This window comes from Callospermophilus lateralis, chromosome 1 (assembly GCF_048772815.1).
Source record: "Callospermophilus lateralis isolate mCalLat2 chromosome 1, mCalLat2.hap1, whole genome shotgun sequence".
Classification (NCBI taxonomy): Eukaryota; Metazoa; Chordata; class Mammalia; order Rodentia; family Sciuridae; genus Callospermophilus; species Callospermophilus lateralis.
The window spans coordinates 49,726,113-49,870,291 of NC_135305.1; the positions used below are offsets into that span (position 1 = coordinate 49,726,113).

The following is a 144,179-nucleotide window of genomic DNA, read 5'->3' on the forward strand; positions in this document are numbered from 1 at the left end:
CAGGGCATGCTAATCTTTGAGGTCCTGTCTCAGGATTCCATTTATCAACTACGGGGTTTGAGGGCCACTCAGCTGTCTCTATCGGTGGGGCTGTTGGTTGAATTAAACCCTCTTGTGATAAAACGGAGTTAGTAACAGCCTCCTGTTGTGGCCTTTTTCCTAACAACCCCTTTTCCTTTAAATTTTCTTCCTCTGTCTGACTAGCTCGAGAGACCTTCTCTTTTGCTTGATCTAAAATGTCTTTCTCCATGTTCTGAACCTCTAACAATTTACTTAACATCTTTTCAGTTTGTTTTAATCTACTATAAAGATAACACAACCCAATAAGATAACACAAAACAAAACTGAAATTGAATGAAGCAAAAACGGAATAAAAAATCATTGTATCAATTTTCTCTTCCTCAGGGCCGACAAACTTCAAGCCTTTAGTCAACCATTTTTTCCAGTTTGCCTGAGAAATTTCTAGGGATAGGCAGCTTGAAAGAAAAACAAAATAAATCAAAAGAAGAACACATTGTTTTTTGAAATGGTCACCCATTCTCTCGCTTTCCCTCAGGGGCGAGCAATTTCACTTACCTCCAAGTTTCAGACGTTCCCTGTACGGGCCACCAGATGCCGCAGTCTCTGGCTGGGCACAAATCACGAGTCTCCACACAGCTTGTAGATTCAAACAGCAATTCTTTATTCCCGAACTCACACCGGCCGTCTACAAACACGCTCTGGGGGAATCCACGTTCTCTGCCCAAATCCACTCTCTCCCAAATCCACCCCGCATGGGCTTCTTTCTCCCAAAATATACTGTCTGCCCCTAAGAACTCAAGAGGGACTCAGCAGCAGGATACACCCTATTCTAAAGGGGGAACACCCTAATCTCCTATTATGCTAAACTGCCCTATTCTAAAGGGGGAACACCCTAATCTCCTATTATGCTAAACCGCCCTATTCTAAAGGGGGAACACCCTAAACATGGATCCTGCCCTGGTCCTTGAGCAAGGTCACCTTACAGAAGTCCTTCCACTAGACAGCATGGGAGTAAGCTGGCAAGGAATTTGTCATACCTACTTGGCTGATGGCTCCCAGCAGTTCCTGATTAGGGTAATGTACACATCACTGCTGGATAAATACTAGGTATCAATGAAACTCTTCTTTTTCAAACAGAAAAGGTAAAACAAAACTCCACAACAAACTATAAGAAGTCATGTTAATGTAATGGTTTACATAAAACAAAAAAAGAATGAGAGAAATGACCTTTAATCATAAATATTCATGGGGAGAATTTTCCTTTGTAAAATGGGAGAACACATAGGTTCACCGTGTAAACACATGACAACATTTGGACCCTACTCTTTTAGACTGGGTGTTTCCTGAAGGAAGAGAAAATGTCTACCCCACCTTTATATCCCTAGCATATCAGCAGTACTGAAATACATCCGTTCAATTGTAGGGTTTTAAAGTATTTTCCCTGAGGATGTTTTGAACCAAGAGTTTGTATCTCTAAAACAGCAACACTGGTCAGGAGTCTCTCACTGTTTAAAACATGGAATTTGTAACTAGGTATAGAAATGTGTTAATGTATCCAATGCCTTTTGCCAACAAGGTATCAAAAGCCTCTTGAGAGTTCAGGAAAGTACACTGACTTCTTTTATAATCTACTTCTATTTTAGGTATTTAAAAGCAGGATTTAATGCAGAATAGCCCATGGTATCTTTTGTTTCAGAATACTGGAGTGGTTAGCAGTAAAGGCTCTAAATAGATAATAAAACACAAATACTGACTCCAATCTATCAGGATTCAAGTTTTCTTATTAAAAAAAAATGCACTGTTCAGGGGTTCAAAGACATGTTAAATGCTAAATAGTGCCTGGTATATAGTGCCTAGTATCTACTATGTTGCTTCGATTCTTTGCCTCATCATTATCATGCTACCATTCAATGTACAGCAAATAAATAAAACCAATGAAATGTGTGCATTTATTTATTCTTCACTAATACTGAACTAGGCAGACAGGTATTTGTCAGTCATTAGCAAATAGACAAATCTATCCATACGTACAAATACATGGGAATATTTGTATGAAATTAAATATTCATGATTTTACACTTGACAAATAGTGTCAGGTAAAAAGCAGACTATTATACTGAGTTAACATCACATTCAATTAGTTAAAACCTCTAATATGTGTATATTTTACATAATACTATTGAAAATGTATATAATATAAATAAGTCATTAACATTAATCTGATCACTTTATTATGTTGGTGTGGAATAGAAAATGTTTTAGTATCATGGAGAGAAACAAGCAATCAAGACACATAATTCAGGTCTAAAGAAATGGATTTACTCAAAAATGATCAATATCACAACTGAAATAAAGCATTTTGTTAAATGCAGTTAAAGTAAATCACACTTTTACTGAATTGTGGTTCACGCTGACAAACACTTCTTTAAGCAGAACTTGGTTAAGCGGATCTCTCTGTACAAAAACAAATCAAAATAAAACCAATAGCTTGCATTTAGTGAAAGCTGAGACTGAAGGTAAGGATATTTCCTAATCTCACACCCATATTAACATAATCAAGGCTGCTGATACAAAAATCAGGTAGGATAAGAAGCTCATTAAGGAATGGTATACAGCACAGAAATCAGTGGTTGATACATGAAAAATGCCATAGAAAAACTGATTTTTAGTTTAGGGTAATAAAACAGGCTTCTCTGCAAGGACTGCAAAAATCAAATGAAAGACTAGTCTTTATTTATTCAATTTTCCTTTTATGTCCCTGGCAGTCATCATGTGGATATTTTGAGCAACAAGCACATTTTAACATACTCAAAAGAAGGTGTTAAGATCACAAAATGTCTATTTAAAAAAATCTAAAATAGTAGTAAGAATGAAAATGTGACTGTTATTTGAGTAACAGCCAAATGTCTTCCTTGTTTTGCAAGAACTTCATAAAAAGCAGTAACTTTTGCTTTTTAATTTACGATATTTTACTTAGGCTAAGTTGAATGGCAATATTAGATAAGATCTTCTGCAACTGTGGTGTCAAAAATTTGATAGCAAATTTGCTGCTCCATTCCATTTGTGACACTGTAAGATCTGATGAAACATTCCAACCATGGATATGCATCTACAAACAAACACACAACAACAATAAAACACTATTTAACCATTAAGACTATACATAACCAAATTAACCATTAACATTAAACAAATAATTGGTAATTGTGTCTATTTTTTTCCCAACAGCAGAAGAAACTGATTAAATCTGTGTCATTTCAAAATGCTTGATATCAAAAGTAGTAAACCAATTTTTTTTCTGTTTTCCTCTGCTGACTACTTAGTGATAACCCACATACTGTTTAATTTTTTTCCTTAAATGATTAAAAGAAATAGAGCCTGAACTTCAAATTACTTCCAGCCCTTACATTTGCCAAGCTGGACTCACATCAGGTAGCAGATATGGAGCTCAAGCAATACTGGCAGCCACAGATGCCATTTCTAAGCTTTGTTTATTATCATGATAAGTTTATTTGTAACTTCTAGAAAAATTGCATATGTTTCTTCAAGTTCAAGAGTGAAAGATATTTAATAAAGTACTTAATTTTGGCAAGGGTAAAGTGAAACTGACACTGTCCTACACTGCTGATAGAACTGTGAATAGATAAAATATTTTTAAAGAACAATCTTGCAGTATGTATCAAAAGCTACAAGGTCCATGTTTTATTTTTTGACACGGGAGTTTTGCTTCCAGAAATCTATCCAAATAACTCAAATAACCAACACAAATAAAAACAGACAACAAATAAAACTGAAGAAGATAAACTTTGTTTGAGATGAACAAAACTATCTCTTTGGAACTGTCACAGATGCAGATTAACCAGAGAAAAGTATAGTGATTAAAAGTAATCCATAAAAATTAAACCAACAACAGTTAGATCTACAGCAGGTAAAATTCCTTAGTGATAAAAATATTTGGAATAATCAAATTGTCTTAAAATGATTTAGATCTGCAAGTTTCAATATAAATAGAAATAAAAGCCTCAGAAGGAAAACCCTGGCAGTAGGTATAATCCATACAATTTAATCTTAAGAAAACCTAGTTGATCAATCAAATGCTTATATGAAAAATAACTAAAGTTCATAAAAAAAATAAAAAAAGAAAACTTGTATAATCTGAAGCTAATTATCAATAAATAGAAAAATCTACCAATGAATTAAATGCCTAAGTAGAGTTTATTATAGAAAATGTTTAACATCAAAATTTGGTATAATTTCAACCTAAATGTGTATATGCACAAACTTTGTATCAAATGTGCTTATCAGCCGGGCGTGGTGGCACACACTTATAATCCCAGAGCTCAGGAGGTTGAGGCAGGAAGATTGTGAGTTCAAAGCCAGCCTCAGCAAAAGTGAGGTGCTAAGCAACTCAGTGAGACCCTGTCTCTAAATAAAATACAAGACAGGGCTAGGGATGTGGCTCAATGGTTGAGTGCCACTGAGTTCAAACCCCACTACCCATTACCTGCAAAAAAGTGGTTATGATCAAAACAGCCTCCCTTTTACTACATTTCAAATTACTTATAAAATATTATATAAATATTTCATTTATACCTTCTCTATCTCTGTCTCATCAAGAGGTGGATAATATAGTAATTACTATTTAACAATTCATTTGAATTCAAAGCTTTCATATTTCTAACTGTCTGCAGATTAGATATATGCTAGATGCTCTTTCAAGAATAAGAAAGAAAGGAGGGTTAGGGATTTGGCTCAGGGAGAGACCGCTTGCTTAGCATGTGCAAGGCCCTGAGTCTCAGCCCTGAAAAAAAAGAATAAGAATAAGAAAGAAAGGGATTGTCAAAATATTGTTACCTACCAATTTTTATCCCTGAAGGGCAAAACATATCCATGATCATATCCATATTTTTTTGAAGGTCATCATCAATTAAGATTTCTGATGCTGGAATCTGGAAGAATTTTTCCTTTAAAAAATTATGACAGCCACTTGAATCAAAGTGTGAAATATGATATATCAAGAACTATGTAATGTTTTGAACAACCAACAATAAAAAAAAAGAAAAAAAATTATGACAGAATGAAAAATAAAATATTAATCTTTTTAATCATAATTAATATGAAAGTATTTTAACATTACCTAATATACTGAAATAATCTAGGATCATTTTCACTTTATCAAGATTATAGAATTCATAAATTAGAGTGCTGATCTTTAAAATCTGCTTACACTTCTTTAATGTTAAAAGAACTTTGTGATATATATATATATATATATTTATATATATATATATATTTATATATATATATATATAAAATCAAGTTAGGTTACTCTGACTTAATGATGATGATAAAAAATAAACGGATGATTCTCTGTACACGAGAATACAAAATCTAGTGTTAAGTTTAAAAGAACATAACATAGTATGCATTTATTTTTTCTCCTCTCTACTAGGTTGTAAGTTTGCTTATTTTGGTCACTGCTGTATCCTTATCACACTGAAAAGGACTCGGTGCACAAGTTATTATTAAGTATTTATTTAATAAATGGCTAATGAGTTGTGAAAGTAGGATTAAAATGTCTTCTCTCAAACTAACCTCATGTTCAAGATGTTTAGTAAGAAGTTTAACCTTACCTTAATTAAGCCCTTAGCCTGTGGGGTAATGTCTAAACTTAGTGGCACACCTGATAGGAGGAAGACTTTGTTTGCCCGGGGTGGGGGTTGGGTCATTCTGAATAGTCTAACAATGTGATTCACATGGAAAGTTTAGGGTATGCATTATCAGCTTGATGATGACTCAAATCAGTCACATGGGCAGTCAACCATGCCAAGGTGATGGAGTCACAATAAACATTTTTGACATCAAGACTCATTCAGATTCCCTGGTTAGCAATACTCCACTATATAGTTACACTGTTGCAGGAAAAGTAACACAGTTCACAATTTCATGGGGACAGGATGACTCTAAGTTCCATGTTTGGAACTTTCAGAAACTATGTAATCTCCATTTTTGGTTGATTTCAATCTACATCCTCTGCTACGTAGTTCTATATTTGGACTACAATAGTTTTCAGTGAGTTCCAAGGGTTTCTTGTGAATTATGAAAACTAAAGATGGCCGTGGAGACTTCTGAACTTTAGAAATATCAGAAGTGAGGATGGGCATATGAATGCTCTACAGCTTTACACAGTGTCTACCTCCTTATCAAAGTAGCTATATTTCTTCTAATATGAAATGTGGAGGCTTACAAAGTATGGTGAAACACTTACTATAAATAATGCTTATATAGTGTGGCCATACTTCTGATTTTTGGACTTGCAGTTCAACTTAAGCATGATATAGACAATGACTCTTCAAATTTCTATTCCCATTTTTTCATTTTTCAAATATCAAGATTTATAATATCAAATCAAAAGAGAGATACATACACAACTTAAAGATGTACAAGCTTATATTTTATTTAAACTTTCACGTTGCCTTAAAAATTTTAGGAATAAAATAGGTATGTATAAGTGTATTACAATTAAAAAAATTTTTCTTTTAGATGGAAATGTCATTATCAGCTTTGTTACTTACTGAATCCTTGAGATAAGCTTCTAATACTCCAGTTCCATCATCAAAAGTAAATGTCATAACAAATACATACTCAAGGGGTACAATACCCAGTACTAGTGAAGGAAAAAAATGAACAAAAACAACCCATGAGTTTGCTATTCCTTATTATCAAGGAAAAGTCAAACTTGTTTTATTATGTATTAACCTATAAATATTGTTTACTAAAATACTTCAAGAGATAAAGAAACTTTCAGATTCAACTTTTGCTCTCTAAAAGCAAAATATTAAGTTTATTTAGCAGGTTTAATCTGGAACATTCCACAGTACTTACACAGGGATAATGTCTTATGATATTACAGCAATGGAATCTTTCCTTAATCATTTTTATAATGTATCTTTAAAATGAGATATCATAAAGTATAAATCATAAAGCATTTCATAAATTGTAACACACTGCATTTAGTCTTCTGAAAATTAAACTAAAATAGCAGGATTAAAAAAATAGAATGAAGTTCTTTTTTTTAACATGCTACTCCTGTTTGTATTGTAAGTATAAGGGATCGCTTATTATTTTTTAAGGAATGTTATCTGATTGAATTAACAAAAATCTCAGAATCTGGGATTTCATCATGATGAAAAGATGAGAATAAGAAAGATATTAAAGCCACAAAATGATGTTTGTATATGGAAATGAAAGATACTCAATATGCTTACATACCTTAGCTTCCATCTACCGAACCCATATTTAAACTGTAGGACTAACTGTACTAATCAAGTAGGCAAATAATAAATTAGGGCACACAGACATGAATTTAAGCATGTAATAGATATTATTATTACAGAGGAATTGATTTTCAGGTTTCAAAAGGTCTCAAATAAGTTAGAATAGTGAACTAAAACCAAGAAGGAACAACTTAAAACTTATGCAGAAGATCTACAAAAACAAGCAAAAAATTGCATTAAAAATATGATAGAAGTCAGTACAGTGGCTCCTGCCAATAATTCAAACTACTCAGGAGGCTGAAGCAAAAGGATCAGAAGTTTGAGGTCATCCTGGACAACTGAGTGAGACCTTGTCTGAATGAATGAATGAAACAAAGAAACTAAAGGGTAGGGGAATGTAGCTCAGCATGTCCTTAAGGCCCTGTGTTCAATTTCCAGTACTGCCAAAACAAACAAACAAACAAAACAACAAAAAGAATGATGGGAAGACCAAGCATGACATCAAGAAGTTCAAAGGAAAACAATATGGAATTTCACTAGAACACAAACAAAATATGAGATAACAATATCATACATCTGTATTACAAAAGGAACAACATACAACTAGGTATAGAAATAAATATCTAATCACTAAAAATTTGGCTAGTAAAAGCTAAGTGTCCAGTTTTAGAGAAGCTAAAACTTTCATTATATTTGAAATTGGCCAGATGTCAGCAATCCTGCATCCAGCTTTGAATGCCAAACCCCAGTTAAGAACTTTGGCAAAGTAGAATGTTTACTGAGGAGGAAAAACAAAATAGTAAGACATGTGGAGAAGTACTAGAGAAAATGAGGGTGCCTGCTTGAAGAAATAAGATTCCAGAGGCCTGACAAATATCTTCATATGTACTAAGTCTGTTTATCTTACAGAATAGGAAATAGACATGCTCAATAATTCTAGTAGACTGAACGGTACATATTAAAAGTTCTAGGTAGGGAGATTTTGCTTCAATGTTAAAAGTGTCTAAACCGGGTGCAGTGGTGCTGCATGTAATCCCAATGGCTCAGGAGGATTCCAAGTTCAAAGTCAGCCTCAGCAAAAGTGAGGTGCTAAGCAACTCCGTGAGACCCTGTCTCTAAATTAAATACAAAACAGGCATGGGGATGTGGCTCAGTGGTCAAGTGCCCCTGAGTTCAATCCCCTGTATACTGCCCCCTTCCCTGCAAAAGTATCTAGTATAGGCTGCCTTGAAACGTAATGAGTACCCTGCCATTGAAAGACTTAAACAAAGGCTGGATGACCATAGTTAAGAATTCAATATGAAAAGATTCTTGTATTGGGAGAAAGTTGTAATTGCTCTAAAACCCTTTCCAATTCCAAAGCACTTAAGAGCTGAAGTGATTTTGCAGAACTTGTATTTATGATCAATGACTAAGGAGAAAACAAATTATTGATAATCAAAATTTGCTTTATGATGAAAAATATAGGACGACACTTGAAATGTACCTGCAAATGTATTAAACATGTAGACTATATTTTAATAAAATCACTGTAAATGATTTCACTTAAAAAAAGTTAACCTAGTTCTGCCTTTTATATCCACAAATGCTAAAATATACATCAGTGAGATGATCTTATACAGGAATAGTTAAAACTGTACGACATAGAAATTTAGCTAACCTTCTGCCACCGAAGAAGGAATCCATGATGTTTTATCGATAACAGAATTTAGATTTTGTATGGGTCTCAAACTAGAACACTGTTTACATCTGAAATTAATAAAAGAAAAAGTTGTAAATATTTAAAAGTAATTTAATTATTATTATAACATTTCTGCTGCTTAAGTACATATAAGTTTAGAAGGTAAATTATTAAACAGAAGAGTACTGTACTACCTATATTGTAATGTACTTATTTCAAAAGGGCATTAACAAAAAATAAGGCTTTTTTTTTTTAACATAAAAGCAATAAAAAAGATACATGGGGATCAAAATTAAGCAACTCTACTTTGAGAACTGAGGAATGAATTCCAGATGCCAAACATTAATTAATTTGACTCTTAATTTCATAATATTAAAAAATTGAAAGAGATAATTTCTAAGAATTCTTTTGATTTTATAGCAAGCAGTCAGGATTAGATACTAAAAAAAATAAAAAAATACTAATTAAATTTCAAATAATCACATATAGAGGTTTATAGTTTATGATGCCTAATACTACAGTTCTCTTTTAAAATGTAAAAATATCTAAACTTATGTTACTACTAAAGTTGTACACTATTTAGAATAGACATTTTGTTTTGCTTATATACCATATATTTTAAGTTTGAGTAATTCCTTTTTCAATCACACATCATCATATATTTATGACATATGATAAAAAAATATACTTGAATAAAAACAAAAATTCACAAATTCAAAAGATTCCTTTTATTTTCAGTTTGGGGCAAAGAGGGTAACTGTATTAAATTTTACCACCTAATCATCAAATACATAAATGATTCTTAACTAAAAAGACAGCTGAATGAAATAATAATATTGTCTAAAATAGGAGACTGAAATATTAATTAGATTGTGACACTGATAAAGCAAGTATACTAATTAAAGATTTAAGGAAATAAGTCAAAATAAGAGAACTCATTAATTCCAAATCAGTAAAAGGTGAAAAAGGACAAAATTTGGAACATTTAAGAAAATCAATTCAACAAAAAGACTTGAAACATTTTTAAAGAAAGTAAAAATATACTAAAAATATGCTAAGTAGAAAATAATAAAAATGAAAAGATATATACTACATACTAATAATTAAAATGTATTTAAATTCATCTGCTAATGATAACTAAACAATTTATAAGTGACATATTAAAATTGGATGACACAAACTTGAAAACAGAATTAGATACTAAAAAAAAGTTGAAAACAATAAAAAATATTAGCAAAAACAAACCTTAAGGAAAAAAAAATTATGGTTAGAAATGTTTTCCTTTTGTAAGGACCAATAATACTCAACTAAATGAACTCAGAAAAGAGCCTCAAAATATATATAGCAAATGGTGACAGAATATAGACACTCAAAATCACAGAGGATGTTTACACACATCTTATAAGAAAATGTTTAAATCAATAAAATTACAAAAGAAACAGAATTTTTTACTATGACTAATAAGCCTGATCCAATGGACATATTAAACTCTAACTCAACTATTAAGGAATGTACATTCTTTTACAACACAGAGTATGTACAAATCTAAGCATACACATTGTAGGATAAAGAAAGCTGAACAAATCCCAAAGAAACATTATGAAATGTTCCAAAATGTTTAGCTAAAAATCAATCTCACTAAAATATACATGATAATATAACAACTAAAATACAAATTTGAGAAATGTTATAAACACAGCTAAATAATTCCTTGGTCAAAAAAGACATCACAGGAATTATAAGACATTTAGAAGTATGTTACAAGAATAACACTACATATCAAAACTTGAGATAAATCTATGGCTATATTCTCAGGAGGAAATTTATAATTATAAATGTTAAAATATATTAAAATTAATTAGTTGAGGCAAGCATTAAATATAGAATGTTTGAAAAACTAAGGAGACCTAAAGAAGTAAAGGAAGACAAAGAGCAGTAGTACAATAATAAAGAGCATGATCATGAACAAAAGTCAGCTGTTTTGACAAAGAAAACTCAAGGAAAAAAAGAGACACATACAAACAATATTAAGTAGATGCAACAACAAAGCAGATATTTAAAAAGAACTTGAAAATATAATCAACACATTGTATGTCAATAAACTTAAAAATAAAATGAATACTTCTCTAGAAATATTTCATTAACAAAATATAAATACTTAGAAGATGTATAACCATTAAAGAGACACACTGAACCATTAGCTTAAATCTTTTTTAAAAAGGATCATGTCCAGACAACATAAAGAAAGCTTTTAAAAACTTTTATGGGCTTGGGAAAGCATTTTGGCAAATATGACTATATTAACATTTTAAAACTCCATAAAACAAAGGAAACCATGAAATTAGAAAGATATAGATAGCACTGTAAGTATGTAACTGACAAAATATTAGTATTTCTACGATAGAAGAATATTTACAAGCAGTTGCATGCACATGCACAAATTTAAACTAAAAAGAGAGTGGTAATCACATAGAAAAGCAGGCAAAAGATGTGAACTTGGAATTGATGAAACAGAATACTGAAACAGTCAATAAACATATGGGTTGTATAAACCCAATAATCATCTAGAAAATACAAGAAAATACATAGACACCATTTGAAGTCTAATAAAGTTATAAGTTAGATTTACACCAATGCATGGAGAGAACATAATAGAAATTGAAATTTTTATATACTATTGATGAGACCATTTATTGTTAAAAGCATTGAACAATTCAGCAAAAAATATGCTTATCTTATGAGCCAGTAATTCCAGTTCTAGGTAAACGACTTAGTAGTCACTTTCAAACTCTTTTGGCAAGGACCCATAGTAGTAAATTCATTTTAGATTATGTCCTGGTATGTATCCCAGTATATATCTAAAAAAAAAAAAAAGTCTAAAAAATACCTAAAATATATAAAAAAACTAAAAAACCAAAACTGCTGGTCCTGATCACTGAAATGATTTTATGACAAAGAAAATGTGTAACAGGAGATGATTTAGTATTGTCATCTTTAAATTAAATAGCATATACCAATTAATAGGAAATAGATGAATAATCATGATATGTTGATAGAGTACAGATAGTAAAATAACCTAAATCTATACAATCTACATGGATAAGTCTTGAAAAAAACATTGAATTTTAAAAATGCTGCACATGAGAAGGCATGGTATATAACTGTTTACACACATTTAAAAAAAACAAAAAATAATAAGATATACTGCTTAAGAAGTTCATATATTACAACAGAAGCATCAAAACATGCATGAGAAGGACTGACACAAGTTTGGAAAAATAGTTACTTGTGAGAAAAAAGGGTTAGAGAAGGGTCTGTTATAAGGACATATTTCTTCTCTGTAAAATACCAGTTCTTAAATGTAAAGTCTGAAAAATGCTAAAATGCTAATATATGCTAAATCTAAGTAGAGGGTACATAAGTGTTGTGACACTTTTTTGATATTTTTGTAAGTTAAAGTTATTTTATAATTAAAGATAAAAAGGAAATCAATTAAAAGACATGTTGGCTTTTGCTGCTGATATTCAAGTAATAGAAAATCTAAAAATATCTTTAAAATTTAACATGTAAACAAAATTTCTGTATTGGTTCATGCTGAAAGTGGTGAGAAAAGTTGACATCCTTAAAATAACTTTTATAAAATAGAATACTGGTAAATTAACAAATGACATTCTAGAGTTGATAACTAATATCTGCTTTCCAAGTTTAAGAGTAGTCAATTACACTATACAAGGAAGTCAAGTCAGAAGAAGGGCAAGAAAGAGAAGAGGTGTGTGTGAACACACAAACACAGACTCACACACCCATAAAACAAAACAAATGGAAAATCCCATGTTAGTGATTTCATTCAAGAAGAAACATACAGAACATAAAAGGTTTTGATTGTTGAATTAACTGGTGGATAAATCTTGAAGATGACTCTGAGGTCATGTATCTAATGAGAGATATAAAGATATTGGGCACATCAAGGTAAAAATCAGTATTAACCTAGGCATTTAATTCAATGGTGCAAATAATTAGTTCCACTTTATGACTGAAGCATTTTGATGTATCTTACAGGGGATAGAACCTGGGGGATGCCTACCAGTGACTCCAAGTTCTCAATCTGGGAAACATGATAACTGTAGTAAATAATTTTTCAATGGAAATCAAGATGTACCCACTTTTAACAATGACTAATAATTGCTACAAATTTAGGAGTAGGAGAAATACATAGTATAAGATGCATCCATCCTAAAATCCAAGGTCTCAAAGCAGGACATTTCCATGGTGATTGTTTTTTCAAGCAGTAGGTGGCATTTTTATCTCTATGCTTTCCTTCTAAACCTAGATATCTCTTTATATATCATAATGCATTCTTTTATCTTCTAATTTTTAGTGCAATCAAATTTCTAATCTAATGTCCTGGCAATTCTGGAATTCAATCACTTATTATAAGTTTGCAGCACTGAAATTTTCTCTGTAGCTATTATATAAATCCTTGTGAAAGAAAATAAGTATCTGCATCTGTCTGAGGAAAAAAAAATGTTGTAGGCTTATACTTTGAACACTGTGTGCTTAATATATAATGCTTAATAGAATAGAAAAATCTAGCACAGATAATCCTTGATCTACTTTGAAGTTACATCCTAATAAACCAATTTTAAGTTGAAAATACCTTAAACTGAAAATGCATTCAATATATCTAACCTAGAGAACATATAGCTTAGCAACACGTTCCGCTGCAGAGGGTTAGTTGTTTACCCTCTTGATCTTGTAGCTGACTGAGAACTCCAGCTTGCTACCAGTGCCCAGCCCTGTGAGGGGAGTACTGTACTCATATGACTAGCCCAGGGAAAAATCAAAATTTACTGAGTGTGTGTCACTCCAGCCATTGTAAGTTGGGAACCATCTGTATAGATAAGTTAGTACTAAGTATCTGCTAAACATAAACTAGTGCATGGGACAAAATACTAACAATATAGTTTTTCATTCCAAAAATTCCCTGGGTTAAAAACATACCCGTAGTAAAACACTTTTCCTTGTATAAGAAATGGTGCTGAAAGATCTAGGAGTTCCAGGTCTTCGGGGCCAGATCTCACAGGCATTACACTATGAAACTTGTTTGAGAGTTTAAATATTTCACCAAGCATACCTCCTATTAAAAAAGAATAAATTAGCCATCCAGGTTTATTAAATAAGCCATATAAGGTTTATATAATGAAAGCAAAATGGAATACTTATTAAGTAACACATGAGATAAAGTAAATACTAAAGAGATTAACAGAAAAAAAAATAAAGTCATAAATTTAGAGATTTAATCACTCATGGCAAAAAATATTAATCCTATATATTAACAACATTATATAAAAATCCTATATATATAAAACAACATTATACAAAATTGTTGGGACTTAGTCATTGCCATGGCACATGCCTATAATTTCAGTGGCTTAGGAGGCTGAGGCAGGAGGATTATGAGTTCAAAGTCAGCCTCAGCAACTTAGTGAGATTCTGTCCCAAAATAAAAATTAAAAATAAAAAGGGCTGGGGATGTGACTTAGTAGTTAAATGTCCTGGGTTCAATCATTAGTACCCCAAATTTAAAAATTAAAAAAATTAATGCTGAGACTTGATTAAAAATACAAAGTTTGTGAAATTTCAACCATCATCTTAAATTTAAATAAACTGCTCTTTATGCCAGGATCACCTTGGTTCAAATAACCAAGAGAACAAAGATGGGAATCAAAGTATTATAGGTTTCTCACTACTAAATTTCTTATTGCTATTAATGTCTAAACAAATACAGTTTTGAGTTTAAAATATCTTTATGACTATAGTTTAATAAAACTTTATTTACAAAAATAAGTGACTGACCAGATTTCACATACAATCTCTGTCCAGAGTAGTATGTCCGACAGAAATATATCACAAACTTCATTTAAAAGTTTCTAGTACTTGCATTAAGATAGAATGAAAATTTTAATATATTTCATCTAATATAGCATATCCAAAATATTTTCAACATATTGTCAGTAAAAAGACTAATAAATTATTTTACATTTTTTTCACATTAAATCTTCAAAAACTGCTGTACAATACTTAATACTTACAGCCCATCTCAATGTGTTTTAGTTTCAAATGCACAGTAGACAAATGTGGCTCAATGACTACTGAATGGATAGTGCAGGTCTATAATTCTAAAACTGATCAAATATATAATTACCTTCTATATCTTTTAGCTATTCTGTACTTTCATTTTGAAATCTTTTAAGCTTTCAGATCAATATTAAATTTAACTATACATATGTAGAGTAGTTTATGTCATATGACCTCAAATACAGTGTTTATTCATTTTTCCTGGAAATATTATCACACTTCCCCTAATTCTGTGACAGGATAAACATTAAAACCACCAAGTTGGCTAAGAAAACAGTATGCTCAATGGTTTTCCATTATTGGAAGACAGCATTATCTTTACAACTCAAATCCAATTATCTTTTTACTTAGATTGATAATTCCTTTTCTCTATAAGGAAAGAGAACATAATGTTTAAACATCAGCTTTGTGTATTTCATGAAAATTGGACAGAAATTGTAATGTTAAATTGCAAGTACCTCTGGACCTTCAAAAATACTTTTTTCCATAAAAGTAACAAGAACATCAGCAAAAACTACCAAAATTAACTTTTTCAGAACTCTGGAAGTTAAACATAAGACTGCAACAATCTGTTGAGTGTTTATTACTGATAAATGATTAACCCTTTTGGTAAGAACAGTGAGCTCGGCTGCATTTGATTTTGTACAGTCCCATCTTTGTTTCCACAATTCTGTGTCAGCTAGAAGTCATACTTTTGCTCTATTATACTGATCACAACTGCTTAAATTTCAAAATCTAAGAAGCTAGCTATTTAAAAGCTTCATATGTCAAAAGCTACTTATACGCAGCCCCACTTAACCCTGCCTACTTTGCTTAAAATTGCAATGAGCGACCGACCATTCACAAACTCTTTTTCCATGAATGTTCCCTGCAAAATAACATTGCAAAGAACACTGTGAGCATTCTGCCTGGCCATTTTCACTGGATTACCCAACACTGCTCTGACACGAGTTTGATAACCTTGGTTGAGCTACTTTGGTATATTAGTTTCCTTGAATTTTTTTTTTTTTTTTTTTGGTGTGCGGGGGTAGTACTGGGGATATTACCTGGGGATGCTTAACCACTGAGCCACATCCCCAACCTTTCTTTAAATATTTTATTTAGAGACAGGGTCTCACTGAGTTGTTAAGTGCCTTGCTAAGTTGCTGAGACTAGCTCTGAACTCTCAATCCTCCTGCCTCAGTCTCCTGGGATTATAGGCATGCACTACCTTGCCCAGCAGAGTTTAGTGTCCTCATTTTAAAAACAGAATTATAATACTGTTATACTGTAAAGTCATTATAAAGATTGAATGAGTTAATACTTATAAAGTACTTAGAGTCACATGTGACTACTTTTATTAATTATTACATAAAGTTCACAAAAGAAAACACTTTGTCTTATCTGCTACAATACCAGTGATGATGAGCACAGTTCCCAGCACAGAATAAACATACGCAGAATAAACGAAAGAGTACAAATAAAAGATGCTTAAAATTATATGTATGAATAGCAGTGTTAGAAAGGTTTATATCTATAGGCATTCTTACTGAAAGACACATATTTATAATGGGTACAAAGATTCATCTTGGACTATGAACACAGGTTTGAGGTTTTTTTCTCCCATTTACTAGCTCTTTAAATTAGGCTATTTATCATCTTCTCAGTCCCAGGTTTCCCATCTGTTTAAAAAGGGGACAAGATATAGCTTACAGACATTGTTATGAGCTAAAGATAAAATATTAAACTATGCAGTATAGTGCTTGGCATATAGTATGCTCAAGATATTAATAAATATTATGATAAAATGACTCAACATTAAAGTTGCAAATGAATTACGTTTCAGAATAAGTTTAAAATTATTCAGTTTTTAAACTACATATTAATAATAAAAGGAATACCTCTGAAAAGAAAAAATAGGAATATTATTACCAACTCTATACCCACAAGTTTGTTAACTTAGATGAACAATTTCCCAAAACTCACACAAGGAGAAACAGATAATCCGAATAAAACTTTATCTATGAAATACTGAACCAATAGCTAAACCTAAGGAGGGGGAAAAAAAGAATCAGGCCCAATTTCAATAGTGAACTCTACACAAACATTTAAAAAATGATATCTGTCTCATTCAGAAAAAGACATTACAAGAAAGGAAAACTACCAACTAATATCTCTCATGAAGGCAGATATAAAAACCCTCACAACAAGTATCAGGAAATAGAATCTAAAAAATGTATTCAAGTAACCATTCATTAATGACAAAAATTCTCAGCAAATTAGAAATAGAGGTAAATCATTAATGAGTATTAGGTTTTGTTAAATGCTGTTTTTACTGCATCTGTTGATGTTATATTTATTTTTCTACTTTAGCTTGTAGGAATATTCATATATATATATATATATATATATATATATATGCTTTATAAAATCATATAAAAGCAGTATTACTCCTATGAATAAAAAATGTCAGCAATAAAAATAATATAATCATTATTATTATAAAACAGAAGGAAGCATTTCTCCAATGCAAATTAGTTATCATGGAAAATTATATAGGAAGAAAAGCTTTAAGGAAAATAATGAAACTTTAAACTTGTCTTGAGAAAAGTTGTATTACATATATAAAATATTAGATAAAATGTGACATAAATGGAAAGAAAATGAAAAAGAAAACATAATAAAGATTTATTCTTTTACTTTATTAATTTTTTTTTTTTTTGGTGGTGCTGGAGATTGAATGCAGGGCCTCATGAAAGCTAGGCAGGCACTCTACCACTTAGGTATATACCCAGCCCCAAATTTTCCTTCTTTTAAAACCTGTCAAGTTATTCCTACTTGTTTAATGATCTCTTCCTTGATTTAGATATCAATACAAGACTTTCATCCTATTTTTATGAAACAACAGTGACATCCAGAGGCCAAGACAACAGCAGCTATACAATAGCAATCAGCTCACTATTATTACTCAGCTAAATAATCAGTTTGGAACTGACAAGATCACATGCAAGAATCCAACAAGATGGATGAATATAAATACTTAGGTTTAATGTCTAATTTCAAAATGTAATTCAGATGAATGTGTGTGTACATGTGTGTATATTTGAATCTAGTTAATATAACATTCAATTTTGTGAAACTTAAATTACTAGTATTTTTCATTTATATGTATTAGGTGGCCTGTAAAATACATTTAACAGTAAATAATCTGTAAAAGCAGTATTCTAAAAAAACAACAGCTTAAATATCTTACCTTCTATCAAAACCAGACATTCATTTGAAAGTGGAAGAATACCATTATTTTTCACAAAATGAACAACAACTTTTCGTCCTCCTTGGTCTTTGGTGGTCCAGATCTCTGAATCATATAACGATGTATTTTGTAGTTTGTTATCTGGGGATTGAGTTGCAGCATCTTGCAAAATTATATCCAAATTGCCCTCATGTGGAACTTCTTGCCTAAAATCAATGACATGAAGTATTTTAAAGTATTTTTGGTTTAATCTTAAAAATTCCACTTTAAGAAAGCATCCAATTAAAATTCCATTTTTATATACAGATCAATTAATCTATTTTTTTCTTAAATTAAGGAAATAATTCACTGTGCAAATCAAGTAATTTTATTCAATAGATATTTGGTATTTTGTGGCTAAGCAGATCTACACCATCATTTCATTAACCACTGCCTAATTTTGAATTATGATTATTTACAACTATTTTTTTTATACCAATCTATTCTCCTCTGTAAGGAATGTGAAAATTACCAGTGGGAGAAGAAAAATGCAGCAACTCCCTTTCCCTCTCTTTATCCAATTAATCTCACTTTCATAGACCATATACTTTCAACCAATCTTAAACTTCCTTTAATAATTAGTAATTAAGTCACATGATTAAAGTATCATAGTGTAGAAATGGCATGGTTTGGAATCAAAAGGTCTATGTGTCTGTCCTGGTTCTGTTGTCAATTAGCTGTATAACTTTATCTAATTTGTTTAAAAGGGGATTATAGATAGGGGCTTTGCTTTAAAGAGCTGTAGGATTAATACAGAAAGGTAGATTACCTGTAGGCAGATAGGAATAAGGGCCTTTGAGGAGGTGGGAGAGAAGAGACCTGGCCATCCTACAAGGAGACACTAGGCTTTGAGAACATTCTGTGGCTACTTCTGCCAGCCTCAACAGTAATTGCCCTTCCTTAGCTACCCTTATCAATGGCCAACCACAAAATCTACTCTTATCCCAAGCACTTTCTATTCAACTAAAGGACCAAATCCCAAGGTTGAGCCTGTCCTCTTAATTATGTAAATAAGCGATTAAACTTATACACTTTGGATTGGTTTATTCAACCAGAGCTTAAAGAGCTTGACTGCTCCATTCTTCATTTACATAGGTTCCACCTAATCACCTACCAGGGGCCATCACACATGCCTTTAAAAACCCCCAACAAATAGCCAGCAGTACTGTGGGGGCCTTTTCTGACTTAGATAAATCTTGCTACTCTATCCTCCACTTTTTTTGTGAATCTCATTCTTGGAATCTGAGAGACAAAGAACACACTTAACATCATGCTCCATGCAACATGATTATACACAGAATTTAATGATCCAAAATTTGATAATATTTCAAGAATTAAGTAAAATATTTATATATATTTTAATCCCAACTGTTGAAAGCCACAGCCGAAGGGGCCCCAGCAAACTTCCACCTGCCAGCAAACTTCCAGCGGCACCCAACTACCAATCAAGGTCTAATGGGTCCCACATGTAATTTAAAGATATTTGATGATCAAAAACCACTCCAAACAGTATTATTCTTAGATTTTAGAGGGAAAATATGTATATTAATATACACAGAAATTACGAAATAACATAGCAACACAAATATACATGGTCATGTATATAATGTGCATCATAGTACACTACAGAGAAAGCTTGATTTTTGGTATCCAAATGTACATATCCATCCATTAGCTACTTTTCATTAACATCATTTTATATATTTAGAAGACAGGTAAATTGCATTAAAAATATAAACAAAAATTTAAAAAATAACTTTCCAAATATCTCTTGAGCTGAGTACATATTAACAAGATTACAAAAAAGTCCTATACATACCTGCATTTGTTTACTTACTTATTTATGATTAATGTTTGTAGTAAAGACACCAAGGAACTGAGAACTTCTTAATTACTACACAAAATTTAAATTGTGCTTTTTATATTATAGTTCTTAACTAGACAGAAATATTTCTAACAAGAATTCTGTATCACTTAAGTAGAAATACCAATTACCTACATTTTTTTCAAGAATTCCAGTTAAAACAGATTTATATTTACATATACATTTTGTAACAAAGGAGAAATTCTCCCAAAATACATTTCTAATTTATTATTTTCATAGGCATTCATCAGAACTAAGGTGAATTTCAGATCTAAAAATAGCACAGATTTTTATTTATTATTACTAAGAACGAACTGAAAGGAAATATAAGGGAAAAAGAATGAATCAGAAGAATCTACTCTGAGATTGTACATTTCCCTTAAAAACATTATCATTCTTTCAAAATACTATACATGAAATCACAATTTGATCATTATCAGGACTTAAAACTATGTATGTATAATGCTTATACACAAATAACATGATAACTTTATTTTGGAATACTTACAGTGAATAACATTTAGGACAATGAAGTTTGACAGACTGAAAAAGTTTTTTGGGCTTATAGGATCTCAGTTTTGCTCGGATTCGATATTGTTGAGGAGCTTTTTGTTTCAAAATGGCACATAATGGTGTCTTCTCCAAATACTGATGATCTGTAAGTACTGTACAGAAATTTTATATTAAATCAGAATAGCTTACAAGAGCCTTAAGTATATTCATGACATCCTCCAGAACCAAATATACACTATAAAACCTAATTAACTTATGCTTTGTCAACTGTCAGTTCCAAGAAAGCAAAAGTCATATTATTCCTGGATGCATACCCATTAGAATTTAAGCAGCACTGTCATGCAGATAACGTTACTATTGAAAATTGGGGAGGAGTTGGGGGGGGAGAGTGAGACCAGAACCTTGGTGGCAAACGCCCTGCAGGAAGGCCAGGAAGGCACACAATAGGTATCCAACAAATATACTGAGTAAATGCCAAATACTTCATTCATGAAATAATTTGTCTAGTAAGTGTACACTAAGTATTTTTATATAAGACTAAAAGTGATTTCTTGGCTAACTTAAGAAAAACAGTAAAGTTTATTTTATCAAGAAAATGAGTATGTTACCTGTGAAACATTTTAAAATATTCACTATAATACTGATATCTGCAACAACTCTTATCAGGTAACAGCTTAAGTTGTGTTTGACATTATTCAACAAAATATAACAAAACACATTTGCTCAATATTATTTGCCAGACAAGTTCTTCTCCCTGATATTTAAGACAAGAGCCTCTTTCCAGAACTTTCATTTATAATAAACAATTCCAAGAGTGACAAGGGACATTAAGGAATATCAAATTGTCATGGTGGTGGTAAAGTACAAGAAGGAAAAGGAGTCAGGTGGGAAGGAAATGAATGAGGAAGGTGAAGAGAGGAAAAGGAGGGAAGAAGGAAGATGAGAAATAAAAGAATTAGATTGGAAAAAAAGTCAGACAAAAGCAATAGAGGCTTAGCCTGGTAAAATGGGTTTCCTCAGCTGATGGTGGAAAGGTCTGGGATAGCAGTGGTCAGTTTATACAGGGATGAGTACAAAATTGCTGGTGACCCTCAGAGTAAGAAAGCAACCCTTACTCTGCCTGCTAAATTAGTTAATACTTTTGTATTTTAGAAAATGGAATGGATGCACACACTTTGACACTCAAATGGCTAGGAGCATTACTTCCTATATCCAGCTTTAATCCAACTAAAGCCTCACTGAATAAATTTGCCTTCATGGAGGTAAGAGGCCAAGAGTTTACAGTGAAATAGTTTTGCTTTAAAAAGCAAAAGGCCAAAGTAGATACAATCAGTTTAGTTTAAAATTGGCACTTGCTTCAATTAACACTGTGAGACAAAGTTTTAACTTTTTATTTAAAACTTTCAGACTTAAAGAAAATTACAAGAGTAATACAAAAACCCTCTATATTCCCTTTCCCAAGCTTTTGTCACATTTAACCTTGTCAGTCTGCCTTTATCTCTCTGCATATGTATTTTTATTAATGAAATAATTGAGAATAATTTTTAGATATCATGCCTCCTTCCCCCAAATCCTTTAGTGTGTATTTCACAAGAACAAGATCTTTCAATGACATAGTTACAGTGCAATTTTCAACATCAAAACATTCAACATTAATTTAACAGATATTATTCAAATTTTTCTAACTATTTCTAAAAAGTTCTTTTCATCATTTTATTATTTGGTTCAGAGTCCAATCCTACTTTTATTTTTTGACATTTATTTGAGAAGTTCAGGCCACTTACTTTGTAGAATAAACATTAATTTGGGTGTGTCTTGTTTTACCCTCAGGTTCAAATACAAGTTACACACTTTTGGCAAAGACAGTATCTGTGATAATGTGTGCTGCTCAGTGCATCCATCAAAGGGCATATAATACCGTGTTTCCATTATTGGAGATATAACTTTTTTCATTTGGTTTAGGTGATTAGTCTGCTATAAATTTACTATTTTGCCCCCTCATAATTGGTAAAGAGGTACCTAAGAAAAAGCAAATATGCTATGCATCATCAAATATTTAGGACCTAACAGCTTAGGAGCCGCTGATTCACAATTAAATCAATAATTACTAATATCATTGCAAAATGATGGATTTTTTTCTAATTTAATTGTTTTTTTTAATATTTATTAGTAGTCATATGTAGTAGTCATTTCTCCATAAGAAAGAGATTTCCATTCAACCCCATTAATTTACTGTTGTTTGTTATCAACATGGGCTCATACAATGAGTTCTAATCCATCACTAATATATATTTTGATGCTCAAATTGTCCTAGATTTGACATGTCCAAACATTTAATTGAAATTTCCTTATTTTCTGGCACTCTAAGATATTTCAAATTTATCTTATTCCCTTGTCCTAGCCCCAGATCTACTATTTCTCTAAGGAGCCCTTGCATATTTTTAAACCAAAATCTGTAGACCGCTTATACCTATTGTTAGTGGAGTACCCTTGCCTCTGTGCCCTTTCATGGATACAGGTGGGCATATGTGCATATAGGTTGATACTGATATATACACATACATGTACTTTTATATGAATATGTATACACGTAAATATATGGACACACACACACACCCCTGTCACCATTTCTATAGCTACATATAAAATCATGCCATGATTACATGGCATCTTTGGTTCCAATACAACACCAAGTTTTATTAAGTGTTGTCTCATTCCATATTTTGTATCCCCTTTCTCTCATATGAGAAACTCATATCTTTATAATAGTATATAACATTTAATTAAACTGTGTTTAATAAGTTCTGTGGCATGTTTTAAGAAGTTCCTTATCTAACACAATGAGAGACACAGTATGATTAAAATTAATGCCATATAATATATTCTGCATCCTCAAACTAAAAATAAACCCTGATATACTGTTAAATTGTACAATGATATTTTTTATAAATAGTAAGAGATACATGATTTAAAATATATATCCAATCAGAGACAGGTTCTGCATGGGTTACATTTTAGCTTATAGGATGAGATAGAGGAATAAAAGTTAAATGCAGACCTATTTTTGTTTTATGATATCTACTTTTACTATTAGGCAAGAAGGAATTAGTTAAGTGTAAGAGCAAACTTTAATATGCTCATTACTATAGTATTGTTCCTTATCTGAAAAACGATAGTTGGTCTTACTTGTAGCAGACAGCTGTTGGCATCTTTCTACTTCATATAGTGATACTGATCCAGAGCCTACAGGAAGAAGAAAAAAAAAAAAAAGAAGAAGAATTACAAATTTACTGTGGCACTGAAAACTATAAAATATTATTGAGAGAAATTGAAGATTACCTAAATAAATGTTGACATAAGTTATCATCATGATTTGCTAGGCTTGACAATGTTAAGATATCAATTTCCCCCCAAATATTTTGCAGATTAAATACAATTCTAATCAAAATTGCATAGGCATTATTACAGAAATTGCTAATCAGATTCTACTACTTAAGTGGAAATGCAAAGGATCTAGAAAAGTGAACAAAATCTTGAAAAAAAAAACACTGCAGGATTTATAGTAAATGACTTTAAGACTTACTATAAAATTATAGTAATCAAGTCAACATAGAACTGGCATAAAGACTGACAAATTAAATTAATTAAATATATAATCTATAAATAAAGCCACATTTACAGTGGTGATTTTTGACAAAGACAGCATGATAATTCACAGGATAAGCAGAAATAGCTTTGGAACAATTGAAAATTCATATGGGAACAATGGATGCATCCTTCACACTATACTAACATGAAAAGAACAGAAAACAGAAATAAATCTATATTTACATCCATTTGACTTCTGACAAAGACACTGAAGTAATCTAAACAGGAAAAGGAAATAAACATTGCTATAAAAACTAGAAATTCCTACTTAAAAGTAAAATGTCTACCTTACACTATACCACAAAGTGTTAAGAAAAGAATAAATTACAGATATATGCAATAGTGCAGATAAATCTCAGAAACATACTTTGTGTAAGAGAATAGATAACTCATGATTCCACTTATTTGAAGCTCTAAAACAGAAAAGTATGCAGAATGTGAATTATTCATGTTTATGTATCAGGTAAAACTCATGTAGTAGTACATGAAATAATTGATTGTCATTTCAATGAATGTAAATTTATCTTAAAAATAATCTTAAACAATTATTGAATGTTAATGACACATATTCATACTTCAGTGTTTAGAAGGCTTGATATCTGAAACTTACTTTAAAATGAACCAAAAAATAGAGACTAATAAATGAAAGGAGGAATGGAGAGAGAGACCAATATGTAACACAACAAATAAAATAAAATATAAATCAGAGAATCTAGATACTGAGTATATAATATTCTCTCTACAATTGTTTTAACTTTGTTGTATGTTTTAAAAATTCTTAATATATCAAAAACTACACCATGAAAATGAAGAAGTGGATAAATTAGTAAGTTTATTAAATGTAATACAATGACAAATTAAATTAAACAGCATTAAACAGGATATTACTTTAATAAGCAAAAGTAGAAATCAAACCAATAATTTGTAAAATACTATCTAATTTATAAAATGAGGAATTTAAGACAAGTATATTTTACAATTGCTTTATTTTCCATTCTATTATATATAGCAGTATATTATTTATTTTATGGAGCATCATATACAACATGTGCATGACTAGCCTTTCTTCTTCAGCATCACTAATGACTAACACCAAAAAAACAAGAGAACTTGGACAGATATCTCAAGGTGACGTGGTACAATTTCAATGAATCTAATTTATTTATTAACATCTACCATTCCAATATGAAGTAAAAACAATGCAGAAACCATAAAAGCAGATGAATGAGAAAATATGGCAAAATATATATATGGTCTACCATCAATTGATAAAAAAGGTAAAAGAATCCAAAAGAAAATCACATAGAGTAAGGACAGAAAATTGAAAGAAAAAAAAATAAAAAGAGCTGTTAATTATATTGAGATTTCCAAATGCTCACGAAAATTAAGTAAGACATTTCCTTTTACCTACCAAATTGTCAAGAAATTATACACATTGTTTAACCTCCAGAACCATGAGGTCGTGGAGGAAAGGACATTATCCTATGCTGTTATTCAGGTACAAATTCTGATGACCTTTTCTGTAAGAAATTTTGTGGTATCTATTAACATAAAATATATGTCTACCCTTTAATATATCAACTCCACTTGTAGGAGTTGTTGTTTTTTTTTTTTTTAAGAGAAGTAAAAGCATAAAAGTAAATGTGTTTAATATTTATTCAAACATTACTTGCAATTATAAAGCACTTGTTGACAACTTAAATGTCTACTAAATGGAGAATGGCTTACTAAATATTGTTATGCCTGTATAATACAATATTATGTGATTACTAAAATAATGAGTTTAAGCTGTATGAATCAGTGCAGAAAGAGGTTTAAAATATACTGTTAAAAAAGCAACTATTATAGCATGATTCCATATTGGTAATAACTTAAGAAAGAGGGAAGTTTTATTTCTTTATGTTAGGTATGTCTTTAGAAATATGAAGGTATTGAAGGAATCACATTAAACTATTAACTTTATTTCAGGGAGAAAGGCATAGAGGGGGATATAGGCATACAGACAAGTATTCAATTTGATATTTTGAATATTAGTATGTAATTTAAAAACAATAAAACACTTTTAAAAGGAGAAAAGAGATTGCAAGAAAGTATAACTACAAATTACACTATATCTATGGTGTCAATTGTAATAATTGGTCTTTTAATGGTAGTGCGAATAGTTATATATCAGGCTAAAATGCCATTATTGAGGTGACAGAAATGGGAAGAGTTTTAAGACAGAATGAGAAATAAATTTAAAAACAGAAAGTCAAATATACCCTATATTTGAACTTGATTTGCTTTATTATCAGTCAATAAGTAAGTATCTGTGAACAAATTACATGATGCCTGTTACTCAAAGCCTCAGTTTCCTTTCTGTAAATGAGCGAAAATAATACATCTTACAGGCAGTTGTCAGGATTAAAAAAATAATGGACACAGGCATTTACTAAGTGTCTATTAAGAAATGCATGTTAATTTTAGACTACTAGTGGTATAGCCAGAGAGTAAACACCCATAAAACATTTTTTTTTTCTGGATTATAGGAGGATAGGATTTAAATTTTTAAAAAATATCAGACTAAAAACCTGATGTACATTCTACGGGTCAGAATGTACAACCAGATATAAGTCAAAGTGGAAAAGGAGAAGAAATGTTGCACGTGGAACAGTTTTAAAGTTCAGACTTGAACAGTCATCTATTCAGGTAGACAAAAATATAAACATACAAAAATATAATAATTTGATAGCATCTTATAATTAGATTATGGAAACTATGTATACATCTAAGATGTATATGAGCAAAAAATTATTGGGCTTTTTGATATAAAGCAGCACAATCATCCTTTGCTCATTTTAGAAACTGAGAAGTAAAAGTAGTTGCCTAGAAAATAATAATTTTTAATGAATACACACATTTTATATATATACACATCATAAATCAGGCAGTCACTATCACTCTAATTTGGAAATGTAATTATAAATTTAGGAAGAACCATACTTAACTTTGCATAGGATACAGATGAATGTTTAGGGTGTTCTTTTATATATATATATATATATATATATATATATATATATATATATACACACACACACACACACACATATATATTTTATATATATATATTTATACACACACATATAAATAAAACAAGAGAGATAGAAACAGTGAAATATTAAAGAAAATAATTATACTGATGTAGCAATTTTATTTATCAGGAACTAAACTGTCAAAGTTAAAAACTGTCCTTACTTGAAAGGGCTGGAAAGCTGTCCTCATGTTCTGATTGAGAGATAATATCTGAACGCTGAGTAGCTGTCAAATCTGCAGATTCTAAAGCTCTAAAATGAAAAGAATATAATTTCAAATTTGATAACACAAAGCCAAAACAGCAAGTTTAGCTCCAATCACAAAAATCCAGGATTCCACTGCAATTACTTATACAATTTTCTGTGTATTCTCAGTAAATAGTCTACAGCTTCCATTAGATTATCTGAGGGTTCCAAAGCCCTCATAATTAAAAACCCAAGGTTAGAAAGATAAAAGTGGAACAGAAAGGCAATGAAATACTATAAACAATTTAATAGACATTCGGAGTCGGAACAATCTCACTGTAGATTCAAGAAATGAAATAATGAAATGCTACATTGTTATATATTGCAATACAAATAAAAATGACATAAAATTAGTAAAATAGATTTTTTTGAATTTTAATGACAAATTCACTGAAATAAATTAAAATTTAAATATTACTTATCAAGTTACTGTTCAGTAAAATTAAGTGTTTTCTATCTCTGGAGATACATAAAAGTTATTTTTTTTGTTCTGTCTAAAATACTGCTAAAAATATTTTTATACACAGTAGCCACTAAGAATAGCTCAAGAAAAAGAATTGCATATACAGGAATTAAATTAATATACTATTTACTTTCTGAGCATATCCAAAAGTTAAAGACACTTTTGTTAAAAGTTTAAAAATTCATACACTAAAACACTTCTGTTAGCTATTTAATCTTAAACCCTTTAGAAAGTTTTTTTCTTTTCCTCTCCCCACAGCAGGATTAAATATTTTAGAAATTTTAGTTATATAATAAAGTTTCCAAACTTTGGCTAAAATCTACTTGCCACTGTTTATTGCTATACTTAGTATAACAAATGGTATAAGAAGAGCATGAGTGTAAAAAGCAGACTTGAACTACTAAAAGCTTAGACTATAGTGATGGCTCTGTTACTAACTGGCTATTTGAATTTATAATCACTTGAGGTTGTATCATTTGGCTCATCTATTTAAAAATGTGGAGAATATCAAAGAAGGCCATGAGGATCAAACCTGATGAGACCCACCAGGAACAATATTACCTTTGAAATTAGTTTAATGAATACCTTATGTACATTTTCTAAACAGGTGTATAAAATGCTTACTTTTTCAGTTGGTCCACATCCGAGTTACTTTCTGGCAAGACCCTGATTCCTCGACCATAACTAGTACCTCCATGGAGATGAAACTCTAGGCTTAACAATGATGCGTGGCTCGGCGAATTCACTGATTGAAGTTTGGTATGGAGGCTATAGATCCTAAGAAAGCTTCCAACCTAAAAATAGATTATTTATGATTTAGAAAGAGAGGAAAAAAATCAATTTCTTACATTTAAAAATGTTAGATCCAGTGTGAGGCAATGACCAGCCACAACAATAAGGACCACTGCCTAACCAGAAAATAAGAGTAGGTGTGCTATACCAGTGTGGTTGAACATCAGCTCCATGGATTCTATATCCAAACCACACATTCAATTGTAAGACAGTCCCATTTCAGACATACTGAATGTGAAAGAACATACTGTCTTAACATTAAGCTAGGAATGTGGGAAAACAGAGAAAGATATATTCAGTCTCAAGAGAAAAAGAAGTACCCGCGAACTGTTGGAATTCAAAACAAAACTACTCATGGGCAACCCAGCCTGCACCCTTGGGGCATGCCCTTGCCTGCAAAAAGTTATGTAATACCAGGGTAATATACAAGTAGTATAAAAACCGGCTTGAAATTGTGTAATTCTGCCCTGCTTCCACCTGTAGTCTAATTCATAGTTACTGTCCCTCAATAAATGTTAACACCCCAGACCAAGTGGTGCCTCTCTAGTTCTTGAGATTGCCCATATTCTCCCTTGAATGTATCTTTGTTTCCCTAATTAAAACACTATCTGTGAATCTAACTGACATGTCTTAAATTCATTTCTCTAACATTAGTCAACATTTGTGGTCCTCCTCTCTAGGAATTCCTCCAGTCTCTTCCAGTAATGCCATCAATAAAATATAGCAAAGAAATTTATTATCTAAATGAAATCCAAGACCTTTATTTGATAAACATTTATCAAAATAACTTCCTTTAACTAGTTAAAAAAATATGATCACTAAATACTCTCATGGTGACAAAGTAGAAAAAACAAAAAGTACAACTATACCAAAATAATAAATATTACACCATCCCTCAATTTTTATGAAAAGGAAATTTTTATAATAAAGCATTTGTATTTCCACAACAGTACTGCAAAATAAAATCATAGGATTGATCTATGAGTTCAAATATAGGATTAACGAGTTTTGAATCAACTAATGTATGGTTAATCTTAGATGTTTTGCTAAACTTAGTATCAAAGTATCTCAATTACAGAGAACCTGATTTTTTTTTCAATAAAGATCTCAATGAGAGAGATATAGAATGCCAATCAAAGATATCAAGATATCAAAAAAAGATATCAAGATATCAACATCTACTTAAAAGAAGAAGCAACATAACCTGAATCATAATTTACTTTCATGAAAATTTAGTTATAAGCTAGGAATTTAATTAATTTGTATAAAAGTAGCACTAGTGATTACTAGATGACTATAAGGCTATCTTCCTCTTTTTTTGTGTGTCTGTTTTTCTCATTTTTTTCCTACAAATTCAGCCTAAAAGTGGTGATGTAAAATAGAACAGAAAAGCCACATAAGGGAGAATACAAAAAATAAAGACAAAGAGCAAATCATCTTCCACTAGTGACTGTAATTTTTCTTTTCTTTTTAATATTTATTTTTTAGTTGTTGGTTGGATACAATACCTTTATTTTATTTATTTTCATGTGGTGCTGAGGATCAAACCCAGGGCCTTGCATGTGCCAGGTGAACACTCTACTGCTGAGCCACAACCCCAACCTAACTTTTCTTAATTACATTTCTCTTCCTCACTCTTTCCTGTGATGGAAGGGGATAGGGGAAAGAAAGTAAGGTAGTAAATCTACATTCCCAGACATACTCCTTCATTCCCAAGGGTCTCTTTTCCCATCCAGTAACTAGTTTGTAAGGAGGGAGTAAGGTATCTAGTCTTTTCTCCTCTGACTTCTTACACATCATCACTGGGGAATAGGATGATGAACATCAGGAAAACACACACACACACACACATACATACACACACACACAAAGATGATAAAACTCATTTCCCACATGGTCTCCAAAGTGCAATAGTGGAAGAAAATAAGTTTCTATTTATCTCATTCTATTTGAATATTCATTATTTTGTGATTATATATGTATATAAATATAACTACACATCAAATATACTAGGACAGTACATGTCTATAATCTATGAAGAACTTCAAAGAAGGTCTAAATATATGGAGAAAGATTCTATGTTCACAAACAATAAGCTCTGATATTCTAAACATGATTTCCTCCTTATTATTCTTTAAAGTCAATGTAATCTCAAGCAAAATCCTTAGCGTCTTTCATAGAATTTGAAAAGCTAATTAAAAATTTATGGGAAATAGAATAGTCAAGTAAATTTTTAAGATAAAGAAGGGGCTCTGTCCTATTAAAAGTGTACATATAGTAAAAATATAGTTTTTTAAAGGATCAAGCAGGATACAAAAAAAAGTCAATGTACAGAGTTTGATTCTAAAAGTATCTAAAGTAAACATGACAAAGCAATTAGAAATAAGTTTATCTGGTGAGCTCATGGGTGTTTATCTTTTCTAGTATTGTATTTCATTATTAAACAAGATTTAAAGGCCAGAATAGAATTCATATACCAACAGACTATAAAAATGACAAATGGTTATTATCAGAAATTCCTTCTGGAGGCAGCATTGTACCTTTTAAAACCTGACTAAATATATCATAAAATATGCCCAATGCTCTAGTATAAAAAAATGAATGTTGTTTGGTCTTATCATTAATGCAATAAGGTTCCAAAAACACAAGTGAAGAAATTAAAAAATTATAAAATATACTTTAAAAATTATTATAATTTTTAAATTATATACTATTTCAATAAAGAAACACTGGAAAAAGCAAAGCAAATATGACTACTAAGAAACCACTATCTATTAACATAATCACTTCAAGTTCTAACCATTTTCCTCCAAATGACATAATTTCACTTTTCTTTATGGTTAAAGAAAACTCCAGGAGATCCAACATGGCGCCGGCGAGGAAACAGCACTCTCAATATCTCCACATTAACGGGATCAGAAACACTCATTAAAACAGCTACATTCTACCTACTGAGGATCATCTAGCAAAATTCCGTTGAAAGAAGACCTGCCGAGAATTACTCTTTCAGCTATAGATCAGCGGGGAAAACTTAAGGGCCCCTCCCAGCTCTCCTGTGAGCGCAATAGACAGACCGAGGGCGGCACGGGGAAAACTTAAGGGCCCCTCCCAGCTCTCCTGTGAGCGCAATAGACAGACCGAGGGCGGCACGGGAGCTGGCGGCAGCCGCGGCTGCGGCGAGGGAGCCGGCGGCAGCCGGGGCAGCGGCACGGGAGCCGGCCGGAACCGGCGGGAGCCGCAGCAGCGGCGCGGGAGCCGGTGGGAGCCGCGGCGGCGCTGGCACAGGAGCCGGCAGGAACCACGCGGCGCGGGACTCCCAGCTACCGCTCCCACCAGTGCTGACAACTGAGGTCTCTTGCACCGACTCGCCTTGGCGTGGGACTCACAGCTACCGCTCCCACCAGTGCTGACAACTGAGGTCTCTTGCATCAGATACGGGGGCGTGGCTACCAGAAGGTAAGCAAATTTGCTGGGGGTTCTCAGCCCCAAGCTCTACAAACTTAGGGCCTGAGGGAGGCAAACAAGGAGAGTGTGCCCAGGCACTAATGAAACAGCTGCTCCACGCGTGTGCAAGGTAGGCGGAACTGTGACCACCGACAAAACAGGCCCAGTGGACTGCCAGACACATCGCTCAGATTGGGGGAGGGGCAGAGCCGCCGGGCGCCTGCAAGTTACGCAGACCTGCGAATCACCAGCAGATCGGGCCCAGCAACCGCGGAGCGGCAGAGCCACCCCCGGGCCTGCAAGGTAGGCGCACTTGCCACACACCAGCAGGTCAGACCCAACAAACTGCGGAGGGGCACAGCTGCCCCACGATCCTGCTAGGTAGGCAGTAGCCTGACCACCAACAGAACAGGCTCAGAGGACGGCCAGACACATCGCCCACCCCGGTTGGGGGAGGGGCAGAGCCGCCAGGCGCCTGCAAGGTAGGCAAACCTGCGTCTCACCAGCATATCAGGCCCAGCAACCCGCGGAGCAGCAGAGCCACCCCCGGGCCTGCAAGGTAGGCGCACTTGCCACCCACCGGCAGGTTAGGCCCAGCAACTCTCGGAGGGACACAGATGCTCCACGCACGTGCAAGGTAGGCGGAACCGTGACCACTGACAAAACAGGCCCAGTGGCCCGCCAGATACATCGCCCCGGTTGGGGGAGGGGCAGAGCTGCCACCAGCGCCTTTTAGGTAGACAGACCTGCAACCGACAGACAGAACAGGCCTAGTGGCCAGCGGAGGGACAAAGCCGCTGCTCACACCTGCAAGGCAGGCGGACCTGTGACCACCGAAAGAACAGGCCCATCGAAAGTACAGGCACAGCGGCCTCCCGGCGTGGTAGGCACATTGCCTCAATTGGAGGAGGGGCAGAACCACCGCCAAAGCCTGCGAGGGAGACTTTGCAGCTATACAAGAGCAATATAAATATATAGGGGGAAAAATCAATAACACAACAGTTTCACCAAGCAGAAAGAAACGCGATCAATATGAAAAGACAAGGAAAGAAAGGACCACAAGCAATGCAGGTCAACTCAACTTTAGAAGAGGTAATATCTGCAGCAGATGGAATGTCAGATAAAGAATTCAGGATATACATGCTTCAGATGATCTGGAGTCTCAAGGAAGACATTAGACAGCAAAATCAGACAATGAAAGATCACTTCGACCACTTTGACAATAAATTACATAAACAAATCCAAGAAGCAAAAGATCAATTATACAGGGAGATAGAGGTTATAAAAAACAAACAAACAGAAATCCTGGAAATGCAGGAAACAATAAACCAACTTAAAAACTCAATTGAGAATACTACCAGCAGAGTAGAACACTTAGAACATAGAACATCAGACAATGAAGACAAAGTATTTCAACTGGAGAAGAACATAGACAGCTCAGCAAAGCTGTTAAGAAACCATGAGCAGAACATTCAAGAAATATGGGATAACATAAAGAGACCAAACTTAAGAGTCATTGGGATACAGGAAGGTACTGAGGTCCAAACCAAAGGAATGAGCAATCTATTCAACGAAATAATACGAGAAAACTTCCCAGACTTGAAGAATGAGACAGAATCCCAAATCCTAGAAGCCTACAGGACGCCGAATGTGCAAAATCATAAGAGATTCACACCTAGACACATTATAATGAAGATGCCCAACATACAGAATAAGGAGAGAATTTTAAAAGCTACAAGAGAAAGGAAGCAGATTACATTTAGGGGTAAACCAATCAGGATAACAGCTGATCTTTCAACACAGACTCTCAAAGCTAGAAGATCCTGGAATAACATATTTCAAACACTGAAAGAAAATGGGTTCCAACCAAGAATCGTGTATCCCGCGAAATTAAGCTTCAGGATGGAAGATGAAATTAAAACCTTCCATGATAAACAAAAGTTAAAAGAATTTGCAGCTAGAAAACCATCTCTTCAAAACATCCTCGGCAAAATATTACAGGAAGAGGAAATGGAAAATATCAATGAAAACCAACAGCGGGAGGTAGTACAGTAAAGGGAGGGGGAATAATCAAAGAGGAAAACAAACCATGTTTAGTAACATAAATAAACAAATATGGCTGGAAGAACAACCCATATCTCAATAATAACCCTAAATGTTAATGGCTTAAACTCACCAATTAACAGACACAGGCTAGTAGAATGGATCACAAAACAAGACCCAACAATATGCTGCCTTCAGGAGATGCATTTGATAGGAAAAGACATACATAGACTGAAGGTGAAAGGTTGGGAAAAATCATATCACTCATATGGACTTCGGAAACAAGCAGGAGTGTCCATATTCATATCAAATAAAATAGATTTCAAGCCAAAGTTAATCAAAAGGGATGAAGAGGGACACTACATACTTCTCAAGGGAACCATACACCAACAAGACATAACAATTATAAATATATATGCCACAAACAATGGTGCAGCTACGTTCATCAAACAAACTCTTCTCAAGTTCAAGAGTCTAATAGACCACCATACAATAATCATGGGAGACTTCAACACACCTCTCTCACCACTGGACAGATCTTCCAAACAAAAGTTGAATAAGGAAACTATAGAGCTCAATAACACAATTAATAACCTAGACTTAATTGACATATATAGAATATACCACCCAACATCAAGCAGTTACACTTTTTTCTCAGCAGCACATGGATCCTTCTCAAAAATAGATCATATATTATGTCACAGGGCAACTCTTAGACAATACAAAGGAGTAGAGATAATACCATGCATCTTATCTGACCATAATGGAATGAAATTGAAAATTAACGATAAAAGAAGTAAGGAAAAATCATGCATCACTTGGAGAATGAACAATAGGTTACTGAATGATCAATGGGTTATAGAAGACATCAAGGAGGAAATTAAAAAATTCTTAGAGATAAATGAAAACACAGACACAACATATCGGAATCTATGGGACACAGTGAAAGCAGTTCTAAGAGGAAAATTTATTGCTTGGAGTTCATTCCTTAGAAAAAGAAAAAACCAACAAATAAATGATCTAATACTTCAACTCAAAATCCTAGAAAAAGAAGAGCAAAACAACAGCAAAAGAAGTAGAAGACAAGAAATAATTAAAATCAGAGCTGAAATTAATGAAATCGAAACAAAAGAAACAATTGAAAAAATTGACAAAACTAAAAGTTGGTTCTTTGAAAAAATAAATAAAATCGACAGACCCTTAGCCACGCTAACGAAGAGAAGAAGAGAGAGAACTCAAATTACCAGCATACGGGATGAAAAAGGCAATATCACAACAGACACTTCAGAAATACAGAAGATTATCAGAAACTATTTTGAATCCTTATACTCCAATAAAATAGAAGATAGTGAAGGCATCGATAAATTTCTTAAGTCATATGATTTGCCCAGATTGAGTCAGGAGGATATTGACAACCTAAACAGACCAATATCAATTGAGGAAATAGAAGATACCATCAAAAGACTACCAACTAAGAAAAGCCCAGGACCGGATGGGTATACAGCAGAGTTTTACAAAACCTTTAAACAGGAACTAATACCAATACTTTTCAAGCTATTTCAGGAAATAGAAAAAGAGGGAGAACTTCCAAATTCATTCTATGACGCCAACATCACCCTGATTCCTAAACCAGACAAAGACACTTCAAAGAAAGAAAACTACAGACCAATATCTCTAATGAACCTAGATGCAAAAATCCTCAATAAACTTCTGGCGAACCGGATACAAAAACATATCAAAAAAATTGTGCACCATGATCAGGTAGGATTTATCCCTGGGATGCAAGGCTGGTTCAATATACGGAAATCAAGAAATGTTATTCACCACATCAATAGGCTTAAAAATAAGAACCATATGATCATCTCGATAGATGCGGAAAAAGCATTCGACAAAGTACAGCATCCCTTTATGTTCAAAACTCTAGAAAAAATAGGGATAACAGGAACATACCTCAATATTGTAAAAGCAATCTATGCCAAGCCTCAGGCTAGCATCATTCTGAATGGAGAAAAACTGAAGGCATTCCCTCTAAAATCTGGAACAAGACAGGGATGCCCTCTCTCACCACTTCTGTTCAACATAGTTCTCGAATCACTGGCCAGAGCAATTAGACAGACGAAAGAAATTAAAGGCATAAAAATAGGAAAAGAAGAACTCAAATTATCACTATTTGCAGATGACATGATTCTATACCTAGCAGACCCAAAAGGGTCTACAAAGAAACTATTAGAGCTAATAAATGAATTCAGCAAAGTGGCAGGCTATAAAATCAACACGCATAAATCAAAGGCATTCCTGTATATCAGCGACAAATCCTCTGAAATGGAAATGAGGACAACCACCCCATTCACAATATCCTCAAAAAAAATAAAATACTTGGGAATCAACCTAACAAAAGAGGTGAAAGACTTATACAATGAAAACTACAGAACCCTAAAGAGAGAAATAGAAGAAGATCTTAGAAGATGGAAAAATATACCCTGTTCATGGATAGGTAGAAGTAACATCATCAAAATGGCGATATTACCAAAAGTTCTCTATAGGTTTAATGCAATACCAATCAAAATCCCAACGGCATTTCTTGTAGAAATAGAGAAAGCAATCATGAAATTCATATGGAAAAATAAAGACCCAGAATAGCAAAAACAATGCTAAGCAGGAAGTGTGAATCAGGCGGTATAGCTATACCAGACTTCAAACTATACTACAGAGCAATAGTAACAAAAACAGCATGGTACTGGTACCAAAACAGGCGGGTGGACCAATGGTACAGAATAGAGGACACAGAAACCAATCCACAAAACTACAACTATCTTATATTCGATAAAGGGGCTAAAAGCATGCAATGGAAGAAGGATAGCATCTTCAACAAATGGTGTTGGGAAAACTGGAAATCCATTTGCAACAAAATGAAACTGAATCCCTTTCTCTCGCCATGCACAAAAGTTAACTCAAAGTGGATCAAGGAACTTGATATCAAATCAGAGACATGGCGTCTGATAGAAGAAAAAGTTGGCTATGATCTACATACTGTGGGGTCGGGCTCCAAATTCCTCAATAGGACACCCATAGCACAACAGTTAATAACTAGAATCAACAAATGGGACTTACTCAAACTAAAAAGTTTTTTCTCAGCAAAAGAAACAATAAGAGAGGTAAATAGGGAGCCTACGTCCTGGGAACAAATCTTTACTCCTCACACTTCAGACAGAGCCCTAATATCCAGAATATACAAAGAACTAAAAAAATTAGACAATGAGATAATGAATAACCCAATCAACAAATGGGCCAAGGACCTGAACAGAAATTTCTCAAAGGAGGACATACAATCAATCAACAAGTATATGAAAAAATGCTCACCATCTCTAGCAGTCAGAGAAATGCAAATCAAAACCACCCTAAGATACCATCTCACTCCAGTAAGATTGGCAGCCATTAGGAAGTCAAACAGCAACAAGTGCTGGCGAGGATGTGGGGAAAAGGGTACTCTTGTACATTGCTGGTGGGACTGCAAATTGGTGCGGCCAATTTGGAAAGCAGTATGGAGATTTCTTGGAAAGCTCGGAATGGAACCACCATTTGATCCAGCTATTCCCCTACTCGGTCTATTCCCTAAAGACCTAAAAAGAGCACACTATAGGGACACTGCTACATCCATGTTCATAGCAGCACAATTCACAATAGCAAGACTGTGGAACCAACCTAGATGCCCTTCAATAGACGAATGGATAAAAAAAATGTGGCATTTATACACAATGGAGTATTACTCTGCATTAAGAAATGACAAAATCATAGAATTTGGAGGGAAATGGATGGCATTAGAGCAGATTATGCTAAGTGAAGCTAGCCAATCCCTTAAAAACAAATGCCAAATGTCTTCTTTGATATAAGGAGAGTAGCTAAGAACAGAGTAGGGACAAAGAGCATGAGAAGAAGATTAACATTAAACAGGGATGAGAGGTGGGAGGGAAAGGGAGAGAGAAGGGAAATTGCATGTTAATGGAAGGAGACCCTCAGGGGTATACAAAATTACATACAAGAGGAAGTGAGGGGAAAGGAGGAAAAATATAAGGGGGAGAAATGAATTACAGTAGAGGGGGTAGAGAGAGAAGAGGGGAGGGGAGGGGGGAGGGGGGATAGTAGAGGATAGGAAAGGCAGCAGAATACAACAGACACCAGAATGGCAATATGTAAATCAATGGTTGTGCAACTGATGTGATTCTGCAATCTGTATGTGGGGTAAAAATGGGAGCGCCCACTTGAATCAAAGTGTGAAATATGATATATCAAGAACTATGTAATGTTTTGAACAACCTACAATAAAAATTAATTAAAAAAAAAAAAAAAAAAGAAAACTCCATTGTGTATATATACCACATTTTCTTTATCTATTCATCTGTTGATGGATGACTAGGCTGATTCATATGTAGAAGCTAAGAAAAAGCAAAAGAAAGGTGTGTGGGGCATGAGCACATAAAAAGCAAAGGGAGATCAGTAGAAGAGGAGAAAGCAACCAGGCAGTGGGAGGTGCAGAGGGAGGGGGGGATGTGCTGGGGAGGAATACTGGCCAAGTTATATTGCTATATTGTGTGCATGAACTAATGTATAACAACAAATCCCACCATTATATATTACTATGATGCATCAATAAAAATGTGGAGGAAAAAAAAAGAAACCCCTATTCCTTTAGAAATAATCAAACTATGGGCTGAGGCTGTGGCTCAGTGGTAAAGTGCTTGCCTCGCATGTGTGAGGCACTGGGTTCAATCCTCAGCACCACATAAATAATAAATAAAGATACTGTGTGTTCATCTACAACTAAATAAATAAAAAAATATTTTCCATAAATCATCAAGAATTTATCTTTAGGCTTAATACTTTTAATCCCCTGTATATGTCTCAAAATAGTCAAGCTACAGTTAATTAAGGGGTTGCTAAAGGCCAAAACATAATTATGACATTATATGTTTTATAGTTATTTTCAAAACTGTCAAGATAAGACAATCTCAATTTGTCTTCATGTGTGTAAAATGTTCTGGGAATGACATAACTTCCTTAAACAGCAAGATTCAGAAAAAAAGGTGAAATGAGTTAAAAGGTAATGTAGGCTGTAAAATGTATTGTTTAATAAAATTTGGTTACATCAAGCTTTACTTTGCATTAACTACTCCTTTATTTAAAAAAATACACATCTTTCCTGTCTCTGTACAACAAATTTTGAATTTGCTCCATGTGTTTTGATATAAAAATGCAAACTTAAACCGTTGTCTTGAAACACTGATATTCACTTATATCTGCCATGTGATTAAAGATTTCATACATAAATGTGAATGTTTACAGAAGTTGCCAGAAATTAAAATATCAAGTACAAAAGTATATTATATAATAGTTTAAAGGTAATACTTAAACAGAGGGACAATTTTTTCATTTTTAAATTGTCCTGCATACAAAAAATATAACTATGAAGTCTTTTGAGACAAACAACATGCCACCTATTTTCTTAATTAGAATGTGCTCATATCACCATCTAGTGGGCAAGAAGTTAAAAAGAAAAAAATCTGGAAAAAATTCACAGCATCCTTTCACTCATCTACTCATTAACCAGCAGATATCATTTCATCCTTATAACATGGAAAGTACTATAATAAGAATGTTCAGGACTTAGACAAAAAAGCAGAACAAGTAAGGAAATAAAAATTCACAAAAGTGCAGAGGGAAACAAAATGGAGTTACAATAATCACAGTAGATATGCATGATGAGGAACTGAGGTGATTCTAAAATGTAAATCCTTTTTATTCATAAAAGAACTCCTTTTGTACTAAAAATAACCTCAGAAGTGGATTTATCATAATTTTTCATTTGAAAAGATACTAGTACAGACAGTATCTTTCACAGAAAAAAATACCCAAAGTATATCTTCAACAATAATATGTCGGGTACACACACATAAACACAGACATTTCTAAAGAACTAGAAAGTGCACTTATTATATCCAAAGCCCTAATTTTAACCCAATTTTATTGTTTGAGTTGGGTGAGCTCATTTGAAACACAATGTGAGAGTGGAAGTGTTTTCTTCTCCATGGATTTTACATTTTTACAAAAGGAAAGTGAGCATTGAAATGCATATCTGCACTTTTACTATTTCCTTTTAACTTCCATAAGTAGGCAGAAAGATATCTGCAATAAGAAGAACATTTCCTTTTAATGTTTAAAAGGATTACTTCAGGAAACAGACTTTGTGGATTCAATCACTGGCATAATCAAATAGCTGTAGAATTTTGGAAAGTTCACTTAACCTCTGAAAACCTCACTGTCTCATTTATAAAATGAGATGGTGACAGCACTTACAGCATAGGTTAGTATCGAATTCATATGAAGTACCTAGCAAATGTTATTATTATAAATCATGGTACCATTATTTGTTACAAAGGATACTTTCAAACAAAATACAACAAAATGAAGAAAAATATTCCATGAATTCATGTTTCTAATTTAATAGGAACTGCCATATCTAAACAGTGCATTTTTCACTAAAAACTATAAGCAAATTCCCCAAAACAGTAAACAAATTCTATAAACTTTACAGTACATAAAAACATACAGAACTAAATCATTACATTGGAGATAATTTACCACTTTCTTAAACCAGTAAGTACAAAGTTGCCATCTAGAATCTACCAAATCAATTAACAAGCTTAAAAAAACAATACTTTACAAATCCTTTGTAAATTGTGTATGGATGGATACAAGATATCATGAAAGATTAATTTAAAAAATTATCTATTATATATTCTAATTTATTTAGGTGACTTTAGGTACATATTTTATAAATTAAAAACTCAAGAAAAACATAAATTTGAAGCTAATTTCTAGACTTCACCTATCACTTATAAATGTAATCTTTTATCACCAACATTTATGTGGACTAAAATCATCAAAATAAAATAAATAATGCAAACATAAAGTAGCAAAAATTTTATGACACTCAACATTACCTTCAGGGATTTTGCCACTCGAACATGGTTATCATAGACTAAAATGTCTATTGTCAGATTCTGTAGCCGATGAATATGAGTTAAATCACCTTCAAGAACAAGGTCTTGTATTAAAACTCTCCAAGATGGGAATGGTGTCCTGGTGCCATCCCATACCTGCCAAGGGAAGAGTAGAGCAAAGTTTAATGATATTTATGAAAAAAATGTAAAAGTTTTATTTTGTGTTAATAGTACTTAAATAATTAAATGTATGCACTTAAATATCTGCAATACTTTAAATATGATACATACTATTTCTAATTATAAAATTATTAAAGATAAACTATGAGTAATGTGAAAACATAAAGAAATAAAATTCACTTTTATGAGCCTAGACAAATTATTAGTATATTGTTCTATTTCATTTTTCTATTGTTTTTGTATACATAGTGTATATATTTAAAACTTTTAAATAAATTGGCTTTATGTAATGTTATGGTTTGGATGTGGTGTCTCACAAAAGCTCATGTATGAGACAATCAAAGAAGCTTAAGAAGAGAAATGATTGCACTGTGAGAGCTTTAACCTAATCCATGAATCCCCTGATGGAATTAACTCAGTGTAACTGAAGGTGGGAAGGGTGTGGCTGGGGGTGTGCTTTGTGGTATATATTTTGTATCTGAAAGTGGAGTCCCTCTCTCTGCTCTCTGATCATAATGTGAGCCACTTTCCTCCACCACACACTTCTGTCATGATGTTCTGCCTCACCTTGAGCCACTAAGAATGCAGTTGGCGGTCTATAGTTGAGACCTTTGAAGCTGTGAGCCCCTAAATAAACTTTTCCTTTTTTATAATTGTTCTTATCAGGTGTTTTAGTCACAGCAGCAAAAGAGCTGACTAAAATATATCACTTTCCTATATAGTTTATGATTAAATATTTTATCAAGCAATTTAAATAATACCCTACAATGTGGTTTACAATATATTCATATCATTATTTTAAATCATTTAATTGATTTTATTTTTTTTAAATACACGACAGCAGGATGCATTACAATTCTTATTACACATATAGAGCACAATTATTCATATCTTTGTAATATTATTTTAATAGGGATGGGCACAAATTTACCCTACTAACCTTCATTAGTCAGTTGGGTGGTTTCACATTTTGTTATTTAAAATAATGCTATAGATGTCATCTTGCGTATGAACCTTTTTGAGTACCTATGCTAATTATCTTAAAAAATTTTGTAGACTAACATTAGAAATATACTGAATTTTGTTAATTTTTTCCATTTTGTTCTTATTTAGAAAATCCTTTTAAAAGATGTGAATGTTTTATTTACACTAGATTTTAAAAATACAAATAAATGAAAACAATGGGTACCAGAGGGGAAAAAAAAAACCTATGTTGGACTGCTATGTAAACTACCTTAAGGTGCTGGGACATAGGCACAAGATGAGAACGCATTCCCCCTTCCTCACAACATGAACAGTCTATGTTGTGCTTGGGTTTTAAGAGATGCTATGCTGTGCCACAGATAAGTATGATGATGAAGGACAGCTGGTGTGATGTGGGAATGTTAGAAAAGTATGGATGAACAAGAACAGACAGGTTATTTGAAAAGAAAACACTAGATCTTTTATTTCTCTCTCTCTACTTTTTTTATTTTCTTGTGATCCTGGTTATTGAATTCAGGACCTGACATAGAAACCCAAACACACCAGATTTTTATAGAAAAGGTCAGATCAGTGACAGATAGTGACAGGGCACAGTAATGAATAATGTCGGTTCGATAGGAAGATTAAAATAACAATAATGTCAAAATGAGTAATTTTTTATGTCACAAATATTTTTCTCTGTCCAGACTTCATTAATTTTTTGTGTACTGGTTTTTGCCTTTAACATTCTGTACTTTACAGATCAATGTAAGAGTCTTTGGGAATGGGGTTAGAGGTTAAAAAGTCGCAAAACGGCTTTTATGCTTTAGTTTTTTTGGGGGTGGGGGAGGTACCCGGGATTGAACCCAGAGGTACTTAACCACTGAGTCACATCCCCAGCCCTATTTTGTATTTTATTTAGAGATAGGGTCTCACTGAGTTGTTTAACACCTTGCTTTTGCTGAGGCTGGCTTGAGACCCTCTTGCTTTAGCCTCCTTAGCCTTAGGGTTTATAGGCATTGCAACTGACTTATGCTTTAGTTTTAACTGAATGAAAATCACACACACACACTCGCACACACACACACACACACACACACACAGAGCTAACCCTTGAAAAACATGGATTCACTTATATATACATATATGTTTTTAGGGGAGCTATGATAATTTGAGAAAAAGATCTCGCAAAATAACCACCTAGTCTAGAAACAATGAAAAAAAATGAAGAAAAAGCTATGCTGTGAATGCACTGAATCTATGTAAATATGTCTATTTTATCTTTTACTACCATAAAATATACACAAATCTATTTGAAAACATGTGTTGATGGTTTATGTTAGTTGTAAGGCTTCTGGTCAATAAAAGGCCATTAGTAGCTAAGTTTTTGTTGAGCAAAAAGCTATATGTGAACTGTTCACTATAGGAGGGACTTTGGCATTGTTTGGGGGTAAACTGCCTGTTTACATACACACACATAATTTTAATTACATAACTTTTGTAACATCACATCAAAATTCAATTTGGTAGGTATTTGTATATTTATAAAAATTATATATAATTTTTTTCCAAATAGATAATAACCACCTTTAAACAACTTTTCTTGACTAATTTGAATGCTATTTTGAAAATATGTATATACTATATAAACATGGAAGAAAAAAATATGGTTAACAGTATTTCATATTTCCTCTAGGCTCATAGGAGGGAGATTCTTATTTCTTTACATTCAAATTACTCATAGTTCATATTTAGTAATTGTATAATTATAAATAATATACATCATACTTAGAGTAGTGCGGCTACTTAAAGGCATACATTTAATTACTGCTATTAAGAACAAATAAACTGTTGCATGTACAATACAGGATTATTTCTGAGTTTCTTCATCACTTCCACTACTTAGTATTAATTTGAGTGGTTTTCTAAAACTTTTAAGTATCTGATACAGAAGGCTCTTAGCACTACCAAAACTTTCTTATTTCATTCTTTGATCATGTATAGTAAGCTTCAAAACTATAGTCTATTAAAACAGTGATTTTAATTAAAATCGTATTTTATTTAAAATTACTTCAGGGTAGAATCAAAAATTTCAATGCTTCAATTTTACTTTTATGTCTCAGTAAAGTCTTCTAGCTATTTTCATACAAGGTTAGGGATATCTTGCAAGAACTTACAGGTTTTACAAATTCATTGCCAATCTGAAAGGTATTTTGTTTAATTATGTTATTTTACTTGTTGACATATAGGAAAGACATATTTTAAAGTATTTTAAACTAGTTAACTCATTGAACAATTTTATTAACATAAGTAGCTTTTTAGTTACCTGAAATTTTGATATCATAGAAATACTACTGTGTTTTCTTCTTTCTCATTAAGAATTAAAACTCTCATTCATATCTTATTGAATTCATGAGACTTCCTGAGCAATATTACAAATTAGGAAGACAGCAGATAATTTTGCTTTGTATCTTACACTAAAATTTCATCAGTAACTATTTTGTTTGGTATAAGATGGACATGTTGTTTAAAAAGTTAAGGAGGCATATTTCTAATATTACCTTGCTAAATTAAATGTTTTCATAAATATATTAACATTCACTGAGACAAGCATATAATTTTTAATACTCATGGAGATTACTATATTTTCTTGTCATTATACAACTTCTGAACTATAAAAATAAATTATGCTAGATAATAGTATATTATACTTTTACTATACTGTTGATTCTGTTTGGTGATATTTGATCAAGAATTTTGGTTGACATTTACATAAATAAAATTATTATATAAGATTTCATCTCATTCTTAGTTACACAGCATTCTTATGATGCTTCCATACAAAGAAGTAAATATTGCAAATCTGAACAGTAATCCCTTGAATATGACAATTTCTGGCTCACATTATTTTATGTTTTCCAAAACACAATAGAGATTAGACATACAAATGATCCATCAGCTCTGGCTACGCATGACTTCTGTTTTTTATTTAAAAAACAATAATAATAATAAAAAAGAGCTGGATGCAGTGGCGCAATATTGTAATCCCAAGGGCTTGGGAGGCCCAGGCAAGAGGATCAAAAGTTCGAGGCCAACCTCAGTAACTCAGCAAGGCCCTACACAAATTAATGAGACCCTGTCTCTAAAAAATAAATAAATAAATAAATAAAAAACAAAATAAAAATATAAAGATGAGGTTTCAACAACACTGTGGACATTAAGGAAACAGAATATACCAAAATAAAATTTAATTTATAAGTATTATACAGAACACAAGCTGTATAAACACAATAATAGAAATAAGGTAGAATAATGTTAGACTTCCAGACTTATTAATTTATGCCTTTATTGCACACCATTGGTAAAAATATTGTTACTGAAAAAATTAAATCAACTACATTGCAATTACCGAAAAAGGGATCAATACTAGTATCATACCCAGGTTGAGAAAGAAAATAATGATACTACATAGTTATGTTGACCAGATATCATTTAAGGTAACATCTGCCTCCTCCTGGTTTTGAAAAATAATTTAATAATGTTTTCCTGATACATAAGAAAAATCCAACATCAGAAAAATAAAATCAGCTATAATTCTACCTTTCAGAGTTACCAGTAAAATACTGGAAAGTTATATATGCTTTTCAATATAGTTTTGCTAAGTTTATGTATATTTTTATAAACAAATGAAATAAACAAATTTTTATAAACAAATTACAGTATAGACAACCAAAAAACTATCTGAACAAGAATATATCTACAATGCCATTTTATAGTCTGAGAGCATTCTGTTACATATAAATAGTACATACAATTTAATTCTCTACTGTTACTGAATTTTTCCCTAAGTTTTGGTACTATAAGACAAATATTCTTTTAAATTTCCTCTGCACACATTTAAAATCAGTTCTTTAAAATAAATTCATGAAAATAAAATTGTTGCATCAAAAGGTACACAATAGATGAATGGATTAAAAAAATGTGGCATTTATACACCATGGAGTATTACGCAGCACTAAAAAATGACAAAATCATGGAATTTGCAGGGAAATGGATGTCACTAGAGCAGATTATGCTAAGTGAAGCTAGCCAATCCCTAAAAAACAAATGCCAAATGTCTTCTTTGATATAATGAGAGCAACTAAGAACAGAGCAGGGAGGAAGAGCAGGAGGATAAGATTAACATTAAACAGAGACATGAGGTGGGAGGGAAAGGGAGAGAAAAGGGAAATTGCATGGAAATGGAAGGAGACCCTCATTGTTATACAAAATTACATATAAGAGTTTGTGAGGGGAATGGGAAAATAAACAATGAGAGAAATGAATTACAGTAGATGGGGTAGAGAGGGAAGATGGAAGGGGAGGGGAGGGGGGATAGTTGAGGATAGGAAAGGTAGCAGAATACAACAGTCACTAATATGGCATTATGTAAAAATGTGGATGTGTAACCGATGTGATTCTGCAACCTGTATTTGGGGTAAAAATGGAAGTTCATAACCCACTTGAATCTAATGTATGAAATATGATATGTCAAGAGCTCTGTAATGTTTTGAACAACCAATAAAAAAATAAATAAATAGTGTACTTAAAAAAAAAGGTACACAAAGACTTTTATGCTTATATAAAAATTGTCCAAGATTTACTAATTTAATTTCTTACATTTACTTTTTAATTCCATATTTTAAAAGTTACTTGAAAGTTCCTTTTACTTACCTGAAAAGTTATCTATTAGAATAAGATACACAAACACACTATTTTTTAAGAGAAAAAAATATAGATCATCAGCCCAAAATTTAATGCAAAATTTAAGAATTTTCTAACAGGACAGCAGTCAAAACATGCTCTCTGCCTAAAGGTAGATTCCTTGTCATTGAAAATATTTAATAATTACAAACTGCCCTGGTTAAAAGATATCACATTGGCCACAGAGCATGACTTCTATCTTTGAATGATTTTATGTTGCTTTAGCTTCAGCTTTGTCATATTTGACATGATCAACTTTCCTTATAGTATGCAACTTTCCTTATAGTATTCTGTGTATATAAAGATTCTATTTTCAATTTCTAACCCTTCATATTTTATTTAATAATTTCTGTTTTTCACTGTCCCTTAATATGAGTGTTTCAGTCAGCTTTTTATCACTGTGACCAAAATACCTGACAAGAACAGCTTACAGGAGGAAAAGTTTATTTGGGGCTCATGGTTCAAAATTCTTAGTCCATAGATTGCCAATTCCTGGCCCCAGAATAATGGAGTCAGCCATCTATAAACTAAGACCATGAGCCCCACAAACAGTTTTCCTCCTTTAAGTTGTTCTCGTTACCCAAAGAACATGTATGAAGACAAGGATTGGTGTCAATATACTTTATTTACAACCAGAGATATGAAAAAATGTGCTGTATATGTGTAGTAAGAATTGTAATGCATTCTGTTGTCATTTATTTTTTAAAAATCAATTAAAAAAGCTAACTAAAACAATGGACCAATGGACACGTCGCTTAATGATAATAACACTAAACCCTAAGATTTGTCCAAGTGATACAACATTCCACTCAGTTCTTTGCCCTATAATTGTAGAGAACAGAGAAAAAAAAAAAAAAAAAAAACCAAAAACATTGTGAAAGCAATGTTGTTCAAATGCCCAAGAAAGAAAAATAGCAGATCATTCCTCCAAAAATTACTCATGAGCTAAACAAGGATAGCTATTTAGCTAGAAAACAGCTAAACAGCTAAATAGAAAACAGGTCTATTACTACTAAAATAATAAATAAATATGCTATACATCATACTGTATTTAAAATACAGATCTGATAATAATATTTTTCTCTGGAAGGAAAGTATTAAAGAAGTAAGTGTAGATAGCATGAATATTTAGGCTTATTAAAAAAGTTAAATTTTAAGTTCTTAGTAGAGTGTAAACTTATTCCATATGAATGCTAAAAGTGTTTCATTAATTCAAATATGGTAATAACTTATAATTTCAAGTATTTAAATGTACCTTTAGAAGATATGAAGCTCCATCCACTTCTGCTTTGCCCACAAGCTGACAAGTCAGGTCAAAATACTGCATAGGCTGAACATCACACAACTGTACTAACATGGAAGAAGGCGAAATATGTGTAGATGCCCACACCCGTAGTGCTTCTACCATTTTGTGGTCCTCAGCAGTGAAGTTAAAACATTTGCTTGAAGTACGAGGTATGACAGGAGCTCCCAAGGTTCCCTCAAATGTCAAAGATGCAAATCCAGAGCTGGTGATACCCTGAGGCTCATTTTTATATATCTGAATCTAAGAAAATAGGGCAAAGTAGAAAACAGATACTAACAAAATAGTTTATCAACCACAACTCAGGAGCTAAAGAAACGTGAAAGATTATAAATTTTTCCAGCATAATTAACACAAGTATGTAATTCTTTAATATTTTTCATTGAACTAACATGAAATGTAAATTCAACTGGTATTATATCAATATACGTAAGTTATCATATAAAATTCTACAACACTGTACAAAACATATTTACATTTTCAAAGAGGCTGTCATTGACTACCAAGTTTTCATTCATTATTTTTACTAAGATATAATTTACACAAGGAAAAAATGGATAATAAGTGACATTAATGACAGATTAAAAGCTGGAATACTTAAAAGATGAGTGTGTGCTGTGAATAAATGCATTTTAGGTTATTTTACTCACTGTGACTGAGAGAGCTGACAAGCCATGAGCATTTTTTTTGCTTTCTGAATTTGGGGGCTCATTTACTAGATATATAATTGTTATATTTTCTTCACGAAGTGATATTTTTGTCCTTATAAAATGCTCCCTTTCTCTTTAAAAAAATCTTTTTAATAATATATGCTTGATGGTGTAGTTATTTCATTTTCTGTATGACTACTGCTTGCTTGGATATTTTTTCCTGTAGTTTTAGTTTCAATTAAATTGTGTCTTTATATTTTAAATATGTTTTGTAGGTCATATACAGTTTCTAAATTTTCATTCAGTCGATCCTTTCCTTGTAACTGTACTGTTCATTCTATTTACATCAATGAAATTATCACTATGGTTGTACTTTGTTATCTTGTTATTTGTTTTTCTTTTGTCTTTGCTGTTTGCTTTTTAAAAATTGCTTCATTTGGTACCATTGTTCCATATATTGGATATTTCAATTCTCTTTCAGCTGATTTCATACTTCATTTTGGTTTCTACACTGGTTTCAGCTAATTTGTTTAGGTGTCTTTTATTTTCATGTACCTTGCATTAAGTGCACTTAAGTCAATGTTATTCATCAAATTTGGAAAAGTTTTGTCCTTATTTCTAAAAAATATTTTCCCCATCCACATTCTTTTCTGTTGCTTCTCAAATTATATAATGCAACATTTGATATTCTTCCAAAAATCCCTTAGGATATATTCATTTTTACTTAATCCTTTTTCCTTCAGATTAGGTAATTTCTTTAGATCTATCTGAAAATTAACTTGATATATTTAATCTGCTCATTAGCCTGTCCATTAGATTTTTCATTTTATTTGCTGTTCTTTTCAACTACTGAATTTCTATTAGGTCTTTTAAAAACAGTTCCCATTTCTCTGCTGTAATTTGATTTTTCCTTCATTTACATTTTCATTTGCTAAAAAATTTTTTCTTAATATTTTGTATTTTATACTTTATATATTATATAAATATCTATTTTTAAGTTTTAATTCAAAAAAATCCAACATCTGGGCCAAGGAATCTGTTTAGAATGTCTTTTTCCTCCCTTGCCTCTGGGTAATATTTTCCTATATTCTTATTTCGTATTCTTTTTTCCTTTGGTAGACACTGTAAGAATCTGAATTGTGTTACCTCTTCATGGTCACTTATTTGATGGCTAAACACCTTAAATCCAGGAAGACCTGGTTTTATGCCTTGTTATACACAATCTATGGAAACCCCATGGTGTTTTCCAAAGTCCTTCTATCTTGGTGGGACTCACTTGCAACATGTCTTCTTTGTAGATCTTCTTACAGGTTTTAACAAAATATGTTGTAGTAGGCCTTACTCTAGGATATTTCCCTTTATGAAGAAGGGTTTTAGGTTTTCTCAGCTAAATGTCAAAGGTGTAAAAGAGGTATTATCAAGGTTATTTATCCCTAAGTAGGCTGAACTGCAGCATCCTCAATGCTAGACCTCTAATATCTGTTTCATGTTCAACCATAATTCTGTCAGAGAGCAACTCTTGTAATCCTTAAGTATTCTTGTCCTTCCCATGTACAGCACATCTTTCAGTCAAGAATTCATGGACACCAACCCCATCTCTAACATTAATAGACTTCTTGACATCCCCCTATAAATAGTTCTTTCCTCTCTGGTACCTCATCTTAAAGATCCAAGTTCTTTTAGCTGTCTTGAATTTTGGCCTAGTTTCCTTATCTTAGTAGGACAACAGGTTACATTCCAGCTTGTCATGCAATTGTTGAGAAACTGTACCCATATAGAGATGTGGTGATCATGTGGCTCATCTCCTAAGTCTCTTTTCTCTATCTGATCAGATAGCTATTGTCCAATGTGTGAAAACAGTTGCTTCACTGTGGGGAAAAAAAATGCTCACAATCCATATAATTTGACTAAAAAGATCTACAACCTTTATATATAAGGAACTTCCACAATAAGATAAGAAAGGGAAATAAAAATCCCATAGAAAAGAAAATACATAAAAAATGGTTATTTCATATTTTGGAAGATACATGAATTCAAAAATGTTTTCGACTTCATCAATATTCACAAAAATTCAAGTTAAAACCATGATATACTAATATAAACCCAACAATACATTTAAAATGGAAAATATCAAGTGTTTGTGAAATGTGGAACAACCAGAACTTTCTTATGCTGTTAGTGACAATGTAAAGAGGTAGCAATCACTTTGAAAAACTTAGGGTGAACACAAAAGTATATCTTAAGGCCCTAGCAACCACACTTGCTAGTATAAACCTAACTAAAATATATGTGTGTATATAGGTATGTGCTTGAACATATGTTTATATTAACTAAAAGCTATACTAAAGAGTCCATAACAATATTTATAATTTCCACAATCTGGAAATCACCTAAACATTTAGAAACAACAGAATGAATATAAAAATTGTGATGCGTTCACATAGGAAAGTACCATTTATCAATGAAAACAAACAAAACCATGTAAGCAATATGAATGAAACACACAATCATGAGTACACATTTAAAACATAAAACCAAAACCATATAGTGTCTAGCCACATTATAAAGGGAATACAAAGAACATACACAAATAAAACTAGTATGATATTAGAAATCATAGCATTGACTCAGGCCTGGTGGCATATGCCTATAATCCCATCTACTCAGGAGGTTGAGTAAAAGGACTGCCTGAGCCCAGGAATTTGAGGCTAGCCTGGACAACATAGCAAGAGCCCTGTTTCAAAAATTAAGTAAATAAATAAGTTAATTTATTATGATTGTTACTCCTGTCCTTTACAAAATTTTCATATTATGAGTCTATATTTGAAAGTAAGAACACAGAATGGCCTTAATGTGAATCTGAGCATCTAATATATTTCTGAGGAAGAAGAACTGGAAATTCATTTAAATGAAGTGATATCACACTATATATTATTTGGAGTCTGATACTATTTACATTTCTTCTTATCTTCTGAAACACCTGATGTCATGCTCTAAACAAAGCAACTATACAAATAGTGCTAACTAGCTTCAGTGAACGGCAGAGTTCTCATTAAAAGAATATAAGTTATAAAAGTATGAATTATACCTTAAGCCTGTGAAAGCGAACAATGTCTCCAATTTTATAAATTATTGGAAGGGCTTCATAGTTTCCACTAAAAAACAGGCAAGTTAACTTTACATTTGTCTGATCCACAATTGTTACCACCGAGCAATAATCTGGAAAACACAAAAATATTGGCCTAACTTTTAGTATTTCAAAGCATTTGGTGAAATAAAATTATGCTTATTTCAAAATGCCATACTTTATTATTTAAATTTTAAAAGAAAAGGATGAAATATGAAGACATTTTCTTGGTTTTAAATATGCCTTGTCAAACTAATCTGTAAAAGTGTTCCACAAAAATTACTTTAGAAACTGTAGTAAAACAAAATTAAAGACTCAATTAATTTTTCTGGAGAGGCAGTATCTTCTTTTATTACTCCAAAGTTTGAAAATCATAAAGTTGATGAACATAGTCAAATAAACAAAGTATAATTCATAAAGTAAGCACATTTAAGTTTAGAATAAAAAGAGTATATTTGCACCAAATATGATGAAGTCATATTGTAACTACACAAAAATGCTATATATTGACTGCAGTGCCAGGGATCAAACTCAGGGCTTCATGCATACTAGGAAAGCACTCTACCACTGAGCTGTCCTTGGCCCCCCAATTTTTTTAAAACTAGAATTTTACAGTAAATGTACAAAAAAATATATGATTCCTAGAAAACAGTTTTTTGATAACAAAGAAGTAAAGATATACCTGAGAGATTGGAGGACAATGGGTACTGAAGAGCAATAACAATGAATAAAAGCAAAGAACAAGGAATGAAAGTTAAGCATATTATTTAAAATCAAAGAGCGTTGATAAGGAAAAAGTGAATAATAAAAATCTAGAAGGAATAACATTTTCCAGAGTAAAAGAATTTCAATAATCTAAAAGCATTTCCCTCTGATAATAATTGCTTGATAAATTACACTACATAGTCATACTTTAAAAATTGTTTCTCAACTCATAAGTAAATCCTAGGTATAAACAAATATGGCAGGAGCTCAAGTTGGGTGGAAAGTAAATACAGAAGTTAACAACACATTGGTCAGTGCTCTTTTCATAAATCTAACAGCTTTGGAAATTACAGATCAAGTCTGAAAAAGAAGTGTATCTTTGACTACTGAAAGTTGAAACAGATATCAGAACAAATCAGTCATCATAAAAGACAGATATGGGAGAAAAAAATGATCTGCCAGTATAGAAAATCAATAAGAAAATTTGTCCAAATATGCCATGGTTTGAAAATGAGAAAAAAAAAATAGGCTAACTAGTAGGTAAAAACTTCCTGCTGAAACGCAAGAATTAAAAAAAAATACAATAAACCTAAAGGAAATAGGATACAGTAGTAATTTCAAAGAGAAAAAAATTAATTTTCCAGCAATATCAGTTTTTAGCAATAAACAAAAATATTATTTATTATTCTTCTATATTTGCAACTCACCTAAGTTAATTCCTATTATGTAAATTAAAAAGTTTTATCAGAAAACAAATCCTTTACCTACAATTCATCCACTGTTCTTCCACACAACGTATCACTAATATTGCCTCATGTCTAACAGATATGATTTAATACAGGATTTTTGGTAAGAGCTTCCAATGTTTCTCTAAGCACTACACAGGTTGTTAACTTTGCAACTGGATTCACAGGCATATGACCATGCTACCTACCACCTGTCCTGCTTATGAATAATTACCTCTGTAATTTTGGTCCCATTTTCCACAACAGTGATATAATTTACCAATTTCGTAGTGAAATGCACAGCTGGTTTGCCAGAAAATAACAACATACTTTGAATAAAACACAATTAGTTTGAAAGTTTTAAGTTCCTTAATATTTTATGACAGATAAAACATAAGGGCAGAGATCACTATTCTAAGAAAATCTGGCACAACTCATGGTACACGTCATTAAACTTAGTCCTTTTACATTTTTGTTTCTTGGCAGCCTTTATAAAGCACATAGCTGATTCACTTGTAACAGAATACAAAAACTTGCGTTTCATATTTGTACCTAGTCACTACTTGCATTTATGTCATTTTAACCTGCAGCAATTCTACATTACTCCTCTCACTTTAAATGCTTTGAAATGATCCATTTTTATATACTGGGAATATAATGCAAGAGCAAAACTGCAAATTCATGACATAAATAGTTGAATTTGAATGTTAGCCAAGATGAACAAAATCCAGTCCTTGTAGTACTAAGATGATATTGAAGAATGTAATAGCTGTAGGGGACGGGGGAGTATGGGGATTTTGATTTTTAAAAATCAGGCTTAATCTAAATTTTAAGACTAAAAAAGTTTTACCCCCATCCCCTTGCTCCCAGGAAATGTCAACCTTCAAAAGATGAGTTGCTGGGAAATGCCAACCTTCAAAAGATGAGTTGATGGATAGAAAGACTCTAGGTAATATTTTGGTAAACACTGATGTAGGCCCATTATCTAAGTAGTCTTTACAGGGTCATCACTAGTTTTGTAGTGCTTTGTGCAAAACCGAATAGACTCCCTTTTTTCAAAAGTACTGATGATCCTCATCAATTTTACAAAAAAACTTTATTGACTCCAAGAGAGTAGTTTTGGCTACTCACCCATATGCACTCCTATCTGATCTCACATGCACACCCAGAAACAGTGATAAAATGGACATATTCTTTCCTCATCACTACTTACCTAGGAGTGACTGTGCCAGGTTAAAGGTCTGTGCGGGATTGGACAGCTAGGAGAAAGAGAAACACCTCAAAGGATGCCCAAAGTACACACACAACAGTTGTGTGTGCAAGGAGTATTATGTCTGCATGCTCAGAAATCTGAGTATGTAAATAAGATGGCTGAGGATCTAGGTTTATGCAAGAGAGGACACTCCTCAGTTCGATCAAGTCTTGGCTGTAAACCCTGAAATATCTTTTACCTAAACAACTCTATTACCTGGATGGAGCACACACCTCTACCAATAGCATGCTAAGTCCATGTTCCTAACTTTCACTTGACCCATGTTTTCTCCTTTGGAAGTACTACCACCTGAGACTTTTGGCAAATGTAAACCAAAGAGACTCACCATGTGCTCAAGGAAGAAAGGGAAGTAGGCAAGCAAGGAGGAAGGGAAGGAAGATATTTCTATAGAATAAGAGCTTCCTTGAAAGCAAAATACACACACACACACACACACACACACACATACACGCACACACACACGTAAATAAGAATTCTTAGGCATGACTTTCTTAATTCAATACAAGGGATGGGGGAGAGTGGATGATATGCAACAGTTGAATCACCTGAAATACTATTTTAACAGAATGACTTCCCTTGCAGTTTGAATAAATCTGCCCCAAATGTAAATGTCCTTGAGGATTTTCCTCCATTATCCTACATCATTAAAATCTTTTTTGTTGGTTAATATTTTGTATTGCAGTAGTGGTAATCCCTTAGCTTTTGCTTTACAGTTTTCCAGACCCCATTTAAAAAAAAATTAGTACATAAGCAAAGTGAATAGCAGATTCACTCATTATTTTATGTCACACGTGACCATAGTTCATAGAGAATACTAAGTGAGTGAGACATGGTCCTGCCTCCCATGAAGTTTACCTTATTGATTTCCTTGTACTGATTTTACATTTTTATAAATTAATGTTAAAATCTTAGTTTTTATAATATGTTATGCTTCTATTTGCTACTGTAGAGTTTAAATTCTCTACATAGGTAATGACTCATCATGGTAAAGGCAGAATTAATGATGCACATGACATTTTCCAGAATAAATGGAAATACACATTTAAACTTGATGAACAGTCAGTATTAAGATGGTCCCAGAGTCTTGCTGAGCATTACTTTATTTATTTATTTATTTTAGAGAGAGAGAATTTTTTAATATTTATTTTATTTATTTATTTATTTATTTTTGAGAGAGAGAGAGAGAGAGAGAGAGAGAGAGAGAGAATTTTAATATTTATTTTTTAGTTTTCAGCGGACACAACATCTTTGTTTGTATGTGGTGCTGAGGATCGAACACGGGCCACACACATGCCAGGCGAGCGCGCTACCGCTTGAGCCACATCCCCAGCCCTAATATTTATTTTTTAATTTTCAGTGGACACATCTTTATTTTATTTTTTTTCAATGTGGTGCTGAGGATCAAACCCAGCACCCCGCACAAGCCAGGCGAGCGTGCTACTGCTTAAGCCACATCCCCAGCCCTGAGCATTACTTTAAATATTCACATTTTAGAAAAGTGGCAAAACCAAAAGTTTTTATAAATATTAGATACAAACCCTGCAGTTCAAAATGTCAGGCAGAAGAAAAGACCTCAAATTAAATTTCTAGATATGATTCAAGTTCAACCAAAGGGTCAGAAATTAAGTCTATCATGGGAAGTTATCTATTATTAATAATTTATTATTTTTGTCATTTTTTATAACTAATATGTCAATGTTCCAATTTATATAGAGCTGAATTAAGCATTCTACTGAAAACCAACTGAAAATATAGTTTCTCTGTTAAAGTACTTTGTTCCTAGGTCTTTAATAGGAAGAAAGCTGCATTACTTAATGGTCAATAATACTGAAAGATTACTATATACCAGGCAATAGGGTAAGCTCTGTGTTTGTGTGTGTGTGTATACATACATAACACACATATATGTGTGCAGGCGCATATTTATACATGTGTCTAAACATACACACATATGTACACTCACATATCCATACACATACCTCCTTAAATATTTTTTGTCTTCTGGAAACTATGTTTGATAAGAAGTAGTGATTCAGTTTCATTTATTTCAAATGGTCACAATTGAATTCTTATATACTTGAATATACCAGAAATTATTCTTCCAGCTTTAAAACAAGGGAACTTCTTGTGGCTGGGGTTGTGGCTCAGTGGTAGAGCTCTTGCCTAGGACATGCAAGGCCCTGAACTCGATCCTTAGCACCACATAAAAATAAATAAAGGTATTGTGTCCAACTACAACTAAAAAATATATTATATATTATATATATATATATATTTTATATATATATAAACAAGGGAACTTCTTAAAAAGGTTAGTCAAGCTATCCAAGTTTTAACATCTTATAGGTCACAAAGCTGGGATATAAACTTATTTGCCTGTATCAAATATTTCTATGCTGCATGCTTTTAAAAACCTGAACAATAACTTCCAAAATGTAAAATATTGCACTCAAAATTGTGATGAAAGCTTGAGTAATTCTAATTATATAAAATCATACTGTATCTGAATTATATTTACAATCTTTACAATTTCATGCATTTATCTTGAAACAGTTCATTTCTGAAGAATTAACACATCATAATGAAAAAAATATATAAATTTACTCCATAGAAACAGACGCAAGGGCACTATCAAGGTTTCTATTACTGTATTCCATTCATATGAAGCTTATCATATATGCTACTTTGCAATTCTTTGTGATAATTAAGATTTATTTTTGATTCATAAACTGAATGAATAAAAGAAGAGTATTTTTAGAAAAGTAGTCTCTCCTCAGAGTATTTGTAAAAAGTTAAATACTAATGGAAAGACAATCAAAGATGTATGTTTTAAGTGTAAGACGACTTAAAGAACAGTCTATTGAACCTTGAGTGGTAAGAAAAAATAGAGGGGCAGTGGAGTTAGGAACAGGGCAAACTATGGCCCAAGGGACAGATCTTGCCGACTGCTTGTTCTTCAACTTTGCAAAGCATTCAACTTTATTTTCATAAAGATAGTGTTTTCACATTTATATCTATATTTAACTTCTTATTTAATTAGAATAACAAGTGAAAGGAGTATCAACAGATCTGAGAACAAATCAAAATATAAGAATACAATTCTTGTAAAAAGAGAGCTTCATTTGTGGGAATAGAAGTGTGAAGGTGTACTAATCAACTCCTACTAGAGGGAATTCAGAATGAGAAGCATCAGTTACATGGTTTTACAGATAAGAAGAAAACAGATAGGAGTTAGAGTTTCTAATTTAAATAATTCAGCTATGTGCAAATGCCCAATATCATACAAAAGTAATTTATGTATTAGAATGGAAAATATATTTTCAGAACAGGAGACTTCTGAAGAATATCAAAGGGGAAATAGACAGCTTTTAATCAGAAGACAGAGAAAGACAGGCTTCCAGACTTAGCATCAAATCTTCTCAATTCACTGCATTTATCACACATAGTAGCTGATCAATCAAACACATGGCACATGTAAAAATTCACCCCCCTAAAGCCAGTGGCAGACACAGTCTCTGTATACCTCAATATTTTCTTATCTGAAAAAATGGGTAAGTCATAGTATTCACCTCAATGGACTGTTAGAATTAAACAAGTGATTACTTGTGCAGTGCTTAGAATAATGCCTGGCATGATAAATGAGCACTGAGCAGTAGTAGCAGGAAACGTAGAGAAAGTATTTCTTCTAGTGTACATAATAACAGGGTTCTCCAATAAACCTACATATGATCTTAGAATCTGTCTAAAGAAAATATATAGTATCTAAAAATACTTTGTCAAAATACGGGTGCCAATCTTTAGATTAAGTTTGGCAAATGAAATGGAAAGTATAGATTCAAAGGATTACAAAAAGATTTAGACTTGAATTTCTACTGGATTAGTTACTATTAAATATGTTTTTTTTCCAGAGAAGACTCTCATAGTTAACAAGCCATTCTGAAAAGAAAATTCACTTGGGACACAAGAGTTTCTGAAAAGATGGAAAGTGAAAAATAACCATTAACCTGTCTTACCTTAATCTTAAACTTAATTAAAATGCCAAAGAGACAAAGACAATTCTCATAGAGCAAAGGGTAATCAAGAGCCAAGAAGCTCTAATATCTAGATTAAGATTTAGGATAAATATACTAGCAAGGCAAAAAAGCTAACATAGATTTTTTAATTGCTCCAAGGAAATATTGTATTCAAAAAATAAACCAACTTCACAACTTTCAATAATGAATTCACAGAACAATACAAGTATTTATTTTCACTATGACTTATTTCTACTCTGTCCTAAATGAAGATACAAACTAAAGGTAATTTAGGTCTTTCTTCATAGTTAACATCTCCAGGGAAGATGGGCAAAGAACTTTAACAAATCAACGTTTTTATCTAAATATAGCCTTCATAATATATATGTTTAAACTGTTGATTGACTTTAATGCTTTAGTAATACTTTATAATTTGATTTCTGACAAAGCATTTAACTGGTTTAACACTTTGGTAATACTTCCCATAACTTGATATAAATCTGAAAAGATAAAAAATGACAAATCAAGCACTCTATTCTGCAATATTGAGCAATTCACCTAATTTCCTCAGCATGATTAAGTATAAATTGCCTTGGAGTTTTATTATAAGGGAAAGTTAGTACTTCATCTAAGCAAGGTCTTTAATCAAAGAAGCATGCATGCATAAATAATATAATATGCAAAAAACTCCTCTATGAAAGCTGCTTCATCTCCTTTTTATCTACTTCTGTACTTCTGTTTTTAAACCAATCAATATTTTAGCAAGACTCTCCCATTTGAATAAAAGTATCTTATGGAAATATTTAAGTACAAACTATGAAGATAAATTACTGTATCAAGACCACATAATATATAATCCTATTTCTTTTATAAAAAAACTTATTATACAATAAGGACATTTCTTTATTGTGCTGGGATGAGGTTACATAATTTCCCTTCATATTTTATTGTACTGTAAAAGAGCACTGAAGGTAGAACAGAAAGCAAATGGTACGATACATATTATATATTACAAAATACACACTATAGATGATAAATATTATATGTACTATATAAATTTTAATACATACAGATATAGACTAGATAGGTGGAAGATCTTTTTTTTGAAATTGACATTTTAATTATAACTTAGGAGAGAGCAAATAGAAACACATGCTCTACCATCTAAATTCATTTTACATGGAGGGGAAGAATAGCAGTTTACAATAGATTAGACAAAGGAGAATGAAGGGAATGGAGAGGGTAAAGAATAGAAAAGACAGTGGAATGATTCTGACATAACTTTCCTACGTACATATATGATTACACCACAGTGAATCTCTACATCATGTACAACCACAAGACTGAGATACTAATTAGAATAAGATGTACTCCATGTTTGTAATAAATAAGTCAGATTATACTCTATTGTCATGCATAACTAAGAAGAACAAAAATTTTAAAAAGTAAAAAGTAAATAAACAAATCCATTTTAAATTGGATGAAAATCATAGCCATGAACAAGGTCAGCAAACTATGATCTATGAGGCAGCTGCCTGTTGTTATATAAAACTTTATTACAATACATTCATTTATATCATGCCTACAACTGATTTCATGTTGTATGGCATTTGGGAGGCAATGTCTATCATTAAACTAATTTGGGGATCACAAAGCACCAGACAGAAAACATTTTTTGCTTTGCAGAACATATTTTCTGCAAGAAAATTGAAAAATTCCAAGTTGAACCGTTGTAAATCTGAAGAGCTGAACTGATATATACATGCTTCAACAATAGATTGATCTTGAAAAAAATCAGACCATGTGAAAGAAGGCAGGTACAAAAGCCACATATTGAATAATAAGTTTATAGGGAATGTCAAGAAGAGGCAAATTCTAGACTGCTTAGTAGATTAGACAAAGGGGAATGAAGGGAATGGAAGGGGTAAAAGAATGGTAAGAAATAAATTTCTCTTGTGTATAAGCTGCCCAGTCTATAATATTTTGCTACAGCAGCCCAAACAGAATAAGACATATATAGCATAATCATGCAACTTCTGAATAAAAGTGCTTCTGTTAAAGAAATACAGGTGGTCCTCTCTTGACAATGGTTGAGATTACAATTTTTTAAATTTATCATGATACAAAGAGATACATATTGAGTAGAAACCATCCAGCAATTTTTGTCTTTTGCTAAGTTAGCGCTGTCTTCCCTGATACTCTTTCATGGTGCTGAACAGTGGTACTGAGCTGCAACTCACAGCCAATCAAAACACACCTAAGAAAAATATCTAAAAAATATATATATATATACATACATTTTTTGTTGTTTTTCCCAGAACAATGCAGTATAACACCTTTGTACTGCGCATTTATGTTATATTAGTATTATAAGTAATCTGGAGATGATTTAAAGGAAGGATATATGTAAGTTAGTACTTCGTTATTTTATATAAGGGACTTAACCATCTGCCAATTTTGGTTTCCTTGTGGGTCTTGGAACCAATGCCTCATGGATACTCTGTGTTTGTGTGTGAATTTGCCCTTTGGTATATCTTATGTGTAATTTACTTAAGAAGCTAATACTACCCTAATTTTAGAGAAGAAAAAAAATCAGAACTTAGGGTATGAGTTTTATATAAACTTTACTCTGGTCTCAAATATATTAGATTCCATATACCAGCATATGTATGGTAAATACACTCAATATATTCCTGAAAGCCACAAAAATCCACTAAAATAATAAACGAAGAAAAGAGACAAACCCTGAAATTCACAAGTGGATAATATAATCATAAAGAAAATCAAGACTGAAACAAAGATTCCTAAAAACTCCAACACCCCCAAAAGTTCCTATAGAGACTGCAGCAAAGACTTTGGCCAATGACAAAAATTTGTCAGCATCTGAAAAGTCTTCTTTTTAACTGACAAATTATCACAGGTTAAACGCTGGGATCAGAAAATTAATTATAGACTCCACAAATCAGTACAGATATGTAAGTTATCTATATATCATGTTATTTAGTAAATGATTTTGAAACAACAGATCAATTACCAACAAAACATCAGATCATCATATCTTAGAGGGGGATGGACTTTCCAAAGAAGCATGTAGAAAAAAAAATACTCCATCATATTTTAAATATCTGTATCTCAAAAATTACCAGCAATGAATGGCAATAATTGTGAAAGGCATCTTTAACATATACGACAGAAAAGACATTAATATCATTAGTACATTAGTAGCTCCAGAAATAACAGCAAACAACAAATCAAAATATATAAAAGAAAAGATATTTTAGATTTCTTGACTAATGATATAGAAAGTGTGTGTGGGGACAAGGGGGAGTAGTATACTAAAGTAGAAAGAGCTCTCAAAAATGCAGATGAATGTAAAAGGAATTCTTAATGGTAAGGTCTCAAAATCCTAACACCAGTTATGACAGCCCCATCATATGAAGTATTTGCAACATTGCAAATATAATCTGAATGAATCAGTTTATCACATTTTAAATTAAATCTAGAAAACCATAAATTAAATATAAAAATATTTTTACTTTGACCCCAGGTTCTTAATAATGATCCCTAAAAGACCGCTACAACAGCATAAAATTAGGTTTCAATACAATGGGGTTTTTTTTATTAGTTACACAAGACACTACAATGATCTTGACATATCATACATTTGAATCAAATGGGGTATAATTTCTCATTTTTCTGAATGTACAAGTTGCAGAATCATTCATATATATATATATATATATATATATATACACACACTAGTCCCGTATATACTAGTGTCTATTTTATTCTTCTGCCCTTCCTATCTCCCCTTTCCCTCCCCTTCCCTCCCTTGACTTCTCTCTACCCAATCTAATGTGACACACTTTTTCCCCCTTACATTGTCATACATGTATTCTGTATAACAATGAGAGTCTCCTTCCATCTTCAGTCCAATTCTCCTTCTCCCTCCCTTTCCCTCCCAACTCTCTTCCCTATTATTGTTTTGAATTATATTTAAGTCGACTTCCTCAGCAGTTGACTTTTGAAATTGAAAAATTCACTTGTCATTACAGAACTCTGGCAACTATGACTGCTGTCTCCAAAATTTGGAATATTGTCCTCCTTTTCCTCATCTATCAAAATTCAATTCACCTATGAAAGTTCAACTAAAATACTAGATCTCTTAGAAGCCTTTCCCCTGTTAGCATTTATCTATGTTCACTGCCAGAGATCTTTGCTTTTTCCTTCAGTTATGTATCATACAACTAACTATGTCTCATATTAGCAAATCTATTACATTATGTCTTCCTTGACAACTCAGTCTCTTACTATTTTATCACTGTGAACACCTAGGTGTAACCCAAACCTACAAGTGAGAAAAAAAAAATTAACTGAGCAAATAAAAGAATGCATCACAAATTTTAAGATAGATTGAGAAAAATGTACTAACTTTTATGATTCATTAAAACAATTCAAATTATAAACTAATGAAATATAGGGGTAATTCTCTAAATTAACAAGCTATTAATTCACCAAAGGAAAAGATCATAAAATACAAATGCTAGAATATGCACAGAAAGCCAGATGGAAGCCTCAGCTTCATTCAAGAAGTCATTCCTGAACATAAGTAAACAATATGAAGATATGGTGATGAGAAAAAAATCATTTTTCCCCACCTCCATTCTCCAGATGGAAATGGACAGACTAACTGGAAAACAGTATGAGGCAGATGAAGAAGAGAAGCTTAGCTCAACCTTCCAAGTCTTTAAAAAGAGATAAGTGATGACTATCCATGGCCTGGATGCCTTCCATTTCTGAAAAACTGTCAAGAACCTATGAAATCTTGACTTATTCACCTAGAATAATACAAAATAATTCATTTTAGCTCTTGCAAAATGGAAAACTCAGTGACTCCAACATTATAATAAACTGTCACTCAACTTTAAATTATACATTCAAAAAGCATAGAGTAAAACATAAAATTTTGATAGAAAATCACTGTTAAAAAATCTCCAAAGTCAAAAGAAGGCAGCAATGATTCTCTCTTCCTAAAACTGTATCATACACTCCATGAAGAGACAACTTTGATGACGCACTGACACGTTAATGCTAGCTGATTCCATAATCCTCAAAGTTTTTCTAGGTTCTCATGAGTACAAATGTTAATATCTATGGTATCTTCTGTCCTTATAACAGGACTAATCGACTTCCAAAAAGAATAAAAAAATATTGCCTCCAATAATTGATGATAACATTTGGGAAATGATGCATTTGCTTTCAGATGGAGATTATCACCAGAAATAAGACAGCATGCTATACAGTCATATGGAACTTTTAGTGCTCAGAATGAGGCAAGTCTTCAAGAAAAATTTTAGTCAAGGAGTAAGAATGCCAAATTGCACTTGACTCCACTACAATAGATTTAACATTTATAAAAAGAATTTTAGTGAAAACAATTATAGCTAGTGATATATAAAAGAATATACACTTTTCTTCATCTATGTAAATTTGAGTTGCATGGAGGTAATTTCCCTGTATTTAGTTGTATGTATATCCAGATGTTATTGAGATTGTGGTTCTGCATTTCTGAAACAACATTGCTTTATGTAGTATTCTTAAAAGGCAAAGATGTGCACTGCTCCTATATATTTCTTTTAGTATTTTTTTGTGGTACCATTAATGAAGCTGATACTCTCCTAAACATACATGAGTGATATTTGTCTGACTCTCCTGCAGCACTTACTCCTGTTGAAGGATGAATTCTGTCAACAAAAATAAAAATGTAACTGTAACTAAAACTGCCAAGATGGATAGTTTATACCTTTACTGTCTTACAAGTAGTGAAGACATCTTGCTATGTCTGAAAGATGGATTTTAAAGTTTCGATGACTGCTGAGACAAAATTGATGACATTTATTTTAATTTAGTATTTCAGAAGAAACATATTCCATCTGTAATAACAGATAGTTCTTTACTAGCCATGAATTTTTTACTAAGGGACTGGATCCCTTAGTAAACATATCTTAGTAAATATACCTCAACTATCTGATTAAGATACATACACATATACAATAAATATTATAGTTACATGTGACATTCACTTTTGTGTGTGATTCAATAACATTATCAGAAGAAATTATGACTATATTTTCTAATCAATGAAAATTAAAAGTTATCAGTGTTTTTTAAACCAGCTACCATTTTATTCTACATTATCATTTTTAGATTATTTTCTAAAATGATGTATTTGCTGAACAATGTTTTAAGAGAAGAATTAACAACATATCAACACAATGAAGTTTTAAAATGATATCTTCTTCCAATATAGATGTACATTATTAACAGTAATGGAGATTTTTCCTAGGCATACCAGGTCAATCAAAATCAACTGGTAAAACTGAGAATTTGGAAGAGGATCACGGTGATCACATTATATCCAGAAATACCCAGAAGGGCAGATGTACAATTCAGGAAAAACCTTGGTGGTAAAAGGAGACTAATGAGGTTAAAGTATATGTATATACATTGGATGGGGTGGGATCATGGAGACTTTGAGAAAAAATGAAGTTGGAATGAAAATATCTGTAACATAAATTTGAACAAAAAATGCTCTGCTTTTACTTCAATATTTCCCTTCCTCTAAAACAATAAGTATCATAAAGATTTTTCCATAAAACAGTTCTCTGATTTTTTTCAGACTTGATTTAAAGTCTATTTCAACATTATGTCCAGATTTATTAGTCTTCAAAATGTCTTTTGTACAGTGTAAAAAATGTACATTAATAATATAATGCTGAGCAGGGCTGGGGTTGTGGCTCTGTGGCAGAGTACTCACTTAGCATTTGTGAGGCAATGGGTTTGATCCTCAGCATCACATTAAAAAAAAAAAAAAAAGGGAAAAAACCCACAAAAGATATTGTATCCATCTACAGCTTTAAAAAATTATAAAAATATATATGCTGAGAACATGAAAATGAGATTTTCCCCCCATACAACCCACTCAAGATCACACCTTCAGAGCAACCTCGGTAACATAATTTGCATATATTTATCATTATAAATAAAATGGCTTTGTAATATAAACTCAATGGGAATATCTTTTTATGTTCTCAGAATGACCTCAGCTCCTGGAATGCAACATATAGATAGTATTTTATCAACAACATCCACTTTCCTATTTTTAATATCCCAGAAATACATGTTCCTCTTAAAAAAATAGCCTAGGTTAACTGGTAATATTCTGTTCTTAATAAAACACAAAACAGTGTCATTAACTAATAATGGTGTTTTGGAATAGGTTAAATACAATAATGTTAAATTTAGTTGAATTGAATTAAACAGGTGAACTGTGTTTTCTCCTACTCACTTTTTATTATTTCACAACAAACAGAAATTCATGGTTTTGACGTACTATCTTATATCTTATTTTGTTGATGCTGTCATTGATGCTTAAGGCCTTACATTATCATATGGCAATTCATTGGTTGGCTTTTTAACTTGAGAATTACCCAAGTATGTGGATAAAAAACTCAGCCTTCTAATTTCTGCATTTATTCTTTTCTTCAAGAGAAATTGTAAAGGTAAAAAATACATGAGATGTAACCTTTTAACAATGTGATGTTGTACTGTAAGCACAATATTGTACAATAGATCTCTAAAACTTTTTGTCTTGCTAACTGAAGCTTTATATCCACTGAATAGCAACTCCCAAATTTCTCTCTCCTCTGCTCCTGGCAGCTACCATTTTAATTCCTATTTATGAGTGTGACTACCTGAGATACCTCATACAAAGAAATGAAATCATGTGGAATTTGTTGTTCTGTGATTGACTTGTTTCAGTTAGCATATTACCTTCAAGGTTTACCTATATTGTTGCATGATAGTCTGTCTTTTTTTGTAAACTGAACAGTACTCCACTGTGTGTACATGCCAATCTTCGTTATTCATCCCTTGATGGATATTTAAATTGCTTCCATAACTTATTTAGGGTGAATAATGATGCAATGAACAGCCATGGGAGTTCACATATCTTAGGAATTCTGATTCCAATTCTTTTGGATAAATATATAGAAATGGGATGGTGGATCATAAGGTCAGTTCGATTTTTAAGAAAATGTATTTTCTAGAATGGTTACACCAGTTCAGTCTCACATAGCATATAATTTCAAATTTTATATACCCTCACCAACATTTGCTATTTTTTTTGATTTTTGGAAATGGACCAGTTTTTAAAAAATTTTGTTTTCTTTTTCGTTATAAAGGATACAAGAATGCATTTTGACATAAATACATGGAGCATAACTTCCCATTTTTGTGGTTGTACATAAGGTGGAGTTAGACTGGTTTTTGTATTCATAGAAGAATACAGGAAAGTTATGTTCAATTCATTCTATAGTCTTTCCCATTTCCCACCCCGCTCCCTTCCCTTCATTCTCCTTTATCTAATCCAGCTAAATTCTATTATTCCCTCCTCCACCACTTATTGTGAGTTCGCATCTGCATATCAGAAAGAACATTCAGCCTTTGGTTTTCGGGATTGGCTTATTTTGCTTAGCATAATATTCTCCAGTTCCATCCATTTACTGGCAAATGCCATAATTTCATACTTTTTAATGGCTAAATAATACTCCAATGTGTATATGTACCATATTTTCTTTTTCCATTCATCTGCTGAAGGACATCTAGGTTGGTTCAATAGCTTAGCCATTGTGAACTGAGCTGCTATAAACACTGATGTGGCTGCATCACTACAGTATGCTAATTTTAAGTCCTTTGGGCACACACTGAGGAATGGGATAACTGGATCAAATGGTGGTTCCATTTCAAACTTTTTGAGGAATCTCCATACTGCTTTTCACAGTGGTTGCACCAATTTGCAGTCCCAACAGCAATGTATGAATGTACCTTTTTCCCACATCCTCACCAACATTTATTGTTATTTGTATTCTTGATAACTGCCATTCTGACTGAAGCGAGATGAAATCTCAATTTTAATTTGCATTTCTCTAATTGCTAGTGATGTTGAACACTTTTTTTATGTATTTGTTGACCAATCATATTTTTTCTTCTGTGAAGTGCCTGTTCAGTTCCTTTGCCCATATTATTAATTGGGTTATTTATTTATTTTTTTGTTGTTAAGTTTTTTGAGTTCTTTATATATCCTGGAGATTAATGTGCTGAGGTGGAGATGGCAAAGATTTTCTCCCAGAAAAAGGTAACTCAACAGACATGAGGTGATATCGCTCTGTGTTCTGATTTCCATTTTCCTGATGATTATGGCACTGAGTATATTTTAATATATTGGATTGCTATCCCAATGCTTTCTTTGGAGAAATGTCTATTCAAGTCTGTAGTGTATTTTTATTAATTTTTTGGTTTGTTGATTTGTTCTTGCTGAGTTATAAGAATTCTTTATATATTCTGGAGATTAACCTTTTATCAGATGCATTGTTTACAAATATTAGCATAATATTCTCCAGTTCCATCCATTTACTGGCAAATGCCATAATTTCATACTTTTTTATGGCTAAATAATACTCCAATGTGTATATGTACCATATTTTCTTTTTCCATTCATCTGTTGAAGGGCATCTAGGTTGGTTCAACAGCTTGGATTCCTACAGATAATCATCAATTCACTCTATTGTTTCCTTCAGTGAGTGGAGACTTCCTAATTTGATATATTTCTACTTGTCTATTTTTGGTTTTGTCAACTGTGCTTTTGGTGTTATATGTAAGAAACCATTGTTTTCCTGTGTTTTAGTATAGAAGTTTCACAGTTTCAGGTTGTATGTTAAAATCTTTAACCCACTTTGAGTTGATTTTTGTATAAGAGAATAATCTGATTTCATTCTTTTGCCTATGGTTACCAGGTTTTCCCAGTAACATTTGTTAAAGAGACTATCCTTTCTCTGTTGAATATTCTTGGCAATCTTATTGATGATCAGTTGACCATATGCATAGGTTTATTTCTGGGCTATTTTGTTTCACTGATGTACATCTGTCTTATGCTAGTATCATAAGGTTTAATTACTGTAGTTTTATAATACATTTTGGAACCAGGAAATGAGAAGCCTCCAGATTTTTCTATCTCAAGACTGTTTCTGGCAATCTGGGGTTCTCTGGGGTTCCATATGAATTCTGGGATTTTTATAGAGACTATATTGAATCTGTACATCACTATGAGTAGTACAGACCTTTTAACAATATATCAAAGTCTTCCAACCATGAACACATAATATCATTCCATTTGTTTGTATCTTCTTTAATTTCTTCCAGCAATATTTTATACTTTTCAGTGAGCAAATCTTTTACTTCCTTGGTTACATATTCCTAATCATTTTCTAGTTTTTGATGCTATTGTAAATGGGACTGTTTCATTTCTATTTGAAATTATTTATTGTTAGTATATAGAAATGCAACTGATTTTCATATGCTAATTTTTAATCTTGCAACTTTTCTGAGCTCATTTATTACTTCTTACAGATATTTGTGTGTGAGTGTGTCAGGGGTGCTTTCTATTTACATAATCATGCCCTCTGCAAACTAAGGCAATTTTATTTCTTCCTTTCTGATTAGGATGCCTTATTTCTTTTTTCTGGCCTAACTGCTCTAGGTAGGACTTCTATGTTGAACAGAAGTGAAGAATGTGTGTACTTTGCCTTTTTCCTGATACTAGAGGAAAAGCTATCAGTTTGAATGTCAAGTGTTATATAAAATAAGGGCTTTTATACATAGTCTTATATTAAGTTGAGGTAATATTCTCTTATATCTAGGATGAATATTTCGTTCATAAAAGTAGTGAATTTTGTCAAATGCTTTATTTGCATCTCTTGAGGTGGTGTGATTTTTATAATTCATTCTATTATGTTGATGTAATAAAACGATTGATTTCATACATTGAAATATCATTGCATCCCAAGAATAAATTTCATTTGGTCATGGTGTGTCATGACACACCATGACATGAACATACAGTTCACCAGTATTTTGTTAAGGATGTCCACATCAATTTTCATTATGGATACTGACATGTAGATTTCTATTTTTTCAGTCTCTGATTTTGGTATTATAATAATGCTATATTCATAAAATTAGTTTAGGAATGCTTCTTTCTTTTCAGCTTTTTAAAGAGTTTTGAGGATTGGCACAAATTTCTCTTTAAATATTTGGCCAAATTCACTAGTAACATTATCTGGTTTTGAGCTTCTTTCTCTTTGGGGGGAGACTTTTTGATTAATGACTCAACAGCTTATAAGTTTTCCACTTTTTCATTCTTATGTTTCCAGAAAATCACCCACTGTTTTCTCAGTATCCTTTGTTTTCTGTGGCATCATTTATAATATTCCCCTTTCAATTCTGATTTTGAATTTTTTTTCTTAGTGTGGCTAAAACTGTCAATTTTGTTTGTCTTTTCAAAAAAAAGCTTTTTCTCTCAATGTCTTACTATTCTTTATTTCATTTATTTTTACTCTGATCTTGTTTACTTAATACCTACTGCATACTTTGGGATTATTTCTTTCTCTAATTCTTTGTAAATGAGGCTGTTTATTTGTGCTCTTTCTCCTTTTTTTAACATAGGTACTTATTGCTACACAGGTCTCTCAGAATTGCTTTTGCTGCATCTTCTAAGTTTTTGTATGTTGTACTTTCATTTTTGTCTCTATTTTTCTAATTTCCATTTTGATTTTTCCTTTGACTCATTAGTTAAGGGATATTATTTAACATGCCCACATTTAGTGAATTTCCTAATTTTCCTCCTGTTACTGATTTCTAGTTTCATTCCATTGTAGTTGGACATAAAACTTGGTATGTATTTAATCTTAAATTTGCCGAGTAGTTTAGTGACCTAACGCATGGCCTACCCTTGCGAATGTTCTGTGTATATTTGAGAAGATCCTGTTATTAGTCTCTAGTTAAAATAAATGTTCTGCTAGACACACAGGTGCATGCCTGTAACCCCTGCTGCTCAGGAGGCTGAGATGGAGGATCAGAAGTTCAAAGCCAGCCGCAACAACTGAGACCCCATTTCAAAAAAAAGTGGGGGGGGGGGGTTGGGGGGTTGGGGCAGGGCTGAGGATGTGACTTAACAATTAAGTGCCCCTGGGTTCAATCCCTGGTACAAAAAAAGAAAGAATGTTCTGTGTATGTCTATTAAGTCCATTTGGTGTATAGTGTTGTTAAATTTTTCTCTTTATTTAATCTTCTGTCTGGATATTCCATCTATTATTTAAAGTGGTCTACTGAAATTTCCTGCTATAATTATGGCTACCTATTTCTTTCTTCATATATATCCACAATATTTGTTTCATATACTAGGAGTGCTGATGTTGGCTGCATATATAATTATTATATTTTCCTGGTGAATTGATCCTTTTATCTTTATATGATGTCCTTTTCCTGTTGTAAGAGTTTTTGACCTCAAGTCTATTTTGTCTGATATAAGTGTACCATCTGTGCTCTCTTTGGATATCTTCTTGTTTGTTTCCAAACAATAATCTATGTCTTTTGATTACAGAATTTAATCCATTTACAATGTCAGTTATTAGTGACTGGGAAGATATATGGTCATTTATTTAGTTCTTTTCTGAGTACTGCAAGTCTCTCTTTTGTACTGCTTTTTTTTTTTTTCCTCTCTTGCTATCTTCCTTTATGTTTGGCTGAGTTTACATAATGACAAAACTCATTAATTTCTAATTCCTTTCTCATTTTCTTTTGTACATTTTTCAAAGGTTCTATTTTCGTCCTCATCACAGGGTTTACTTATATCACAACAATCTATTTTAATCTTGTAACAATTTATGCTAAATAAAAACTTCTACACTTTTACTTCTTCTCCCAACAATTTTTATGTTATTGATGTTATAATTTACATCTTTGTATATTGTGTATCTGTTAACATATTTATACAGCTACAGTTATTTCTTACACATAGATTTTTCAACTTATATACCAGAATTAAAGTCATTTATGCTGTAATAGTACTGCCACAATACTGTAATATTCTGTTATCTGTTTACATATTTCCCTTTACCAGCAAATTTTATACTTACTTATGCTTTCATGTTACTGTTTGGCATCCTTTTAAAAATTTATTCTGTCTTAAACTAGACTCCTGAATCTAAATACATATTTATTAAAATTAAAATTGCTGAAGAACATGCATCAATGTTATTTGGCAATTATAAATCAGAATTAAGATTCTGTTCAAAGACTCAGGTTACTGAAGGAGCCTAATTCTTGCAACCAATATGCAGTTCTAGTACATAAAAAGCCCACCAGGACTGGCTATGAACTTCATTGTTAAAGCCCTGAGGTCATCCCCAGCTCCAGGAGGGGAAAAAAATAAACTACACTATATAGAAGGTGCACCAATTTTAATACTTACCAGTTCCTTTGCTTAGATATGGGGGCTTAAAGAATTTCACAACACCATAGACATTGACAATTGTACCACCTTTAAGTTGATTAAGGGGTGTATATATATAATTTGTTGCTGGAACCTGAAGAAAGAAAATACAGTGATTACATTATTATTTACTTTTTAGAATCATATCATCAGTTATAAATGAGCAAATCTACATAACTGTATATTACCCTTCAAGAATTGAAAAGAAGACAACTTTAAAAAAGGCAATGTGCAGTTTATAAAATTTACTATATAAATCAACTAGTTTTCTTCAAAATAACTTGTTTAAACGTTATACTTCTTTAATAATAAAGTAGAAAAGACTACATTAAAGTATCAGTAACTAATATATAAACTGAAACAATATAGGAAATAAGAAACTCTTAAAATATGCATATCTTCTAAGTTAAAGAAAATGAGTTTTACTAAATAGATATGACGCATAAGGCTGGGGATGCAGCTCCATGGTAGAGCATGTGCTTAGTACAGACAAGTCCCTGGACTTGAATCCAGTATCCTCCCTCCCCTCAAAAGAAAAGGAATAATCAATTATAATGAGACTTTTCTTAAAGTCCTGAAAGAGTGGTAAGAATACTGGTTCTATCAATAAAGAATTCTGTATCTTATAAGTTTAGGGAAAACGTTTTGTCTAGGGTATTCCCAAGAGTACTAAAGGCTCTGAGAGGGCCTGTCAGTAATTCAATCATTTTAGCCATTTTTACATTAATACTTTCCCAACTTATCTGGCAATGAAGTCATAAATGAAACGTAAAACCCACAGTTTATGTGTATCTATAAAGCACAATTTTAAAAACCATAAACAACTAGAAGGAAGACTAGTAGAGAAAGGGAAACAGGGTAGGAGAAGGGAGGGAAAGATTAAGGACTGAAGGTAAGCAAATTATATTCCACAATTGTATGATTAGGTCAAAATAAAAGCAAATATTATGTATAACTACAACACACTAATAAAAAAGCACAACAAAACAGTTATCAGAAAAAAAATTTTAAAAATGAAGTCTATGAAATTTTGGATTTGGCTTGTAACTTTATATCACTTATGGTATAATTTCTCTTTCTTTTTTCCGAAAGATTTACTGAAATAACTACATAAGTGTGGTAAAAAAAAAAAAAAAAGAAAAAAAGTCATTTAGGAGACTATGCACATCAAGAAGGATGCTAAATGTTGATGTGACTTCAAGGTCCAATTCTAAAAGGTTTCAGCTGGGTGGTGCCATCATCCACCTGCCTCTACCTCAACAGAAAATCGATTATCCATCACTCTGAAAGGGAAAATTTTAAAACTCAAATAAAAACAAATGAATTCATTTTTTCCAAGGAAGATGATTCCTTGAATCACACATGGAAGAGTAGGGCTTAGAAGCTGCATTAACTTTTAACATAAAAGAAAGCTGTAGCTCATCAATGATGAAAGAACACAGGTCAGCAAAATAAACAGAAAGAAGACATGTGCCTTGGTTGACAAAATGACTTGACATAATATTCTATCTTAACAAGTCAGCCTAATGCAGAGATGAAGGAGGAATGCTAGCATAGCTAAATGGATCATCCCAGTTACTGTACTTGTTAATTCATGATGAAAAATCAACTTATGAATTATAAATTTGGCTTTCCAGGTAATCAGACAGTACATGTGTATGTAGCAAGTAAGCTGTGTTTTTAAATAATATATTTATAAATTGATGTTTCTGCTAATATTCTCGTATAAGTTTGGTTAATGTACTTTTTTGGGCATAGGGGACTGACCACAGGGGCTCTAAATCACTGAGCTACATCCCTGGAACTATTGTTTTCTTTGGTACTGGGGACTGACTCAGGGGTATCTGACCACTAAGTCACATCTCCAGCCCTATTTTATATTTTATTTAGAGACAGGGTCTCACTGAGTTACTTAGGGCCTCACCATTGCTGAAGCTGGCTTTAAAACTCCCGATTCTCCTGCCTCAAGTCTCGAGAGCCACTGGGATTACAAGCATGAGTCACTGTGCCTTTTTTTTTTTCTTTTCTTTTTTTAAGATAGGATCTCACCAACTAGTTTAAGGACATGCTAAGTTGCTCAGGCTGGCCTCAACGTTGGGATCATCCTGCTTCAGCCTCCCAAAACACTGGGATTATGGATGTGCACCACTGCATCTGGCAGTTAATGTCCTCTTAAGAGAATATGTATTTGGAAACACAGCAAATAAACTTACATAATAATTCCCAATAAAACTTACCTGAAAAATCTGTCTCCATTGCAGACAATAAAATATGACATTCCATAAGAAATGATTATAATGGAGACACCCAAATCAATGTTATTTTAAGAGACAAACGTATGTTGGGTGGGATATGGTGTGGTTAGTAAAGAAGAATGATAAGCAAAGGTTTTCTGAAGGGGATAACTAATGTAAATGTGGAAGGACAACAAAGAGAGAACAACACTTACAAGAGATTGGCTATAACATTACATAATTAGAGATTCGAAAATAGTTTGACAAAATTGACGCAAATGCTATTTCTAATATTGATAACAATAAACATATAATATTTACAGCAAGCTACCAACTTCTAGGCTGATAATAGGATATAGTACTTGTTATGGTAATGCCTTTGGACACATTATTCTACAAATAATTGCAAAAAACTACATCATCACTTTCCAACAGATCCTTTTGTGAGAATAAAAATATTCCAAAACACTGTGGTTGCTAAGAAATTTAAATATGACTAGTGCAAATTAGAGTAGTCTGAGGAAGTCCCTTTGAGAGGCTGAAATGTTCCTAAGCAGCAGAGTGTGTGTTTAGAAAATCCCTTTGAAAAGATATTTACAGGAAGGAGCCAATTAAGCAAAGAACAGAAGTTGGGAATGAGCTAAGTAATCCAAAGTACATGTATGAAGACACGAATTGGGTGTCAACCTACTTTATATACAAACAGAGATATGAAAAATTGTGGTGTGTATATATATATGCATATATACATATATGTGTGTATATATATATATAAAATAAGAATTATAATGCAAAAAAAAACAAGTGCATGTATAAAGACATGAATTGGCGTGAACATACTTTATACAAAGATGTGAAAAACTGTGCTCTATATGTGTAATAAGAATTGTAATACATTCCGCTGTAGTGTATTTAAAAAAAAAATCAATTAAAAAAAAGAGAGAGTTCTAAGTAGAGAAAACAAATTTGATATGTTTGACAATCACTGTCAAATATACGGCTGAATTATATAAGGTTGAATAGGAATATACGGGTTAGTTTATATGGTGAGCCTTTAGATCATAGAACTGGGCCAAATGTTTTTAAATCCTGAAGACAGTATAAGATGAAATAATTGTTTGGTGTTACTTAAAAAGGGTAATCCTACCACTACTGTAAAACAATACACTCTATTTCCTAAATTCTAACTGGTCCAATGATACATTAGACATTAAATAATAAATTCTGAGGAGAACTGCAAAATCTTCTTAGGAAAATAGTAAAAACCTCACCAACAATAACTGGATGCTTTGCTAATATAACTGCAAAGTCCAATACTCAGTTTAAAAATGTGAAAATGAGCATTAGACTCAGGAAAATAAAGTTCAATAAATTTGTACTTGATTTATTTAAGAGGCCTGAGCTTTTTGGAAAACTATTTTAGAGATGTTCCTCTTATTTCCTTTTTATTTGCAGGCTCAAAGATGTACCAAATAATTAAAGTTGACTAATCTATAACAATTTTAGGAAATACAAATGCCAGGACTACTTCACATTCTAAAAAGCACATCTACCCTCCTATTGTTAGTTCCCCCCCAAAACGAATTTTAATTATATTACTATTGATATGGCTCGGTTGGTAGAGTGCTTGCCTACCATGCACAAGGTCCTGGGGTCAATCCCCAGCGCGCGTGTGCACACACAAAAAAAGTTCAAAACCTGTGTCTCTCTCTCTCTTTTTTTTTTTTTTTTTTTAGGAAAAAAGTCTCTATTCTCTATTTGCCTGAAGCTTTATTATTCTCTATTAACTGAAGGTTTAAAAATATAGTCATATCATGAATTTTAAATTAAATTTTAACAATACTACCTTTCTAATTTCACTCAGCCATAAATAGCCTACCTGTTAAAATGGGAACCTTCCTACCGCTGTAACAAAATTTTATAAGAGTGAAAATATGATATAAAAAGAAAAAGCAAAATGTATCACAAATACAAAGAAATTCTTAAAATTATATAATTTATCAAATAATAATTCAGCACATAATAATCTGTTCATACATAACTTGATGAAAAACAAAAAATGATTCTTCCTATAATTAAAATTATCAAAAATCTCATTGTCTTCATATAGTAAAAATCTTTTTAAATTAAATTTTCTTGTGTATGTATACCTTACATAAAGTATCAGCAGATATTCAGATAATAGAATAAGCAGATATTAATTACTAAGTAAATATGTTAGCAAATAGAATGCTATCAGATATAAAAAAAGGGACTGCATTTTCTGATACTATTTCAAAATCAAGACAGTAAGGTAGACTAATTCAAAATCAAAATATAAAGTAGATAGACTAAAAAGCAGATATAAATATGTGTGTGTATCTCTGTGCATGTCTATGTGGATGTAGTAGGTATTATGTATTCTAAAATAACTAAAATATCATCTTACCAAAGACATTGGTTCTGTAGAAAAATCTCTCACAGATTTGACATAAACCTGAAAAAAGAGAGAAGGTTTAGTTGTATGCAAACTATCTCTAGTGTCATCACAGACATTAAACTGTGGTAAAACTAATACTTAACAGTATAATATTCAAACTCACTAAAATGACAAGAAGTTATAGATTATATATTAAGAATAAAATGTGCTAGGCAAGGTGGCTCATGCCTTATCTACCCAGCAGCACAGGAGGCTAAGGCAATGAGATCACAAGTTCAAAAACATCCTTAGCAACTTAGTGAGGCCTTAAGCAACTTAACAAGGCCCTGTCTCAAAATTTAAAAAATTTTTAAAGCCTGGGAATGTGGCTCAGTAGCTAAGCACCCCTGGGTTCAGTCCCTAGTACTACAAAAAGAAAGAGTAAAATGTATTAAATTTTCATTAAAACACTCAAATTTGAAGTATATCAGTATTTAGTCCTCAGGAAAAAATATAAAATAGCATACAATTCTCAGTTCAAAGGAAGTGGAAAATCAGAATTAGTGTTCAAAACTTCTGCACAGAACACTGGACTTTATAGAAAAACAAAATAAAATAAAGGAAATGTAGTAGAGATCACTTTACCTGTAAATCTAACCCATATTCAACCTAATTTATTTATTATAATATCAAATAAGGCCACCCATAGCCCTTGAGTTGCCTTTGTACACACTAGGAGAAAACAATCAAACAGTTGTATACTTGGTCAACATATGATTTTGATCAAAGAAGTAGTTTTCCAGCATGTGAAGGAGAAAGGAGGTCAAGAGTAAGAAGTCATTGTCACAAAGACTAACCCAGGAGAAAATGTTTTACCTAATTAATTTAAAATGAAATCAGGTCAACTATCAGAAGTACCTAATGGGATAATTACAAAGAAGAGGATGAGGTCTTGAATGTCTATGAAGTTTTCTAAGTTTCATTTTAAATGCAATAATATGTTGATCAGGATATTTAAGTCAACAAATCAACAATGGACTGCATATATAATCACATAGATATGATGGTGGTCATGTAACACAGCCTTGTGACATAGCAGCCATCTGAGCTTGTGAAAAGTACATTCTAGGATGTTTATACAACCATAAAATCACCTAATGATGCATTTCTCAGAACATACGACCATCATTAAGAAATTCATGAGTGTATTCATACAAGACCTTCTTTTTTCAGAGTCATTCTAAACATTTTGGTTTTTTTTTAAACTTGAAATAGTCAATTGTTGAAGCTCAGAAAATGACACTCCAAAATATACAACTTTGGACCTCAAGCTGAGAGGCTATTTCAAAATCAAACTGTAAGGTAGACTAATTCCAAATCAAAATATAAAGTAGAGCGACTAAAAAGTAGATATAATATGCGTGTATCTGTGCATGTACATGTGGATGTAGTAGGTGTTATGTATTCTAAAATAACTAAAATATCATCTTACCAAAGATATTTGGTAAGGAACAGCAAATGCTTGGAAGAGTTTTCTCTGAAGTTAGTTTCCTTATTTACTCAAAGACTAGACCTCCCAAGAAAGAACATAATTACCTTCAGATCTTGGTATTATAATTTCATTAGCCATGGAAGATTAAACTCAAATCATAGAGGAAGAGGTTAAAAAACAAATATTACATTAAGAACCCAAAATATATTTGTATTAATTCACTGTCTCCTCTCCAGACATTCTCCCTACATAAAAATCCTTTTATACTCCCCTAAAATTGCAGATAGCTCTCCTCCTTTCCTCTCTCCTATAGAGGTTTTTAAGTCTCAAACGGCTTACATGTCTTATTTTGTATGGCTCCTGTAAATACATTCACATTAATAAATTTGTACATTTTTTCCTCCTATTAATCTGTTTGTTTCAGCAGATTCAATCACTGAAACTTCAGAACTGAAATTTGAGCTTTCTATACCACTAAAACAATTCAGTCAAACTAAATTTATCTACTGATTTCCAAAAATAACATCTCCATCCCATTACTTCAGCTCAGTGAAGCTACAATATATATGGTTAGAAAATAAAAGTTGCATACTTACATAAACAATTGATTTGAAGTTTTCAAATGCTTTCAAAAATATGCAACATTTATTATCTCTGCTTGTAGATGCTGACAAAACAATAAACCTAGCCAATGCAATGGTGTCCTACATATGAAAAAAAAAGTTTGTTATTTAATTATGAAATATCTATAACCCTGAATGTTATACAAATCATTATTTAAAAACAGGAATTACTTCTATAAAATGGAAAACTGCTTAACCTAAATTGATTTCATGCTTATTGAATACATGTTTTAGACTAATACCTCCTTTGACCCTGAACTTCTACAACCATAGAAAAGAATAATGTCCCACTTCATGGCCCAGGAAAACACTAACAAAATCACATAGAAGATTTTTTTTTTTTAAGTGGGACTTAAAAATCATTGTTTATCTCAGCTTATATAAATAAGCTGTATAATTAAACACAAGATAACAAATGGGTTAGCAGTATTAAGAATAAAATTTCAGAGCTGAGAGACTACATTGAAAAAAGCATGTCTTTAGTGTAAAAACTCTATATTACAAATTACACAGGTGTATAAATCCAGAACATGATATAAAACTAGGAAATTTCCAGTTATACCTAAGAAGAGATATATTAAACTTATGTTTATAACAGTAAGAAGAAGCCATTCTCCATTTGTTTGTGTCATTCTCCATTTATTGGTATCTGAATATTTTTCAGATACTGAAACATAAACTGAGTTCTGTCTTGTCCATTGTACATATTTTGTTTTCTTATTCTTCTAATTTTAACAACAAATCTTAAGATGTATAAAAATTCTTGGACTTTAGGTCATCTTCCATCAATAGTTTTAATCTCCATCAAATGAAAGTCTACATAACTACATTTTGCTTTATATATACAAGGGCATGGTATCAGCCCCCAGAATTTTCTTTTCAGTTTCATAAACTAGGTTCTAAGCCCCTGGAAGACAAAGGGTTATGTCTTTATTTGCTTTGTGTTTACAACTGACCTCAGACCAATATATTCTCATTTAAATGAAAACTTAAGATTTTGGTTAAAGATTCAAAGTTGTTTATTCAAATAAGCATGGTTTCTCTCTCTCTTTCACACACATACACACACCCCCACACACACACACCAGTATCTTATGTTATTCTTTATTTGACTTAAAAACATTTTCAAAAATAAACACTATGAGGAAAAAAAATTCACTGAAAAGCAAAAGATAAGGCAAAGATGGACATTTTTGTCTCAAATTTTCAGCATAAAACTTCATAAATGTCTTTCATAATACAGAAAATATTTTATGAATAAATGACTAAAAACTGTGAGCTAGCATTCATTAAAAATTTCTCAATTTATGTCAATATTAGCTACACATGATTCAGTAAGAAGTTATAATTCTTCCCTGAGCATATACTTGTCAACATGGAAATCATCAAACTTTTTTTAAAAAGTAAAGTTTGTTATAAGCACAGATTTATATTTGAATATGTACAGAAGCATGCACACACACACACATAAATTGCTTTGAAGGCCCTCAGTGATGTCATCTCATCTGAGCCTACTTCCATTTATTTTCATCCAATAAATATTTCCTTCAATATTTTCATTCATTCTCTTATAAATCTAACACTTTTCCACATCTATTCTTTGCTTATTCTAAGCTCCCATGAATAATAAACATTTCCCCATTTGTGTATATTTAACTTTATCTGTTCTTCAAAGTCTGAGTTATAAATGCTTCTTCCTGATAAGGACTATCTTAAATTACACCTTTCCCAGAAGGGAAAAAAAAAAAAAATCTTCCTCTGATTTCTCCCATAGAGCATTTAAACATTCTTTGTACTCTGTTACTTCCAAACTTTAAACGTAATACCTCTAGTGCCATGTTAAAGCCCATTAAGCTCTTTTTTTAAAAAAAACACCTTTTATTTATTTATCTATGTTTGCTTTTATGTGGTGCTGAGGATTGAACCCAGGGCCTCACACGTGCCAGGCAAATGCTCTATCACTGAGCCACAACCCCGCCCAACTCATTAAGCTCTATAAAACTAAAAATAATGTCTTATCCACGCGTACATCCCATGAGTCACTGACAGGTTTCTATTCACAGTAGTCAACAAAGATATTATATGAATTAACAGTGGTAAAAATTGAAGTACAGATCAAACAAAGGAGAAAAAAAATGGCTCTTCAGATCTAGTCTCCATGAATTCATATATTTTTATATTTATTCAAATACATAGAAAATAAGAAAAATGAATATTTAATATGAAATATTAGTTTTTTATATTCAGTAGATTTAATTGAAAATGAGATTTAATGTGTAGTGCTCTAACTTCTAAACTTCTGAGAGGTCCTACTGAGGCCATTCAAAAAAGAAGAGGAATTACTTAGTTTGGTGCCAAGAGGACATCCTGATACACAAAAGCAGTTATCTTAATCTGCTGAAAAAGTGTTAGGAGACTAGCTTGAGAAAAATACCATGTTACTAAATGTGACAAGGCTTACTGATGCCTGTGCACAAGCTATTAAAAGTAAATAAATATACAATCAGTGTAACTGAAAACTAGAGAAGTCATTTCCTTTTCACGACTGCTCCATTCTTCACTGTGCCTTAGATAGAGTGATTCCATGTCACTGAACAATTCCTGTTTGGTTTGTTTACTGCAAACCAGTCTGGGGGTGGGGGGGAGAATGTAAACAGTATACATGTTCTTAACTTAAAGAAATTGTTCTTCAAAAATTAACAATCAACAGGAAAAAAAAAGAGTCTACATACTGTGTGAGTCTATATAACATCATGAAAAATGTAAAACTATGAAAACAATAAGGATAAAATGATCAGTAGCCTGGGATTAGGAGAAGGCAAGGATGCCTAGGCAGAGTACAGAAGATTTTTCAGCAGTGAACATCCTCTGTACATACTATAAATGGTAAATATATGTGAATATAAATTTGCCCAAACCCAGAAGAATGTATACTACTAAAAGTGAACCCTCATGAAAACTACAGACCAGGTGATGATATGTGAAAGTAAGTTCATCAATTTTAATGACTATCTCACTGTAGAGGGGGATGCTGATAGTGGAGGAGAGCCTGCATGTGTGCAGGGAGGGTGTAAAAAGAAAATCTCTGTAATTTTCTAATTTTGCTGTGAACTTAAAACTGCTTTTAAAAAAAAGTCCTTTAGGGGCTGGGATTATGGCTCAGCGCTAGAGTGCTCGCCTAGCACGGGCAGGACCCGGGTTCGATCCTCAGCCCCACATAAAAAAAAAGAAAAAAGAAAAGCATTGTGTTGTGTACATCTATACCTAAAAATAAATATTAAAAAAAAAGTCCTTTAAAAAATCTATCAGACAACTCATTTGTACATTAACAAATAGGTCTTAATATGTTCATGAAACTTAATGAAAAAAACAATCAGTGGTGAAATAAGCAAATTAATAGATGAACAACAAAAAGGTAAACTGCAATAACTGGTGCTGGAGAGAGGAGCCTTATTTTTTATTATGGTAGCCTGCTATTTTTGTAACATGATGATTGAGTTGAACACAAAGTACTGTAGAAACTGATCTCCTCTTCTTCCTGAATGAGTGAGCAGATGATTCAATATTGAAATCAGTATCCTTGGGCATACCTGAATGAACAGTGTTTGGCAACTGCCTCTGTTTGAAATGATGCTGTGTTTTGGTTGTATTCTGAAGTTTTTTGGAACACTACTTGGCATCTCCTTTCTTCCATGGAGCGCTCACCATTCAAACATGACAGATTTGGTAAAACACTAGTTAGGTTGAGTCTTGCTTGCCTCCACTTGGTCACCGTTGTATGAATCCAATGGTTGTTTTGTTTCGCTTTTTGTTTTTTTCCTGGCTTTTTTTTTTTTTTAACAGTTTTCAGCTGATGTTCATGAAGAGTGCAAGTATTTAGAATTGTGCCACCAATAAAAGGAAATCCTAAAGAAGTACACTTCTTTACAGAGCTGTGTCATACCATCCTTTTGACCCTTTGCTGGAAAAGTAGAATCGAGTCTCAAATAATTGCCTTTTTAATTGTATCCTCTAGTATTATAGATGTAGGAGAGTACAGTATCATACTCTGTGAATGTAAAACCTCTTGTACTTGCCTTATGGTATGCAGTAGTGATCGTGCTTTAACAGAGCTGTTTTTAATAATGTTACTCCAGAATATTTTCTTTTCAGGTGATGACTGAGAAGCTAATAAGAAAAAAATGGTGCCAGGTATCACAACACTACCAGAACTTTGCAGTTTTCTCCAGTTTTGTTTTCTTTTTGTTTTTATACCTCTCCCACCTTTAATGGAGTGTGCTGGATGTCTCTATAATTATGTTGATATGACTGAAGAACCTGGATAAGCTGTTGTTGCTGCAACTGATGTATAACATACTGCTATTATATATATATATATATAAAATACATATTATAAATGAATTTGAAACAGCATTTGTTTTAAAATAAAAGATATGAAAAAAAGAAAAAAAATACATATTATATATATATAATATTGAATTTTTGGAAACTTTAGTTATACTGTCAACTTTGGAAAAAGTATCCCAATTTACTGTGTTGAGTTGGCATTGTTCAGAAATTAGCAGCCATATTGGTCTAGAAAAGTTAAACTCAATTTTTTTTCCATTTATAGTAACACACTGTATCAAATATGCAAGGTTTCATCTACATATGTTTGATTGCAGAAACAAAGTATTTTATAAATAATGAAAAAATAAATTGTAAGACTAGAGAGTTAATTTGCTGATTTTTAATAGATAATAAATTAAAAATTCTCAAGCTGTTAAATTTCATGAGCAGAAAAAGGGCACAGAATATATAAAATAACTGATAGTCTAACAAGAAAAATACATATCTGATTTTAATAAGCATCAAGTAATTTTTCTGACCTTGCAGATCTTATGAGGTTATCTTATTATTTTAAACAATGTTAATACGGGGTTCAGCAAGAAACCAGGGACCTGATGGTACCAGTATAGTGATTAGACAGGAAATGTTTCACTAACACAAAAAAGTATATTTTTGGGGAATTACCAGCTATTGGATTGTGTATTACACCACAGACAATTATGTAATATTAACCTTAAAACCCCAAATCCTACAATGGTCTACAATTACTATATGATCCCGTAACCACCTCCCTCACCAGTCATATACTAGTTGACTCAATCTGATATTCTGCCTTCTAGTATTCTTTAAACATTCCAGATGCTCACCCAGGACCTCTGCATGTTATTCTCATACTGAGTCACTCTCCAAGTACCCAGTGCTCATTTTTCTATAACTCTTCTCAATGAAAGCTAAAACAAGGAGTTTCAATTAGGACATGTGTATTTCTGTAAACGGTATCTTTAATTTAGCTTTAAAGCAAAGATTAAAATCTTGTTAAAATTAGTTTTAGAGTTTTAGGAATTGAGTTTTACTCAAATATGGAATTAGCCTTATAAAAACAAACAACTGACAAGGCAGACATAAGAACAAAGTTAGAAGAGTTAATTTCTTTGTGCAAAAAGTTCTAACTTTGCATTGCAATTTTCTTTAATGATGATACTACAGTCTCTAAATTAACCATGCCCAGATGATCAGCACTCATGAACTGTAAGTCCAGAAAGAATTTAAACTGTGACCTAAGTTTATCATATTTAAAAGGGAGAAAACACTAACTTACCATCTTTAACATCATGTTATCTCAGAAATATTAATTAGCTGTCATAATCCTATTATATTTTCATAAACACCTATATAAAATTTATTTTAAAAGCAAAAAAACATTTCTCATGTGTCAGGTAAAATACATTCAGTACCTAAATAGTGATTATCACGTAGACAAATAAGTACATGTTCTAAAAAATCACTATAATTTTTATATAATACTTTTTAAATAAAAAAATAAATGTAAGCTGCTTAAGGAGAATAAAAATGAAAACATTAGAAATATAAACAGAAGATTCCAATATTACTTTGCATTTATTTTTGAAATGCTTCTATAGGATACCTAAGTAAAACTAAGTGAAAATAAATCAATTTTCAAAACATGGGTAGCATTTTTTCTACTTCCAGACCCTGTAATCCCTTTTCCCTTCCCTCCTCCCTTCCTCTATTCCCCATCCTCTATGCTACTGGTCTTCCTTCTATTTTTTTTTTTTCTAGTTGCAGTAGTTTTAAATTAGTGCTTTACAGATATACATAAAAAGTTAAATTCACCATATTCATATATGCACACAGCACAATTTGGTTAATTTTATTCCACTGTTCCTCTCTTTTCCTGTCCCTCATCCATCCTCCTCAATTACCTTTCCTCTGCTCCACTGATATTGCTTCTATTTTCATGGGATTTCCCCCACCCCCTTTATTTCCCTTATTTTTGTCTACCTTCCACATACAAGAGAAAACATTTGACCCTTGACATTCTGGGTCTTGCTTATTTCATTTAGCATGATATTCTCCAGTTTCATCTATTTACCAGCAAATGACATAATTTCATTTTTCTTTAAGACTGAGTAAAACTCCATTGTATAGATAAACATTTTCTTTATCCATTCATCTGCTGATGGGTATCTGGGTTAGTTCCATAACTTGGCTATGGTGAGTTTCCCTGCTATAAACAATGATGTGCCTGTTATCACCACAGTATGCTGATTTTAGTTCTTTTGAATAAATACTGAGGAGTGGGGTAACTGGGTTATATGGAGGTTCCTAGTTTTTTGAGGAATATCCATACTGCTTTCCAGAGTAGTTGGACTAATTTGTGGTCCCACCAACAATATAGAAGTATACCTTCTTTCCCCCCACATCTTTGACAACATTTATTATTGTTTGTATTCTTGATATAACTGCCCATTTGACTGAAATGAGATGAAATCCCAGTATAATTTTAATTTGCACTTCTCTGATTATTCGAGATGTTGAACATTTTTCATAAGTTTGTTGGCTACCTATATTTCTTCTCTTTGTTCAGTTCTTTTGCCTATTTATTTATTTATTTTTGATGCTAAGTGTTTTGAGTTCTTTATATATTCTGGTTACTAATTTCCTGTTAGAGGACCATCTCACAAAAATCTTCGTCCATTTCATAGGTTTTTCTCTTCATGCTTTTCTTTCTTTTGCTGTGCAGAAGCTTTTTAATTTGTTGCAATCCCACTTACTGACTCTTGATTTTATTTCTTGAGCATTAGGGGATTTGTTAAGAAAGTTGGTACTTGCAGGGATGATGTTGAACTGTTGAGCATGTGTTTTCTTGTAGCAGCTACAAAGTTTCTAGTGTAATTTCTAGGACTCTGACCCATTTTGAGTTGATTTTTGAACAGGGTGAAAGAGATCCAGTAACATTTTTCTACATACAAGGCATCCAATTTTGTTAGCACTATTTGTCAAAAAGGCTACCTTTTTTTCCAACAGTTTTTGGCTCCTCCATTGAGTACCAGATGGCTGTATCTATATGGATTTGTCTCTGTTTTTTTGGTTTTTTTGTTTTGTTTTTAAGTCTCATTGGTCTTCATGTCTGTTTTGATGCCAATATCATGCTGTTTTGGTTACTATAATCTGAGATCTGGTATGGTGATGTGGTGATGCCTCTGGCATCGTTCCCCCTGCTCAGTATTGCTTTGGTCATTCTGGTTGTCTTATTTTTCCACAAATTATTCATGAAATACACAGGGAAGGGGGACACTGACAAATTCATTCTGAAAAATTCAGACCAACATCATTGATGAATATAGTTGAAAAAATTCATAATTGACAAACCACATTTTAAAACACATGAGGAAGACAGTACAACATAATCGAGTGGGTTTCATCCCAGGGATGCATTGTTGGTTCAACATACAAAAATCAATAAATATAATCTATCACAGAGTCAAAAACAAAAATCATCTCAATATAATCTGAACAAGTATTGGACAAATGCAGTACCCATTCATGTTAAAAATGTTAGAGAAACTAAGGATAAAAGAAACTTTCTCCCACACTGTAAAGGCTACATACAATAAATCAAAAGTCTACATATATTTAACAGAGAAAAATTGAAAGCATTTCCTCTAAAATCAGGAACAAGACAAGGATGTCCACTCTCACCACTCTTATTCAAGACAGTTCTTCAAACTATTAGAACAATCAGACAAGAAAAGAAAAGGAATACAAATACGAAAAGAAGCCAAATTATGTTTGCTAATGACATGATCCTTCCTTTAGAAGAACCAAAACACTCAATCAGAAGACTTCTAGAGCTAATAAATTCAGCACAGTATCAAGATACAAGATAAACATAAGTAAATCAATCATTTTCCTATACTCCAATAATAAATCTACTGAGAAAGAAAGAATGAAAATTATCTCATTCACAATAACCTCAAAAAAAAAAAAAAGCCTGAGGAATAAATTTAACTAAGGTGGTTAAAGACTTCTGCAATGAAAAATATAGAATATTGAAGAAAGTAACTAAAGAAGACCCTAGAAGACGTAAAGGATATTCTTGTATAGGAAGAATTAATATTGTAAAAACGGCCATACTACCAAAAGCATTATACAGATTCAATGCAATCTCTACCCCATCCAAATCCAAACATTCTTCACCTACTCACATTCTAACTTTCATTCATATTCTCTCTCCCTGTCTTTCTAATTCCATCATTTCTGAATACCTTTCTTCAACAAATGACATCTCAAGTCTTCTTACATGCTGATTTTTTTTTTTTTTTTTGGTAGTGCTAGGGATTGAACACAGAGTTTTGTGCATGAGAGGCAAGCACTCTACCAACTGAACTGTGTCCTCAGCCCACACTGAATTCTTAATAACTCAAAACAGTCATCTCAAATATTAATTAATTAAACTGATAAAAATCCACACCTCAAAGGTAGCAATAATAATAGTAATGACAACAGGGACTGACTGGAGCTACCCATAACCAAAGTGCCTCATCATAAAAGACAGTTTTATAGTAACTTGCTTAGAGCTATTAATTCTTAGCCTAAATGGCTTGAGTAGGAATAACTGTGTATGGGCATGGTTTTTTTTCTATTTAATTTTCTAGTCCCCTTCCCTGATAAAAGACTACTATATAACACTTCTTATTTAGTAGATGTGTCTCTAGAACTTCTCTATCAAACCAAGTACATTAAAACTTTAACTCAATGAGAATCTTTAAACCTGTATCTAAAATTAGTTTTCATCCTGGAAGAAATGATCTGATGACCTATCCATGAGTTTTAAGACATAAACTGTACAACACCTACCTGACTACCTCAATCCCAAAGAAAGATTTTAAGAAATCACCGGTTTAATAAGAGATTTGCACAAGGAAAAATATTACTATTACTGATTCTCTTTTTGTTTGTTTAAAACAGAAATTAGAAAAAAATTAACTGATTTACTGCCTCTTTAAAAGAGCTTTGGCAAAAATAGATTAAAACTTCACTTTAGCAATATATCCACACCAATCTTTTACATGGAAAACAAACAAAACAAAACAAAACCCAAAGTTTTTTTTAAACAGATCTTTAATCTAGACTTCAAAGTCGGGTTTTACAAAAACAGCACCACTTCACAAGTTAAACTTAGATTAAACTTAGAGATGTGCTGTTTAGAGATGTGTTGTTCAATACAGTATCAACCAGCTATATGTAACATTTAAACTAAATAAAATTTAAAACATTATTCCTCAGCCACACTAGCCACATTTCAAGTGCTCATTAGCCACATGTAAGTAGTAGTTACCATATCAACAATGTGGATGTAGAACATCTTTCTATCATTGCAATAGTTTAGATGATGCTGGTCTAGGAAACTTAGTCACTTAGATTCTCATTTTCAATTACCTATCTATATTGTCTAAATATTGTATAGCAGGTTTGCATTATTAGGCAAAATATAAACAATGTAAAACTTGCCACTTCTATTCTTAAGGATTCAACTCAGTAGAATTAATTAAAAACACGAAGTTGTGCAACCATCACCTCTATTTCCAAAACTTTTCAAGATAGCAAACACAAACTTTTCAACTGTCAAGCAGTAATTCCCCATTTTAACCTTCTTTCAGGTCCTGGTGATCTCTACCTTTCCTTAATTTCCCTAAAGTCTCTATGAATATGCACTTTCTACTTATTAACTAGAATCAAATAATAGTTGTCATTTTTTATCTGGCTTATTTCATCTACTTTAATGTTTTCAATGTTCAAACTCACTGAGTGTATATCAGAAGTTCATTCATCTTTATGGCTAATATTCTACTATATGTACATACACACTTTGCTTATCCATTCATCTGTTGATGGACATGTGAATGGTTTCCACCATTGCTGACAGAGGTAAATAATGCTACAATGAAAACTGGCCTACAGGTGAGTTTCTTTACCTGTTTTTATTCTTTTGTTTATACACCTAGATCTAAGATTGTTGGTCATACACTAATTCTGTTTAGCTTTTTGAGAAAATTCCAACCAATTTTCTACTGTGGCTGCACCATATTACATTCCTAAAGCAAAGTATATAAAGGTTCCAATTTCTTCAGATTTTTATGAAACATTAGAACTTCTGTGACTTTTTTACTATAACCATCCTAGTGGGTGTAAAATGGTATTTTACTTTGGTTTTAATTTTTCTTATTCTAAAAACCAACAATAGTATTCATATTTTTCATGCAGTTCTTGGCCATTTGTAGATCATCTCTAGAATTTCTTTATATATTCTGGACAGCAAATCCTCATTAGATATTTCTCCCATTCTAGAAACTGCTCTTTTACTTCTGTGATAATATCCTTTAATACATAACATCTTAAACTTCTGATGAAAAGAAATTTATTTCTTCTTTTGTTTCTTATGCATTTGTTGTCACATTTCAGAATCCACTGCCAAATCTAAGTTCATTAAGGTTCATTCCTGTATCTTCTATTTATTCACAAGACTTAATCTACTTTGAATTAAATTTTGTGTGTGATGTACAGTAAGGATCTACTTCTTACACATGGATATGATCAACCCCCACACAAAAGTTAGTTGTTTATATACACTGCAATTTGTTTGTCTTTTTAACAAATAATGTGTGGGGGTTGTTTTGTATGGGGGTTGATCATATCCTACTAGTTTCTTACATTTGAAAATGCAACTGCCTCATCATTTGTTAAAAAGACAAAAGGTCACTATAAATAAAGATAGTTTTACTTCTTCCTTACTCATTTGGATGTTAAATGTCTTGAATCTCTTTTTTTTGTCCTAATTGTTTTGTTCATTGACTGAACCTGATATTCTTCTCAAAAATTAACTATTGATAGAAATCTGGATTTCTTTCTTTTCTTTTCTTTGCACTTAGGGATTGAACCAAGGCCTCAAACATGCCCCACTGTTTCTTGACTTTTAGTGCACTTGTCTTTATGCCAGTATCAGTGTGTTTTGATTAGTATAATGTTTTGAAATTAGGAAGCATGAGTTCTAATATTTCATTCTTCTTTTTCAAGATTGTTTGGGTTATGTGGTCACTGAAGTGCCTGTTTTTTTTTTTTTTTTAATTTCTACCAAAAAAAATTGGAACTATGATACATACAGATGTTCTTAAATCTACAAATCAATTTGGGTAGTATAGGCAACTTAACATATTAACTCTTCTGACCCAAGAACATTAGGTCTTTTAAAACTTCTGTTAGCAATAACTTTTTAATTTTCTGTGTACTACTCTTTCTTTTTTTTTTTTTTTGTTAAATTTATTACTAGGTATTTTATTCTTTTATGTGCTAGTATAAGTAGAATTGCTTTCATCATTTCATTTTCAGACAATTCATTGCAGGTATATATAAACACTTAACTTTTGTGGGGGGGGGTTAATCATATCCCTCAAAACTAGTAAATTAATTTATTAGTTCTAATAGCTTTCTTTTGAAGTATTTGGAATTTTCTATATATCTGATCAGTCATTTGTAAATAATGATTGTTTTATTTTTCCCTTTCCATTATGAAAGGTTTATATTTCTTCCTCTTAACTAATTGATCTAGTTAGAACATCTAGTACAATGCTGAGTATCGGGGCATACTTCTCTTGTTCCTAATCAGAGAGAAGGCTTTCAGTCTCTCATTATTATATTAGGAGTGGGTTTTTCCAAAAATGCCCTCTATTATGTAGAGGAAGATCCATTTTATTCTCTAATTTTGTATATTTTTATGATAAAATGTGTTAGGATTTCTTACATTATCTAGTAATCTTTTCCCCATATTAATAGATATTATCATGTCTTTGTTTTTTTCCCCCTTTCTTCTACTAATAAATCTGGTGTAAGGCAGTGACCTATTTTCTTATACTAAATGAGCTTTGCTTTCCTCGGATAAATCCTACTAGTTCACAGGGTCTAATCCTTTTCATATGTTGTTGGATTAGGTTGGCTACTATTTTGATCAGGATTTTTAAGGCATGTAGTTTTTAAATAACTGTAAGAAAATACTATAAACACAGAACTGAAGCTCATATTAATCTTTAATAATACTTATTTTAATTAAAGGAGCAATGTATCTAAATTTAGACATGCTATACAATACTAAAAATTAAAATGAACTAAGAAATAATTCCTCTTTATGCCAATGATTAGTTTTACTCATCTCTTAGTACTGTTACATTTCAAAGATGTCACTTTTATAGGTCTTATTCTTTTATTACATGCCTGAAAATAAATAATAAATTTCAAAAAGTCTGTAAGATGAAGAACATCATTAATAACTCTATTTCTAAAACAATATAAAAAATTTTACCCCTTCATAGAAAACTTTTGCACAGTCCTTTGCTAATTTTCCAAAAATTAGTACATTGATGGTGTTGACCTCTGAATTTTCTTTTTCTATTGAGAAAAACATAACATATACACATAGAAAAACACTTATTAGAAATAGCAGTTTTATAAATAAAATAAAACTGATGACAACTATATCTTTAAAACTAGTTCCTTGAGAACTTAATTATGAAGAAAATAATTAAATTGCTTAAGACTCAATTTAGCTTGCTGTAATACTTTAAGAATTACAAAAGTAACATATAGTACACATGAAAACCAAAATTATAACAAGTTTCAACTAGAATATATCTGGTATAACATTCTATAAATATCACATTAACAATATATAATAGCAACCTTCTACTATTTTTTATGTTTGTAATCAAAGGAAAGTGAAAAACTACTAATTATTTAATTTAGAAGTGCCTAAGAGAGCTTTCAAAATATTTCATTTTTATTGATGGTCAACTTTAAGTAATCTACAGTTATTAATGCAGAGTCTCCTATACTACTATTTTCTCAATCAAAATTTCAGGGTACTTTGCAACACAGATTCTGATCTTTCATACTTGCATATATATGTGCTGGGAGAGAAGACCACAGTAGTTTAGGTAAAACCTAATTAAATAATGAGACTACAAAGAAATTTCACTGACAAGGTTGACTAACAATCAGTTCTTTACATGCTCCCTAAAAATATGACCATATTTATTTTTAAAGTGAAAATATCAAGGATGTTAAATACCTAAAAGACCTTATCATATTACTTCTTTTATCTCTAACATAATCCAAACACATGAGCCAAGGATCTAACATACCTAGGAATGAATATTTTTCAAACTGATATCGAGATCAATTATACTCAATACTTAGAACCAATAAGGCAATGCCATTTTTATCAAATCTTTAATAATTAAGAAAGTGTTGAAGAGCAGGGATGCATTTAACATAGTGATAAACTCATTAAAAAATGCTCAACAAATATTTGTGAATAAAGGAAGTGGGTGAAACAAATCTAACTGCTGAGGTGATCATCAGTTCTTCTAAATAATGGCACATCTTGGCCAAATGATTATAACTGGGGAAGAGTTAGACAAATTCTATAAAGAACCTAACTGACATCTTCTTTATTTGGGGACAGAATGTCAGACATTCTCATTCTCCAAAGGTTACCCACTTCCTAAAAGCCACTACGACAGAGCCAGATGCTAAGATTCAATTATATCATCTGAGAGAAGCTAATTTATATTAATTGGCAAACATTTAACTAGTTCAAGACCCTCCCTTAGTAGATTTTCTTGTACATAAAACATCTTTCCAAAATCTGAAGTCTCTGTTTTTTGACTTGGAACTCTTACATCTGCCACTCTATCAGGTCTAATAGCCCCTGGAATGAAACAACTACCACAGAACTACCTATTGCTCCTTTTGCTTATCTCCCTCAAAACAAGTATATATGCAAATTCAAATATTACTGTTCCTCAAACACAAAAATATAGTGGCTACTAATCAAAACCTAACACATTTCTTGAATGTCTTGAATGACCTATAGAATTTTTCTTTTTGGCCATGAAGAAGCAACAAAGACTGGATTTATCCTCCGGCCTTAAAACAGAAGATCAAGAAACAAAATATGTGAAATAACTCTTCTTGGACATTAGACAAAAGAAAGTGAGTTGCGGGTTTTTTGTTTTTTTAGGAAATAAAAGCAGTAACCTAGTTCACTTGTGGGAGAGATTGTGGGCAACAGAATATGGAGATGGAATCTAAAGTCAAGCAATTTCATTGAGTTAAAAGTCTGAGGACATCACACTTGTTTGAATTTTCAGGACAGAGTGCAGAAAGGAAGGGAGCCATAAAATGAATGCTTTGAAGATCGTTAGGTGTCCTCAGGTCTTTGGCCATACACTCATCTCCAACTGTATGAGCACTCAGTCCTCTGGGAAAGAGACTAGCCAACTGAACAGAGAATGCAGAACAATCTTGAGATTCACAAAGACCTATAACAACCAATAGGCTAGAATAGAAAGAGTTCCTCAGTTTTAGAGTACAGAATGGACTCCTCAGAAGGATATTTCCTTAATGACAAGGCCAATATGTCCCAGAATAAAGGCTACTTTGGACCTAATTTAATGAAGCTAATCAAGTTGAATCCAACAAAATATGTCCCAAACACTAACAATATTCAAAGGGTAACAAATCCAATATTTGATTATATAAAATTCTAAATATCCAGCATTCAGCAACAAACTGCCAGTCATGTAAACAGGAAAAACAAGAACATAAAACAGGAAAAGGGGAAATAAATAAAATGGCCTGGGACATTAAGTAGCTCAGTGGCATAGTAGCTAGCACGCTAAAGGTTTTGCATTATTACCAGCAATGAAAAAAAAAAGAAAAAAAATAGAAAAGATCCATGAACAATAGAAATAACAGCACTAGGAGAAAGGAGTTTAAGGAAGTTAAAAACATGTTCACAATAGTACAGAAAATCGTGAACACAGGGAAAAATGGAAGGTATAAAAAAAGACTCAAGTGAACCTTTTAGAGTTGAAAAATACTGAAAATTGATAATATACTGAATGGGGTTAATAGTCAATAAATATAGAAGAAGGTGCTACAAAGAACTGGAAAATACAGAAAACCAATAAAACAAAGGCAATTATTTGTAAAGGTCAATTAAACAGACCTCTAGCCAAAAAACGAACAGGAAAAGAATACAGAGAGTAATCTCAAATTACCAAACCAAAAATTAGTAATGAGATATCACTAAAATCTATCAACATTAAAGGAGTATTCAAGAAATGAACAACTTCATGCCAACTGAGATGAACATAATAACTTCCTTAACAAACACAAACTACCAAAGCTTCCTCAAGACAAAGGGACAACTGAACAGCCTTATATAAATTAAAAGACACTAAATTAAGTATTAAAAGATTTTCCATTAAAATAAGGTAGTTGGCTGGCTTTACTAGTGAAATGTATAAACATTAAGGAAGAATTAACAATTCTCCAAACTCTTCCAACAAAGAGGAGGAAACACTATGTCATGAGAACAGTGTTACTGTGACACTAAAACCAGTCAAAATTATTATAAGAAACGAAATGTTTTAGATCAAAATCTTTCACAAATATACAGATGCAAAAACATTTAACATATTTGCAAATCAAACCCAATAATACATAAAAAAGATAATACATCAAAACTAAAAAGGATTTAAACCAAGAATACAAAACTGATTTAATGTGGCAAAATCAATCAAAGTAAAATACATATTAACAAACTAAAAATAAAAGAAATTATGATCATTAACAGAGGCAGACAATGCATTTAGCAAAATCCAACATCCAATCATGATAAAACTCTCAACAAAGTAGGAACTGAAAAGAATTCCTTAAGTCTGATAAAGGACAATTATTAAAAATAAAAGCATAAAAAGTTCTGGAATGTATTAAAATATGTGCAATATCTGTCCACTGAAAATTTATAACACACTATTAAGAAAAATTAAACAACTAAATAGTGAGTCCTTACAAAGTTAATGAATCTGACACATGGGTATCATTAACATGTGAAATTTCCAAAGAATCTATAGATTCAGTGCAACAGCAATCAAATCCCATTTACTTGTTGTTAATAAATAAAGATAAAACTGATTTTTGTTTACTGATCTTTTATTCAGCAGCCTCATTAAATTTTATAATTAAATATTATATTTTTCCACTGATAACTTTAGAAATTTTACATATTTAGTAATGCCATCTGTCAGTAATGACATTCTATTGATTCTTTTCTGATCTGTATTCATTTTAATTCTTTTGTCTTTTTATATGACAAGGACCTTTTGTAAAAATTGGTAAAAATGAGCACCCCTATAACATTCCTGATCTCAGGGGAAAGGTTCAAATATTTCCCCATTAAGACTACCATTTGCTATACAATTTCTGAAGATATTTTATATCAGATTAAGAGAATTTCTTTATATTCCTAGTTGTCCAAGTGTTTTCACCATGAACTGGTATTTACTTAGACTATACCTACTGAAAAAACATAAATTAATAAAATAAAATAGATAAAATATTGATGACAATGTGTAATCTCAAAGTCTGATAACCTACTGGTAGAAACTGAAATCCTACTGATAGAAACATAAAACGGAATAAATCCTTTGGAAACAATCTGGCAATACCTACTAAAGACCTAAGTCCACTACTATGTAAATATGATCAAGAGAAATACTTTGTATTTACCAAAACATGAACAGGTATATACAGTATAGCCAAAACCCACAAAACTAACCAACTGCCTATCAACAGAACAGATAAACTCTTAATACACTCAGAAAATAGCATACTGGAGAACAATAAAAAAGCAATGAACTACAATATCAATATTGGTCAAATCTCATAACAAAATGTTCAGATTAAAAAGCCACACATAATAGAGATACTGCCATAAAATTCAACTTATATAAATTTCAAAAACAAGCAAATTAATATATGGCATAATGAGATTAATTCTCCTTGGGAAGATAGTGACTCTGGAAGACAGCATTAAGGATGGTCTTTTATGGATTTAGATGCTAATTACAAATGTATATTCTCCTCATAAAAACATCATTATGCATGATTTGTTCATTTTTCTATACAGATATGCTATGTATACGTGCTAAAAAAGAATCCAGTGCCTTGAATAAATGTACTTTGATGGATTCAAATTATGAATGCTTCTATGTTATATTATACTCATCTGAACATCTTTTTTTGGCCAATGAATGGATAACTTCTCTACTTGATCTCATACATGAAGTCCAAAATTTTTCTATTTACTTCATCTATGGCTTTGTTCAATATTTAATGTTCATTTAAAAGTATTTTACCAAGTTTTTGCTGCACACAAAGCTCTAGCCACTGGAAATTCCAAAAAATAAAAACAAAAATACTACCATTTCCTGATAAATCAATTTTCTGTCGATATCTGTTACTTGAAAAATGCAGACATTATAGATTTCCTGAGAAAATTTAGAATATTTTTATGATCTACCAATTTAATTTGCTCTTTCTCTAGATCACATTTGTATCTGATATTACTTTTTATAATTATTTACTGCATTTCATTCACTCTCCTATTCTGTAAATTCTATGAAGACATGGGTTGAGTTTTAGTCATTGCTGTATCCGCAGAACCTTTATCAATGTCTGATACTTCGGTGGTTTTTAAGAGTTGTAGAATGTTGAAGTTCTCAGTCTGTTTCCCATTCACTGATCCAGATCATTCTTCTAACCAAATTACAGAATTCAAATGTGTTCTATTTTATAGTTTTCAATGCTACAAGGTGCTCTTCCTGGCTTACTAAGATTCTTTGAGAGTTTCTAACCAGAAGGATTTCTGCCTACATAAGGGCACCTATATAAGAAGTAACATGTTGAGGGCAAATTTTTTAGAAAGTTTAGTTACAATGTTTAGGTCATTATTAATAAAACTAGAAACAGGGAGATCAATCACTGCAATAGTCTAGATATGAGAGTAAAGGTTATTATGTTTTAAGTAAAGGAATGAGAGGAAGAAGGAAAGAGATGTTGAAAAAGTTTAGTAAAGGAAAAACAAACTTCATTGCACAGATTTCTGCATTAATGCGATTGTATCACCTGCTAAAATCATTTGGGTTATGTACGCATGTAGTACACAAAGGTACATATTTAAAGATTACAGGAAAAAAGCTAAACATAAATTTAGTCAGCTTGCTTACTATATACCTTGAAGTCCAATCTTCAAAATAGCTCTTCCATTTCCACCGTAAGTTAAAGAAGAGATAAGTGAAAGTTTTCCCTGAAATGGGAGAAAAAAAAAATTAGTTAACAAAGAGAGAATTTTATATAATACCAAGATATTAGTAAAAATTAGAATTTTTTAAAAAGCATTAGAATTTTATCTTTTGTGAATGATCTCAAAACCAAAATAGAATTGCTTTATATCAACCCTAACTAGTTAAATAAATAAATAAAGCCACTGGAGGTTTCTGACAAGAGTTCTTATGTATGACTTCTGACAGTTGTGAAGTCACAACTCTGCCAGAACCAAAACTTTGTGCAAATGCTACTGCAAACTTATACAAAAATATTTCTTTGAGCATATCTGCACAGCATCTGTCTGTACAAACTGGTGTAGACCTTGTTATTAACCTCTGTGGCTGAAGATTATTGTCTCAAAATATATAATTTTCCTCACGTCTTGTTTAAAATCTTTTCCTTGTGCCTGAAGTTCCTAGAACAGGTTCATAGTTGACTAGGGATACAAATTTTCCTGTAATGCTATTCTATTCCCAAATAAGCTTAATTAAACTTTAGAGAATCTCTGTAATTTTTATTGAGGTTGATCCTTTCAAGAAGTCAATATATTGGGTTCAAAAAATTTTTCTAAGACAATGAATACTGCTGAATAAATTTTTCTAAGGAAAAATTTGAGGGTGTAAAAATACTTAGTTACTAATTTAATTTTTTAAACAATCCTATTAGTTAAGATACAGGTAAAGAAATATATCAACTTTACCCAACTTGGTTTTAACCCATATTGTTCTCTAACAAAAATAAAAAATAAATAAAATTTGAACAATAAGGTTTGCTCTAGAAAGGAATGAAAATCTAAACAAGAAAACTTGGTAGTGCAAAATTATCTCATAAAAAAATAGTGGAGGGCTGGGGATTGACTCAAGCGGTAGCAAGCTTGCCTGGCATGCGTGCGGCCCAGGTTCAATCCTCAGCCCCACATACAAACAAAGATGTTGTGTCCGCTGATAACTTAAAAAATAAATATTAAAATTCTCTCTCTCTCTCTCTCTAAAAAAAAAAAATAGTGGGGATAAATCAATATACTAAGACACAAATACAGGTTAGCCTTTGTTCTACTCTGTAACTAACCAGTCTGTCTGATTTACAAAGTTATTAATCAGAGTCTCTCAGATAAAATGAAGTGTTTAAATCTGAATGGTTTCTTACTTTCGTATGGCTTTAAAAGTTAAGGATATTCTGAATATATTACGAGGCTCTTAGAAAACTTCCATAAAGGTATCTATTTTACTTATTGAATACAGTTTTTTAAAAGATCCTAAAACACACACCTCCCACCCTAATAATATTCCAGACATTTATACAGTCAACAATAAAAAGAAATCAAGTTTATTGATGAGACAGAAATCAATATTAGTTACAAGTCAATTTTATTTGGAAAACCGTATTCTTAAATAAATAAGAACATGGTTATTAAGAATACATAACAAGGGGCTGGAGTTGTGGCTCAGTGGTAGAGCACTTGCCTAGCATTTGTGAGCACTGGGTTCACTCCTCAGCACCACATATAAATAAATGAATAAAATAAATGTCCATCAACATCTAAAAATTTTTTTAAAAAAAGAATACATAATGATTCAAAAGTAAAGATAAATAGTTCTACTTTGGAGGTAGAAAGCTAGAGACTGACAACAAAAAATAAACAATTTGCAAATTTCAAAACTTTTCTTGACCCATTAAAGAGCTGAGGTCACATGTCAAACAACTAAGGAAATCTAAACAGAAAGTGCTCTTTCAGTGAGAGATGGCAGACAACACTTTCTTATCTGGCAAATGTTATAACACTTGCTTATATGGCAGATGCTGCCAGATTAACTGTTAGAAAAAATCATCTGACCTTTTTACTGAACTGTTAAAAACCAAGAAAGGCTAGTGAGAACAAATAGAGTTCCTGGGAGCTGCAAACACAAGGGAATTCACATCCATTTATAAGTTTCTTTCCACAGAATTGACAAGATTCACACCAAAAGGTGGGGCAAGGATGACAGGAGTTACTACAAGAACTGGAGAACCCCTGCTTGGATCTTTCTCATCAACCTTTTTTTCAGAAGAAAAGCATGGTAATGCTGGGAAAAGGGCAATAAACCTGGAATAACTTTGGTGAAAACTCACTATAGGTAGAAGGGAGTTACTGAGGGGGAAAAAAAAAAAAAAGAAAGAAACAAGAAACTTCTACTCCTGCAACGGATGGTCAGGAACAATAATACCCATACAAGGACCAGACCTGCATCTAGGGGCATGGCAAGATCATGGAGAAGGACCCACTCACAAGACCCAGGAACTCTTCACTGCCTGCCAAGATAGGTTTAATCAGAACAGAAAGCATCCACCCATCAAAGACCAATACATATCTAGTAAAAGGTAACATTGTCTACAACTAGGAGAGAAGTACTACAGCATGGAGAGAGACCTTACTGTGGAACCAAGCAAGGCAAAACCTAAAACTAAAGATGAAGAAGACAGTGAGCAAAACCCTCTGGCCATTCCGCCTTCTTCCTACATACAAAGTAATCTGCAGCCCACAGCACACTGAAATAACCATACTAACAACAAATCACAAACTTAGCCCTCTTATTGACTAGATTAGTTTAATGCACCACATACAGTTTCAGAAATAAAACTATCTGCTTCAATTTCCATAGTCCTATATAAGGTGCATGGCTTTCAACAATATAGTTGAGGCATACAAACAGGCAAGAAGTAACACTGTCTTAGACACAAAGCAACCAAGAGAATCACAATAAGATTACATGAGATTAATCAAAGCAAATGGCTTTGTTCCTCTTACATGTGGTCCAACTAGAAGAAAGGTCTGGGTGAGAAAAGAGAATTATCAGAGAAAATATGAGTTTCAGTTACTGGAATGAGACAAGCTGGTTTCATAAAGTTGGCACCCTGAAGAGAGATCCCTGGAACCAGGGAAGGGGTATGAACACTTGGGACTAGCTAGACTTGGGAAGGGAATACTGAGACCCTAGAGGTATAAGGAAGGGAAGATTAATGACCTATGGCAGAACTACTCAAAGAGCTTTCCCACAACCCAAAAGAGAATGAACTGGTGCTACTTTCACAAACTGCTGGGAAATTTGCAAGTAAAATAACTATAGAGCCTATTACCATCCACCACCCCAGGGCTCTCACAATGAAGTTGGCATGGCCAACCTCCTGCACCTTCAATGGAGAATAGCTCCAAAAGTTCTCTATATTTAGGGCAAATGAACTGGTCAGGCAGGACAGATTTAAATGACCGCCCTCAAGCAGTGTCTCTGGAAACTAGATCTAAATTGAATTACTGGGACTGAACTGGGGGCCAGAGGCCTTACCAGTGGCAGACCTCATAAGGGTCCCTATCAACTCACACTGATCTATGTCCTTTTAGGAGGGGCTCCCAACAATTGTAATTTTGTTTCCAGAGATGAAAAATGTGCCCTTGAGATTGTGTTTCTTGTGTGAAAGACAAAAAACCACACAAACAGTGTGATGTGCACACAGGAGTAGTCTATAAACATTTAAGTATTTAATATAATTCCTTTGGTTGATACAATAGCCCTTCGTTATATATTATCTTGATAGCTTTACCTACAATGGGATTTACTCCATAAGAGGGTGGTAGGAAATCTCACACTGCCTTAGCTGAAGTGAGCAAACATAAATGGAACCTGAGTTAAAGAACAAAAGCTTGGAAGTTAAAGGATAACTGACGTAACAGACTTCAGAGTGACTTGCATCCAAGTTATGTGTTCATCATTTAACAGGAGATAAAACCCGGGGCCACTCCTTTATATTCCTTCCAAATGATATATTTACATTAAGAAGATGCTATTTCTCTACCACAGAAGAGTGAAATTGAACAGTTGTCTTACATAAACTCTATATAGGATCTATGGGATCCTTTCTTACAGTACAAGAAATCCCCTTTACATATGTAGGAAGACATCAGGTGTTCATTACATCACCCTGAATAGGCTCAATGTTATTGCTGAGGTACAGGGTGTACAAGAATAATATTAATCTGCCTCTACTCTAGAAATCTGTTTGCTTTCAGAATAAAAATGAAGACAGACATAAAAATGTAATACCCCATGTTGTGGACTGAATCATGTTATCCTAAAATTTATCTAAGCACTAACCCTCAGTACTCTACAATGTAACTATATTTAGAGATTTTTAAGGAGGTAATTAAGTTAAAAAGAAGCCATTAGGGTGGGCCCTGATCTGATGTGATCAACGACCATGTAAGAGAATAGGATACAAAAAGAGATACCAGGAGCTCACACATGCATAGAAGAAAAAAGATACAGTAAGAAGATAAATACCTATAAGCAAAGGAAAGAAGCATCAGAAAAAACCAAACCTGCAGACACCTTAATCTTGATCTTCTCTCCTACAGAAATTATGAAAACATAAATGTCTAAGCACCCCAGTCTGTAGTATTTTGTTATGACAGCCCTAACAAACTAAAACACCCTGTTAAAATTCAAGGGTTTCCTAAGCTTATCTGGGAATTGGACACTTTCACCTTGACCTTTTAGCCTACAGAAATTATGAGAAAATAAATATTTAAATCCACAATCTGGGATATTTTGTTATGACTTGGGAGTATTCAGAACTCAATGTTCCTGAGATATGAAGGAACCTCTGTGCGAACTATACAAATATGCACCATGGGACTTGGAATGGGAAGGGGAACCAATGAAAATGTGAAGTTGTGTCACCTGCTGTGACCTAAGTAATAAACTACTATGTAAATCCATCTAGATGCTCTATCTCCTCACCAGCTGAATCTACTAAAGTACAGCAGGCCAATCTAGGAGGAAAGCACAATAAGATGGTGAGATTGTCATACTGGATTAAAAAATATAATCTAGTTAAAATATTAAAACTAAAAACAAACAAACAAAAAAAAGACATAGCATCCAAAAAGTAAAGATAAAAACATTGGCAAGGCTTGGCCAGGTGTGGTGCTACATGCCTGTAACACCAGTGATTTGGGAAGCTGAGGCATGAGGATCACTAGTTCAGGGCAACCTGGGCAACATATCTAAACACTGTCTCAAAGTAAAATAATAATAATAATAATAATAATAATAATAATAATAATAGTAAAAAACAACCCTAAAGATGTAGCTCAGAAGTAAAATTCTCTTGGGTTCAATCCCCAGTACTACAAAAATAAAATATAAAACATAAAAATAAAAATGCTAGCAAGGCTTTGTCACCATCAGACAAAACAGATTAAAGAAAATGAGCTAGCAAAGATCAAACAGGGACATCTCATAATGATAAAAGGATCAAACCATCATGAAGACACAACAATGCTAAATATTTATGCACTTAATAAGTTTTAAAATGTATGAATACTCACATAACTAATCAGACAAATCCATAATCATAGTTGAATTTAACAACCATCTCCCAGTAATTTACAGAACAAGCAGAAATTAAGCCACTTTGAGTATGAAAGACTCAAATACACCCACCACATAATTTTATACAACTGATATTCACAGAATACTACACTTGACAACAAAGAATAGATTTTTCTAGAGACCATATGCAGGCCCACAAAGAAGTCTTAATAAAGTTTTTAAAAATCTGATAATCTTGCAGAATATAATTACAAATCAACAACATATTCAGATACATCCCCAGTCTAACATTATCAATGCTTTCTTCAATCTGATATCCTCTTTAACTATCATCTTTCCTCAATCCATTTCGTCACATCAAAATCCATTTAAAATAAAAAGGAACAATAAATTATAAGCCATAAAGCAGAAAAGTGATACAAATATTTTAAAATTCCGGGAAAATAACTTAATTTATAATTAACACTGTGTGACATATCTTTACTTTTTGTTTTTTGTTATATACTCTGATAATTTTTTCATGTTAATTTTAAAATATGGTTTCTACAGAGTATAGACTATTTAAAGAACAGAAGACTGTTATCAAGTTTGAGAAAACTCCTATTAAGTTTCATTCATACGTAAATTTTAAGATTCATAACATTTCTCCTGAGACTAGCCTCAGGATCTATGTGATTAAGTATTTATTTTTTCCTTCACTAGCTGTACATAAGTATCATGGTTCAGTGGGACAGAACATATTCACAACCTTATACAATTTCAGGTCCATTACCTTCCTTCTTCTTCTTCCTTTTTTTTTTTTTTTTTCTTTTCTTAGTACCAGCAAGTTGTTAAGAGTGATTTCCCATAATACTCTGGCTCACTGGACAGCCTTGCAAAAAGGTAAGGGGGTCTATCCTCAGGTGTGGTGGCACACAGAGGGAGGCTGAAGCAGGAGGATTGAAAGTTGTAGGCCAGCTTGGGTAATTTGGTGAGACACTGTCCCAAAATGAAATTTCAAAAGGGCTGTGGATGGAGCTCAGAGGTAAAGTACTTGCCTGGCATATGCAAGACCCTGTGTTTGAAGTGGCACCCCTTTTATCCACCATGGCTGATTTTAGGACTGTCAGCAAAAGAGTCTCTGAGAAAGAGTCCAATGTAGATAAACTTCCTATTTTCCTGTCGCCCTGTTTACTTGGCCACTGGCAGAGAAGATACCAGCACTCCAGGTGCTGGACACCCCCTTACTAGTTTTTCACAAACATATCCAGTATAGTACTTTGAAGAAATGTGCAAATAAGGCCTCTGGCCTTGAGCTGGGGTTTCACAGAGATGTCTACATTTTTAAGATAAGTTACAAATGGGCTCCATGGTAACAGCTGGCAGGGGGAGACAAGAAAGGGGAAAAGAAGCTCTCCCCTTCTCAGGTGTTGTCCTTGAAGAGTTAACTTGCCCAGAACAGTGAGAGAAAAAGCTGCTTTTAAGTGAACTTCTAAGCCCCTCCCCTTATATGCTGGGTATAAAATTCTGAAACTCCCTGAACTCAGGGTTTAGGGGATTAATTGATTATAGCAAAAGCTGTGCCCTCTGAACCTGGCTGCAGCCAAATAAAACTGTTTCCTGCTATCTTTGGTGCTTTGCCTCGTTTGTCCCTACAACAGGTTCACTCCCGGCTAGCAATATCAGAGACTATCCATGAAAATGACTACACACCACATAAATACATCTCCCAAAACCCAAACTAAAAATATTTTATAAGACAACTTCTCCATTGCTAGAGTCAAAAGAGAAAAAAAAAATCTTAGTTGTTCCAATGACATTTAGTATAAGAGAAAATATGATGGAGGAGATGAAAAGAAATTGTAGCCTTAAACATCTGATAAAACAACTTATTTTGGCAAATTTTAAAAATCTATATCAATGTGTAAAATAATTTCTAAGGCCTCTGACAGCATGGTAGAAGGGCTTATGCAGGTGTAAGAGTCTTTGAAGCTTGCACTAGTCAGTAAAACTAATTATATAGTATCTTCATCTACACAGATGAGGATTAATAGTGCCTATGCCTATATCATTGGTCTTAGTGATGATTGAATGAATTAATATACATAACGCACCTACAAAAGGAGCTCAATAAATATTAACTTTTGTTATTATTTTATTGCTGTTTTTTCCACATTTATCTCCTTACCATTATCCCCACTAACACTCAGATTACTATCAAATATCACCTAGATTACTGTAACTGACACTTACTAAATATCCTTTCTCTGATTTTTTTAAATACAATATATTCTTCACACAGGAAGTAGAATAATTTGAATGCAAAATGAATCATGTGTTTTTCCTGCTTAACACCTGCTGAGAGCCTTCATACTTTTATGGTAACATCCAAATTCCTTAACATACACATGATTACAGCTTTTCCCCAAAAGAAAAAAAAAAGAGAGAGAGAGAGAGAGAATCTATCATCCTGTAAATTCCAGTTAAACTTTCCTGCTAACATATGTAAACCAAAAACTCTCTCATGTTCACATCATATGACTACCACACTTAAACCCACTCCAATATATTACAAAATTCTAAATTTTTGCAATGGATAATTATGCAGAACTTGTTGAACTATTCAGTCTCAACTGTTAAGACAAAGATAAAAGCCATTCTTAAGACAGTTCTCATAAAGAAAATGAACATAAAATTCTCATTCCCTTTAGAAAGAAAAAGCATTGTGAGTTAAGAAACGTCTTACCTGAATATATTTCTTGCTATAATCACAACCTGGCTGTAGAGATCTGAAATCTACCTTGTGTAATTTACTCAGCTGCTGAACTTCAGGCACCCCACTGACTTCCTTTATTAATTCAAGTGGCATATCAATTCTGCTTCACAATGACATCGAAAGCAAATTCAACTAGGGAAGTTGACAGCTTGCTGCTAAAGACACAAAGACCAGTGTTTTATCCAAAACATACTCAAAAAATAAGTCTCTTTGACTTGTTTGGCTTTTCATTTTTTTTAATAAGATACTTATCGCTGTTGGGGTTGAAAGAGTGGCAGAATGATGGATTACTTTATAACCTTATTATAATTACCAATATAGAACATTCTAAGGAATGGAGACAATTTCTTTTTTCCATTTAGCGTTTGCATTTAAAATACTTCTAAAAGCTAGCTTTAAGAAGTGTCAGAAGTTCACTAACAAACTTCACCAATGTATAACTGTAAAAGCAATTGGGGAGGAGGTGCTGAAAGTTTGGGTTTTGTTTTTCAATACTCCTGACAATTGTAATATTGTGTAGGCAAACTGCAACAAAGCATCTATTGTTGCTCCACCCTCCATCCCCTAAATAATCCAAAGAAAAGATAAACTGTTGTTAACTAGGGGACTGGCAGTTAAATCCTACTTCTCAAATGTTGACCTGGAACACTGACTAGTATGGATACTTAACTTTAACATGTACGCGCCAACCTTGCTCAAGCCACTTCATTTCCGTTAGATCAAGGACTTGTACGCCGGTTTCTCCCAAAACACCAGCCAAGATGCAGCGCACAGCAGGTTCACCATAAACACACATATGGAGAGTTTCCGCGAAATTACTACATCAATGCGGATCTAAACGAAATCAATCTCCAAAGAACGCTGATCCAAGGTTCAACCTACCTCTCACAAAAGCAGCAAACTCCAAAACCACTTAAAAAGTCACTCACTCACAAGCTAGAGAGAAAACTAGGAAGAGTTTACAGACCGGCGCGTCCGTAACGTCACGCGCACGCCGGCGTCTCCGCCTCCGCGCATGCGTACGGGGTCACTAGGGGCTAACCAGCCCTGGTGGAGGACTAGCTGCGCGCGTTCCCAGGCCTAAGGCGCCCTAGAGGTTTTCTGAAATATGTAAAGGGAAGGGGCGGGGGAGGGCCTACAAGCCCCGCCAGTTTGTTCACACACACCCAAATTCTTTGTTGCTAAGCCAAGAGGACATTTCCAGTCTCATCTTTTAGAAATTTCCATAAAGGCGAGTTTATTTGATGATTCTACAGGTAGTTTCATATCACATGTGAGTTTGATGTCACAGTTCACCATAGGGATACACATCTATGTTCCTTTTTTTGCAGGGCACCATGTCTTCTAAATGTTGGCTGCTCAGATGACATATTTTTCTAGGCAATCAACCAACTTTCTAAGAATTCAAGACTCCATATAAATATTATAATTACTGTAATGCTCAAAAAAATGATTGGGGATCTCTTGTAATCTAAGGCATATAATCTAATTTTTCTAGATATATATCTGCCTCCTTTAAAGTACAAAGAAAACCTTAAAGGCAAGTCAGTAAATTTTATGACCTGCCACTAAAACCCACACTGAATGCACTCAGGACTCAGACTCAGCTATTTCCCTGAGAACCTGTGAAAGGTCAAGGCTTATCTCAGCATTGTAGCAAGACTAGATATTTTTTTCTTCCATTTCCCTTTCTCTCTGCACAAGGCATTCTTATAAGAATTTATGTATCTGGATTTTGAAAGGGGGTTGGGTGGGGGGATGCATTATCTGATTATCTGAAATGTAACAATCCCTTCAGTTTTACTTCAGATTTTTTTTTTTAGTTCAAGCAAAATTTAGGTTAATACTCTGTAAGTATCATTTATATTATCATTCCTTTCTTTAAAATGAATTTTATTCATGTAGTCTAGTAGCTTCATTTTCATTCTTTTTATTCATACAAAAATATAAAAAATAATGTCTATAAAATATTAACATGTTGTCAAGTGCAGGATTTGAGTGACTAATTGCTTTCTTCTTTAAATTAAAAATTTAACTATTGCATCACATAACTAAAGATATCTAAGCTAAAATTTTTTTTTGAAGACTACACATTGTACAATTAAATACATTTTACTTCTAAGATTATCTGATAATCAGTCATGTGAAGTGGTGCATGCCTATAATCCCAGCGAGTTTGGAGGCTGAGGCAGGAAGATCACGAGTTCAAAGCCAACCTCAGCAACTTAGCAAGGCTCTAAGCAACTCAGAGACAGACCCTGTCTCTAATAAAATATAAAAATGGTCTGGGGATGTGGCTCAATGGTTAAGTACCCCTGGGTTCAATCCCTGGTATGAAAAAAAGAAAAATAGATTATCTGATAACTAGTGTACATTTTGGATTTTTATGCATATCACCCTCTACTTCTCTAAGATCTGTCCTCCCTCAACAAAGTAGTTTCTTTATGCTACCATATTAATGTAATATATTTCATCCTATTCCAGGTCGACCAGAGTGATCACTTGATCATTCTACTCATGAGGCAGCCTATCTATTGCCTGTGCTGAGCCAGTTAAATTCTTTCCCTAAAGAAGATGGGATTGGTATTTGTATAAAGTCAGTAGAGCTTGAAACTAGAATTTCAAGGATAAACAGAAGGCTATGGTAGTCAATGTCCAACAAAGCAAGAAAAGTCAGAGAAAAGTAAACTGTAAAGAAAGGTGGTACATAATCAGTAGTACACAAAGAAACAAAATCAAACACCATGAAGCCCCAAAGAAAAAGGCAGAGTAGTTTCCTGAGTTCTTAGTATCTTTGACATAGTTCTTAATAAGGAGCTAAATATCCTGCTCTTGGGTTGCATGTGGCCTTTTTGAATTTTACCAGTATTTATTAGTTCTTATTTGTTAATTTTTGTTATTTGTTAGCAATAGGGCCATAGTGAATAACACTTAGAACTTTCCATAATCTGTCTTCTAAAAATGTGTATAGAATAATACCACTGCATATCACCTGTACCACTACTATGATCAAACTCACCATATTCTCTGGACTGGATTTCTGCATTACCATTCTAGAAGATTCCCTTGATTTTTATTCTCCACCTCCTGTCTACACACAACCAGTGGTGCATTCTCAGTCAAGACACTGTGTTGCATCATTTGCTCCTCTGCTCAAAACACTGCAAGAGCTCCACAATGCTCTGAGAGTCAAAGTCTTCTAAATAGCCTAAAAGACAATATATGCCCTAATCCCTCTGCTATCCTTCTAACTTTGCCTCTTCATGTCTGTTTATTCCTGATTACTCTGGATTCCTTGCTGTTCATAAGGAGTCCACAACAGAGTAATAGAACACTCTTTTCTGACTAATTCCTCCAACTCCAAGTATTTTATCAAAATAGCCTTCTCAAAGAAACCAAACCGAGCACTATATTTAAAATTGCACACACACACACACACACACACACACACACACACACCCCTCCAGACATTTGCTGCCATTTTCTTTTTTTTTCCCCTAGAGCACTAACGACCTTCTAACACACTGTAAAAATAACAAATGACATATTTAATTATGTTTTACACTAGAATGTAAACTCCATGGGCTCTTTTGTTCATTTAGTGGTCAGCAAGTAATTGAAAAATGAATGGTTGACTGAGACATCATGCCTAATGATATGTTAATCAATCTGTCCAGTGATCCACAGGTCCTGTGGACAACACATTTCATCATCTCCGATGTACCAGTGCCTGAAAATTATCAGTATAATTGATAGGAAGGAAGACACTGATTTTTTAATAGATACCAGTGAGGCTATGGATACTATTAAAAGTAGAAAAATTGCTTATTATGCCAAAAAACGTATAATAGCTGGCTTAAAAAGCAATGAATAATAGAGAATCCATATGGCCTACTAATGGTTCAAAGATCATATTTTGTGAATTACAGGTAAATAAGAAAGATGTTTCATTACGACAATAGTCATAACATTAGTCAAAATTCAAAGTTTACCTTTGTTAATATAGATAAGTGACTCCTTAAATTAGAGCGTTTCAAATTAGAATATTCAAACAGGAAGTGTACTTTCAATACTCATTGGAGCTGAAGATCTCCCTGTTTCATTTTTCTCTCAGCCTCAGAGAATTATTTTGCATCAAGTGCACCCACTGTCTTCTGAGCTCCAGCCTCACTTTCTGTGGAAGCTTAGAGATTTGGAGTGGATGAAAGCAAATGCAATGAAAATGCCTTAGAGGCATCCTAAGAAATAAGCTATTTGCCAAGGGAAAAGTCAATGGCTAGAAATAGAAAAAAGAAAGAAAGAAAGAAAGAAAGCCCAAAAGTCAAGTTAGCACATCTGGGCATCCAAATGTGTGGAGTGTGGTTTATGCAAAAGGAACAAAGCTTGCATTACAGAGGAGAGGAATGGATCATTCAGGTTTGGACCATGTCATGTGGCACTTAGTGGCTCACTGTACAAAAGGCACAGCTTTGGGAAAGACTGTCTCAACAGATATTAAATTACACCAAAGATATACACTGAGTTTTTTTTTTAAAAAAGAACTCTAATAGGAAAATTCTTTTGAATGATAATTCTTTTGAGTGTTAATTCAGAAAAAGATTCTTGGAGAAGCTTGCCTGTAGTAAAAACTCAGTTCCCATCCCCATGAGATTCCTACGTGTGGGGGAAAAACATGTTGCCTAAATCATGTTTGTTCTTTATGTTTCTCTGTGGAGATGTGAGTAAAGACAAAAAGGAGAGAAATTGAAATGGAACCAGGGAAAAAACAGAGGGCTTGCATCACTCAAGAGAGATGCCACTCTTTGATTCCCATTCACACATTAAAAACCCAAAACTTAGGAAAGTTATTGAGTTCACAAAATTCTTGAGAATATGTGAGAAATTTGAGACAATCAGTGAAAAGTTTTGTTTATGTTCAGGTTGATACATATATAATTCTAGCAGCACACAAAACACACATGAAGAAAAAAAAAGAAATAATATCTGAAAACTAACAAACTTGAAGGCACAATTTTAGAACTTTTATAATGACTAGCTTTAGATAATGAAAATCTGACTAAGAGTCTGCCTTCTTTTAAAGTTTAGCATTATTTGGAATATATGGAAACTATTTGTTTTAGATTCAAAATACATTTTAATTCAGAATGGAATTTTGTAACTTCTTCAGAACATTTTGTAACTTTGTCAGAACCTATTTTAAATTAAATCTATATCTATACATTATCCTATACTTTATAGGAAATGAGAAATGAAATATAGAGAGTGCTGTTGATGAAAATTGAAGGTAGTTATTCATTTATTAACATGTGTGCAATAACAATAGACTTTTTAAGGCTAAATGTTAATTATTCCTCCACACAACTTGCTCTTCAAAGACTGTGTTTTTAGAATGATAGTTACAACTGTTTTATTAGAGAATGAAATACCATTTGTGTTCTCCTGTTTTATTTAATTCTCAATAGTAACAAAGTAATTCAAGAAGTCTTTCCTATGGCTAAAATAGAACAAAACTGATTACCATACAATAATTTTTGGAAAATTTCAGTTTAAATAGAGCATATTCAACCTGTACTTGGTATCAGAACTTGACTTGTCAAAGGAATAGAACAGATGGAGAAAAATATGTTACCATTCCTATGTATTTTTACATTAAAATAGTGTAAACAGTTCCAAAGTCTAGAGGCATGTTTATTCATAAATTTCTAACTTTATTCAACTAAATGGAAATTGTAAAAAGGAAATTTATTTTGTCTTGACATGTATTTCTGACCATGAGACATTCCTCATGGTCAGAAATACATGTCAAGACAAATAAAGTAATCTGCAAATTCTTATTAGACCCCCAAATAGTAATCTTGATTTTACTAATATTAGAATAGCTTCTTTTCTTTACATTTCTGCCCAATATCCTTTATGCAGAAGTATCTATCCTTCAGCAGAAAAAAATTATTGTCTTTGTCACAGTTATCGATTTAGGGATGATCAGGGCACCCAAAACAACTGGAGATGCAAGGAAATATTTTCTGGCACTTCTAGGATAGTTTTTTTTTTTTTTTTTTTTTTTTTTTTTTCCCTGTGGAGCTATCATAGGAAATCAGTTTCGCCTCTTCCTGGTATGAAATGAGGAAACCTGTACACCAGTTGCTCTGGGAAACCACAACAAAACCAAAAGTAAGAAGATAAAACCAGTCCCATAGATGAATGAGTGGAACACCAGGTTAAAAAAAAAAGAAAAGAAAAAAGAAAAAGAAAAGATAAAAAACTATAATAAGATGGTAACAGTAAGCCCTTAAATCAACTAACTATAAAACTTTTGCCTCTGAACTTTTTGTTATATGAGCTAGCAGATCAACCTATGGTTTCTTATGGTTAATGAATTTTTAGTTTTTGATTTTCTATTTCTTTCAATAAGAAGCAGCCATCTTTCAGGTGAATACAAAGTAATTCATAGATAAGATACCCACCATCGCTAGTACTTTTTACCATTAGTAAAAACTGACACCAGGTGGGGCAATACAATAAATTCTGTACTTCTTGTCCACCCCCCGCCCCCCGCCCCAGTCCAGCTACATGTTTATATTCCTTTGGTGAATCAGTCCTTCACCTCTTGCTGTGCAGTTATATGCTTATGCCTTCGTAATTTCATATCCACAGTTCCAGATATATACATGACAAATTTGTATCTCTCATAGATTTCAAACTTTTATCTTCAACTACATACTAGACATTTCCACTTGGAGGTCTGGAAGAGCTCTCCAACTCACAAACCATACCAAGTTCAAAACAGAACTCTCAATTTCATGAACACTAAAATTGCTCATTTGTAGTGTTCTCCATCTCAATCAATGTTACGACCTTCATGTAATTACTCAGGCTGTCTCCATCTCCCTTCTCAGGATTCATGTGTTGAAGACTTGCTGTAATGGTATTGAAAGGTGAATCTTTTAGGAGGCAGTTAGGTCATGATGGCGGAGACTCCAGAATAAGATTAGAGTATAAGAAGGAAGCTAGCCCTCTCTCTTCCATGTGAGGTTACAAAAACAAGATTGCTATCTGCAAACCAGGAAGAGGGCCCTCACCAGATACCAGTTGTGTCACTGCCTTGATCTTTGACTTTCAAGCCACCAGAATTATAAGAAATAAATGTTTGTTTAAGCCACCCAGTCTACTCTATTTGGTATAAGCATACTTAACTGACTATGACACAGGTTGGACCACCTTGAAGACATCTTTACTTCTTCTTGCATTCCATAACATATCTATAAGCAAGTCATATTTCCTTTTTTCTTCTTCTTTTACATATATATATATATATATATATATATATATATATATATATATGACAGCAGAATGCATTACAATTCTTATTACACATATAGAGCACAATTTTTCATATCTCTGGTTATATACATAATATATTCACACCAATTTGTGTTTTCATACCTGTACTTTGGATAATAATGATCATCACATTCCACCATCATTGATAATCCCATACCCTCTCCCTTCCCCTCCAACCCCTCTGTCCTATCTAGAGTACATCGATTCCTCCCATGCTCCCGTTCCCTAGCCCACAATGAATCAGCCTCCTTATATCAAAGAAAACATTCTGCATTTGTTTTTTTGGGAATGGCTAACTTCACTTAGCATTATCTTCTCTAACTCCATCCATTTACCTGCAAATGCCATGATTTTATTCTCTTTTATTGTTGAGTAATATTCCATTGTGTATATACATGGCACATTTTTAATCTATTCATCTATTGAAGGGCATATAGATTGGTTCCACAGTTTAGTTATTGTGAATTGTGCTACTATAAACATTGATGTGGCTGTGTCCCTGTAGTATGCTGTTTTTAAGTTCTTTGGGTATATACCGAGGAGAAGGATAGGTCAAATGGTGATTCCATTCCCAATTTTCCAAGAAATCTCCATACTGCTTTCCATATTGGCTGCACCAATTTTCAGTCCCATCAGCAGTGTACCTTCTTCCCCACATCCTCACCAACACTTATTGTTGTTTGTCTTCATAATATCTGCCATTCTGGCTGGAGTGAGATGAAATCTTACAGTGGTTTTGATTTGCATTTCTTTAATTGCTAGTGATGATGAACATTTTTTTCATGTATTTGTTGGTTGATTGTACATCATCTTCTGAGAAGTGCCTCTTCAGGTCCTTGGCCCATTATAGATTGAAATATTTGTTTTTTTGGTGCTTCGCTCTTTGAGTTCTTTATATACTCTAGAGATTAGTGCTCTATCTGATGTGTGAGGGGTAAATATTTGCTCCCAAGATGTAGGCTCTCTATTCACCTCACAGATTGTTTCTTTTGCTGAGAAGAAACGTTTTAGTTTGAGTCCATGCCATTTATTGGTTCTTGATTTTAATTCTTGTGCCACGGAAGTCTTATTAAGGAAGTTAGGGCCTAATCCTACATGATGGAGATTAGGGTCTACTTTTTCTTCTATTAGACGCAGGATGTCTGGTTGAATTCCTAAGTCCTTGATCCATTTTGAGTTGAGTTTTGTGCATGGTGAGAGATAGGGGTTTAATCTCATTTTTTTTTTTTTGCATATAGATTTCCAGTTTTCCCAGCACCATTTTTGAAGAAGCTATCTTTTCTCCAATGCATGTAATTGGCACCTTTGTCTAATATAAGATAATTGTAGTTTTGTAGGTTAGTCTCTCTGTCCTCTACTCTGTACCGTGGCTCTACCAGTCTGTTTTGGTGCCAATAGCATGCTGTTTTTGTTGCTATTTCTCTGTAGTATAGCTTAAGGTCTGGTATAGTGATACCACCTGCTTCACTCTTTCTGCTAAGGATTGCTTTAGCTATTCTGGGTCTCTCATTTTTCCAGATAAATTTCATGATTGCTTTTTCTATTTCTATGAGAAATGTCACTGGGCTTTTGATTGGAATTGCAGGAAATCTGTATAGTGTTTTTGGAAGTATGGTCATTTTAATAATATTAAGTCTGCCTATTCAAGAGCAAGGGAGATCCTTTCATCTTCTAAGGTCTTCTTTGATTTCTTTCTTTAGGGTTCTCTAATTTTCCTTATATAGATCCTTCACCTCTTTGTTAAGTTGATTCCAAAGTATTTGATTTTTTTTGAGGCTATTGAAAATGGGATAGTTTCCTGATTTCCCTTTCAGAGGATTTGTCACTGGTATACAGAAATGCCTTTGATTTGTGGATGTTGACTTTATATCCTGCTACTTTGCTGAAATTCTTTTACTAGTACTAGAAGTTTTCTGGTGGAACTTTTAGAGTCTTCCAGAATCATATCATCAACAAATAGTGCCAATTTGAGTTTTTCTTTTCCTATGTGTATCCCTTAAATTTCTTTTGTCTGTCTAATTGCTCTGGCCAATGTTTCAAGAACTATATTAAATAGAAGCAGTGAGAGAGGGAATTCCTGTCTTGTTCCTGTTTTTAAAGGGAATGACTTCAATTTTTCTTCATTTAGAATGATGTTGGCATGGGGCTTAGCATAGATAGCCTTTATGATGTCGAGATATGTTCCTGCTATCCCTAGTTTTTCTAGTGTTTTGAACATAAAGCAGTGCTGTATTTTGTCAAATACTTTTTCTGTGTCTATTTACATGATCATATGATTCTTATCTTTAAGTCTATTGATGTGATGATTTACATTTATTGATTTCCATATGTTGAACCAACCTTGCATCCCTGGGATGAATCCCACTTGATCATGGTGCATGATCTTTTTGATATGTTTTTGTATTCGATTTGCCAGAATTTCATTGAGAATTTTTGCATCTATGTTCATTAGAGATATTGGTCTGAAGTTTTCTTTCTTTGATGTGTCTTTGCCTGGTTTTGGAATCAGAGTGATATTGGCCTCATAGAATTAGTTTGGAAGTTCTGCCTCTTTTTCTATTTCCTGAAATAAATTGAGAGCATTGGTATTAATTCTTCTTAAAGGTCTTGTAGAACTTGGCTATGTATCCATCAGTCATGGGCTTTCTTTTGTTGGTAGACTTTTGATGGTGTCTGCTATTTCATCACTTGAAATTGATCCATTTAAATTGTGTATATCATCCTGATTTAATTTGGGCAAATTATATGACTCTAAAAATTTGTTGATGTCTTCAGCATTTTCTATTTTGTTAGAGTACAAGTTTTCAAAATAATTTCTTATTATTTTCTGTATTTCTGTAGTGTCTATTGTGATAGTTCCTTTTTTATCATACATGTTAGTGATTTGAGTTTTCTCTCTCCTTCTCTTCATCAGCATGGCTAAGGGTCTGTCAATTTTCAAATAACCAACTTACTGTTCTGTCAATTTTTTCAATTGTTTCTTCTGTTTCAATTTCATTGATTTCAGCTCTGATTTAATTATTTCCTGTCTTCTGCTGCTTTTGGTGTTGATTTGTTCTTCTTTTTCTTGGGCTTTGAGATGTAGTGTTAAGTCATTTATTTGTTGACTTTTACTTCTTTTAAGGAATAAACTCCATGCAATGAACTTTCCTCTTAGAACTGATTTCATAGTGTCCCATAGATTTTGACATGTTTTATCTGTGTTCTCATTCACATCTAAAACCTTTTAAATCTCCTCCTTGATGTCTTCTATGACCCATTTTTCGTTCAGTAGAATATTATTTTGTCTCCAGGTGTTGGAGTGGCTTTTATTTCTTATTTTATCATTGATTTCTAATTTCATTCCATTATGACCTGATAGAATGCAGGGTAGTATCTTTACTTTTTTATATTTGCTAAGTTGCTTTGTGGCATTCTATATGGTCTATTTTAGAGAAGGATCCATGTGCTAATGAGAAGAAAGTGTATCCTCTCATTGAAGGATGGAATATTCTATATATGTCAGTTAAGTTTAAGTTATTGATTGTATTACTGAGTTCTGTAGTTTCTTTGTTCAGCTTTTGTTTGGAAGATCTATCTAGTGATGAAAGAGGTATGTTAAAGTCATCCAAAATTATTGTGTTGTGGTCTATTTGACTCTTGAACTTAAGAAGAGTTTGTTTGATGAACATATTTGCTCCATTATTTGGGGCATATATAATTGTTAAGTCTTGTTGGTGTATGGTTCTCTTGAGCATTATGTAATGTTCTTCTTTTCCTTTTTGATTGACTTTAGTTTGAAGTCTTCTTTATTGATATGAGGATGGAAACCCCTGCTTGCTTCCACAGTCCATGTGAGTGGTATGATTTTTCCCAACCCTTCACCTTCAGTCTGTGAATGTCTTTTTCTATGAGATGAGTCTCTTGGAGGTGGCATATTGTTGGGTCTTTTTGTTGATCCAATCTGCTAACCTATGTCTTTTGATTGGTGAGTTTAGGCCATTAACATTCAGGGTTATTACTGAGACATGATTTGTATTCCCAGGCATTTTTGTTAATTATTAATTTTTTCTTTGGTATTTAACGTGACTTGGTTTCTCTTCTGATTAGATTTTCTTTTAGTGTAATCCCTTCCTCTGCTGCTTTTCATCATTGTTTCTCATGTCTTCTTCTTGAAATATTTTGCTGAGGATGTTCTGTATTGCAGGCTTTCTAGTTGTAAATTCTTTTAACTTTTGTTTATCATGGAAGATTTTTATTTCATCATCAAATCTAAAGCTTAGTTTTGCTGAATATAAGATTCTTGTTTGACATGCATTTTCTTTCAGAGCTTGGTATATGTTGTTCCATGATCTCCTGGCTTTGAGGGTCTGGGTTGAAAAATCTGCTGAGATACGAACTGATCTCCCCCATATGTGATCTGACTCCTCTCTCTTGCAGCTTTTAAGTTATCATATTCTATATGCTAGGCATTTTCATTATAATGTGCCTTGGTGTAGATCTGTTGCAATTTTGTACATATGGTTTCCTGTAAGCCTCTTGTATTTGATTTTCCAAATCATTCTTCATGCTTGGGAAATTTTCTGATATTATCTCATTGAAGAGATTGTGCATTCCTTTGGTTTGAAACTCTATGCCTTCCTCTATCCCAATAACAAAAGTCTTTTGAGGCTGTCCCATAATTCTTGAATGTTCTGTTCATGGTTTCTAACTTTCTTCACTGTGTAATCAACTTTATTTTCCAGATTGTATACTTTGTCTTCATTATCTGACATTCTTTCTTCCAAGTGATCTAGTCTGTTTGTTATGCTTTCTATTGAGTTTTTTTATTTGATTTATTGTATCCTTCACTTCAAGGATTTCTGACTGTTTTTTTTTCAGAGTCTCTCTCTCTCTCTCTCTCTCTCTCTCTCTCTCTCTCTCTCTCTCTTCTCTCTGTACTCTTTTGCTACCATATTTGCTCTTTTATCTCATTGTTAGAGTGATCAATTTTTGCTTGTATTTGCTCACTTAGGTCATTCTTTAATTCACAGATCATTTTAATTATGAACCTCCTGAACTCCTTCTCTGACATTTCATCAACTTTGCTGTCCATGGGTTCTGTTATTATAGTATCCTGGTTTGTTTGGGACACTTTTCTTCCTTGTTTTTTTCATGTTGTCTATGTGTCTTTCTTTCTTACAGTGTGGATCTGAGATGTTACAGTTTCTTCCCTATATTCTTGTAGTACATGTGCAGATTGTATAGGTACTACAAGAATACTTCTAGACCCTGGAAGGCTTCCAGACTCTGCTGGTGTCCCTCAGTGAATGCTACTGCATTCTGGATCTGGGACCTGTGTAAGTTGGAGTGGGTAATCTGGACTACTGGGCTTGGCCTCCCATGGTAGTCTGCTGGTCAGGAAGGGGCGGTTCTGCACCAAAGGCTAGGATCTGGAGGTGTCTGCCCAGCTGGAGGAGGGGTGAACAGGGCCTACCTGAGAGCCTAGATCCCATGGGCTGGTGTGGGCTGTATCTGGGCTCCCAGCATAGTCCAGAGGTCAGAAGGAGCAGTCCTGCACCAGAGGCTAGGCTCTGGCGAGTGTCTGCCCTACTGAGAATGGGGTGGACCAGGCCTGCTGTGTGCCTGGGCCCCACAAAAGCTGGTGTGGGTGAACTGGGCCACTGGGCTTTGCCTCCCTGATCAAGTCCTATTACCTTGATATTCAGAACATTTCCTATCTTAGAGCCAGAAATTTCTTACACCTTTATCAAGCCCATTGTCTTTCACTGGAAAAAACAGCAGCCTCCTAAAATGCCTTCCTCACATTCCTTCTTATCCTTTTACATCTGATGATTTGCTTAGAAGCATAATGGCTCATATCATAGAGTGTCCCTTCCCCATTCAAAATCTTTGAGTGGCTTCCAATCATACTCAGAAAGAGATAATATGACCTCTTACTACTTACCACCCTATATTCACATTTTCCTCCTCAACTTCTCTGCTAAGTAGTGTTCACTCTGTTGCTGTTTTATAAATGACATTATCCTCTTCAAATATCTACTTAACTCACTCTCTCTCTCTCCCTTCAAGGCTTTGCTGCAGAGTTACCTTATCAGAGAGTTCTTGCTTAACGATTTACTCTGTATCCCTTACTATCTAGAACTGGTTTTAGATAGAACAAGTAGGTGATACAAATCACATGTTTGTTCATTTTTCCTGTTTATAACCCTGACCAGAAAGTAAGCTCTGTTATGGCAAAAATTTTATTAAAGGATATATCCTTCCCACCTATAAAAATTCCTCTACCCAGTAGTTACTTAGTGATTATTAGTTGATTGAATGCTATTTTAGTTGGCAACCCCACTTCCCATTCTTATGATCACAGAGACTCATTTGCTACAATCCTGAAAAATATACAAATCCATCCACATTGATTGATGTTTAGAAACAATCACACAACACCAGCTTTTCACATTAAAGTAATTACATCACTTTTGCTTGAATAATTGAAAAAAAACACACAAAAGCTCTTTTATATAAGTCTTGATAAAAATAAAAATATTACAAGTTCAGATGTAAGTTCAGTTATGATGGGCATAGACTTCATAAGAATAAAATCACCCAAAACAACAGTAAATATTAAACAAAAATAGTATAAGGAACTGTTGGGAACAAAGGGCTAAAGAAAATGAATTCTTATGCATAAATGACCAAATAACACTGTTGGAACTTACAATTTGTCTGCTCTTAGAATTTTCAGTTATAAGAGAGAATCCATTTTTACTCATAACAATTTGACATCTGTTTCTTTCACTTGGAAAATATTATTCATACTAATTACTATTATGCATGAGCCAAAAACTGTTTTCAGGTATACCATTTGAATCCTATTATTAAAATTATTCTCTTTTTTTCCTTTTTATTAGTGGTAAGGCTCTTTCAACTGTGGAATGGGAGACTCTCTACATCAACATAACTTAGGTGATATAGGCCACCTATGTCAAAAATTAGAAGCAAGAGTAGTTTCCAAATATCAGAAGGAGAAGGACATATGGAGCCTTGGGCAGTAGAGCTGATCTTCAGTATAGTGATGCAATCAGCCTCCAGCCACTCCACAGCCATCAGGTATCTGCCAAGATTCCCCATTGGCCATGGCCTACCAAAAGCAAAGGCAGGACTTGCAAGGATGCTCTCCATACATGCCAGCCTCCTCTGACAAGAGCAGGTATAAGAAAAGTGGCAAGAAGGCAGAGAAAGCAAGGCAGAGACATATGGCATGTCTTCTATTTTTTGAAGCCTACTTTACAAAGGTTTGTTTTCAGAACACAAAATTAGGAGGTAAATCACTATGCCTTGGGAATTACAGAATTAAAAATAAATAAAAGTCCAGACAGTGAGTGCCTCAAGGTGATGCAGACCTCACTACAAATGTTTGTGTTTTGAGGATAAATAAGCAACCTGGAGAAAACAGTGACAAAAACACTTTTTAGGACATACAAGGATCTATGATAAATTCTAAATCCAATTCCAGGTTCCTCAGAAGCCCTTTGGTAGATGCAGCAGTCTATTACTGAAGTTGAACACTATCGTAAATCTCAAAAAACTTGTAAAAAATCAAATACTAATATAAAAGATGAAATATTAAATGTACAACCCTTCCCAGAAATTGTATGTGGGCCAATTTCTGTAGGATTACATAAACTTTGCAATTCTCTGGCTTCTCCTAGAATCAAATAATAAAATGCTACAGTTAGCATAATTTTTGAGATTAATAGTTTATGTCAATTATAATTACACAGATTGATTATATTCAAATAGCTACAAGTTTTAAATGTTCCATGTTATCTTTACATATACCTCCAATTTTTATATATAAGCAAACATAAAAACCCAGAAGGTTAGAGTAATTTTATTTAGAGTGCAGATATCTGCATTTTACATAAAATAATCTGTGCTCTGCTTACACTCCAATATTTTCATTCTGTGGTTATGACCACTACATAGATTAAAAAACATAGCTACTAATAAACATTAAAATTCCAAGTAACCAAATTTACAAGCTAAAAACATTTAAAAGTTCATTGCAAAGTAAAATATGCAATAATATTATTTAGATCTATTTGAATGTCAGTTAAAATCATATCATCTCTTCAATCATTATGGCCTTTTTATCTGCTTCATTCATTAAATGAAGTAAAAAAATCTGCAAGTCAAAAAATATCTTACAAAAATACCACTAAATAAGCATGTGAAATCTTAAAAGGGATACATGCACAAGGATACTACATTGTCTTCTTAAAAATATTTACAACAGGTCAGAGAATCAAATAGGTTTCAAATTAGAAATCATAGACTGTTCTGAACAATGATATTGGATGAAGATAGTTGACTGCAAACATAGGAACTCTCTACAAACCCAAATTACCTTTGAAATGGCCAAATATAGTCTACAGAGTAATGAATCTAAAGTAATTCTGGAAAGTTAGAATTTTTAAATCAATTAACAGAGAGAATAGTTTCTTATAGAAAACTATAGAGGATTGTGTGGCACTACTTTCAGCCACCAGCCAACACATACAAACATGTGGGGAGAACCCAGAGAAAGGACCATTTGGGTGAGTGCATGTGAAAGAACTGGGCAGAGAGAGCCCTTTCCTTCCCTGGGCCTCAGCTGTGTTTGTCCTCACAGCGAAGCAGTGAGGGTGAGTGTGTGGATGATCAAAGCTAGACATAATCAGATAAAAATTTCTGGCACAATTTACCAGCATTTTCCTCCCACATTGTCCCAAGGCCAACTCTGATGTCAGAACACATATCCACATCCAGGCAAACATAAATCATCTCAAAAATATGAGGAACTAGCAAAAACCAAAAATTATCAAAATTTTGAGGAATATATCCTGTAAGTCTAATAGAAATTAGTCAGTTTTAGTGAAATATAAAATACAGTTATAGGAAATACAAACCAGTAGAAAATGTGAACAACTTAGATAAAATGGAGAACAGTAAGTGATCTACTTTTTTAAAATACATCATGATATGTTCCCTTTTGAGCTGGAAAAGGAACAAAATCCCTACCCTCTTTTAACAACACAACAACAAAAAAAAAAAAAAAGGAAGAAAGAAAGAAAGAAAGAGAAGAGAAAGAAAAAGAAAAGAAAAATTGTGTTTAAAGATAAAAATCAAGAAAAAAGGATTTTTGAAATAAAAAATAATTTGGTTCAATTCAGTAAACATTATATACCAATTAAAATTGGCTGTCTTACTAAAACATTTCACATAAATACCCTGGCTATAAAGAGAAGGAAATATTTTTATGGAATGTGAAGCACCAAAAACTTTGTAAAATAAATCAACTTACCTCACCAGGCACTTGTCAGTTTGTTTTCAATCTTCGGAACCACATGTTTCAGAGTAAGGGGAAGTAAAGCAAATCTAAAATGTCCTCAAAGAAAGTGTGACTCAAATATATTTTAGCACTTTACAATTCCATTTATAAAGTTAACAGACAGAAAAATTCAAACATTCAAGAGTTTAGGCAAGAGCCAGATGCAGTGGCACACACCTGTAACTTCAGCAGTTTGGGAGGCTGAGGCAGGAGGATTTCAAAGTCAAAAACAGCCTCAGCAACTTAGCAAGTTGCTAAGCAACTCAATGAGATCCTGTCTCTAAATAAAAGGGCTGGGAATGTGACTCAGTGCTTGAGTGCCCAGGAGTTCAATCCCTGGTACAAAAAAAAAAAAAAATTAGGGAAGATACATTTGATAAAGACTTTCTTGAAGGAATTGTTGGAAGTTGCATTGCAACCAATCTAGAAATACAAGATGTGGTTAAGCCTAACATCATTTAATGTCAAGGTGAAAATTTAACATCTAGGAAAACTATAGCTATGGGATGAAATCTTTAGCAATGCAGAAACAATAATATAAATATGAAATGTTAGGTTGTAGAGGGGAGAAGAAGGAAGGTTCATAAACTTCCTGATCAAGTAGTTTTCAATTGGGTACTGAACTTTCCAAGGACATTTAGCAGCTATTAAATTAAGTAATAGTGGCTTAAGAATGTATGGGATACATTTTATCCAGTTATCCTACTCTTTGATTTATACCCAAAAAACTTAAAAATCAGCATACTCCAATGATGCAGTCATATTGATATTTATAGCAGCACAATTCACAATAGCTACCTATAGAACCAACTTAGGTGCCCTTCAACAGATGAATGATAAAGAAAATGTGGTTTATATAACCAATGGAATGTTACTCAGCCAAAAAAGAAGCATAAAATTATGGCATTTGCTGGTAAATGGATGGCAACTGGAGAATATCATGCTAAGTGACATACCAATTCCAAAGAACCAAAGGCCTAAAGTTTTCTCTGATATATGATATGGATACAAATTCACAACAAGGGGGTGTTGGGAAGAACAAAGATACTTTGGATTAGACAGAGGGGAGCAAAGGAAGGGGAGCGGGTATAGGGTTAGGAAGGATAATAGAATGAAACAGACATTATTACCCTATGTGCATATATAGAATTACATGACCAGTGTAACTCTGCATCATGAACAAGTAGAAGAATAAGAAGTTATACTACCTTTATGTATGATGTGTCAAAATGCATTATACTATCATGTATAACTAATTAGAACAAAAAAACTTAAAAAGGGAATATGTTGGATAAAGATAATTATTAGAAATAATTATAAAGTATTTCAATTGATATAAATTAGATGGTAGATAGAAGGGAAAAATTCAGAAGGAGTGGAGGTAAACTAATATTCTAATTGTTCATAGTGGCAAATGAATATATGTTATATAAGAAAAAGGAAATTAAGATTGTTATAAAATTTTATAAAAGAGACAGATATAAACCATATGTCCTTGTGTGAAAAATACTTCTATTATAAATATACCACTGGAACTGCACTTATAGCCTCTGCCACTCATTCTCAGACATCACCTATTGATTCTTTTTGAATGACAACCCTTTATTCTCATTAGCCCTGCTCAAGGTGTATCCATACAGCCTGATAACCCAGAGTGTCTCTTTTCACAACCAAGTCATCAAGTTACACCAATTTCTGGTAAAAGATATATTGGGGAAATATAATTAAATATTATATTTAATTATATTTATAATATAATTATATAATTTAAAATTATAATTTAAAATATCCTTCCAATACAGTGGTAAGATTACTACTTAACACAAGCACATACCACATAAAAAGTATGAAAAGTTAGACTGCATGCACATGGAAAGATTTGGAGAAAAAAACCTTTAAAAACATTGGATATCTATTAGGGAAACTATTCTTGAGAAACAGGATTGGGTCCCTGTTCTTCAGTGTCGAAGATTGAACACCTGAGAAATGCCAAGGCAAGAGTAAAAAGTTTTATTTAAAGGATAGAAGAGAGAATGGGAGACTCCTTGGGAGAGGAGAGGGTCCAGAAATGGTGCCCTAGGGAGTGGGGGTGCCTTGCCCTTTTATAGATTTTAGGTTTCCTTTCTTCTCATGTTCCCTTCTCCTTTTATTTTGCCTACGTGGCCAAAAGGGCAGGAATAGAGCCATCCAGGGGATGATTGCTTGTGTTGGAAAATGTGATCCTTCCCCTCCCCTGGAGGTTGTTAACAACTAGGTGATGGGAAGTGCTATCTACCTGTTTCCTTTTCTTTGAAAATCAGCTACCTGTCCTTTGCCCTGGTCTCATTAGTATGACTGTTATTAAACTGAGAAGGGATGACAATGTTGGAGAAAAGGAAACCTGCCGCAACCTGCAGGGCTGAACCTCAGAAACCAGCAAGGTGCAATGGGGAATTTAAAAAGACAAACAAACATTTAGAAAGAGAAAGCTGGGACCAAGTGAGATACTGTCCTCTGATGGAGGAAAAATGACCCAGAGCTAGTACAGCGTGTTTATTATATAGGTTTTAGTATCTAAAGCTTATTTATAGGAAAGTTTCTGCAAAATAGGCAGACTAGAAGGTTGCAGCACTGGTGAGACTTTGTGGTTACCTTGTTATATTCAGAATTCTGTGTTCCTGGCAGCTGGTGTCTAAGCTCGAGGTCAAGACTGATATAGTTCCATGCCTTTGCACAGAGTTTCCTCAGGCAGGGAACCATCATAGCAACTGAGCAATCTTGCCCTGCATCTTTGCACACAAAGTTCCCAGTGCAAGCACAGACACAGCCATGAGGCAGTCAGAAACCATTATCCAAATCACCACTCTCCACAGAAACTCTTTTTACACTGCTGATGGAAATATGAATTGATGCAACTACCATGCAAAACAGTATGGAGGGTCTTCAAAAAATTAAAAAATACAACTACCCTGTAACCCAGAAATCTCACTATTGCACTGGGAGGAGATTTTATTTTTAATTATATTTTCCCAATACTCCTTTTACCAGAAGTTGGTGTATCTCAATGACTTGGTTGAAAACAGATACCTTGATTTACTATATGGATATACCTATAGACAGAGACAGGTCTAAGAAACATGAAATGTTGACTCAAAAAGAAATCACAGATGGTGCCTGAGAATGAGAAGGAGAGGATTTAGGTGTAGTTCCAGTGGTATATTTACAGATAGAGTGCACAGTTGTGGTTAAGAGTGTAGAGAGGGAAAACAGAACCTTCCTGAACTCCTAGTCCAGGGAATAGAAAAAGGAACAGGAGCCCTACATGGAGGTGCAAAGGAGGGAAAACCCACAAAAGTTCAGAAGAGAGGAGAAAAGATGGGAACATACATTAAGACAGTTTTAGATAGCTTTTAGTTTTAGTTTCCTCTGTAAAGAGGATGAAATTGAGGAGAACTGAGAAATCTGTCACCGGATGTCTCAAGTAGAAAGATTTTAAGGTAGAGGAAAATTCTGTTAAAGAAGTGGGCGTTTAAGCATTTTGAAACTACTTGTGTTTTCAAAAGTAAAAGGAACAAGGTATAATTCTTTTGAAGAATTTTATAGAATTTAAGATATTGAAGACAGCAATCATGTACTTTTGTATTCTTTTCAGACTAAACTGCCTATTCACTTCAATTATTCTGCCTTCTCTGAGATTTCCATTATCTTATTGTCTTGATATCTTCCACACATACTTCAGACAGTCAATACCTGCCTTAAAATATGTTATCTGGTCTTTTCTAATATTTTAGAATGCCAAGACTAGATTACAGTGTAGCTTCTTTAGCATTACACACTTATTATTCAGTTTAAAGTTTAATAGTTATTTTGGGAAAATACAGTTGGTTCATTTGAACTTGCCATTTTTAACAGAATTTCTGTTAAACTAAGTTATTCCATTTTAGACTTGGCAATTTAAAGACATAAATAAAGAAATATATATTTTTTCATATTCAATTTTATCTGGCTAGCATCAGTTCATTATTTCTAGCAGGCTTTTTAAATGTCATTGTATTATCCAAACTCTTAGCTATGCTCTCAGTCCTGAGTTAACAAATTTGATAAATCTGTCTTTTATTTTCACTCTGGGTGAGAGATTGATTTACCTTACTTATTTTTCAGAGAAATCCAATATCCAGAAATAGTAGATATCCCAAACTGAAAGTGTTCACTAATATATGCCTTATATAATAACACATTATTACATCAAATATTTGTTGAATTCATAGTTAGTATTTATATATGCCACGCATCATTGTAAATAGAAATATTAACCAAGTTAACCTTTATCACAACTCTATGAGATGGTGCCATTACTGTCTTCATTCACAGATGACTAAACTGAGGCACAGAGTGGTTGTGACATGAAATTTACCTCCAAATTAGTTTTAAATAAAAGAGCCAAGATCAGAAGCCAGCAAATCTCACACTACATTGAGTGCTTTACAGTGAATCTTGATTGCTGTTTTATGCACAGTATCACAATTTTATTACAAATTCAGCATTGTTGTCAGTATGGATAGACAGATCCAATGTTACTCTTAATATCAATAAAATCTGGCAATGTAGTAACATGGTTTTGATGTTATGTTCTGAAATTTAGTTTGCCAATGATTTTCATTAGTTCTGGATAATTGTTTTTGTAGTAGTAGCTAAATAACAGAGCATAAAAACAAATTGAGAAAAACTGATTGAGTTTAGTTTCTATGACTGGATTTGAGCATTTTTGTTTTGGAGTACAACTGGTGGCACTTAACTATTTTGATGTTAAACCTTTTTAAAATAAATAGAGGGAATTCACACTTCTCTTGGTGTTAAATTGTTCCAAACTCTTTGGCTTCACAGAGTTTACAAGAAGCTGCTACACTGGTGGACAGCACAAAAGTATTGCTATCTCTGCAATCAGAGAGCCCATATGTTTTAATATGTGGTAAACAGAATCCCAGATTATGAACACACAGTAAAATCTACAGTGAGAAGAGTGTGCTGCCTTTGCAATCTTGCAATCTATTGTTAATATTGAGAGCTCAGTGAAATTTAATCACCTGAAAAAAAATTGAAGATATACTTAAATGAAAATGGAGTCACAGTTAGTCTCACTTTCTCTGTCAGCCATTTTCTCAGACTAATTTTCAAGTATTTTTGTAAACACACATGCACCAGAAGATCTGCACCAATGGGAATCTCTATAGAAAACATAGGTATAAAAAATGACAAATTTATACTTTGTATTTTCATTTGATATTGTTCTTGCAATTATATAATTCATTTAAAAGTATTTAAGAGTTCCTTATAGCTAATTTTTATTCTTCATGCCCAGAAAATTAAGTCATTATTTTCTGAATCTCTATTACCTTGGCAAGCAATTTCACTTTTCATTTTAAATTTTTACCACTCAAATAATAAAAATTCAGGAAGTCCCACTTTTCTGTTTTATCAGAAAAGTTCTGCGATAAATACACTGAGGTTTTTGTTTTGTTTTGTTTTCTATTGTTTTGGAGAAAATAGCATTTTTAATTTATCATTACCTAATTGAGAGACTATTGGATCTTATATATCTTTAATGAAAAGCCCTTATATTTATTTTATGGCACTGTTGTTGTTTGGCACCAAAAAATTCAAAGGAAATCCTTACATAATGGATGATATAAAAGCAAATGAGCTACTGAAATAGAAATGCTGAAATAAGAATATTGTATTTTCACCTAAATGTGAAAATTAGTAGATTATTTCTACAGGAAAAAGAATGTCCTTTAGGACATAATTAACATAAAATATCACATATAAAAACCTTAAATGATTAAATTATGAGACACAGATAACAACAAATGGGAAATGCAACTGTGCAAAACAAATCTTTATGAAATACCTCTTCAGCTAATAGTGTTGAGAAATCATCTGTTAAAGCTTCATTTGACAACATCAACCCTATGGAATTATGAAAAAACACAGATCTGTTTTATTACACTGGAAGTGTGCTTAAATTAGATCAATTTCACCCAAAATGCAATCTCAAAAACATTAAATAATTTGAGCTTGTTATAAAAAACTAAAATAAAATTTTACATTCTATAGCCATATCCATCCACTTCTAGAAACCTTTCTATTGAAAGTAAGAAAAGTCAAGGTTATATAGTGTGGAACACACAACTATGAAGTGGGTGGCTTACAATTGTTCTAATTGATGGGATAAATCCTGTCTATACCATACTAACCACATAGTATGTTCTATTTTGGTTTTTGCTTGAATTCTTTTCTCAATAACTCCCATAGAATTCATCATCAATATCCAACGTGCTCTGAAACCAGATAAAATAATCAGTGCTAAATGGCCAGAAGACATTTTGGGGCAAGGTGAAATTTTATTAGCAAACCTCTGTTTTGTTATAATTTTTTAAAAATATCTATTTAAAAAGATTTGGTATTAAAATACTAATGTATTGCTTTTCAAAATGTTTCTAAAAGTGCTTAATATAGGAAAAGCTTCCCAGAAACAAAATGACATTTTGGCAAAAAATATTTAAACATTAAATTGTTTATTTAAAATATATTTTATATAGCTGCATATGGTGGTACATGCCTGTAATCCAGTGGTTTGGGAAGCTGAGGCAGGAGGATCACGAGTTCCAAGCCAGCCTCAGGAACAGCAAGGAACTAAACAACTCGGTGAGACCCTGTCTCTAAATAAAATGCAAAATCGGGCTTGGGATGTGACTCAGTGGTTAAATGCCCCTGGATTCTATTGCTGGTACCAAAAAAAGAAGTATATTTCCTAGATGAACTTTTAAAATAACATTATCATAACTGTGAATATATTAAAAATTTTAAAATGGAAATATTAAAAATAAATGTTTATTTTATTGTCTCATCATAAAGAAATGAAAGATACATAGTCTGTCTCAAGAATTGAAGGTTAATGATTGCACACTTACTGCGATGAATTGTGCCACTTCTATGCATTAATAATTGAGTTGTAGATTTTTCCTACAACTAATTATTTTTGGCAGTAAAATAGTTAATATTTTCTCTGGCACTTTTCTTCTGAGGCCTTAAGATAATTATTCAAATCATGGATGTCTATGAATATTTTATTGCACTGAGCGAAAGAGGACATTTAGAAATTGCATATTTCATTACAGCATAACCTGCCTTTGTATTTATATAAGTATTTTAACTATTTTAACTTTAAATATAAAATAGAATGACAGATGACAGTCTTCTTTTTTCAGATCCATTTGAAAAATAGTTGATTAGAAATGACAGTGTATTTTATCTCAATGGGAAAAGAAATATTATAGTGAGTAATCAGAATTTTATTAAGTTAATCATACAGACATAATTCAGAGTGTAACTGAATAACAAGAAACACAATAACTCTACTTGTTAAATGAATAATTTATTCTATTGGAGTCTTTGATCCAAGTGCCCCATTTAATTTTGACGATGGTTTTATACATTCAATATACAAGGAATTTAGAATATTCATATTATTATAATTTTAATACTCATTGTTTTTATAAATATATGTTCCATATTTGAATTTTTCAGTTCTATTTGAATTTTTAATGTAGATCTTTGAAGTTGTCAAACAAAAACAAACTTTTAAATTCTGTTCCTAGTAAAAATCACTCAAAGTCATATGTGTGTGTTCGTACACTGTTTCCAAAGAATAGATAACAACCTTCATGTCAAAAGTAGAGAAGGAGTAGTTAAGAGACAAGCCAGTCTTCAGAAACAAGATTTGAGTTTTAAGACCTATGCAGAGATGTTGAACATTTTTTCATACATTTGTTGATGAATTGTATATCTTCTTCTGTGAAGTGTCTGCTCATTTCCTTAGCCCATTTATTGCTTGGGTTATTTGTTTTTTTGGTGTTAAGTTTTTTGAGCTCTTTATATATCCTTAAGATTGGTGCTGTATCTGATGTACGTGAGATATAAATTTGCTCCCATTGGTAGGTTCTCTCTTCACTTCTTTGTATCTTTTGCTGAGAAGAAGCTTTTTAGTTGAATTCATCCCATTTATTGATTCTTGATTTTATTTTTTGCTCTTTAGGAGTCTTGTTAAGGAAGCCAGTTCCTACGCTGACATAATGAAGATTTAGGCCTGCTTTTTCTTCTATTAGGTGCAGAGTCTCTGGCCTAATTCCTAGGTCCTTGATTCACTTGGAGTTGATTTATGTGCAGGGTGAGAGATAGAGGTTTAATTTTATTTTGCTGTATAAGGATTTCCAGATTTCCCAGCACCACAATTATCAAGAACTCAAGAAACAATAAGTGCTGGCCAGGATGTGAGGGAAAAGGTAGACTGATTCATTGTGGGATTACAAAATGGTGCAATCACTTTGGAAATCAGTATGGAGATTCCTTAGAAAACTTTGAATGGAACCACCATTTGACCCAGCTATCCCACTCCTTGGTCTATACAGAAAGGACTTAAAATCACACTACAGTGATGCAGCCACCTCAATGTTTATGACAGTTCAATTCACAGTAGCTAAACCATGGAAACAGCCTAGATGTCTCTCAATAGATGGATGGATAAAGAAACAATAGTATACATACACAATGGAATATTACTCAGCTTTCAAGAGGAATGAAATCATAACATTTATGGGTTAATGGACACAGTTGGAAATTATCATGCTAAGTGAAGTAAGCCAATCCCCCAAACCCAAAGGCTGAATGTTTTCTCTGATAAGTGGATACTGATCCATAATGGGGGGTGAGGGGTGGGGCAAGGGAAGAATGAAAGAACTTTGGATTGAGCAGAGGAGAGGAAGGGAATGGGAGGGGGTGTATGAGAGGGAGATGGTGGAATGAGATAGACATTATTTCCCTTATGTATAAGTTTGATTGCATGAATGGTGTGACTCTACATCATGGACAACCAGAGGAATGAAAAGTTGTGCTCCATTTGTGTAAAAAATAAAATTAATCAACAAAAAAAAGAAAGAAAACAAAAAGACCTATGCAAAGACAAAAGATGAGTCTCTGGGCGTATTTAGGTAAAGAATTAGAACTAAGGGGGCTGCTCAGTCTGGAGTCCTCTGGTCTTCCACCTTGGGTTATCAAAGCAAAGCTTCAGATAGGAACATAAGCATTAAATTTGTTACTGAGGTCATAAAGTTAGAACCCTGGTTAAATGGAATAAGATTGGAAATCTAGGAATGAATCCTTACAATTAAGTTCAATTTAATTAAGAATAGTATTGTGCCAGGCATGATGGCGCACGCCTGTAATCCCAGAAGCTTGGGAGGCTGAGACAGGAGAAACAGGAGTTCAAAGCCAGCCTCAGCAACTGCGAGGCTCTAAGCAACTCAGTGAGACCCTGTCTCTAAATAAAATACAAAATAGGGCTGGGGATGTGGCTCAGTGGTCCAGTGACCCTGAGTTCAATCCCTGGTACCAAAAAAAAAAAAGAATAGTATTGCATTATTCTGGGGTTGTCTACACAGACTCAACAGTTTCAACAGAGACTATAGACCCTATGAGAAGGAGAGAAAGAAAGGGAGAAAGAGAAATTCATGTTAAGGAATTGACAGATGTATTTGTGGAGGCTTGACAAGTCCAAAAACTATAGGGAAAGCCTGAGGGTTAACAGACTAGAGATGTTGCAGTTTGACTCTAAGGCAGCCTTTGGGGATTCCTTTTTGCCCAGAGGTCAGTCTTGTTCTGTTGGGTTGATTGGATGAGGCCCACCCACATAATGAAGAGTAACCTACTTTAATTAAAGTTCACCATTTAAATGTTAATCTCATCCAAAACAGAAACAAAACTCCACCTTCACAGAAACATCCAGAACAATGTTTGACCAAATATCTAGTTGACACAAAAAATTAACCATGACAGGCATCAAGATAATTCAATGAGCAAAGATTGTCTTTTCATCAAATAGTGCCATAAATACTGAATATCCATAGGCAAAAGTTGGACCCCTTTATGCATCAAAATTATCCCAGAGTGGATCATAAACCTAGTGCAAGAACTCAAAGTGTAAAACTCTTAGCAGAAAATATGGGAGTAAATCTTCATGGACTTGGTTTAGGTAAAGGTTTATTAGTTTTGATGCCACAAGTAAAATTGACAAAAAATAATTAAATTGACTACAGCAATATTTTAAAAATTTTGCTGTAAATGATCAAGAAAGTGAAAGGACAATTCACTGTATAGAAGAAAAAAGTGAGTAAGATACTTAGCTGATAAGAGTAGAACACAGAATATATAAACTCTTAGAGCTCAATGTTAAAAAGACAAAACAATTTAAAATTAAGCAAAGGATCTGAATAGGCATATCTCCAAAAGAGATACAAAATTCTAAGAACACATAAAAATGTTCAGAATTATTATCCATAGGGGAAATGTAAGTCAAAATCATAGAGGTATCACTTTACACCCAATAGAATGACTAATCAAAAGGAGAGACCCTAACAAGTGTGGAAGGATGTTGAGAAACTGCAATGCTCAGACACTAATCATGGGAATGTAAAATGTAGCACAGTAGAAAAATAGTCTCTCAAAATGTTAAAGGTAAGAGGCATCATTTGTTATAGTAATTACACTCCTGGACATATGTTCAAGGAGAAATAAACACATACATTCACATAAAAATTTGTACATAAATTTCCACAGCAGCACTATGTATAATATTAAAAAAATAGAAATAGCACAAAAGATCAACTGATGAAAAAGTTTTTAAAAATGTGATGCAAAATCAAGGGAATATTATTTGGCAATAAAAAATAATAATGCATGCTACCACATAGATACATTTTTAATTTGGAAGTTTATTAAAGAAAAATGATGTAAGTGACAAATAGTATTAATAAGAAACTAGAGTAGGTTTATAACTCTCAGGTAAAAATTTTAAGGCTGAAAACATTATTAAGGTTAAATAGGGTCATTGCATAATGATATTTTGTAAAAAGTCCACCAGGAAGATTTAATAAAAAAAGACAGAAATTTCTCCTATTATATGCATGTATTATTTTCAAAAAGTTTAAAGCCAGATTAGTCTCGCTTGAACACACTTTTTTTTATTCCTTGACATCTCTCCTTGAAAATTTACAGCACATTTCTTTCAATAAGCATCACAGTATTGATTTTTTCCACGTCTTCTACCTCCCCCTTTCCTGTTGTGTGGTATATGGTATATTGAGTTAGATGGGAAACCTCAAAGGAGCTTTGTCTTTTATGTGTTTGTAAGTGCCATGTACCCTTACAACTATTATAAATAAATAATCATCATCATCTTGGGATGAAAATAAAACACAAAATGTCAACCTTTCAAGCAAAAATGAGTTACCTTCCTCTCTCTAACTACACCTTAGAGAGACATCCTTACAAAATTCTAAGAGCTTTTTTCAACAAGTATATGACTGCAGTTTAGAAAAAAAAATAATGCTGCTTCAGTCTAGGATAAACAACCTTCCATGTTTGTCTTGTTTTTGCATTGAAAGTCCTGAATCCCAGGGAAACCCTCTGTCTTAGGCAAACTGGGATAGTTAGTTACCGAATATTAATTTTTCTTTAAGACATCAAAAGTAAATCTTATATCCTTTATTGAAAATTACATCCAAGTAAATGTTCATGTAATAGACAAAATGCATATCCATAATGTATAAATATCCATAATGGAGAAAAATATTAATTTTCCTTAATCAGAGGTCAGTATTTTTTTAAAATAATGCCTACTTTTTTGTAACTTAAGAGTGTCTTTCAAATTTGACTAAATCCAGAGCATCTTATTAAATGAAAAATTTGCAAAAAGGTGAAAATAACTTCTCCCTTAAGTTACTATTGTCCAGGAATGTCTAATAATTTAGGAATATTTATTGTTTTATAGAAAAACTCAGCTATTTCCAAGCACCAAGACATCTGATAAATTGAAGAAAATGAAGGAATTATGAAGACAATCACCACTCCCTAAGCAGTATTTCAGAAATGTTTCATAGCCTTGTATTTGCTTTTATTAAACAGCTAATTTTTAAATCAAAGAAGTAGTTAAAATAGACTATGGAATTCACAGGAGAAGATAAAATATGTAGCTAAATTATATTTTCATAATCAAATAAAACCCCTCTTCCCTCCAAATCATAATGAAGTATATTTTCCACATTTGATGATTTGTGAAATTTAAAATTTTCATTTCATCAAAATGAGAAATGCTTTTGGGAGACTAATAAAAACATTCATTCATTTACAAAGTTATATACTAAGTGGTCTGCTGTTCCAAAGATGAATAATACATGACTTAACTTTCAAGGAGTTCATATTCTGTCAGAGGTAAAAGGAAAACAATGTGTTGATTAAAGCACTATATAATATAGTTGTATATGAAAGGTGCCATCATTATAATGAGAAAGAAGTTACTAAGGTATAAGTAAAAACTCAATTTAATTTTGAGTTTATTTATTTTTGTATTCATTCATCAAAAGCATTCATCTTTGATTTTATGACAGGCATGTTGCTCAGGGCTGCATATAAAGTGTAAAATAAGAAAGAGAAGCTCTAAACACCACATAGCATATAGGCTATTAAGAAGGAGAGAAAGTAAACATGTTTACACATAAATAAAATATGTTAATTACAGGTGGTGTCAAACATTAACAAAGAAATAATCGATGCTATGAGAAAGGCAAATGGGGTCCCTGCATGGTGGCGCATGCCTGTAATCCCAACAGGCTGAGGCATGAGGATTTCTAGTTTAAAGCCAGCTTCAGCAATTTAGTCAGGCTCTAAGCAACTCAGTGAGACCCTGTCTCTAAATAAAATTTTAAAAATGGCTGTGGATGTGGCTCAATGTTTAAGTGTCCCTGGGTTCAATCCCTGATACAGAAAGAAGAAGAAGAAGAAGAAGAAGAAGAAGAAGGAGGAGGAGGAGGAGGAGGAGGAGAAGGATGAGGAGGGGGAGCAGGAGGAGGAAGAGAAGAAGAAAGTCAAATGGGAACTGAGAAATGAGAAATTCACAGCAGATTTTCAGGCAGATGGAGTGGGACTGGACAAGGTCTTTCCAAATACAAGTTTCTTTTAAGCTGCCTGTTTCCCTCTATAACATAAACAGCACCTAAACAGTCATCAGTATCCTTCCTCTTTTTCTGCTTAGTGCCTTGCACAAATGCTTATCATTATCTTTATAGTTACCATGTTCTAATTCATCTCTAATATTTCACATTTTTGGACCTCACATCCTTTCCCCTGTTTATTGCTTTGCAGAATTGTTAATAAAACCATGTTCCTACTTGCAGTCTGTTTTGTTTTTCCTTGTGGCTCTGATTCCTATTCTTTATCTGATTTGGCCCCATCATAAGGGAGTTTGAGAGTAAGAGTTAAGGATCAAACCAGAAGGCCAAATCTTTTGGATAACACATGTAGGAAAGGGAAGAGCTAAATAAAATCAAGAATAGATCTAGAGAGAAGTAAAGCAGTGAAAAAGAAGGGAAAGAAAAAGGAAAGGAAAGAAAGGGTTAAGAATGTCAATCCACATATTTTGACACTAACTGGAATGAAACCAAGTTCTGCCTCATTGGTTGCAAATATGTAGGTCAGCCAGACTCAGATAAAGGCTCAACATTGGTAGAAATTCAATCTACCAATTGACATCAATGATCCTTTAGAATCAACAGATACTGCTGCAAACTTGGGACAAGTTCCCTGGCTCAATGGGAATTGTGGGCATGAAGAACCTGAGCACCTTTACCACAAAGTGCACCATCAGTATAGATTTGTGCTTTCTTCATTGTTTCATATTAGCCCAGCCCTCCATGGTATATGCTATACACGTTTATGATCTGTCCCAACAAGGACAAATAAAAAGAGAATATACTCCTGCTGCCATAAAGTTTAATCTGCTTTATTGCCAAGACCTGAAGAAAATGAGTACCTTTCATCAACACTGTTAGTCTACACTTTTATTGTACATTAAGCAACTTCCATTGATAGCTGTCACTTTGATAGGAAACTTTAGCAATTTATAAAAATATTTCTTAAATTATTGTTTTAAGGTATTGACATCTTTGTTATAAAATGACCTCACTTAAATAAAAGTGCTAAATGATCCATAATACCAATGTTTGTGGTACTTTTTAACTCTGTTTACTGTTGAAGTCTAATTTATGGGATGCATGAGCAATTCATTTAGAAATTGTCATTTGCTTCACATACTTTAAAAGCCTAACCAAAAAACAACCACCACCAAAAACATCTATTTAAAATGATATATCTTAGTTTGGTGCCCAATTATCCTTTCCTTCCTTTTACTGTTACATTAATTAATTTAGCATTCTCATCCAACTATCAGATCATGCTTAATTCAACTAATTTTATCTCCATCCAACACCCTTCCATAAAAGTGAACAACAGCTTTTTAGTCTTTTTTTTTTTCATCAAAAATTTGTCACAGTGACTGCTTTATATTCAGGTAGAGCATTCCTTACCCTGGAAGATAAAAATTCTGTCCATGTACTCAGACAAATGAATACTGATTTGCTGATAAATTCTAACAAAAATATACTCACTTATTGGGTGAATTATTTCATAACGAAAGAATTTTTTTTAAAAAAATTTTATGTGTCTTTGGAAATATTTTGTTTTAACTTTTGAAGTGAAAGAGGACAATTCAGGTATATGAGATTTTCTTCCATACAAACCCAAAGTTGTTTTAATATGTTTTTGAGTAGGAATATAACATAAATCTTGCCCTGATTATTTCTTCATATAGTACTTAAAAATTACATGTAATTATCCTGTGATATGACAATTTATTAGCCAATTAAATTAAGAAATATTATAAAAGAAATATTCTGTGCTGAGCAATTATGTGTGGGATGTATTTTAGGATGTTTGAAGTTCTTCTGAATGTAATTTTACTTTCAAGTGCTTGAAAAATTATTAGTATATATGTCTATGTAAAATGACATTTATATTTGAAAATACCATTTTTTTCCAGTATTTTGGTCTAAATTTGTTCCCAATGTGTCCAATTTCTCTAAGTGCATCTGGATGAAGATATTAGGTAGGAAGACAAGCATACATGACTACTAAGATGACTAATGACTAATATTTTGGTCCAGTGAGAAATGGTTTGTTAATATTGCTCTTTTTCTCTTTGATTAGATGATTACTGACTTTTCTTGGTTAATATAAAAGGCACCTAGGATTGGCTTAGTGGGCTTAGTCTAAGGGACCTGTAGAAGTCTCTCTTGTCTGCATTGTTTGAAGATATTATCTCAGATATAGGGCTGAAGTTCAAGGACTGGGAGAGCAGTCCTCCACACCACAGTGGAATTTAGGTCAAAGTCCAGGACGATGGAATAGACGAGATGGGAATGGAGGTAAGGAGCACCCAATGTACCTGAGATGGGGTGGGTGGTGAGGGTTAGTTGTCCTTGAATGGAAAATTTTATATCTGATTTAGACATTTACTTTTAAAATTAATGTGTAGCTTCTATGGTGTGGTTATGGTTTGTCTCCTAAAAGTTTATGTTGTTGGAGGTTTGGTCCCAGAGTGGTAGTATTAAGAGATGGTGGTATCATTAAGAGTTGGGGTCCAATGGATAGATAATTAAATTTTGAAAGTTGGTATTGTTTATATCATCAGAGGCTTCACAATTGAAAGAAATTAATGCTGGTCCGGTGGAGGGCATTTGTTCTCAAGAGGGTGAGTTGTTATGAAAGTGCAACCCTGACCTCTGTAATACCTTCTTGCTTCCTGTCTCACCATGTGACCTCTACCCCACACACTCCTGCCATTGCAATGGCATGAAGCCCTCATCAGAGCTGAGCAAAAGCCAGCACCCTGCTCTTGGACCTCCAGAAACTGAGTTAAATAGACCTTTTTCTTTACAAAGCATCCCATATTTTGTTATAGCAATGAAAAATGGACGACAACAGTAGCTTTTACAAATGCTACTCATTAATTCCATCATTGCTTTATTGATGGTAGATTTCAACTTGTTTTCTTTTTTTTCTTCTTTTCTTCTTCCTTCCTTCCGTTTTACATTACCAATACTACAATAAATATTCTTTCTCCTAGATCCTTGTCTTTTGACTCTTCAATGCTTTTAGAATGGACTTCATAAGAAATGAAGTCTTGCATGGAACATTTATACATTTCTTATATTTCAATTCTTTCTTCCTTCCTTTTATTCTCTTTCTTTCTCTCTTTCTCTACCAAGGATTGAACCCAGTGTTGCTTAACCACTGAGCCACATCCTCAGCCTTTTTCATGTTTTATTTTGAGACAGGGTCTCACTAGTTGCTTAGGGTCTTGCTAAGTTGCTGAGGCTGGCTTTGAACTCATGATCTTCCGGCCTCAGTCTCCTGAAATGCTGGGATGATAGGAGTATACCACCATACCTGGCTATATATTTTAATTACTAATTCTGTTCTTCAAAGGTGATGTTGGAATTCAAGCTTTCACTAAGTAGGAACAACTGTTTCCCCCAGTGCCCTTTCAGAGTTCTACAGACACAGGCACAAGGACACAACTAGGCTTAGGGACAAGCCAAAACTTGCTACAAGGTTGTTAGAAACTTTATCCAAGATTGTTGGCTGGGAAGTGTTGATATATTTCCTTTTTCTTATCAAGATTGATTCTGAAAGAAGGAGTTTGGGCTGTGGCTCTTGGTAGCTAGCCTGCTAGTATACTGGGCCACCTTTCCAGTCTCTCCAGTTCCTACCCCTTCATCTTCTATAATCACACTAAGATGTTTTCTCTTGTATTTTAATTATTCATAATCTGACTTTTCTTCTCCCAAAAATGTTGTCTATTTTCATGTTTGGGAGATGATGAAATTACAGTATTTTAGAATTTGGGGAAATAAAATATACAATCTTCAACCAATCCAATTTTCTTATTGAGTTTATTGATCTTATTCTTCAAGCCCAATGTTGAAAAACTATATTTCCTGGGAAATATTTCTTTATTCCTTCAACTGATGTCATATCCTATTTACTTCTATTAAATACAATTCTTTGCTCACACCTTTGTTTTGGGTTTTTTTTTTTTATAATAAGTACTTTGAAATGCAGTTAGTCTTCTTCTAAATTAATTCTTTGCTGATGGGATTTTTTGCTCTTTTTTTTTAATAAACCCATATTGCCCCTAAAACAGTATAATATGACATATAGGAACTATAAATATATGTTGAATGAAATAAAAACATGTCTTATTGATACAAGTGTAAAACTTCGAAGTTATGGCAAACAAAATAAACAAAAAAAACTAAATCTCATTAATTTGAGAATACATTTAGACTTTGAAATGTTTTCTTTGATCAGAAACAAAGGTGGAGAAAGGCATCATAATTTTATCCTCCAGGAGCAGGATTATTTTTTTCCGGAATAAAAAATTCTAATACATTTAATAGGTATGAATTTCTGCTAACAAATTTGGCCAGCCAGTTTATAATCTTTGTTGAGTTGAACTGTATCCCCAAGAAAGATATTTCAGAATCCTAACCCCAAGTATCTCAGAATGTGACTTTATTTGGAAAGAGGGTTGTTTTAGATGATATCAATTTAATATGGGGACACAGTGGAGTAGGGTGGGTGCTCACCATCCTCTAAATGGTATTTTTGAGGAGACATTAAGACAGAGCCTCAGAAGGAGAATACCACTTGATGACAGAGGCAGAGATTGGAATGATACATCTACAAGCAAGGAACTCCAATAATTGGCAGTAACCATCAGGACCTGGACTAGAAGCAAAGAACAGAGTCTTTTCCTTAGAGTTGCCTATAGGGACCAACCCTGTCAGCATGATGGTTTGAACTTCTAACTTCCAGAACTCTGAGAGATTAATTTTGTTTTCTGAGGTCCTCCAGTTGGAGATAATTTGTTATTCAGACTTGGAATGCTAATGCTCTGTTTTAGTCAGCTTTGTAACTGTGGTGACTAAAAGACCTGATCAGCACAGTTATAGAGGAGGAAAAGTTTATTTGAGGGCTCACAGTTTCAGAGGTCTTAGTTCATAGAAGGCTGGCTCCATTCTTTGGGGCTGTAGGGGAGGCACAACATCACAGCGGAAGAGTGTGGCACAGGAAACCAGTTCACATGGTGATCAGAAAGCCAAGAGAGGACTCCAAGTTCCAGGTACAAAATAAATACCACATAGCCATGCCCTCAATGAACTACTTCCTCCATCCATACCCCACCTCCCTCCAGTTAATCCCATAAAGGAATTAATCCACTGATTACGTTAAAAATATAACCCAATAATTTCTCCTCCAAACCTTCTTGCATTGTCTCACACATGAGCTTTTTGGGACACTTTACATCCAAACCATAACATGCACATATTTTTCTTACTTATCCATTTCTTACAGTAAAATGTTTAAATTCATTTCTTTGAACAGGTTGGGTGGTGACTGGTGTTTGAGAAAAGCTGAGAAAGAGAAAACTCTTATTTGTAATTTCCTGTTCAGGCAATGGGAAAAGAAACCCCCTGAAGAGCTATAATAAGAGAAATAGAATACAGGCAAACATAGTATGTCCAAGCAAGAGGAGTTTCCAATACCAGGAAGGTAGAAAAAAGAGACAAAAGAGAAAACAGAGAAGGAGGCCTAAGGTTCCTGAAAATAATCAGAAACTAGGTGATCTGAAGAAATTGAAACAACAGTAGGAGATGGGTTGGTGAAAGCCTTGACAAATCATAGATCTTTGTGAATTGAAGGAGCAAGGACTATGTGACATAAAACAGAATCAGGGTAATGGAGAAAGGAGAGAAATAATCTGGAAGCTGAAGCCACTCCCTCACACACCAGCTTCCTTTATATCTGTTTCTTAGAAAAGAATTTCAGTCCTCAGTCACTGTTGCCTGAATGCCTCTTCGAACTTAAATCTAAGAACAAATAGCTGACTTCTGTGGGACTGCCAGAGCAGGATTCAGACACAATTTTCTGGTAGAGGTATTTCTTATATTGATCATTTAAACCAGTCTCTTCATAAAATATTAACATACAAGTCTTAGTTAGAAGATGGTAACTGCCGAGAGCCTCTGGGGATATCCAAGTTCATGTTGGACCATAACTCCTACATAATACTTTTCTTTTAAATCAGTAATCATAAAAATACTTTGCCTTTTAACTACATAGGAAAATTCAGAATGTATTGTGGAACACCCTGCAGTTATTCTACAATAAAGACATTTCTCTTTTTGGTTTAGCACCTCAGACTGCATATAAGTACATATATACATCTGTGCATGTATATATATATACTAGTTATTATCAATGTCTCATGCCTCCAACTTTAATTTTCAGCATTCAGAGTGCAGTCAGTGTGATGTTTTGCCTAGAGACTGTTGAAACCCCAAATGAGAAAGAAATGTGTAGTGCTATTAGGAATGAATGCATAATGCTATAGTCAGGCACCAGGAGATAAATATATAGAATGAATCTAAGAGGAATTTTCAATAGACATAATACTGCCCTAGAATAACACTTGGGTGCTTGCAGAAATGTCATTTGTCAAGTAGGCATATAACAGGAAATTCCAGAGGAAATATTTTCAACTTTCCTTAGATGGGAAATCAAGCTCTGTAAAGATTTTCTGAAGCTTTTGTTTGTTTATTTGTTTTACAAAGTATATCTAATTGGCACATTATACTAATTTTCTAATCTTGTTATTAATTATTTAGTTAAATTTCACAAACTGTGCAAATATAAATGAGATGCAAAGAGAATTTAATATCATGTGTACTCTAGAACTGTATCCAGAGAAGAAATAGATGAATACAATCAACTCTAACTCAAGATGGAATGTGATTACTCAATTATAGATACAAACAAAAATCCATATGTACATAATAGAATATAATTCTAAGTAATTAGAAGAATTTTCTTGAAATAAAATGGGATTTGAGCTTTTGAGCTCAGCCTTACAATTCAGGTAACCTGTACCTAGCCATCAGCAATAGAGAGAAATGAAGTGTGGTAGAGAATTGCCATAAGACTCATAGGCCATAAATCTAGAGGTCAAATAAATGGTCCAGAGTGACAGTACTGTAAGTGTAATGAATTCTTACTTTTTTTTAATTGCTGCCTCAGCGACAATTTTTGAATACCAGTTTAACTTTCTCATATGAGGCCAGGTTTTTCTTGGATGTTGGGAGCGCACAGGTCTGGGAACCCAGTGTTAGAGTGATGGTCAGGCAGGCATAAACTGGATGTGTTCACACAGAGCTACAAGACATCTGTCAGTGTAAGTTTCCTGTAGGAGATACCCCCTGGTTGTGTCTGGGTTAGGTAATTAGGCATTAGGATTCTGCCAGATAAAGAAATATCCTGTAAAAGGCACACTGGAAATACCCACATCCAACTCTCCTTCATTTCTGTTGGGGCAGGGTTGATAGCAATTCTGGTACTGGAAGCCCAAGTTAGCAGGGGGCTCTGAAAACAAGGAGAAGGAGAAAACTGTCTCAGTCTTCTGAGACTCAAATCAGAGAGTCTGGAATGCCACAGCTGACAAAGTAGAATAATATCCCCTAGGAAAGGACAAATGGTTAAAAAGAAAATTGTGGGTGATAGAGTTTTTCTTCTTCTTCTTTTAAAATCATGTTCTATTTAGCATGTCTATTATTAGAATGGTTTTTAGTCTCTTTACCCAAATGAAAGATTGCAGGTTTTAGCCTGATTTCAGAGAATTATCCTTCTTTCCCTATTTCTTGACAGCTTTTCTCCAGCGTCTAACTTCTGACATATGAAATAGGAGCCTCTGAATTATTTAATCAGGCCACAAACTTACATTTGTATATCATCAATAATTTGTTTTAAACCTTTGTAAAACTACAACTGATCCTATAAAATAGGATTTTAACATGAATTTCACCATTGTTTTGATAATATCTAATAAATGCTTCAAAATACATCTGCTTCACTTTAACCTAATTTCTAACATGAGAACCACAGAGATCACTCAAACAGCATGAAAATACAATGTAAGAACAGGGTAACTGAATTGACGTGTATTCCTTAGAGCAGCTCCATCCACCATTTCTTTTTTCCAAAAGAGTTTTGACAGCTTGTCAAACATCTTCTTATAAGAAGTCATCATATGACTACCTTCATCAAACTACCTATCAGTTCACACCCATTGAGGCTTGAAATAGAATCAGTGTTTCCCCAATTGTTTTTAGTGTTGTGAATCAGAATTGCTAAACTCAACAGATCCTGAGAAGCAACATGGTTTAGCAGATTGAGCAACTAGAGAAAGTTTAATCATTTATTTCTCCCTTGACCCCATAATTTTTCATATAACTTTATAGGATTTTACTTCATTTCCATCTATATTCTCTGGTCCAGCTCCTAAACTTTCCTGGTGGTATTGCCACCTGTTATTAGGAAGATAATATTGATGTGCAGGATGTCATCTCTAGAGGAAATACTATTTCTAAAAATTATTAGGAAGATATTATCATACAAATACTCAACCCTATCTGTTCTTTCCAAATTCTTGCATCATGATTCACCATAAACAG

General features: G+C 33.0%; 1 protein-coding gene across 11 annotated transcripts; it reads right to left on the reverse strand.

The window, feature by feature from the left end:
• Positions 1 to 2,247: 2,247 nt before the first annotated feature.
• On the reverse strand, positions 2,248 to 106,965 carry Pot1 (protection of telomeres 1). Of its 11 annotated transcripts, none has more exons than XM_076862094.1 (19): positions 106,875 to 106,965; positions 105,963 to 106,147; positions 97,779 to 97,851; positions 79,266 to 79,373; positions 77,208 to 77,255; positions 72,525 to 72,639; positions 52,401 to 52,531; positions 48,615 to 48,905; positions 41,474 to 41,629; positions 28,821 to 28,990; positions 27,651 to 27,739; positions 23,952 to 24,008; positions 20,761 to 20,917; positions 18,350 to 18,555; positions 13,981 to 14,116; positions 8,959 to 9,047; positions 6,597 to 6,688; positions 4,880 to 4,970; positions 2,248 to 3,130 (listed from the first exon to the last, which is right to left on the reverse strand). In XM_076862094.1, the coding sequence occupies exons 5-19, from the start codon at positions 77,214 to 77,216 to the stop codon at positions 3,018 to 3,020; spliced, it is 1,902 nt and encodes a 633-aa protein (XP_076718209.1). In that variant the 5' UTR covers positions 77,217 to 77,255; positions 79,266 to 79,373; positions 97,779 to 97,851; positions 105,963 to 106,147; positions 106,875 to 106,965; the 3' UTR covers positions 2,248 to 3,017. The 11 variants fall into 11 exon arrangements, with proteins under 11 accessions (XP_076718209.1, XP_076718202.1, XP_076718121.1 ...); XM_076862087.1 differs by having other exon boundaries at positions 4,880 to 4,985; XM_076862006.1 differs by having other exon boundaries at positions 4,880 to 5,042.
• Between the last annotated feature and the right edge of the window lie 37,214 nt (positions 106,966 to 144,179).

Bases quoted from the DNA above. Each gene is read 5' to 3' on its own strand.
- Pot1 (XM_076862006.1), bottom strand. The intron at 24,009-27,650 runs GTAAGGACAGTT...TTCTTCCTGTAG, and splicing joins CAGCTTTCCAGCCCTTTCAA to GCTCTGGATCAGTATCACTA. The intron at 5,043-6,596 runs GTAAGTAACAAA...AACATTACATAG, and splicing joins AAGCTTATCTCAAGGATTCA to TTCTTGATATATCATATTTC.